Source organism: Lycium barbarum, chromosome 6 (genome assembly GCF_019175385.1).
Source record: "Lycium barbarum isolate Lr01 chromosome 6, ASM1917538v2, whole genome shotgun sequence".
NCBI classification, from domain to species: domain Eukaryota; kingdom Viridiplantae; phylum Streptophyta; class Magnoliopsida; order Solanales; family Solanaceae; genus Lycium; species Lycium barbarum.
This window is the reverse complement of record NC_083342.1, coordinates 100458932-100603110: the sequence shown is the minus strand read 5'-3', so window position 1 is coordinate 100603110 and position 144179 is coordinate 100458932. Positions and strand designations below refer to the sequence as shown.

General features: G+C 34.0%; 7 protein-coding genes across 9 annotated transcripts in view; 2 read left to right on the top strand and 5 right to left on the bottom strand.

Annotated features, from left to right (window-relative positions):
* Positions 1-1117, top strand: part of LOC132645044 (nucleoside hydrolase 3-like) — a 7122-nt gene extending 6005 nt beyond the window's left edge. Inside the window, exons 11-12 of the mRNA XM_060361788.1 lie at positions 87-392; positions 541-1117. Coding sequence (XP_060217771.1) covers positions 87-392; positions 541-849 — 615 coding nt within the window. The 3' untranslated portion in view covers positions 850-1117. The remainder of the gene's footprint in view (positions 1-86; positions 393-540) is intronic.
* A 37773-nt stretch (positions 1118-38890) lies between these two features.
* On the top strand, positions 38891-46764 carry LOC132645043 (nucleoside hydrolase 3-like). 2 transcript variants are annotated; one of them, XM_060361786.1, is made up of 12 exons: positions 38891-39440; positions 41832-42011; positions 42099-42209; positions 42306-42641; positions 42754-42930; positions 43022-43306; positions 43631-43753; positions 43911-44108; positions 44788-45041; positions 45198-45402; positions 45571-45876; positions 46215-46764. In XM_060361786.1, the coding sequence occupies exons 1-12, from the start codon at positions 39237-39239 to the stop codon at positions 46503-46505; spliced, it is 2670 nt and encodes an 889-aa protein (XP_060217769.1). In that variant the 5' UTR covers positions 38891-39236; the 3' UTR covers positions 46506-46764. The 2 variants fall into 2 exon arrangements, with proteins under 2 accessions (XP_060217769.1, XP_060217770.1); XM_060361787.1 differs by lacking the exon at positions 38891-39440 and adding an exon at positions 39649-39976.
* A 7229-nt stretch (positions 46765-53993) lies between these two features.
* LOC132645041 (histidine-containing phosphotransfer protein 1) lies at positions 53994-59485 on the bottom strand. Of its 2 annotated transcripts, none has more exons than XM_060361785.1 (7): positions 59424-59485; positions 59116-59200; positions 58634-58764; positions 58477-58545; positions 58287-58358; positions 54398-54470; positions 53994-54282 (listed from the first exon to the last, which is right to left on the bottom strand). In XM_060361785.1, exons 2-7 carry the CDS (start codon positions 59173-59175, stop codon positions 54232-54234), a joined length of 456 nt encoding a protein of 151 aa, XP_060217768.1. In that variant the 5' UTR covers positions 59176-59200; positions 59424-59485; the 3' UTR covers positions 53994-54231. The 2 variants fall into 2 exon arrangements, with proteins under 2 accessions (XP_060217768.1, XP_060217767.1); XM_060361784.1 differs by having other exon boundaries at positions 59318-59471.
* Positions 59486-69483: 9998 nt separating this feature from the next.
* Positions 69484-69984, bottom strand: LOC132644258 (uncharacterized). The gene has a single exon (XM_060360838.1). The coding sequence runs from the start codon at positions 69982-69984 to the stop codon at positions 69484-69486; it is 501 nt and encodes a 166-aa protein (XP_060216821.1).
* Positions 69985-77189: 7205 nt separating this feature from the next.
* On the bottom strand, positions 77190-83742 carry LOC132645040 (probable prolyl 4-hydroxylase 4). The gene is made up of 7 exons (XM_060361783.1): positions 83551-83742; positions 82999-83056; positions 82819-82923; positions 80649-80706; positions 79638-79813; positions 77811-77880; positions 77190-77697 (listed from the first exon to the last, which is right to left on the bottom strand). The coding sequence occupies exons 1-7, from the start codon at positions 83679-83681 to the stop codon at positions 77402-77404; spliced, it is 894 nt and encodes a 297-aa protein (XP_060217766.1). The 5' UTR covers positions 83682-83742; the 3' UTR covers positions 77190-77401.
* Positions 83743-94579: 10837 nt separating this feature from the next.
* On the bottom strand, positions 94580-99223 carry LOC132599864 (receptor-like cytosolic serine/threonine-protein kinase RBK2). The gene is made up of 9 exons (XM_060313041.1): positions 99013-99223; positions 98121-98224; positions 97584-98006; positions 97184-97435; positions 96935-97089; positions 96510-96589; positions 96287-96422; positions 96038-96187; positions 94580-95290 (listed from the first exon to the last, which is right to left on the bottom strand). The coding sequence occupies exons 1-9, from the start codon at positions 99045-99047 to the stop codon at positions 95171-95173; spliced, it is 1455 nt and encodes a 484-aa protein (XP_060169024.1). The 5' UTR covers positions 99048-99223; the 3' UTR covers positions 94580-95170.
* A 4767-nt stretch (positions 99224-103990) lies between these two features.
* Positions 103991-111799, bottom strand: LOC132645039 (uncharacterized protein At4g15545). Its single transcript, XM_060361782.1, has 9 exons — positions 111357-111799; positions 111204-111272; positions 107806-107862; positions 107475-107517; positions 106864-106956; positions 106474-106728; positions 105986-106028; positions 104358-104436; positions 103991-104270 (listed from the first exon to the last, which is right to left on the bottom strand). The coding sequence occupies exons 1-9, from the start codon at positions 111615-111617 to the stop codon at positions 104178-104180; spliced, it is 993 nt and encodes a 330-aa protein (XP_060217765.1). The 5' UTR covers positions 111618-111799; the 3' UTR covers positions 103991-104177.
* Between the last annotated feature and the right edge of the window lie 32380 nt (positions 111800-144179).

Here is a 144179-nt window from a genome sequence, read left to right as displayed (position 1 = left end):
CTACATAAAGGTTCCTTTGCTGAAAATAGAGCTTGAAATATCTGGAGTAGACATTCCATAATGAGAAAGCACATCTTATGATGCAGGATATACTAATTGTTGGGGGGCACATCAATCATGATAACACTGAGAAGGGAAATGTGATCAATGTTCCTTCTAATAGATTTGCAGAACTGAATATGTTTCTTGACCCTCTAGCTGCAGAGACAGTTTTGAGTTCAGATCTTGATATCACTCTCATTCCACTTGGCATTCAGCAGAAAGTCAGTGTATTTCCTGAAATTCTTCAAAGGCTTAATCTGACTAAAAGGACACCTGAAGCAATCTTTGCTAGGCGTTTGCTCTCAAGGTTACACCACCTGCAAAAGACACATCCTAAATACCAGCATATGGTAAATAATCCTCATCTCAGTTTGTCCTAAACTTCTTCTTCGTGTTTTTCTAATTTTTACTGCAATGTTATATGAGTAGCATTAGCCGCAATGTGTTGAATCAGGTTTGTTAAACCGTTCTAGCTACTTATGGTTTGTATCACAACAGGATACATTTCTTGGAGAAATCCTTGGAGCAGTAGTTTTGGCTAGTGATTATTCTGTAGTAAAACCAACGTTTGGTGTCAAGAACATAAAAGTCACTGCCTCGGGGTATGAATCTGAAGATGGACAGACAATTATCGACGAAAAGCAAGGCAAATCAGTGAAAGTATTGGAGAATCTGGATCCAATAGCGTATTATAATGCTTTTGCAAATCAACTAGGTGATGTGAAGCAGTCTGCAGTAGTTGGAAGCTTTGACGAACAGAGAAGAATGTGGAATGCACCATCTAATAGAAAGAAAACTACCCCTTAATTGCTCTTCCACCGCTTTTTCTTCCAATTTTTTTTTCTTTTTCCTTCTTTTCTCTTTTCCCTTTTTTGGTTTTTAGGTTTCTTTAGGTGATTTTTTTACACCTCTGGTTCTTGAAAACAGTTGCCACTTACTCATTCTTGGTGCTCAAGCAATAGTTACAAAATTGTACATATAGTTACACGGTGAAAGTGGTTATAATGGGAAGGAAATAAAGGAAGATTATTTTACTCATTGGTCATTCATCCATATTGAAAAGTGTGCCTTTCCTGTAGTTCAGTAGTAAGCTATCCTAGATATACTAACAGTTACCAGTCAACTTTTAACATATTGAAAATTATTATCAATAAGCAGTTGAAGTTCAAATATTAGCTTCCTTGACGCTTGAACTGCAGTTTATTTGCATTTGATGATTAGCAATACTCTATTTATAGGCCGCATACTTTGGTGATTATCAATAAAAGGAACATGTATATTAATCATTTGGAAGTAGTTAGGTTATGGACATTATGCTAAAGAGTAGTGAAGATTGTAGTAATTATGAAATAGGAAAGAAGTTGTAGGTATTATAATGGAAATGTATGAAATAATGTAATAGAGATGTTAGAGTAATTAAACTTTACAAAATGCAAACATATTTATATTTATATTACTACTACATAGAAGTCAGTCATCATTATTGGAAAAAAAAAAACAGGTGGGCCCCATATTAAAAATACTATGCAATATTTTAAAAAAAATGAATCCCACCATCTCCAAACTCATGTTAAAAAAAAAAAAAAAAAAAAAAAGTGAACCCCATATTAAAAAAATCAAGCAATAATAAAAAAAAATGTGGACCCCATATTAAAAAAACAAGCAATGTCAAAAAAAAAGGTGCACCCCATATTAAAAAATCAAATAATATTCATGTAATTCCCAAAGTATCCCCATTAAGTCAATAATGAGCCATTAGTGGGAGCAAATGAAATTTTTGTACAGCAAAAAACATGGATCCTATATTATTGCTTTTCTTCAAAAGGTTAAGTAGTCAAACCATACAATTTACTTTCTTTTCATATATTAGCCTGAGATCTAATCTAGATATTTAACTGTTGTATTTACTATTCCGCCATGTCATTTATTTGTTATGTTTACTAAAATAAATATACTTAAAATATTTATATTTTATAATAAGATAGAATTTAATTACTTTATATAGAAGCATGCTTCGTCGTCAGTCATTATTATTAAACAAAAAAAAAATCAGGTGGGCCCCATACTAAAAACACCATGCAATATTAAAAAAAAAACTACTATATTTAACCCATGCTTCGTCGTCAGTCATCATTATTAAAAAAAAAAAAGCAGGTGGGCCTCATACTAAAAACACCATGCAATATTAAAAAAAAAAAGCAGGTGGGCCTCATACTAAAAACACCATGCAATATTAAAAAAAAAAGGAAAAAAAGTGGACCCCACAATCTCCAAACTCATGTTAAAAAAAAGTGGACCTCATATTAAAAAAATCAAGCAATATTAAAAAAACAAAAAAAAAAGTGGATCACATAGTAAAAAAACAAGCAATCTAAAAAAAAAACTTGCACCACATATTAAAAATTCAAACAATATTCATGTAATTCCAAAAGTATCCCCATTAAGTCAATGATGGTGGATTCATTGCCATATCAACCCATTAGTGGGAGCAAATAAAATTATTGTACAGCAAAAAATATGGACCCCATATTATTCCTTTTCTTCAAAAGGTTAAGTAGTCAAAATCATACAATTTCTTTTCTTTTCATATATTAGCCTGAGATCTAATCTAGATATTTAACTGTTGTGTTTTCTATTCCGCCAAGTCATTTATTTGTTATGTTTACTAAAACAAATATACTTAAAATATTTATATTTTAAAATAAGATAGAATTTAATTACTTTTTCATTTTTATTCTTACTCTAATAAATGTGAAAAAAGATTAATGTCATAAAAGAAAAAATAATATTAAATGGAGATCAAATAATTAATAAGGTAAATTAGTCAAATTATAATTCTAATTGACGTTTCCTTAAAAAAACATGCAAAAGATAACATAACAAGTAAAATGAGATAAACCAAGAATATTTACCAAAAATTAAAAAATAGTAGTTCTTCATTTAAATAGAAAATCAAATTTCTACTTTGTTTCGTTTTAAACATGTAAAATTAATTTAATAATTTGAATTAGAATTATCCAAATCAAAATTTGATCAAAAATAATAAGTATTGTTTAGGTCCAATCTACATACATTAACAATAGAATATTTTACACCTTTAAATTAATCGAATTAAAATTTAAAGTATCAACTGATACTTAAATATTGCTATTGTTTTATCTCAAAGAGAGGAAATAGTTTCCTTTTAAACAAGTCTTCTCTTTTATAAAGTATTAATAAATTTTTGCCAACTTTGCATTCATAAAAACACTAATATAATAAAGTTTTGAATACGGAGCACAAACTACAATGTTATATTAATCGTGTTTTAAACATAGTGTGTGTGTATATATATATATATATATATATATATATATATATATATATATATATATATATATATATATTATCACTACCCAACACAACTGCATACACATAGATACACTATAATCCAAAGTGTGCGCAAGGGCACACGCCGTCTAGTACTATTATAGAAACATGGGTTGACACCCTGGATCGTCGACACACACATGAGTCTGTCCACATGTGTGCTTGCCAACATAGGGGCATTTATGGGATTTCAAATTTATGCCCTTCCTAACTATCGTACTTAAGTGCTTTGGTATTTGTATTGTTTCTCCTTTGGACAAGAAAACCAAGCTATCTTTTCCTTATTTCTTTTGTATCCTTGAACTGACTTATTTTGATGGGGAAAGGTGGACCCTACTTGGAAAAAATTTACGCGCTCAATTAGGAACCGTGTTAGACACGGTTCCTAGATGGCGTATGCCCGTGCGCTCAACACTTTGGATTATAGTGTATCTATACAATTGTAAAGATTTATAAATTGGGGAGTGTTAGTATATATATTTTATATTGGGTAGTGTTAGTATATATATTTGATATTGCTAATAAAGATACAAGCATACATAAGTTTGCACTGTTTATGCATATATATATATTTGTCTATTATATTGATGATTGCACTGTTTATGCATATATATATATATATATATATTTGTCTATTACATTGATGATTGCACTGTTTATGCATATATATATATTTGTGTCACGTATGCTGTAGCTGTGCAACGCCATGGTTGACAAAATACCTGTAGAAATTTGTTGTTAAAATTAGCGGAAGTGTTGAAATGATAGATGTAGAGGGTGTAGTAATTGTGTGATGTACCTTTTCAAAGCATGGGGCGTCACATATTCTTGTAATGTAGCTTTTCAAAAAGATAGTGTTGCGGCAAAAAGATACCATCTTGACAGTGCTGTGGCAAAAACATAGTTGTATTTGCTTTACTGTGCTTCAAAAACTTGCTGACAAAATCAAAGACCAAAGGTGACCTGATAACAAAATGATGCTAGCATTGTTTAGCAATGTAGATGTTCATCATGTTCATCAAATGATTAAACATAGTAGCTAAACATATATTCCTACAAGTTAAATTAACATTGATATTTTTAAGAATAAAATAAAAGAGGTGAGATTAAAAGCTGTAAGGGCAGAAAGAAAGATCAAGCATCACAACTATAAAATTAGACAAAAACATTTCTTTATCTTGAGATAATATATAATCTTATAGTAATAAATCATTGAAAGCAAATGAAAAAACCAAAGGACTCCAACAGAAACCCCAAACAACCTATAGAATATCTAGCCATTGTGTCCTCCATTAGCCAAGAGCTCAAAACTTTGTCAATATAGGTCACTGTTGAATTATATTTCACAGGCATACACATAATTGAAGAATTGTAAAAGAGAAGTTTATGAAAATAAGTAGAGACTATCTGCAGCATACATAATTGTCTTGCTTTATTATATGATATGAAAATTTAGATCAGTAGAGATGGCAGCAACACTCAGTTTTAATTCCTCAATAAATAAAGTTAATAGTTGTTGTGCAGGCATTAGGAGTTGCACAATTTGATGTCCAATTAAAACCTTTATTGAATTTATAACAGGGTTGTATGAGACAACGAATGCACATAATCACTATGAAATTCCTAAATTCTAGTCAGAGAAACACAACACGATAGCCCTGTTTTACATACTATAAAAAATTAAGAACAGAATGACTTCAATTACTATCGATGACAAAATACAAATACATATTATCACACCCCTTTCAACCGTATAAATGGAATGTTAGTGCTCAAAAGAACATATGAAATTACTTCTTTCATGATATGGCTCTTTACGATTATCAAGCAACAAAGGATCCTATGTAAAAGGGCAGGAGAGTAATAGTATCCAGTAAAAATGAAATTGTTAACAATAAGAATGATCAAAGGAAGGAAAAGGGATTAAAAGTGAAAGCTTCGGAAATAGAAGGCTATTTCTCAAGATATTATTCCTAATTCCTTTGGAATATAATCAAAGAAGCCACAAAACTCTAACTGCAATTTCCTTATGCATATTATTTTAGTGTTATTACTATTCTTAATTTAACCGTTATAAAATTGAGCTACTCATTAATTTTGGGGAAAAACAAAAAGAACAGAGACCAGAACAAACAGTAGCAGACATTATACTCAATTTTTGGACCCATAAGTGTGGGTCGTTCACAATTGGCATTTTTAATGGTATCTAAACCTCTTTTAAGATGGAGATTTTGATATAAGAACACATAGCCATTTTGAACCATCAGCGCAGCAAAATGCCAAAGAAGCAACATCAACGTGCCTAGTAGTATAAGGGTTAGTATAGTAGTATATATGATCCTGATCAAATGAAACCACTCCATGAAAAATGTGTTTGCCTTTGGACATTATCCTTGTGTCTCTAGTTATTTTTCTCAGATATGTGCAAAAGAAGACACTTGGGAGTCGGGTGGCTCAGTGGCCCCAAAAACAACAAAAAATTTAAAGGTTTGAAAAGTGTAAAGTCCCTACCCACAGAAAGATGTGATGTATTAGCTGGAAATAGTAATTGTTGGATAAAATAATCAATATATGTGTAAGCTTGTTCGAAACAGCAGAAATCAATATTTTAAGTCATTATACCTTAAAATTTCAGTTTGGGTGCTTGAGTCAGCTAACACAGCACCAGAATAAACAAAAATTTTAAGTTCGAAATTTAATAATCAACAAAATCTTCACACACAGTGAGTACAAAATGAAATGTTTAAAACAAATAAATGATAGCTGTCCATCCTATTGAAGAAAACAAAGCACCAAGTTTCCTTTACATGGGTACAAAATGAAATGTTTGAGGGATATGTACAGCATATAGTTTGCTCTAGATTACTACAGCATCTAGAGGTGTGAAATTCATATGTATTAAAATTGGTAAAGATAACGTAGCAGGTAATAGATTTAAAAGTAATAGAAGATTCAGTTATGTGTGAAATTGTGAGACTTACATTTCGAGTTGCTTTCAGTTCCTTTTGATAGGAGCCTTGGTTTTTATTTTTTGTTTAGTGCTGGAAGGTCTGCCAATCTCCATAGCTTTGCGCTTGCTTGCTTCAGCAGCTGGTAATGGTTGGTTGGTAGGTTCTTTTTCCTCATAATTCAGAATAGCCACCTTATCATGATTTTTGGAAAATAATCTTTTCATTTGGATTCTGAAATTCTTTGCTATTAATTGTCTATGTGCATTGTCAAGAAGTAGCGTTTTTCTCTACAGTGAGAAAGTTAGTTAGTCACGATGATTGTCGTAAGTTTATAAATTCGATCATATGAAATAACTTTGCATGGCAAATGTCATAAATCTCTTGTACGGTGAGGTTCAACATCTTTGCTGCTGATTGACCCGAGATGGAAGCTATTGTAGGGGTGGGCATAAATACCGAAAACCGAAAAACCGAACTGAACCGAATGAATTCGGTTTTTCGATTTTCGGTGTTTCGGTTCGGTTCCGGTTTTTTTAAATAGCAAATTCGGTGTTCGATTCGGTGTTCGGTTTTGGATTTTCGGTTTAACCGAAGTTTTTTTTTTTTTTTTTTTGTGGAAAATTTACTACATGAATACAATTTTTTTTGGGGAAAAAAACATAAGTAGACAATAATATTATAATATTTACATACTCTTAGCAACTAAATGTTATTAAACATTACATGGCAGGTTAAGTGTTTTATAGTAAATTAAATTGCTATATTTAAGGAAACCCTTCAGACGTGAATAACTCCAATACCTATTTGTTGTTCATAGTATAACTGTTTTTATACAATTTCATACTTCCTCCTTATTCTGCAAGATTTTTTTCCAGCGTTTTTTTCTTACCTTTTCTACTTCCTCCTTATTCTCAACTTCTTTCGTTGTTCCATAAAAAATAAAATCTCAGCTTTCATTTAACACTACAGGATATTGAACACAAGTATAATAATAATTTGAGTGTTGATTTTTATTATATATTGTATAATAAAAATGTTATACATAGAATAATATTCATATAATTTATTTCACCTATTATAATAAATTAGATATAACTCACATAATTTGATTATACACTATATAAAATTTTATATACCTCGTATGATTTTATTATACGTTGTATAATACATTATATTTTGTATATAGAAGATATTATCTTGTATGTGTGGATGATCACTATGGTTGGATTCTAAACTCATCAAACCTTCAAACATTTAGTCTAGCGTAAACCTCTGTAACTCGAAGCAATCAAGTAGGAAAAATGGAAATAAATGGAGAGATGTGTAATTGCTAAAAAAAACCGAATTAGAAAAACCGAAACCGAACCGAAACGAACCGAACCGAACTAATTCGGTGCGGTGTTCGGTGTCCACTTTCAAAAAATTGAAACCGAAAAACCGAACCGAACTTTGAAAAAACCGAACCGAGAAATCGAACGCCCACCCCTAAGCTATTGTGCTACCAGTGTGATCGGTGATCATAACTTCAAATTGGATTATGTTATAAAGTAGTAAAAAAAACATTTTGAAGTTTAATAGGCGAGGAACATAAATGAGCTACTTGGTAAATTGTTGATACATCGAGAAATCTATAAAAAATTTGCACACTGCAAGAACGATGCCTACCAACAAATTGATGACCAGTTTTTATTTGATAATTCCACATCATTCATGAATAGTTGTCCTATTCCTACTTGTATCACATTATTCACACTGAAGCTAACAACTACCACTGGAAAAATTCATCAACATAATACTTTATTCCTATCAGAGAGCATCATCCAAAACAACAGAGTGGCATCATCCAAATCAATGGAGGCAAACACAATAGAGATTACTAAAAAGTAAGCATGGAAGGATGAATATGAAGATAGCATTTGTAAATAGCTTTAGTGATGCCAAATCTATTTTAGAAGGATAATTTTATGTAATTTGTATACTTCCCAAATAACAAATAAAAATTTAATGTGATTTGTTTATTGTGTTGTTTTCACCAACAATAGTGTCCTGATAGTTTTTGCAAGATCCAATTAGTTGTTGCCTATCAGAATATTGAACAGCTTCCATAAATGATTTTCCCAAAGAACAAATAAAATCCAGTTAGTTATTGTTACACCCCGTATCTTGGAACTAAGGTTAGACTCATATCATTAGAGTTTTAATGGAAAAACTGAAGGTTTGAACGTTTTGCGAAAATGGTTGATAGGCCTACTTCAGGCAGCGATAACTCCTTGATTAGTTGGGAATTTGGGAAAGTACCCTAATGAAAGTTGTAGTACATAGAAATACCTTTCTAACGATATAAGGACCAGGCCAATCAGAGATCGGAGCAAGGAGATATGATCGTCTCAATATGGCTAATAGTAAGACACTTAAAATTCTATAGAATCGGCTAAATTTTCGATACGTCTGCCTTACGGTCAAATTTCGTGAAAATTCGTTGGGGGATTTGAGAAAACTTAAAACATGAAAGTTGTAGCTCTTTGAAATATATTTCCAACGGTATATTGTGGATCCCAAACAGGGCTCTGTACAAGAAGTTATGACCATTTTACCGAACACTGCGTAGAACCGACACACGTCGCTTTGCAGGCGCGTGAGGGTGCGTGCGATGGCCCCGCATGGCGGGCCGATCGCACAACTCTGAGTATCGACCTGCAGAATGTCGCGCGATGGCCCCGCATCGCGGACCCATCGCGTAACAGGTCGGGTTCGGGTCAAAAGTCAGGATTTCGCGTTTTAAGTTATATTTAAGCTTGGGGTTTATTTCCCTAACACCCCTAGTCACGAAAAATCACCCTAAATTCATAGAGAACAAGTCCCAAACCTCAAGAACCTTCCAAGGTAAGTTTTATCATGATTCTAGGTTGAATTCAAGTCCCTAATCCCTTTCTAACTTGAGTAAACCTTTCCAACACAATTCTAACATATACTCTAATGATCTAAGCAAGAAATCATTGTTCCTAATCTAGGGTTATCAAGAAAACCCATCTCAAAGTTCAAGAATCAAGATTTAGGAAATATTCTCCAAAATTCAAGTATTTAATTCAAGATTTTGGAGCAATTAAGGTATGTAGAACTTCCATCCACATGTGGGAATTTCTACGTTCTTCCCCATGCTCCGTTTCTTGAAATCCATGAAGTTCAAATCCTAGGGCATTAAACCCAACATATTGGTAGCCCGTATTTATGTATTTATGTACATGAATTTTGTATCTATATTCGTTATTGTATTCCTAATCTTCCATTAAGGTTATTAGGAACCCTAGCTTAATCCATGAATCATGAATTCTTCCTCATGTGTTCTCATTATGTTTATATGAAACTTTATGATTTTATCTAGCAAGTTACAAGCATGTTTTCAAGTCAATTATATATATAATTATGAACTATTATTATTACTCATGAATCAAGAACATGTTTGCAAGACTTTGACAACTTACCTCAAGAAACCATATTACAAGATATTTCATGAAACCATGTTACAAGTTATTTCGTGAAATCATGATTACAAGTTATTTCACGAAAATTATGGGCTTCTTAGCCAACTATATCATGTTCATGTTTTTTTGGGAATTGCTTAGTTAATCGAGAAGGCTCAGATAGCCTGAAACTACGTTGCCACCATAGGATAAGGATTGTCAGCAAGGAGGCAACACCTTCATTATGCAGTTTGGATCCTTACATGCTTATTATTACTTAAATCTCATATCTCTGGCAAGGTGTGAGTGTTCTGCTGATAGGACGCAAGTACCAGATCATGTTGTCGGCTATACTATAGCGTTCCCCACGTTACAAGCAGTTGTACATACATGTATTTCCATTGATTTACTGTTTTCAGACTTTACTCACGTTTCATGCTCATGTTCAAGTTACATTCAGTTTCAGTTCATGTCCTATACCTATGTTGTGCCATATTCTTCAATTCAGCAGGTTTTACATACTAGTACTATTCACCATGTACTAACGTCCCTTTTTCCCGGGGCCTGCACTTCACGGTGCATATACCGGTTTTCAGGAGCATACACCTGCGCAGTAGGATCACTTCATTTATTAGCTTATTGGTGAGCCCCACTCCTCTCGGGGTTCAACATGGAGTCTGCATTAGTATTTAGTTTATGGTAGTTCAGGGCCATGTCCTGGTAGTTAGTATTCAGACATGTTTTAGAGGTTTCATAGACATATATTAGTTCACAGAGTCAGTTATGCTTTCATGTTTGCAGACTATTATATTTTCACGATATTTCATGCTATGAGATAATTCCAAGACTTTATTCCGCAAATTACATTTTCATGATTCATTTAAATTGCATCATATAGATTGTATTGTTTTGATGCCCATGTTGACAAGCAAGCCATGAGGTTCGCTCAGACACATGCAAGCAAGGCCCGAGTGTCGTGTTACGCCCAGGCCATGGTTCGGAGCGTGACAGTTATTGCCTGCCGTACCAGTTTCCCGTCTCAACCAGGTGTTCCTGGTCAAGGAATGTCAGGTGCAGGTACCAGGGCAGGTTTTAGTTCTCCCATTTTCTCTGATTGGCTTGCTGGTAATGGTGGTTCCCAAGCAGCTGTTACTTCCCAAGCTCCTAATGTAGGTATCAGTTCTATAAGTCAGGATGGATTTGATTATGCTTCTCCACAGCAGAACCAACAAAAGAGCACTTATTCGGCACCACCAGGTTCATCTAAAATAAACAATTAGACTTTGCGTGGTAGCCAGTCATATGCTAAGGATTCTAAAACAGTATCAGTATCTGGAAATGGATTTGCATCTGACTCCCTTTTGGCAGATGCTTTTTCAGTTGCATCAGTTCAAGTAAAATAAAACTCCGCACCTAGTTTATCTTCTGTTAGCAGCTTACCAGTCTCACCAGTCATGGTCCCTGCATCTGCAAGGTTCCAACATCCAATAAAGGCCAGCTCAGTTGACCAGGAGACCAAAGCAACAGGTCTTAGTGCCAAGTGCTGCTGCAAATCCTAATGCAGCTAGAAATTATCGCTCTAGTCAGTCTCAGCTTCCTTGGCCAAGAATGACTCGGTCTGATTATCAGAATTACAGTAAAGTATTATGGCTGTGGACACGGATCGGGATGGAAAAATTCCTGACCAGGAGGCAAGGAATCTGTTTCTAAGTTGGAGGCTGCCTAGAGGTGCGATTTGCTTACTGCGTTGATCTATTTATGAAATTCCATGTTCCTTCTGGTTGTTTAATTTTGAGACAAATATTTATTTGGTAATTACAAATATTTATTATTGGTTGTGCTACGTGAAACATGATAGTGAATGTCGTGGACAGAGTTAATGCCAAGGGAGGCAAATTTATACAACAATTAGGTAAGTGTATGATAAAACTACCCTAGTTTCTTTCCCATGTACTGCATTCTAACACATTATGATAATGGTTTCTACTGAATCTTATATCAAATGAGCTGAACTATATACACTATAGTGGACAGTAGTTATGGATTGAAACCAAGAATAATATTTCAATAAGATACCTTCTCTTTCACCTCTATTATTTATGTAATAATGCAAGATGTTGATGATGATTAATTACCTTGAAGTTCGTCATAGCAGGGAACTTGTCTAATACTTTTGAAACGAATCTCATCTCAATGATCAATTTTAGGTGTACTTCTTTAAAGGTTGAATATTTCTTGATGGTATGTTTATTAGTAATACCTGGGAATAAGTTGGGTGGATAGTTCATAGTGCATGCAGTAGATTGGCCTTGGTGAAGTAGTTCTCAGAAATGACATTTTACAATCTGAGCATGCCATGGAGCAGAAATGTTGGTCTTCATTTATCAGTGAAAGTTGACCATCGATGTAGAATATTTGTCCCTGTAAATTTAGAAATTGATTTAGTTTTTGTTGAGTGGAAAAATAGTTGCAAAGAACTGGAAGGTTAAATGTCACTCGTTGTTGTTGTACCTGTGGCTGCATTTGAATATCGGATATGAATATTGATTCTTCTTCAAAGGGAACAAAAAGAAGAGTGCCTTCTGGGGATATGCTTTTAGCTGTGTACTCAATGAGTTGTCGTTGAATTGTTTTGGCCTTGTAAAATAGGTGGTTTCAGAAATGTTGTTGTACGTGTGTTGGATCCTTGAAAATTACACTACTTTTGGAGGATACTCTAAATAAGTTATTGCAAGCAAATGTTATAAAAGTTGTATTGTCATTACCATGCAGCTAATGTGGTAGCTTCTGGATATGTGGGATCTAGCAATATTGTCGTGTTGTATCCGCTCCATATCCCTGTATGGATATGGATATTTAGTTTTGGTTAGTCGTTAGGTGTTTAGGGGGAAAAAACATAATTTTTTATGTATTTTACCTGATGATGATTTTACCACTCTTCTAGCCAGGAAGATGAGATAGTCTTTCTCCTTCTCTGAAAGTTTATTTCCACAATGTTCAACAGAGTCCTCCCAAAGTGTTAGCTTTTTAGGTTTTTTTCTGTTGATGATACAAAGCAGATGTTTAACCATTTGAATTGAAGTAAACTTTATCAAAACAAATTGACAACAGACAAAGATAACTCTTCATAACAACAATCGTTAAGTTTGTTAATAAAAAGTCATGCAGTGATGATATGCCAAAGAGAACGTTGCATTCATGTTGTTCATTATTATACAGACAAAATAACAAATCATCACCAATTTCGTCCAGAATTTTCAAGGATCAAATTTCAATTTATCTTCAAGAAAAACACATAAACAACATTCTTCAAGTGGAAATCAGCGTATTGAATTATTAGATTAAATAATTTTTGTCAAAAAATTTCATGGCTTATGAATGGAGATTAACTTCTGAACCCAAAGCATTTTTTTTCTTTTTGTGTAATAAACTGTGTATAGAAAAAAGTGACAAATTGAGTTGCTTAAGGTCACATGGTTAAGCATAAAACAATTATGTGAACCAGAACTCGGTCAGTCCTAATTATCTATTTCAAAATTCTGAAATCTGATTTCAATTTTACTATGCAGAATAGACCTTTTTTTAAATAACTTGATACCATCAGAAACTAAAACCACGTAAAAAATACAAAGCTAGCTTACGTGAAAGTTGAAGTGAATATTGAAATTAGTTAGTTGGGCAATACTCGAGAGTATAGACTTACTGAGTATCCATAATGATGAATTCTTGAATTTTCTTTTCATTTGATGCATTACTTGGAAGTCCACCATTAATAAGTAGTCCAAGCACATCTTTAGATAAAGAAACAATAAATTAATAAGTAAAAAATAGAGTTTGAGTTTGTAAATGAGATGTTGAAGGTTTTTTACTTACCAAATTCAAAATCTTTCACTTGATACTCAATAGCTTCAAAAGGAGTGACAGCCAATCGTGTTGGCGGCGATAATGGATTCCCTGGAAGAACGACTTTCTCAATTGGTTCAACAATAGTATTTCTGTCAATTGTCCGAGTGTATTTATGGAATGGATTAGCATATGCGGGATTCGGTTCTTTCACTTGTGCAACTGTCACCAGGTATGTTTGGAATGGTTTGAAATACTTGTCAAATTGCACTATATCAACATTCCAAATGATGGCTTGAATTTGATTTTCCTGCAATCAAATAAGATAAAAGATTGTTATTAAATTGTGGAAACATATGTAGTTCGTAGAGTATAAAAGCGGTAAAGGCACCTCTTCATCCTGCGAAACCATCTGTTGACACCTAATTTTGGCTCGACTTGCTTAAAATTAACGTTTTGGGGGGCCCTGATTCGTTAAAGAGCACGAAATACATTTTTTACATATTTTTACATTTTTTCAACAATTTATTGACGATTATCCTTATTTTAGGAATTTTCTCAATTTATTGTCATTTTTTTCAAGAATCATTATTTTGCACATGTACAGCGTAATATTATCATTTTCGTGAAATTTAAATTGTTTCTTAATTTTATAGCAATACATTTTCATATCTTGCACATTAATATTTATATTTTATACTTACGTTATTATTTATACATGTATTAATTAATTATATTTTAGTGCAGTTCGACAGTGTAGAAAAAATTGGAGCAATTAATTTTTAAACGCGGAGCAAGAATTCGATCAAAGTAAAGGTCTTATCACTTTTTTAAAAAAAAAAGTTGATTGAGGTGATGTGTTGGGGACAAAGGGGTATGATTTCATTATTTTTTTGCATAATAAGGGGTGTTTGTTTATATTATAAGAAAAAGGGGGAGTTAATTTAATGATGGGATCCAACACATATTGACACAAACACACACCTACACAACACACACAAGCACATATCAGATTTTTTTCTCTCTCTCTCTAAAAAACCTAAACATTTTCCCTCCTCTCATTTTTTTTGGCACAGCCGCCGCCTCTCCGCCAGCCTCCTCCACGCCGGAGCTCGGAGCTCCGGCGAATCCCCACCATAACTAAACAGCACCAAACAGCCCTGCATCTTCTCTCTTCTCACCCCACAAAATCGAACCCCAACAACACCAATCCACCCAACCATCACCGCCACTAGATCCCACCGCGTCATCCCTCTCTCTCTCCCAAAACGCTGTTTTCTTTCCTCTTAGCCATTCCCCTCTGTTTTCTGACCACTTTAACGCCACCAAAACAGCCTTCTTTTTTTTGTCTTCTTCGCTGCTCCGGTGAACCGGAGCAGCCAGCAACCAAATTTGCATTTTTTATTGTTGCTCTGTATCGTTGGGTTCTTTGTTATTTTAAATTAATTTGTCTTGCTATTTATGAGTTTCTTTGCCTATTTTATTTACTGTTGCTACAAAGATTTGGCAAAATTTTCTGGTGACATGGACCCTCCAAAAACTTTATCTCACTCTCTTAATAGTCTCTGCTACTGGCTAGCTACTTTTAATCTTTTTTTGACTTTGGATTTATACCCCTATACTATTTGTTTTATTTCACTTCCCAGCTATGTAAACTTGTCGTGGCAATTTTGATGCATTTTTCTCAGCTATTACTTCACTTTTGATGTAGTTTCAGTTTCTGTCTTGAATGGTCCTAATTTTTTGTTTTTGGTAGCTTTTCTTCAAGCTTGTAGTGACGTTATTTTAAAGGATTGAAAGTCATGGTTATGGCTGATGAAGAAATTTCCGTCGATTTCCAAGGCCTTTCATGTACAAAGACGGGTTTTTTTATTTTAAGTTTATTCATTATTTCTTTAATTCATCCGATAGTTATTTATTTTCTTACTAACATTTTTATTAAGTCTCATGTAGGTATCTGGAGTTACTTTTTGAAGATGACACTCAAAAGAAGTTCAAATAGCTTCTTAAATTCTCTGTTTATATATATATTTTTTACATTATTAAGTTATACAAGTATAAAATATAGTGAAACTTTACTTTTTAGGGTGCAGGTTGATGGTATTTATTTATGATCTGCTTAGGTGATTTAAATTTTATGTGTTTTAGACAAATCAATATTAGGCAGTTATTATTTTCGTAGCTAATATTCTTATAGTTATCATGTTTCGCTAGAGTTTTAATTCAATAGCTTAGCACATTGAAGTAAATAAATAGGGTGATTTGCCTCAATATTTAGGCTTGAATATACTCTTATAATTAATTGATTAGGCGTACATACTTAGCTAGTTAAATTAGTTAACTCACCTTAAGTGCAAAATAATTTCATGTCCATTTCTTATACCCTTTTCACATACTCAAGCCTCTAAGTTGCACATAACTTTTTTTTTTTTTAAATAATTATTATATCACATATGTATAAAATATGTATTGCACGATTATTTATGTGAATAGTCATATTAGTTATTCTTTAGTTTAAATTCTACTAATTTTTGTAAATAATAATCAAGTCTTTTTACACATCCCTCGTATAGTTAAATTGGTCCAGCCGGGAACCACATTTGTGGATTCTGAAGGATGCCTAACACCTTCCCTTCGGAATAATTTGAACTCTTACCTAGAATCTCATTTATTTTCGTAGACCATGTTAAACTGCATATATTAATAATTTATAGGTACCCTAGTATACCTTAAATGCTAGGTGACGACTCTGTACATAATTAATTATTTCAGAGCTCCATAAGTTGTGCTTTGTTTAGCCTTTGGTAAAAATAGGGTGCAACACCATCCGTTGATATTTTCCACTTTTGTCTTTCTTGTCTCTGTGAGGATATTTTTCTACTACTTGAATTTTGCATATCCAATCCTCGATTTTTGGAGTGATTGACTTGATAGTCGATTTAACTGCCATATCGATCTAATCTGCAATTACGTAACAAACAGACATCAATACAATATATATTAACAATGATAGTAGTGACAATGTTGTATATTATACATTACGAAAAGGTAGACAACAACGCAGTCGTTTATGTGCTGTACCAAATGATAGCCTCAATCCATGGAAAAGCCTTTTCAATGACTTCATCATACACTATATTATAGGTAGAGTGATCGTCGTTGTCCTCAGCTGTAGATGGTCTAATTAATACCTTCACGCAGTTAGAACTTTTGGCTCGTGATAAAGCGACATATAATTGACCATGGAAAACGTTGGCCCACGTAGGAACTTACAATTGTATTTCTTTGACAGTGAAAACAAATTGCAAAATCGAATGGCATGCTCAAACAAGCTTAATGAAAAAATTGTGAAATCTTTGATGGACATCTTAAAATCTTACAATCCCTACTCTAAATTTTTGAAGTCTTTAATAAACATTTCCCAATTGTCTAATTTCTATATTGCCCTTGGATGTGATGCTGGTCTAGATCAACAAATCTACAACTTACCAACAGTTTCAGAAGTTGTTGCTATATGGGTAGAAGATGATAATATTAATTGGGTGTCCACGCCACATATTCGCATATATACAGAAAGTAATAGAAGTCAAATAGTAAATTACTATTGCGGTTGTTATGATTCATTACAATATTCATTACTGTTGCCTTATGGTCAAAATGGATGGCATTGTGGTATTAAAAAAATAAAACCTTCTACTATCAGACCCAATAACCTAATGTATTGTGAACACGAAGAATTGCCCAGTGTAAGAAATATGTGTTCAATAGATGGTTTTCTTGATATGGAAGCTGAAAACATGCAAAAAGGAAAACGCAAAAGAAATACTCTTTCTTGCCGTGAGTATTATTGTTACAAACTACAAATAAGAGATGATGAAATTAATTTGGTTACTCATTTTAGTTAGCCTTTATGGTTTTTATTTTTTGCAAAGGATACCGCGATTCTCCCTAGTGAAACTATATATGCCCGTGCGATGCACGGAACCAACATGATTAATTTGGTTACTCATTTTAGTTAGTCTTTATGGTTTGTATATTTTACAAAGGAAACTGCGATTCTCCTTGGTGAGTCTCCATATTTTGTTTCTTTTCCTTTTATTTTTCCTCTTAATTTCTCAATTGTTATTAAAATTTGTCTTATTTTAGTTATGTCCGCCTTTTTTTATATTTAGTAAGTTGACAATTCAAATATCCTACGTGTCAGGTTTATAATCACAATTTTCAAAGAATATTTTATTATATTATACACATTTTTAATTTAGAACCACAAGATTCAAAAGTCTATCTTTATTTCTTAAGCTCCGTGTCCAGTCAAACTTAGACACTTAAATTGAGACAGATGGAGTATATGCCAAATGAAGGAAATGAAATGACAATTGAGACACTGCATTAGATCTAATTAACAAAGAAATTTGTAGAATAAACTCACCAAAATTAATAGCAAAACTCTAATTTAAACAGGAAAAATTAAAAGCAAATCTCAAATTCAGAGTACCAACTATGTGAACCACCAAGCACTCAATTCATAATTTCATCAAGTCTATGGTAACTATTTCGTTTGTTTTACTTCATTTTATAATAGTGTTAATGTTGTTACTTATCGAGCGAGTGAAGACCGAAAAAGTAGAAGAAAGGCTGAGAGATCACCGGAATAGTAGTGAAGAAAGGGATTACTCACTTTAGTTAGTCTTTATAGTTTGTATATTTTGCAAAGGATACCGCAAATCTCCTTAGTGAATCTCCATATTTTGTTTCTTTTCCTCTTATTTTTCCCCTTAATTTCTCAATTATTGTTAAAATTTGTCTTATTTTGGAATGTCCACCTCTTTTTATTTTTAGTAAGTTCACAATTCAAATATCCTACATGTTAAGTTTATAATCACAAGATTTAAAGGATATTTTATTATATTATACATATTTTTAATTTAGAACCACGAGATTCAAAAGTCTATCTTTATTTCTTAAACTTCGTGTCTAGTCAAACTTAGACACTTAAGTTGAGACAGAGGGAGTATATCCAAATGAAGGAAATAAAAGGACAATTGAGACACTGCGTTAGATCTAATTAACAAAGAAATTTGTAGAATAAACTCACCAATATTAATAGCAAAACTCTAATTTAAACAGGAAAAATTAAAAGAAAATTTCAAATTCAAAGTACCAACTATATGAACCACCAAGCAGCCAAGAGAAAAATCAGATCGAGTGAGTGAAGACCGGGGAAGTAGAATAAAGGCTGAGAGACCACTGGAATAGTTATGAAGAAAGGCATTACTCACTTTAGTTAGTCTTTATGGTTTGTATATTTTGCAACAAGCTTCACTCCTTCTTAGTAGATGCTAAAAATACCGTTTAATCATCTTCTTCACAATCTATCAGCAAATCAAGAAGCTTTTAGTGAAAAAATATAGTATAATTTTCGCTCATATCATCTAACTCAGACCGTTGCTACAATTTTCAGGTATTTGTTTTTGAAGTTTTCTTGGTGAAAAAGAATGATGAAAAATATTGAGTGTTGATTTTGACTTCGATACCATTTTGATAATGGATATTCGAGATTCTTTGTCTTTTAACTGTTACTTTGAAGATCATCTCAATTTGGTTCACAAAAAAGTTTAGTTATAAAATGGGTACGATGCTACCAGTTGGATTTTCGTTTTGATTTTGACTTCCATATAAAAAATATTGAGTGTTGATTTTGACTTCCATACCATTTTGATAATGAATATTCGAGTGTGTTGTGCTCAATCTGCTTATCTTAAAACCTCAATATATGTTGTGGTAAAATGCTTCGAAAGGTTAATTGTTTCTTGATTTAATAAGTGAACACTCTTTTTACCTAAGGAGAAAGGCTAAGTGGACACTTTTTATGATCCGGAGAGAGTAAGAGATAATCAGGACCAGGCTAGTAATAATTAAGTCATCACAATCTTCACAAACATGACTACTCCTAGCTCTTAGATTGTCTCATTTTTTTTTCCCTGGACATCTTTTGTTGTAGTTGTCTGCTAATACTTAGTTGTTTTATTGTGTTTTTATCTTCTTTTGTTATTTCCCTTTCTGTGTTCCATTGTGGTTGTTGTTTATTTGTCCAATTTTATAGCATTTTGATTAAAAGGTAAGTTTGCTGCATAATTTAGCTGTTTCGACTGAACCGTCTATGCTAAGAGTGTCAGCACAGTTTCTATTCATCTTTATTTTTTAACCTAAAGAAAGTATTTCAGTTACGAGAAATTTATGCATTGGACTATATGGTTTTGGAAACTGAATGGACAGATTTATTACGATCTTTAGAAAGATGTAGGTATGTAATGGGTTTTGATAAGACTCTTTATACTTTGTATTTCTCAATCTATTTGGGCATTTGATGGATTTCGTTCTGTGGTTTCATAAAGTTTTGAATATTACCAAGATATGAGACAAAAAGGGATTGTGAGAAATTGATTTTTTATATCATTCTTTGGGTGTGGTATATCACTGGCAGCTACTACCTCTGGTCCCGGAAGGAATCACTTGGGTAATTAATTTCACATTAGATTTAAGATGTGGGGTTGTATTTTGTTTTTATGTTATTTCATAATAGAAGTTTGTCCTTCAGCTTTTGATTTCCCTTATTATTTCTCTATGTTATTGCAAATATGTGGGCAACTTATGCTGCAATTTCTTGCCCTTGAATGAAGCACCTGGTTTCAACATGTTTTTTTTTTTTGTCCATAAAATTTATTATTAATGGTATATTAGTCATTTTGTCTATTAGGCGATAGCTAATCATGTTTTTTACGTGCCTTTCGGTCCTGCATTAGTAAAATGAAAGCTTGCAGATGTTGTTTATGCTACAAGAAAATGAAATTACCGTAAGTTCCTGAAATGTGAAGGCTTATTGAAAGTTCCACTTGCTTTGTTTGATCAGTAAAATCTTATGTTCTACTGGTTTCAAGATTTATCTAATGCACTTAGTTTTCTTTTATAATTAACTTCCGCATATTAAAATACCCCATGGTTTTAACCATTGAGTGGCTCCGTAAACAACAATTGCAGTTCTAGCTGTTATTAGTAGTAGTGTTAATGTTGTTTGAAGTACATATTAGACCGGATTTAGTTAGCCAAATATTTCATGCAAAATTAGAAGAGAAAAAAAAAGACATTTTAAGGAGAAATATATTTGGTAAAGTTGCGGCATTTTACTACTATATACTCAACCCATGCTTCGTCGTCCATTAAGTATTAAAAAAAAAAGTGTGGTCCCCATATTAAACACCAATCAATATTAAAAAAAAAAAAAAAACCACCAACCAATATTAAAAAAAAAAAAAGTAAAAAAAAGTGAAACCCACCATCTCCAAACTCACGGGAAAAAAAGGTGGACCCTATATTAACAAAATCAAGCAATATAAAAAAAAAGTGAATCCATATTTAAAAAAAAACAATGTCCATGCTTCGTCGTCCGTTAAGCATTAAAAAAAAGTGTGGTCCTCATATTAAACACCAACCAATATTACAAAAAAAAAAAAAAAAAAAAAAAGAAGTAAAAAAAGTGGAACCCACCATCTCCAAACTCCCGAGGAAAAAACAAAGTGGACCCCATATTAACAAAATCAAGCAATATAAAAAAAGAAAAGTGAATCCCATATTAAAAAAACAAACAATGCCTAAAAAAAAAGTGTAAACTTTGTATTCGTAGCAAACACTAATATAATAAAGTTTTAAATACGGAGCACAAACTACAATGTTATATTAATCGTGTTTTGAACATAGTATCCCATATTAACAAAATCAAGCAATATAAAAAAAAACTGAATCCCATATTAAAAAAACAAACAATGTCAAACAAAAAAGTGGAGACTTTGTATTCGTAGCAAACACCAATATAATAAAGTTTTAGATACGGAGCACAAACTACAATGTTATATTAATCGTGTTTTGAACATAGTATATATATATATGCATAAAAATAGTGCAAACTAATAATGTCCAAAAGGGTGGGCCCCATACTAAACAACACCAAGCAATATAAAAAATAAAAAAAAAATAAAAAAAAACTATATAAAGCATGGGTCTAGCTAGACCCATGCTTCGTCGTCCGTTGTCCCTAAAAAAAAGGGTGGGCCCCATACTAAATAACACCGAGCAATAAAAAAAAAAAGTGGAACTCACCATCTCCAAACTCATGGAAAAAAAAAGTGGACCCCATATTATCAAAATCAAGCAATATCAAAAAAATAAAAGAGTGAACCCCATATTAAAAAAAATATAATGTTAAAAAAAAAAGTACAGACTTTGTATTCGTAGAAAACACTAATATAATAAATTTTTAGATACGGAGCACAAACTACAATGTTATATTAATCGTGTTCTGAACATAGTATATGTATATATATTATATGCATAAAAATAGTACAAACTAATAATGTCCAAAAAACAAAGTGCACCCCATAAAGGGTGGACCCCATACTAAACAACATCAAGCAATATAAAAAAATAAATAAAAAAAAGAAAGTGGAACCCACCATCTCTAAACTCACGGTAAAAAAAAGTGGACCCCATATTAACAAAATATAGCAATATCAAAAAAAAAAGTGAACCCCATATTAAAAAAAATGACAAAAAAAAAAGTGCAGACTTTGTATTTGTAGTAAACACTAATATAATAAAGTTTTAGATACGGAGTACAAACTACAATGTTATATTAATCGTGTTTTGGACATTATATATATATATATATATATATATATATATATAGTGCAAATTAATAATGTCAAAAAAAAAGTGCACTCCACATTAAAAAATAAACAATATTCATATAATTTTCAAAGTATCTCATTAAGTCAATAATGATGGATTCATTGACACGTGCGTATTCGTAGCAAACACTAATATAATAAAGTTTTAAATACGGAGCACAAACTACAATGTTATATTAATCGTGTTTTGAACATAGTATCCCATATTGACAAAATCAAGTAATATAAAAAAAAAAAAAAAAAAGTGAATCCCATATTAAAAAAACAAACAATGTCAAAAAAAAAAGTGCAGACTTTATATTCGTAGCAAACACCAATATAATAAAGTTTTAGATACGGAGCACAAACTACAATGTTATATTAATCGTGTTTTGAACATAGTATATATATATTATATGCATAAAAATAGTGCAAATTAATAATGTCTAAAATGGTGGGCCCCATACTAAACAACACCAAGCAATATAAAAAATAAAATAAAAAAAAAAAACTATATAAAGCATGGGTTTAGACCAATGCTTCATCGTCCGTTGTTCCTTAAAAAAAAAGGTGGGCCCCATACTAAATAACACCGAGTAATAAAAAAAAGGAAGAAAAAAAAGTGAAACTCACCATGTCCAAACTCATGGGGAAAAAAAAAGTGGACCCCATATTATCAAAATCAAGCAATATAAAAAAAAAAAAAAAGTGAACCCCATATTAAAAAAATATAATGTTAAAAAAAAAGTGCTGACTTTGTATTCGTAGCAAACACTAATATAATAAAGTTTTAGATACGGAGCACAAACTGAAATGTTATATTAATCGTATTTTGAACATAGTATATGTATATATATTATATGCATAAAAATAGTACAAACTAATAATGGCCAAAAAAAGAAAAAATTGCACCCCATAAAGGGTGGACCTCATACTAAACAACATCAAGCAATATATATAAAAAAAAAAAAAAACAAACAAACAAAAGTGGAACCCACCATCTCCAAACTCACGGTAAAAAAAAGTGGATCCCATATTAACAAAATCAAGCAATATCAAAAAAAAAAAAAAAAGTGAACCTCATATTAAAAAAAAAGTGCAAACTTTGTATTCGTAGTAAACACTAATATAATAAAGTTTTAGATACGCAGTACAAACTACGATGTTATATTAATCGTGTTTTGAACATAGTATATATATATATATGTGCATAAAAATAGTGCAAATTAATAATGTCCAAGAAAAAAAAAAGTACACTCCATATTAAAAAATCAAACAATATTTATGTAATTTTCAAAGTATCTCATTAAGTCAATAATGATGGATTCATTGCCACGTGCGTATCAATCCATTAGTGGGAGCAAATGAAATGCTTTTCTTCAAAAGGTTAAGTAGTCAAACCATACAATTTTTTTTATATTAGCGTGAGATCTAATTTAGATATTAAACTGTTGTATTTGCTATTCCGCCATGTCATTTATTTGTTATGTTTACTAAAATAAATATACTTAAAATATTTATATTTTAAAATAAGATAGAATTTAATTACTTTTTTATTTTTATTCTTACTCTAATAAATGTGAAAAGAGATTAATGTCGTAAAAAAAATATCAAATGGAGATCAAATAATGAATAAGGTAAATTAGTCAAATTATAATTCTAATCGACGTTCTCTTAAAAAAATCATGCAAAAGACAACATGACAAGTAAAATGAGCTAAACCGAGAATATTTACCAAAAATTAAAAAAATAGTATTTCTTCGTTTAAATAGAAAATCAATTTCTACTTTGTTTCGTTTTAAACATGTAAAATTAATTTAATAATTTGAATTAGAATTATCCAAATCAAAATTTGATAAAAAATAATAAGTATTTTACACCTTTAAATTAATCGAGTTAAAATTGAAAGTATCAACTGATGCTTAAATATTGCTATTGTTTTATCTCAAAGAGAGGAAAATAGTTTCCTTTTAAACAAGTCTTCTCTTTTAAAAAATATTAATAAATTTGCCGATTTTGTATTCGTAGCAAACATTAATATAATAAAATTTTAGATACGGAGCACAAACTACAATGTTATATTAATCGTGTTTTGAACATAATATATACTCTATATATATATATATATATATATATATATATATATATATATATATATATATAATCACTATTCAAAGACAACTACATACACATAGATGCACTATAATATAAAGCGTTCGCACGGGCATAGGCCGTCTAGTTTATTATTTATTAGAAGAGCCGGTTGGGCTCCCTTTCGTCGTCCGTTTGTGGGCCCAACCGGACTCATATATATTAAATAAATGGTGGGCCCATATATTATTTATTATTAAAAAAATGGTGGGCTCATATATTATTTATTATTAAAAAAAAACAACAACTCATATTAAAAAAAAAATTGTGACCATATATATTAAATAATAACTCATATTAAAAAAAAATCTGGACCCCATATTAAACACCAACCAGTAATAAAAAAAAAAAAAGTAGAACCCACCACATTCAAACTCATGGGGAAAAAAAGTGGACCTCATATTAATAAAATCAAGCAATATTAAAAAAAAAGTGAATCCCATATTAAAAAAATAAACAATGTTAAAAAAAAAAAGTGCTTAAAAAAACAAACAATTAAATCAATAATCAATAACTCATATTAAAAAAAAATTATGGGCCCCATATTAAACACCAACCATTAAGGAGAACCCACCACATTCAAAGTCATGGGGGAAAAAAAGTGGATCTCATATTAACAAAATCAAGCAATATTAAAAAAAAAAGTGAATTCCATATTAAAAAAATAAACAATGTTAAAAAAAGTGCTTAGAAAATCAAACAATTAAATCAATAATGATGAATTTATTGTCATATGCGTATCAACCTATTAGCGGGAGTAAATGAAATTATTGTACAACAACATACAAAAAAAAAAAGTAGAACCCGGCACATGCAAACTCATGGGAAAAAAAAGTAGAACCCACCACATTCAAACTCATGGGGGTACACAAAGTGGATCCCATATTAACAAAATCAAGCAATATTAAAAACAAAAAGTGAATTCCATATTAAAAAAACAAATAATGTTAAAAAAAAGTGCTTAGAAAATCAAAAAATTAAATTCATAATGATGGATTCATTACCACATGCGTATCAACCCATTTAGAGGGAGCAAATGAAATTATTGTACAGCAACATACTTAAAATATAAAAGTGCTTAGAAAATCAAACAATTAAATCAATAATGATGGATTTATTGTCACATGCGTATCAACCCATTAGTGAGAGCAAATGAACTTATTGTATAACAATATACTTAAAATACTTATATATTAAAATAAGATAAAATTTAATTACTTTTTCATTTTTTTCCTTACTCTAATAAATGTGAAAAGAGATTAATGTCATAAAAGGAAAAATAATATTAAATGGAGATCAAATAATTAATAAGGTAAATTAGTGAAATTCTAATTCTAATTGACGTTTCCTTAAAAAATTGTGTAAAAAATAACGTGACAAGTAAAATGGTCCCATGCTTCGTCGTCCGTTAAGCATTTAAAAAAAAAAGTGTGGTCCCCATATTAAACACCTACCAATATTAAAAAATAAAAAAAATTGCCAACCAATTAAGCATTAAAAAAAAGTGTGGTCCCCATATTAAAGACCAACCAATATTAAAAAATAAAAGAAAAAAAACGCCAACCAATATTAAAAAAAAAAAAGGAAGTAAATTAAGTGGAACCCACCATCTCCAAACTCACGAGAAAAAAAAAAGGTGGACTCCATATTAACAAAATCAAGCAATATAAAAAAAAGTGAACCTCTTATTAAAAAAAATATAATGCTAAAAAAAAAGTGGAGGCTTTGTATTCGGAGCAAACACTAATATAATAAAATTTTAGATACGGAGCACAAGCTACAATATTATATTAATTGTGTTTTGAACATAGTATATGTATATATATTATATGCATAAAAATAGTACAAACTAATAATGTTAAAAAAAAGTGCACCCCTTAAAGGGTGGACCCCATATTAAACGACATCAAGCAATATAAAAAAAAAAAGTAAACCCCATATTAATAAAATCAAGCAATATTAAAAAAAAAAAATGAACCCCATATTAAAAAAAAAAATAATGTCAAAAAAAAAAGTGCAGACTTTGTATTCGTAGTAAACACTAATATAATAAAATTTTAGATACGGAGTACAAAATACAATGTTATATTAATCCTGTTTTGAACATAGTGTGTGTATATATATATATATATGTGTGTGTGTGTGCAAAAAATAGTGCAAATTAATAATGTCCAAAAAAAGATGCACTCCATATTAAAAAATCAAACAATATTCATGTAATTTCCAAAGTATCTCATTAAGTCAAATGAGCTAAAGCGAGAATATTTACATTCTTTTAAATAGAAAATTAATTTCTACTTTGTTTCGTTTCAAACATGTAAAATTAATTTAATAATGTGAATTAGAATTATCAAAATCAAAATTTGATAAAAAATAATAAGTATTTTACACTTTTAAATTAATCGAATTAAAATTGAAAGTATCAACTGATGCTTAAATATTGCTATTATTTTATCTCAAAGAGAGGAAAATAGTTTTCTTTTAAACAAGTCTTCTCTTTTTAAATGTATTAATAAATTTTCGTAGCAACACGAATAAAATAAAGTTTTAGATACGGAGCACAAACTACAATGTTATATTAATCGTATTTTGAACATAGTATATATATATTATTATTATTATTTAAACACAACTACATATACATAGATACATTATAATCCGAAATTATGGACCCGTGCACAGCACGGGCATAGGCCATCTAAGTAACTATAAAGAAGAGTGAGTTGATCTCTTATCGTCGTCGACATGGCTTAAAGTTAGTTTTTAGGACATATTGTCCTTTCACTCATATTGCTGAATGACAACTTGCACTGTAGGCTCAGCTTATGTCATTTCACAGACACCACTTTCCCCAAACCCCCAAATACACATAATCATAATTCAAACATGGATTGTTACTTTAATTAAAGAAAAAATCAGGTCTGCCGTTTTTATTTGTCTGCTTTATTTCTAACTTTGCAGTGAACAGGTAATTGTTCTATTTTTAAATAAATTATTTATCAATTGAATTTAAAATCTTTACTACTATTACAGAAGGGTTACATTAATTTTTTTAACTTTAATTATAAATTTGGATATGAAACCTTTAAGTTTTTTGAATTAAGTTTACATATTTAAAAACTAAATAAAAAGTACTATAAATTATAATAATGGACAATTTAAAGTATTTAAAAGTGATATGAGAAACATTGCAACTTATAATACCTTTCTTATAGTTTTCAAATATCTAAACTTTAATTTTAAAATATTAAATTAATTAATCTGATTTAGTTCCAATCTCTTGAGAACTGAAACATGACGAGAGAGAGAGTAGTAAATCACCACCATATTTAAATTATGTGACTATTTTTTGAAAATTGTGCAAATTAATTAAAAGAAATTCTGTTGGACTTAACCATAATAATCCATAATAATTTATCATTACAGATAGTTTCAAACATTAATTTATGATAGTAAGTTCATAATTTTTTTCATTTCAACTATATATGAAAGATAGGGTTGTACTTGGAATTTAGGACTATAAGAATGCTATTTGAATTAATTGAATTATAATTGTTTTCATTACTCATTCCATTTCAATTTATATGGCATCATTTGACTGAGCACAATTTAAGAAAGAACCGAAGACATTTGAAATATAAAGTCCAAAAAAAATCTTAAATATTTGTATGGACTGTAAATCATGTAATAAAGTTAAGTTGCTTCTGCAAATAGAATTAAAAATGACATTCTTTTGTCGCAATAGACTAAAAAAATAAAGTGTACCGCGTAAATTATGACACATGAAGTACTAAATTGTCTTATTTTCCATGTTGGACCCGTGCTTGCACGGACTCGCCGTCATCTAGTAGATATGAGAGGAAGGAATTTTTTTTAGAAAGTGGTGTGATGGAAAACAGAGGGAAAAGAAAAGGGCCTATATAAAGCGTTTGCAAGGCGTGTATGTTGTGCAAAAATTAAGAAAATAGTGAACGTCTCTAGAGACTTCTATGAGGGGTTAATTAATTTAAAAGTTTGAATTTTTTGGGCTTTCGTTAGGAGTTTTTTTTTTTTTTTCGGTGGCTTGAGGAATAAGAATACAATTAACATTTGGCATTAGGAAGAGTTGACCAATGACTTATCTGGTTTTTAGCAGTTGTCCATGAGGCTGAGGTGGCTTTTTGGTTTTCTAGAAGGCTAAGGGGCAATTTTTATTTTCAATTACAACTAATATTTTGCTTCTAAAATGATCAGCGGCCAAACTAAAATTTTGAATTTATTAATTTTGAATTCTAAAAAAGTCAATTTACTAGGTTCTGGTTAAACTATTTCTACATATTAAGTAATATTGAACCAAAATTACTATGCCAGACCCCGTGAGCCGAAGAATAGGTCCGCCCCCGTAAATGATATTTTTCTTTATCGTGAGTTAGGCACATATTATAGATTTGAATCTTAATGTCGGAAAGTTTATGATAGTTAAACAGAGAAGTCGAAAGTGACAAATCTATTATAGCGTCGAATTCTGGACCATAAGACGCTAGGTCTCAGAGAATTCTTGGTTATATAGAAAAAGAATTGGACGATATTATCTGTTTATTAACTAAACACAAGAAAATAACTAAGAAAACACTTATTTTTCGTAGGAAACACTTTTCCTTCATACCAAAACACACCCTTCATTTGAACTTGGGTTTACGTAGTTACTTAGTACAAAAGAGAAATTAAAACATTATATTGGCGCGCATGTTTGAAAAAATAGATTATGTCACGACCTACGTAGACAATTTATAATTGTTAAATCTTCAACATTCTTCAAAGGTAGATTTAAAAGAAGAGTTTTAAAATGCAACTTTACAGTGGTAACTGCACATTAAATACAAGAAATTTCTGGAAAACTCTTAACTAATATACCTTTTTATAAGTTGGTGATCAGAAAGTAAAAAATGTGACCACGAGTGATGTTAATAAGATTTTATTTATCTAAAATAGAAAAATCCAAGTAGTAGAGGGACTCTTTGGTGTTTCTTCTACTTAGTGAAAAATACTTCTAAATATTTTTATATTATTAATGTTGTCTGATCAGTTTCATCGTATATATGTATTACCTACCAATTCAAGATGCGTACTCACGTTCACTCTAACATTTTAGCTGAGTAACTAATTGTTTAAACTCTTTAACATTATTGAGCAGAGAAAGAAGAATATTGCAAAGATAGAAATAAATGTAATCAATAATATACCTAGGACATTTATGAATTTGATGCGAGCTTATCATTTTCATTTTAAGATTTTTGATGAGATCAAAGAAAAGGGAACTAAACATAATAAAAATCCATGGGCAATCGGGTGTAGCGGTTAATGAAGTAGATGAAAATAATGAGAGATGAACGTTCAAATTTTAACATTGACAAAAAATACTAGATAGTTTTTTTTATCTATCTAAATCTTGGTGACCAGAGTAAACGTCACAGGTATTGGTGGTTAGAGGCGAATTTAAGATTTGAAGTTTATAGATTCCTACGGGTACGGTGGTTAAGTTAATATCAGAGGCGGAGCCAAGATTTGAAACTTATGGGTTCGGGAGTGTGCCCCTTTTAAGTTACTAGGTTCTGAATTAATAATTTATACATATTGAATGAATTTCTTAAAACACATACAGTGTTTGAATCAAAGTTACTGGATTCGATCGAACCCTTATCTTGGAGGCTAGCTCTGCCCTTGATTAATATTCAATAATAACTGAGTTTATAGTAAAATATTTATAGGTTATGTTCCAAATCCATCACTATTGACAGTAAAAGATATCAATTAAGTAAAATAATTGAGGTGCCCTCGATTATCGCTATTATTATTTATTTTTAATAAAAAGGATTCCAGGGGCAACATAGAGTGGTTTCAAAAGGGATGAAAAATCACCAAAATATTGGCATTCGAAATTTGAAAACCATTATCCTAGAAAGTTCGACAGTTTGACTAGTAATAACACTTGACCCCAACATAAGAAAAAATTGACATTTTTACATTGATGTTTCTATGCTATGTATAATTTTAGCTAAAATAATACTTTAAATTGGCTTTCTCCTTTTTTCTTTTTTTTTTTTACTTTAGAAAATTATTGAAAAATTATTTGACTCCAAAATTGTGAGGGGTAAACTGGTCAAAAGGTTCATATCAGCTCACGTTGGACAACCCGTTTTTGTCGACGCCGGCGACGGCGCTATGAGTTTGAACATTATCTCTAATCTAAGCTATTCTAAAATGACCAATTAATAAATTAATTTTGCTCAACATCTTTTTTTTTCTAAATGTAAGCATTATTGATAAAGCTTTTTTTGTCACGGTGTAGCTATTTTTTCTTGTTTATCAAAAAAAAAAAACATTTCAAAATATTACTACAAGTCGTATTTTCTTTGATTTAAAATACTTAAATAATCTCTCAAAAAAAAAGGTTATCAAAACGTAAGACAACTGTAGAAGAGAGTAAGATGGACAAAGATCACGAAGATCATAAGATGGTCATGCTAAATAAGTTGTACACTAATACCAAGTCAATTTCGACGTTCTTTCGCTTCAATCTACATTTTTTCGATAATTAAGACCCAACATTGATTATTGTGTACATGTTAACAACAACGGAAATTTCACAAAACTTTATTGGAATTAATTCTACCTTGTCCTTTTGTGTAATGCAAAGGATACAAGCATGCAAAGAATACATATACGTTACAAAGATATGAACGTATTAGTTCCATATGAATTTGTACCATGTGGTGTAATGAGTCTTTTAATTTCAGTAGTGTTCATTAATCTCCATTCTCGGCGTAAACTCTCCTCCTTCCAATATCTCTTGCAATCTCCAATCTCCTATATAAGTAGTGTCATTGGTGAACATAAACACACAAAAAATTCTTTTTCCTCTCTCATTCTCAAGTTATTTTCTGGGCAACCTCCAAACTTCCAGCCACGAGTGCACGTGTTTGGAAGAACTGTGGAACCTTGGGAGTGATCGACCTTAACTATTTGTGTCACACCCCGACTTTATTAGGGTGTGATGGGCACCCGACCCCATACTCGGAGCCAAGCGAACCCGCTGACTCTTATTACATACTTAATCTCTCTAGACTCTAACCAAAATAATCATGAAATATATGATAAGACTTTAAAAAACTTTCTTTCTGTTACTCTCAAAGTCTGTAATCATATGAAACTTTATAGTATACACATAAAGACACGTCGGCTGATGGAGCCGCTGACAGACTGACTCCCAATACCCACGACTCTGTCTGCAAAGCCTCTAACATCAATCCAAAAATCCTAGCATACAAGCTCTGACTCGGCTGCACTTCCAGGAACAAGTGGAGTCTACCAACTTCGTTGGAACCTCTTCTATAATAGCTTTTGCTCACCTGGGTGTACCTGCGCCGCATGAAACGCAGCCCCCGAAGAAGAGGGGTCAGTACGAGCAATGTACTGAGTATGTAAGGCAAGAGTAATAACATAAGATCATGGTAAGGGACGTAAAGCATAACATAGAGTAAGAAAATAACCTGTACCTCTATTTGCCTCTTAAGGTAGATATCATGTAAGCTAACTTTACCTTTGAAACAACATATAAGTAATTACAAGTAAACTGCCCGACCATATAGGTACGGTGTAATGCTGCCTGAACATATCATGAGATAAAAGTAATATGTACATCTGAGTGCCCCTTAGGGCTGATACCATGCATGCTAGCTTTCTCTTTTTTTAAAATAAATAAATAAATATAAATATCTGTAAGTAAACTGCCCGACCATATAGGTACGGTGTAATGTTGCCCGTCCATGTAGGATCGGTGTGTGAGCCCGCGTCCAGGCCTCCCGCGTCCGGGGTAATCATAATCTGCCCACTGCAGTGGTGTGTCTGCCCGGCCGCCCATTGGACGGCGCGGTGTTATACTGCCCGGCCATGTAGGCACGGTGTTATTTTAAAAAAAATACATAATTATAAAGCATGCATGAGAGCCCAAGTGAAAGCTACGACTCTATCGGTGTGACGTAAGGTCGGTAACCTCCGATTACATTATGGAATAATCATCATCGATATATCTCACCTCGAAGGAACAATTTATGAGATGAGGCCAACAATAATGAGCAATTCAAGGAAATCATGAAATAAACACGATAACCTTATAATAGCATTAAAATCATAAGCTTTGGAACTTCTAGAATCAAAATCATTGTCATCATGCGCATCATAGAAAACATCTCATCTTTCTTATTCTTATAAAACATACTTATCTTCAACGTCATAGGAAACTCTTGGAATTATGAAACTTTAACTTTTGAGGATAAAACATTATGGAAAACATCTCATCTTCTTTGTCCTTATAAAGCTCACTCGTCCTTAGTGTCGTAAGAAATTCTTGAACTCGTGAAACTTTAACTTTTGAAAGTAAAACACTATGGGAAAATATCTCATCTTTAACATCATAGAAAGCTCTCAAGAATCGTAAGTTTCTAACTCTTGGAAGACATTTACGGGTTACTAGTAAGAGATTCATGCCATAGACTCATAAATATCTATCCTTTGAGAACAAGGAAAAATATGGAAATACTTATGAAATCATAACCTAGAGATCATGCCTTTGAAAGAAAGGGACGAGCCTTAACATACCTGTGCCGCGCCTTACTAGCTACGCTTATTCGTCCAACTTGTTAGTCTACATTCAAGAAGATCGACGCAATCATTAGATTCATTACCACACACACCTTTCTCAGTATCTCAATTAAATTCACTTATGACCTGCCGAAATTTCGGCAGCATCTCCCCTGTAAATAGGCCATCCCCGAGAATCTAACTCGGCTCAAATCATTAATCAACAATACCAACAATCTTGCCAATACGTCAACAACCCATTCAAGACACATTCTAACAATGACAACCTTTGTCATACAATTCAACAACATTCTTTTTATATTCAATTCAATTCAATTCACATAACTTTCAAAACAATTTAATCAACATACTACTCCATCCAACACCTTCCAAATTTAACAAAACCAATGACAACCCATTTCCTTCTTCCAAATTTAATCACAACAACCCAACTTACAATCTTCCAATTTCATGAATTACATTTGCAACCTACACATTAACAACATTATTCCTACAAATACAAGAATCATACTAATGTCACACTAACTCCTTCCATAATCCACAAACAATCACAACTTCATTTCTAACCATTAAATCCCCTTTTAACATCATGGAATTCATAACACAACAATTAAAATACTTAGTAAAATTAATTCATCATTTCTCCACAAATGCAACTAAATTCGGCCAACAGAACTACATGCATAGTTTCATGAATTCTTCATCCATGTCTATACATTACAACCACAACCAAAGTGCTAAATAAAATTTGTTCATCATCACTACACAATACCACACACACACGGCCAACACCATACTTACACGGCCACACTTCAACATTCATGTTTTCATGTTTTTCATTCATTTACACATCCTACAATATACACAAGCATCCATAACATATAAAGAAGATTTGTTCTTACCTTTTTCCTTTCAAGTTTCCTCTTGGTTAAGATTATGAATTTGTACAAATGGATGATTTTCTTGTTCCAACAACTCTTCCATGTTGTAGAGGGCCTTCCAATTGCTTGGAAAACTAGGAGAAAATATTTTTTTGCTAAGTCTTCCATAGAGCCATCTTTGGCTAGCCATGGCCGAATGCCATGGCTTGTTTTTTTTTTTTTTTTTTTTCTCTCCAATTTTCTTCAATTAAAATGATGACTTCCCTCCTATATATATAGATATATAATTCCCATAGTCATGTGAGGGGCACATGCCCTCTCTAGAAATTTCCTTAAAATAAATCATTTTTCATTCTTTTTCTTTTTCTCTTTTTTTTTTTTCTGCCACATGGCCAATATGGCCCTTTTAGAACTTTCATGAATTTTTGTGAAATTTTCGTTTTGCCCCTCGATTTTTCTCAATATTACCATTTTGCCCCTAGCCTTCCGCATTATTTCCACGGCCCATTTTGCGAATTTCTCTTTTTGCCCTTAGCCTCTCACAATATTTCCATACTAATAATAGTCATAAATAATATTTATAACAACTCGTATATTAAGATAATTTTTGAAAATGGTCTCGCTCTTAACTTTCCACGACGACTTTGGAATTTCCAAACATACAAGATACGGGCTATAACAATTTGCATCAGAGTCGGGCCGAAATCGCTTTCAAGACAGTGACTTGCCACGACACAGTGTTTGTGACAATTCAGTCACTCCCCTGGATCGTCGTCACACACATGAGTCTGTCCACATGTGTGCTTGCCAACATAGAGGCATTTATGAGATTTCAAATTTATGCCCTTCCTAACAGTCGCACTTAAGTGCTTTGGTATCTGTATTGTTTCTCCTTTGGACAAGAAAACCAAGCTATCTTTTCCTTATTTCTTTTGTATCCTTGAACTGACTTATTTTGATGGGGAAAGGTGGACCCTACTTGGAAAAAATTTACGCGCTCAATTAGGAACCGTGTTAGACACGTTATTGTTTCTCTTCACTAAATGTGGCCCCCACCTGAATTTTGTATACCACGCGCTACTTTGCAATGACTTGGGGTGTTTTGAACAGGGGCCCCACATCAGCTATTCATTTCATCTTTATTCATTTTCAAGTTTCCACTTATAAACTCATCAGCATAGTACCAAGTACAATACGTTTTCTTAGTGGGCGTTTGGCCATAACAATTATTCACCTTATTCCGATTTTTTTTTTTTTACTTTTTTCATTTTTCAGCGTTTGGCCATAAGAATTTCGAATACAACTTGAAGTTTTAATTCAGAATTCCAAAAAAAAAAAAAAAATTATTTTTCAAAAAATTTCACTTTTTTCACTTTTTTACAACTACATTTCAACAAAAACTACAATTTCAAAAACTATAGCCAAACACAACTCCAACTCCAACTCCAAAATTCCAGAAAAAGTGTTTTTTTTTTTTGATATCTATGGACAAACAGGCTATTAGGGGTCGTTTGGTTTAAGGACTCATTAGTCCCGGGATTATAATTCCGGGACTACTTTATCCCATCTATTGGGATTATTTTATACCATCTTTTAGATGGTATAAAATAATCCCAGTATAAGTGGGTTAAGAAGGTATAAGCTGGGTTATTTCAGCACTAATTTTTATACCATGTTTGGTACAAGGTATAAATTTATCCCAGCACTAATTTATACCTTATACCAAACATGGTATAAAAATTAGTGCTGGGATAATCCAGCTTATACCTTAAACCAAACGACCCCTTAGAGTAATCAACTTAAGACATTGATTTGTATATATGTACAGTATAAATTTGGATTGATTATAGATATTGTTGTTGTTCTTAATAATACTTTACCACGTTAATAATTACTATATATCAGCTATCAATATTTGATTATAAATATCACTCCAGTCATCCTTATTTATTTGATGATATTTAATTGAGCACAAAGTTTGAATATGAAAGGAAAAAAGCAATTTGTTATGTAAAATAAGTTATAAATATTTATGTTATTACAAATCATTGTAAAGTTGAATTGAATTGAGTACTAAATATAAAAAAATATCGTTCTTTTTTAAACTGATTAATAAAGATTATCACATATATAAATTGACACCGAGGAAGTAATCAGGAATAATAAAATTTATTTCTGCGTATTTTGGGGTAAATTGAAGTATCACATATATAAATGGACACCAAGGAATAAATAAATTCTAAATTTGCATAAAATTAAAATTATAAATATATATTGGGCCCGTGCTGACATGGGCTTGGATATCTAGTATATATAAGTTCACCTACCAAATTTTTAGATCAACATAAAAGAAAGTTTCATCACTGCTTTTCATCCTATATATAGCCAACTTCATTGATGATCAGAATTTTATCCTTTTGTTATCCTTTTTTATTTATACTGTTGATTTGTTACACAAGCTGTGAGCAAAGATATATGGTGACGTTATTCTGCTCAAATTACAAAGTAAATACGACTTCTAATAGTCTTTTTCAAGTTAGAAGATAGTAAATCAAACATGAGGCATCTCATAGAAAATCTCTCATTCTATTTTACTTAATGCCTTACTTTTAAACATCGTGAGACTTTTCTCGAATCTTCGACAGTCTTCAAAATCGTGGCTTTGGCCATTACTAAGAGTAGGACTTACAATGTGCTATGTTTTCCTTCTTGTTTTGTTAATCGGGAAGGAAGTTTCAATTGATTGATTTTCTTTGTTTTTTGTATGAAATTAATGCTCAGAATAAGGTTCGACTACTCTGATCGCCCTTTTGCTTATCAATTACCATGTCGGTTATACTTTTTGTGCATTTATTTGTAAAAAATCCTTTCTTTGATATAAACAGACATTTTATACTAAATGTGGGGATTAATGTTTATACTTTTATATCATTTATCTATGATAAATTTTTTCTGAATTTTCCTTTTTTCTTTCATTAAATCTAAGATTTTTATATTGTAAAAGAAAATCTATTTCACATTCGCACTAAGCCCAGACATATCCATTAGTTACTTTAACACTTGAAAATTATTTTAGCTTTTTATTGGAATTCCTTTTTTTTTTTTTTAAGGAAAAACCAACATCCATTTTTCAAGTTAAAACAAATCAAACACCAAACGCTATACTTGTTTTACTTTAAGAAGAATGAGAGATTCTTTAGAAAAATATGCTTATTCTTCTTTATTTGCAGCGAAGTCTTTGACTATTGCCAATGAAACATTTTCAGTCATGCCAACTACGAAAACATTGAAAAATATTAATTCTAAAAGAGAGTGGGGGTCATAGATTTCTATTCCTATCTGTAGAATTCTTTTTTTAGCTAATTTCCTAAGATTTTGTTGGGCTAAAACTGACTTGTTCATACTTGTTCCAGCTCTATGAGAATATATACAATACTAATTTCCATTTTCATCAAATATTTCATCTTATAATAATGCGGACATGTTCTGATCATGAACTTTTGGAATTACGGATTATACTTCTAGAAGATTCTGAATATATGATATGACACTCTCCGGCCCTGTCTCAATTTATGATATAATTTGATTAGGCACGAAGTTTAAGAAAAAAATGAAAGTTCTGAAAATTTGTGGTCTAAAACAAGTCAATAGATTTGTGGTTGTAAATCATTCCATTAAGGGTAAAATGAGAAATTTTAAGTTAACTTAATTCTAAATATAAAAATATATTATTCTTTTTAAGACAGACTAAAAAGAAAGATGTATCATATAAATATTGGTACAGATGGAGTATAATTTTATGATAATATGACTTGGTTGCTAATTGTTAGTTTGTTGCTACATCACACTCTTTATTGGCCGGCCTTCCTATTTGTGAGCTACGGTCAAACTTAATGACCCATTTGCTACCCCTAATTGGAGCTAACTGGAGCTACGTGAACTAAATCTTACCCAACTTGAAATTCACATGTTGTAGATTGAGTGCATTCACTTTCTTCTGACTTAATTATATATGCGATATGTTTGCCGGTTTTTTATTGGAACTCTAATAAAAAGAATTTTAAAAGTCAAGTTTGCTTCTCTCATTTAACTTAATTAAATCCATTATGGATTTCAATTATGGATTTGAATAATCCATTATGTATTTCAACAAATCTAGATTATAATTTTGTTTTCCACCTTTTTTTTTTTTTTAAAGTTCCACTTATTCTTTATTTATTCTGTCATCTATATTTTTTTTATCTATTTTATTTGGATTAGATTTGTATGTCATCCCAACACAAATCCTTTTTTTTTTTTAATTGTTTTCAATTGAATTTGTTTTTCAATATATATTTATATTGATAACAATGTATTGAACAAATATAATTCATTAAAAGTATATAGTAGACTACGTTATTATGATCTAAAGCTCTTGGATTCGAATCATGGAATGAAAATCTCTTAGTAGGAAGCTTTTTTACTTTTAGTGAATCTCTATGGGACTCAAGTCCAAATTAGTCGATGAATATCGAATGCCAGAGGGAAAAAAAAAATGGCGGTAGGTGCAATAGTATTCTGCACCTGTTGATTAAACTTTTGAGTATGATGAAGACATGCAGTACAGGCCATACAGCTGTTAATATCATCCCATAAAATAGCGAATAAAGAAATTTGTTTAATTGTGTTGCTCGTTCCATACCATAACGTGTTGGAAATTTTTTAAGTCTATAAGATCTCTTCATAGGTTCTATCTTTTCGGGCCTGGACGGGTACATTTTGGAGGTTACGTATTCCATGTTAAGAAGTTTTTGAGTCTTACTTAAACCCGAGATTTTGATTAGCGATGGAGGAATTTCAAACATCCCAATTTTAATGTCTGTCTTGTCATTTCTGAAGTCCACAATTGCTACCATCATACTATATATATTTATGAATACGTGAAAATTTCATCTCAACCACCTCCAGCGCACCACCCTTGACTATAATGTATTGTACAAGTTAATGTAACAGCTAATTCTTCAATGTTTATTCCCCCTATCTTTTCCGTGCACATATCTTGACTTTTATCAATTATCTCCCTTTCAACAAATTAAATGCTAGGAGTATAATTATATCTAACATGACTTTATAAGAACTCATCCAAGAAATAATATAAGTCTCAGCTCTGTCACTTGTTTAGAGAAAAAGGTTTTGTTGATGAAGGACAAAGAGAAGATGTTGTTTCTAGGATTTTTACATAGAATTGTTTTCATGATTTTGCTATTCATGGCAACTTTCTACCATGGGGTAGAGGGTGTTGATCGCCCTCATCGAATTCTTTTGGATACAGATGTGGATACTGATGATTTCTTTGCTCTTTTATACCTTTTGAAGCTTAACCGATCCGAAATGGACTTGAAGGTATCTTTTTTTCTCACTGTCCTGTTATTTTTTTAAGCAAGCGTTGAATTGTGTGACCACCTGACGTATTACTTACATTATATTTTCAACACACCACGTCACGTGGGTGGGGGACTGATTCTTTTATATGCCAAATATGTGAATTCTTTTTTGCAAATGGTGGTGGTAAGAGTTGAACCTAAGACTTCTACAGTGACGGAGGCACCTTATGCTAACGGGTGTCAATTGACGCTTCTTCGCTAGAAAATTACATTGTTTAGCTAGATCAAAATTTTAGTTTTATGTATATATACTATATATTGATTCCCCTTATTTTTTAAGTGCGTCTACTTTTTATATTTTGACACCCCTTAATAAAATTCTTGACTCTGCTACTGCACTGTCTATAGCTCAACTATTCTGAAACCATATTGAATGTAATCAACCAAAAATTATCTATCGTACTTTTTATTCACTTAATTATATCTTCAACGGGAACAGAGACATTGCCGGTTTTCGTCCTGAAGCTCACGTAGTATATGTCATTGAAAGATTTGGTAATAGTAGAATTGTACTTTGTATATCAGTTGTTCTCTTTCTTTTTCCTTCTTCATCTATGACTTTGAGGTATCAGCTATGTGTTTGTTTTACATAAATTCATGTCATGTTTAAGAATGGTATCGAGAAATGTCTGGACCTTATTTTGAGACTCAATTATTCAGCTCCATATTTTTGTTTCCTTTGTATAGGTCGTTCTTCAAATAAGCTTGGCCCTTCGTCTATTTTGTTAGGCTAAGCTAGTTAGAGGCAGTCATATAAGTGTGATACTGTCCTCTTTGGCCTTGCTTGCATTAATTTTTCCCCGAACGAACTCACATTAATATTGTGTTTGGTACGAACGAAATTTTTTTTCAAGAAAATAAGTGAAATTCTTACTTATTTTCTTGTGTTCGTTATGTAAGCAAAAATTTTTATCCTAAAAATTTTTATATATAATTTAGACAAATGCTATGGGAGATGGGGTAATTAAGAGTGTGGGATGGTTGGGGATGGGGGTCTACAGGACTAGGGGTAGGGGTGTGGGGTGGTCGGGGATGGGGGCTTCAGGGGTGGAGGTAAAGATGAGGTGTTTTTGAGGGTAGGGAGAACACAATCAATATGGAATGTCACTTGTGGGACTTGTTTTCTCTACTTCCATTACGGAAGTCATTTTCTTCATTTATTAGGAACTTCTTTTCCTAGAGAAAATGTTTTTCAAAATTTTTGACCAACCGAACATGAAACACACCCTAAGAATAACCCTAAACCTCTAATATATATAGCATCGCTTTCTTATCAACTTCCAACATGACACTTTTAATTTGTTCGCACACTCAAAACTATAAGTATCGCATGCAGAGACGGAGTCATGATTTGAGGTTTGGGGGTTCAAGCTAATGTATAGCAACCCCCAAACTAACAACAAGTATCAGTATTAAATATATTTTAAAAAGCGACGAACTGAAAGAGTTCATGTACGTACCAGTCACCAGCCGGAGGTTTGGACGACTCCGCCGGAGGATGGGTGGATGGTGGGCAAAGGCATTTGTAGTTTTGAAGAAGAAGACCAAATAGGTTTTGGGTCTTTGTGGAAATCTGATTTTGGTTTGATGTTTATGAAAGAAACGGAGAGCCTCTTTTGTTTTAGAGTGGAACGTTCTTTTTGCATTTTTAATTGTCAATCTTATGTCTTTAAAAATAAAGTTTTTTTTTTTTTTTGTCTAAAAAAAATGCTTATATAGCAGCAAGGGAAAAAGTGTATATACATATTATGTGCTTAGCAAAAAAGGAAAAGGATGCTGGAAGTTGGGGTTCGAACCCACAGGTTGGCCGCGGAAGGCTTTTCTTCCTTCTTGCTTGCCACTGAACCATCAGCTTAAGTTTGTAAGCGGGTTCGCACTTAAATAACTATAAACATTTACTAGATTTTCTAATACAAATACAGGGTCTATGCAAAAGCTACTAGATTCGGTCGAAACCCCGTATTACACTGTAGCTCTGCCCCTGACCGCATGACCTATCACCAAGATTTATTGGTTTACCTGGTGTGTCAGCCACCCACATCATCTGAGTATTTATGGTTACCAAAACCTCACATGCTACATATTCTTCATACCAAACCATCTGCCTTTGATACCAGTTGGGTTGAGCTAGCACAAAGCACAAATATCCTTTTAACATGGTGTCATGTTGTCCACTTTTGACCAAGGTTGCATGATTTTCCTCAAAAGGCCTCACACACACACCATTAAGAGTATATAAATTCTTTTTCTTATCAACTTCAAATATGGGACTTTGTTTGGGCATCTTTTCTAACAGTTGATAATAAAGGCTTTCCTACACAAATCAACTTGATAAAACCTTTTGCTGCAGGCAATAACTATTAGCACAAATGGATGGACTAGTGCAGCGCACGCTGTAAATCAAGTGTATGACATTCTTTACATGATGGGGCGTGACGATATTTCTGTTGGTGTGGGAGGTGAAGGTGGAATACTTCCTAATGGTACCATTCTGCCAGATGTTGGTGGATATCTCCCTATAATTGACCAGGTGAGAAACTTCTACCTTTGGCACAATTGTTTCCATTATGTTTTCCCTTTTCCTGAATGTGCTACTAAACTTTCACTGATTTGTTAGGGAAATGGTACAGATGGATATTGTAGATATAGACAAGCTATACCTATGGGTCTTGGAGGACGCTTGGACATCGACTCAAATTATGGATTCCGAAAGAGCTTCCTTCCACAGGTACCATTCCTACGGGTATTGTAGATTAGTTCTCATTGCTTACTCTCCTTTATTTAAAATGTGTGCATAACTTGCTAATCTGGAATTTGTAACCAGGGCAAGAGACAGTATTCACCTCTTCGACAGCCAACAGCTCAGCAAGTAATGATTAAAACAATTTCTTCTGGGCCAACTGTAGTTTTTCTCATTGGATCACATACAAATTTTGCACTATTTATACTAAGAAATCCACATTTAAAGAAAAATGTTGAGCATATTTACATAATGGGAGGTGGTGTAAGGTCACAAAATCCTACAGGTTGTTGCCCAAAGAACTCGACCTCTTCTTGCCAACCTCGACAGTGTGGTGACCATGGCAATTTATTCACAGATTACACAAGCAACCCTTATGCAGAATTCAATTTGTTTATGGATCCTTTTGCTGCTTACCAGGTATTACCAAAATCAATAGGCATTCTTTTTTCGACGTGACTTCTGGTCATGTGTTGTAGGCTTTTAGCTAATCTTAATGATCCGCAACTGTCATCATTTCCTTATACTGTAGGTAATTCATTCTGGTATTCCAGTTACTCTTGTCCCATTGGACGCCACAAATACCATTCCCATAACTGAAAAGTTTTTTGAGACCTTTGAGAAGAATCAACATACATATGAGGCACAGTACTGTTTTAAGTCCCTGAAAATTACTCGTGATACTTGGTTCGATGACCAATTCTATACGGTAACATTTACGATGTACATATACACATTACCTTTTGATATGAAAACATCAGTGTGAATATAATTAAGTGACAATAACTTGTTGGATGCAGAGTTACTTCATGTGGGACTCATTTATGTGTGGAATAGCTGCTTCAATCATGAGGAAACAGCACAACCACCAAGGAGAAAATGAATTTGCAGAAATGGAGTATATCAATATTACTGTGGTTACTTCAAATATGCCATACGGGATATCTGATGGATCAAATCCATTTTTTGATGGACGTAAAACTCCCAAGTTCAACTTGGAAAGAAATGGAGTTCACAGTGGTCATGTTCAGACTAGACTTCGTGATCCATTTTGTGTAGCCAAGAATGGGAGGGGCAGATGCCAGGTGAAGAACTGATTCATGTCATTATCTGTAATATGGTTTCTAGTTTTTGTCTCTAGTAAAACATGTCATTTTGTTCGTAATTTTCCAAAATATGATTTAATATTGTTGTTCATGTTTTAAGTATTTCACTGTAAAGAAAGTAAAAGAATTTCGTACCACAACTTTGTTAATGTTTTAAGTATGTCACTGTGAAGAAAGTAAAAGGTTATATTTCCTTACCAAATAGGTCTGTTAATGGTTTTAGTATGTCGTTCATTGTTATGATCTATTCTTTGTTTCATCAATTTATTTCTATATGTGTTCTGAGTTGGTGCTGTCTATCAGGATGGTTATACAAAAGAAGTTACTGGGCCAGGAGGAGTGCCTGTTCTTGTTGCTGTAAGAGCAAAGCCTAATCGAAATGCTAGCAGCTTATTAGACAGAGAGTTCTTTGTCAGCTTTCTGGATGTAAGTTAACTTATCAATTCATTGCCTTAGTGCATTATGAGCTTGCATATGGCTTCTTATTTACTTTGAAATTTGATCTCATGCTTGCTAGTGATCTTTTTCTCTTACAGATTTTAAATTAGGACTGAACGTATTGCTAGATTTTTCATGGTTGCAGGTCTTAAACCAAAGAGAAAATGCTGGTATATTCAATTTTTCTACACAATTTCCTTATTACAGAGAAGAACTCCACAAACCAGATCTCAGGGGGAAGCATCTTGGGAAGAATGTTGTGTTTGATATGGATATGAGTGCTGGAGATTTTCTAGCTCTCATTTATCTCCTTAAGTTGCCAGTTGAAGAAATCAATCTCAAGGTATGATGGCCTTCCTTATCTTTAGTTTAATAGCTTAAGCAACATTTACCACCTTCTATTTTCAAAAATACCCTCAACAGACTGGAGGAAGATATTATCTCATCTTATTTAATATTAACAAAACTTAGGAATTTATTTCTCGACTAAATATCAGTTATACTTCTGCTAAGTTTCTTAAAATGGGTATATTGCGTCAATTCATGTTTAACTGTTGTTCAAGAATGCGTTATATCAGGTCTGTTTAGTTTTGGAATGAAACTGATTAATTGTTGGTCATTCACGACAAAAGTACTTTAAATGTGAACAACATTTGATAAGTATCCCACATTGGTTGAGGGAATTAGTATCGTTGTCTCTTTACGTGGTCTTAGGCAATCCTCACTTCATGAGCTAGCTTTCGAGTTGAGTTAGACCCAAGATTCATATTCTTAACATGTTATCAAAGCCATTACTCTTTCCTACTCTTGGTTTACTCAATGTTAGGCCTCATATTATATTGTCCACGCACCAGATGTTTTAAGCGTGTGGGGGATATTAAGTGTTCCATATTGGTTGAGTGAAGAATGGGGATGTTGTCTCTTAACTCTTTATAGGTCTTGGGCAATTTAGGAGTAAATTCTGTAAGTAACTAAGTTGAGGAAGCAATACTTATCTATGTGCAATCTCTTCACCTGTTCAGGCTATAATTGTGAGTCCAACTGGCTGGGCAAATGCTGCAACAATTGATTCAGTGTATGATTTGCTTCATATGATGGGTCGTGATGACATACCCGTGGGCCGTGGAGACGTGTTCGCAGTGAACCAGTCTGATTCTATTTTATCTGCAGTTGGTGACTGCAAGTACAACAAGGTTATCCCACAAGGAAGTGGTGGATTTCTGGATTCAGATACTCTTTATGGTTTATCTCGTTCTTTGCCTCGAAGTCCTCGCAGGTACATTGTCTACTCTAAATATGTCTATACAGAAAAATTCAAACTTTTTCAAGCACTGGCATTTCATGTTTGCTTATTTTAGCAATTTACTTCCACATGTTCATTTGAGCGCTGTACAATTTTGCTGATAAACCAGCTCAATCTGAATAATCTCAGATACACCGCTGAAAATTCTGTGAAATTTGGAGCTCCCAGAGACACTGATCATCCTGAACTCAGACAACCTCTGGCACTAGAAGTGTGGGAGTCAGTGGTGAAATCACTTGATCCAGGATCCAAGGTTACCATTTTAACCAATGGCCCATTAACCAACATAGCGAAGATTGTTCTCGCAGGCAAGAATATGACCAACCCCATCCAGGCAAGTGATTCCTCAATCCTTATGATCTTATGAGAGATAGTCAAGGCATGTAGCTTAAGCCTGTTAATGTCACTCAACTGCATTGAGTATTGTTTGAGTTTACAGCTTGAGATATCTAGAATAGACATTACTTAGTGAGAAAGCACTATCTTTTGAATTATGATGCAGGATATACTAGTTGTTGGAGGGAACATCAAGCGTAACAACACTGATAAGGGAAATGTGATCAATGTTCCATCAAATAAATTTGCGGAATTGAATATGTTTCTTGACCCTCTAGCAGCAAAGACAGTTTTGAGTTCAGAACTCAATATCACTCTCATTCCACTTGGCATACAGCGGAAAGTTAGTGCATTTCCTACGATTCTTGGAAAACTTCACCTAACTAACAAGACATCTGAAGCAATCTTTGTGAAGCATTTACTATCAAGGTTACTCCACCTGCAAAAGAGATATCCTAGATACCAGCATATGGTAAATCGTCCTAAAGTCTTTCTTCATTTAGCATCTAACGTGCAGTGGCGGAGCCACACCCATTGAAGGGTGTTCATATGAACACCCTTCGTCGGAAAAAATTATCGAATGCCTATGTTAAATATAGAATTTTGTGGACATATACTAGTAATGAACAACCTTGACATAGAAACGAAGGATAGCCTAGCGGCTAAGGGTGTGCAAACTATCGTTCACACATCCCCTGTCCTAAAATATGAACACCCTTCGTCGGAATCCTGGCTCCGCCCCTGCAGTAACGTGCGATGTACAAATTCAGTTTTTCTAGATCCTATAACTTATCAATTGTATCATAACAGGATATATTTCTTGGAGAAATCCTTGGAGCAGTAGTTTTGGCTGGTGGTAATTCTGTAGTAAAATCAACATTTCGTGTCGAGAAAATAAAAGTCACTGCCCTAGGGTATGAATCTGAAGATGGACAGATAATTATCGACGAAAAGAAAGGCAAATCAGTGAAAGTATTGGAGAATCTGGATCCATTAGCTTATTATAACGCTTTTGCAAATCGACTAGGCGATGTAAAGCAGTCTGCAGTAGTTGGAAGCTTTGATGAGCAGAGAAGAATTTGGAGCAGACCATCTAAATAAAACTGCCCATTGCTCTTTTGCTGTTTCATTTCCCTTTTCCTGAATGATTTTTCTTCTTTTCTCTTTCTTTCTGGTTTTTAAGATTCATATAGGTGAGTCTTTTTACATCTTCTAATTCTTGAAAACAATTGTCACTTACTAAAAGTTGGAGAACTGAAGCACTAGGTACATAATGTACTGTATAGTTTCAATGTGACAATTGTAATGAGGAGGAAATAAAGTTTGCTTTTCTAAGGAATTGTGAAAATGGGTCAAAAATTCATTTTCTAGTTGTCAATGAGCAGAGGGCCAAACTTTGCTTTGTTTAACCTGTACTTCTCATGCTGCAATCAGCGGCGAATCTAGAATTTAAAATTTGAATGATTCAATTTTAAATTCTTACAATTGAATTTATCAATTTTAAGTTCTTACAATTGAATTTATTGCATTTACAAAATTATGAGTTCAAATTCAATATTTAATCAAATTCTAATAATTTTCACATATTTGTACTCAGTGTTCAATATATCGGCTTCTGTTGAACCCGTTGACAAGGCTTACTCGGCCTCTGGCTGCTATTACCAACCATTGTATCATTTGAACTAACTCTATTTAATGCATGCACCAAATCAACAAATACATGACATATTATTGTTATTTTATTCTATAACGTTTATATTTAACAATGGTTAAATTAAATAAAAAATTTAAAGAAAACTTCAACCTGAACATGTTGCATTTTTAACATTTTTTTGTCTTTAAGATCACATGATGAGATCTCTTCGCCGCAATTTCTAGATCTATTTTGTGGTCCTTCCAAGTTTTTGAGTTTTGACAGAAAATAATGAGCTGGTTATGAATATGCGAAGACAGTCCGTTTGACTTGGTTAAATCGTATTTGTAAAACAGATCCACATTGTTGTATTATAATTGTACTTTAAATACAATATCGTATTGAAATGTCATCATTGCTTGAATGCTACTATCATATATAGTAAGCGTTTAAGTAGTGATGTTTTTGATTAAGTAATTGAATCATAAGATGCTTTGTTATGTCTTTCTCACAATTATGTTCTGTTATCTGAAGCACCCTTCCCTATGGTTAACTTCTCATCTCTTGCGTGTGCTTTGATATTTGTTAGTATTTTTTTATTTTATTACTATCATTTCATTGGTTTTGAGGTTTGTTACCAGATGCAACAAAATTTCATACCCTAGCAGTTTGTTGATAACCTTTTGATGCTTTATCTTGGGGTTCACTATCAGTCCTAGTTAGTTGGGATTGGATTATCTTCTACTTCGAGTTTGATCCAGGATTTAAATTTTATGGGTTCAACCTTTCAGGGGTTTTAGTTGAACTCATTGTATTTTAAAAGTTGTGGGTTCATATCTATCATTTATTGCAATTTTAATAAATTTTTACACATAAATTTATGCTCCGCATCGAAAATTATGGGTTCAATTGAACCCCCACCTTCAGTGCTACATATTCTTTTTTGTGCATTTCATTTAGTATTCAAGTTTTCCCCGTATTTAGTGTTATTTTACTATGGAGTATTTTAAAATAAGTTGAGTCGTACGAGAAAAAGGGTATCTGAAGCCTGAATTTATAGAAGAAAAGGTAGCAGAAATGATTTCTCAAATAAGGAAGAATGGGTGTTGTTGAAAGATGCTGCAAAGTTTTGATTACTTCAAATTTACTGTCCAAACACATTACATGGAAATATCTCCTCTGGAATTCTAATACTCAAATATCTATAAGTCTTGAAAACGAACAGTAAATAGCCCATTTAAAGTTGAAAAACATAAAACTCCATATTTCAATGACAATATATATAAACTATACAGAAAATCCAGTAAAGAAATCTTGAAACATAGGAGCCCAAGTTTTCCCAACACTGAATTGTAATTTTTTTATTGCTTTAAACTGCAGTGAAACCGAATATCGCAAAGTGTTCTTTCAAATTTCTCCTCCTTCAGTAAACATTTCTTCCCAAGCAGAAAGTGAAATATGAAAAAAAAAGAAAAATATATATATATATATACTAGGAAATATTTGTTGTGATTTTAAGGTGTGAATGTAAAATGAGAAAAGATACCTTTTGGAGTGCACCCAAAACACTTTTTTTATTGCACCTCTCCATCTCACCTTTCAGTGCCTATAAATTCAGAGGCCTTGCTCAGATTTTATATACAAAAATCTAAATTCTCTGTCCTTCTAAAATGTTCTCTGCATTTGTTTTCAAAATAAAATTATAATAGAGTCGTGTGATTTGTTGCCGAATTTGCGTTCGACGAAGTTGGTGGGGTTTGAGGTACTGTTACGCCATCAACAGGTATATCCATTTTATTCTGGGAGAAAGTAATTCATAACCTCAGGTACAGTGAGGGGATTAAATTCCTTAAGGACACACAGTGAATTCTGTGGACTCGAATATTTCAGTTTTATGCATTTACGTTTTTCAAGATTAATTAAAGTTTCTGTTTGGATTTTAAGGTGTGAATTAGAAATGAGAAAAGGTACCTCTTGGAGTACACCAAAAAGGCACATTTTGGATTGCACCTCTCCATCTCACCCTTTCAGCGCTTACTCTTGCCTCAGATTTTATATACAGAGATCTGAATCCTTTCTCCTTCTAAACTGCTCTCTACATTTGTTTTCAAAACAAAATTATAGTAGAGTCGTGTGATTTTTGCCGAATTTGCGTTCAACAAAGTTGGTGGGATTTGAGGTACCGCTACGCCATCAACATGTATATACGTTTTATCCTGAGAGGAAGTAATCCATAACCTGGGGTACAGTGAGGGGATTAAATTCCTTAAGGACACACAGTGAATTCTGTGGACTCAGATATTTTCAGTTTTATGCGTTTTACGTTTTTCAAGATTAATTCAAGTTTCTAGTTTACTGATTTTGAACACAGATTTACTAACAATAGTTAGCTCATCCACAAAATTTCAAGGATCAAATTGGGGTAGTACAAAAAGAAAAGGCCAAAGCCATAAGCGGCCCCTAAACTTGTCCACAGATTCCTCATTGTAGAGAAATATAGCAGAAGAAAAGTAAATCGGAAAAACCTTCTGCTAGCCCAAGATCGTTACTAAGATTGGAAGATTCAACTAAAGAAGAGGAAGCTTTAGAAAGGAGAAAGAAAATTTTAGATATGAGAACTTGGTTATGGAAGAAAGGCTTTCTTGAATTACTTGGTTACAAATGATCAAGTCCACTCCTATTTATACTTGTCTAAGGATGGTTCTAGACATTCTTCTAGATACATCTATAAGAAAAATCTAGCAAACCTTATCTTCTTGCAATACTCTAGACTATCTAGAAACTCTTTAAAGTATTTATCCAAGATACTATACTAAGCTATTCTAGAATCATTACTAAATATCTACGATTTTTGTAGTTCCAAAAAATCTACTTTATGATTTCACACTCATAGCCACCTAAACTGACACTTGTTCCAATTTGACACCTAAACCATCCGAATTTGAACCACTTTAACACCTTTTGCTGAGGTGGCAAAAAACGTGTTCTTTACCCTCTTTAAGCACGTGAAATGAATCCAAATAAAAAAAAATTCAGCTTATACACCTAATAATATAATCTAAATAATTAAAAAAAACAATTAACTAAAAAAAAAGGAGGAAGACGGCTGGACTGGTCTTCCTCCTCAATTCTTCCATCCATCCAACTAATTTTTCCCACCCCTCCATTCCCGTCATCTCTCTCTGCAATTCAACTTCTTCTATCTTTTTTTTTTTTAGTTTCTTTGTATTTGTTCATTAGAAATCGTATCAGATTTAGGTCTCAAAAATTTCCGGCGAAGCTCCATTTTTTCCGGCAAGATTGATACGAATTAATTATTTTTTTCGGGTCAAAGTCCGTTCTTGCTCCTCATAATCGTGGGAAATGGGATGGGGAAAATGATTACTAGTTGGGAAGAAGGTGAAATGGGGGGTGGCAGCCGGTGGGAGTTGCGCCGGCGCCGGTGGAGGGGGAGTGGGGTTCGGTGGGGAAGAAGAGTGGGCGGGGGTTGTGGTGTTTGGGTTAATTAAAAAATGAAAAATTAAATGTATTTTTAATTTATTTAAATAAAGTTACTTTTAAAAAAAAATGGATTCAAATGCCAAGTGTCATTTTTTAATAATTTTTTGGACTACTCTGCCACATGTTGTCATTTAATTGGTCATTTGTCAGGTCACTGCGAGTGAAATACACACATTTTATATTTTTTGCTGATTGTAAAAAAGGTGTTCAAATGGTACAAATCCGAAGTGGTTTGGGTGTCAAATTGAAATAAGCGTCAGTTTAGGTGGCTATGAGGAATCTGTGGACAAGTTTTGGGGGCCACTTATGACTTTGGCAAAAGAAAAACTTATTAAAACGAAAGATCATACCACAAATGACGCCTATTACCATTCTTCATTTCAATCTAAAGACGCTTGGAACTGTAACTTGTCGAATCATACAACACTAAACTGTGAGCATCTTCCAGTAAAATTGTATGGAAGGGGAATATTGGCCAAGGACTAAGACTAAAGAAAGGGACCATGACTCCACAAGTCCATGCTCCTTCATTACCCGCACATGCATTCAGTCATAATAAGGAGGTCGGTTATATACACACAGATTACCTCCCGAACTCCCTAGTTGAAGTATTAAAACTTAGCGTTAAAGTTGGGTAATGCTATATTTCGATATGTCTCATCTACGAGGTCTAATGGGAAAATAAACATTGAGCCATCTATACCACTCTCGGCAATCCAATGTAGTCTTCCCTTTACAAATTTACCAAAATGGCCGCATAATCCAGCACCTGGGAATAACATCTTTTGGCAAGAATTACTTCTTAGGCTATAAAAGCGAACCTCATTCAGAAAACCATCTTTTTTCCCGCAACTACTACAATCTCGTAATCATTTTGAGCGTCTATAACCAAAACCATAATCAGGAGGAGATGGACCGACGAGAGGAACAGTCGCTTCAATTCTCTTGTAGATGGATTGAATATCAATGCTTGTTTAGATTATTTATTAACACATGTCGTCCTTTATTCTTAAGGTTAAAATTTGGTTTCACTATTCAATTTTGCTTATATTACTCCTAATAGTGGTAATTTGAAGGGGGGAAAAACACATTTAGCCTTATTAGTACAACGGAGATTTCACATCTCTTATTTAACGAATTTACTGTAAGATACATGCATGTCTCACGTAATTAAGTTGGATTTTTAATAAATAAAAGAGCTAATTAAAGTGTATTGGCTAGAACTTATTGGGTAATTTTAAAAGGTAGTAATTAAGCAACTTCCCACTTTGATTGAAAGTGAAGAATTAATGTTCTGATACCAAAGTTTACTTAGTGGTAGAATACCACTTGAACAAGAAGAAGAAAACTAGAAAATTTTCAAGTTAAGGCTAAAATTAAGATAACAATTCTCATTTATTGAAAGGAGAGAATTACAAAGAATAATAAATAAACATAACAATCACGTAGCCTCTCTGCCTTATTGTACCATATTCTTATCCAACTGTCCCCATTCTAACAGAATTGGCAGAGACCATATATGCTGAATTGCATAAAATAAAGGAGTCGAAGTTTAATAAACAGAAGGATAAATAAAAAGTACGTAGGTGTAAACTGTCACAAATAGGACTTATATTTAACTCCCATTCAACTTAACAAAATAACGGCTAGGTACCACTCCTCCAGCTAGGCGTACACATTCCACAGCTTCACTTTTCTAGACCGTATTAACTTTTCCATGCATTGTATTTATGCTAGAAACTAACTACACAGTGTCCTTTGGTAAGCTTTCCCTTTTAATTCTAATGCATTAGATTCATGAAATTCCAGGTACATCTTCTACTTCTTATTTTCTCCTGATTTCTTCATGCACAGGAAATTTGGCAAAGAACTATTATTGTGCTGAACATGGCAAGAATTATTGTGTTGAAGATGACATATTATTTGGTATTCTATCGAGTGGGTTTTGGTGTTGGCTAAAAAAAAATTAACTCAGTGGAGGCCGTCCAAGTTATCTTTCGACTAGAAAAAGTTCCTTGCCAAATAAAATAAAATAAAAAACTTTTCTAGTCAATTTCACTAAGTTTAGTGCCAATTTGAGAAATTTACTCCGAAAAAACTATAGTGACTATTGTTCTAAGTAAACTATTTAAGCATAAAATTTGTTGATATTCAGCGTTTGTTATTTTCACTTTGGCACGTAGAGGGGGAAAAAAAAAGGTCAGCGACAAATAAAGAGAATCACTAAAGTACTAAAATTGGAAAGAAATGTTGTACTCAGAAAATATGGGCCAGAAAGCAAGTCATTCATTCATTAAAATCAAAATCAACCATCTGCACTTGGCTAAAACATATGAGAAGGAATTCATATTTACAAACCTATTTTATTACATGCAAAATAAAACACATATACGGATCACTTGTCTTGGTACACATGGATAGAAAGGTCCCGACTTTTAACTCAGAATTTGTAAATTAAATAAATAATTAGTCATGCCAAGACAATACTTTCTGGTGTCAACCTTTATTCAATTTATTCATCTCGCTGAATCCTACCTGCTGCACCTGGGTTGGGGGAGGGGTGGTGGGGGAACATAAAAGGAAAAATCTCCCATATGTTCTTGTCCTTATAATTCCAAACATTGTGAGCTGAAGGGTGTGTTTGGTATGGAGAAAAACACATTATGGAAAATGTTCTCCAATTTTCTCAAGTCTGGTTGGTCAAAATGTCTAGGAATGACATCATAAGTGGGAGTAGGGAAAATAAGTTCCATAAGTCCCACCCCACCCCCCACCCCCAAAACACACACACACAACCACCCTACAGACAAACCACCTCCACCCGCCCCACCACCACTACCCCCTTCAACCCTTACCCCGCCCCAAGTGTTTTGTCTAGATTATATCTATAAATGTTTGCATAATATTTTTCGCTTATCAAACACCAAAAAAGTAAATAATAAATCACTTACTTTTCAACAAAACATTTTCTGCGAAAACACTTTACTCCGTACCAAACACGCCCTAAACAGAGATAAACATGTCATCTACTGAAGAAGAGTACACTGAGATTGATGTTAATGCATGTAGCCCATCAAGCTTGGTTGTCATTAGATTGAAATTCTCTATAATAATAAATTTTCATAAGCACCTAATGTTCTAAAACTGCCATGCACATAACAGGGTAAATACCAGTGTACTGTCCAAAATTGAGAGGTCGGATAGAATAGCTAATGACTACAGAATCAGATTATATTTCATTTCTTATGCGAAAATCACAACTGCTATAGTAATTTGTTTTTGATTAACGTAGACACCCTTGTAAATAATGTTTTAGCTGTAGAAAATGCCACCAAATTCATCATAATCCACAAGCAAACAAGAAAAGAATGAGTCCTCCACATTTATGCTCTAAACAGAATTCCATCTTCTGATGAATGCTAAAGAAGCCAAAATATCGAGACAACTCAAGGTCATAGAGTAGATAGCAAGTTTTTTCCATTTAAAAACAGCGATAAGTATCAGTTGATAAAAAAAAGCACATCTCGACACTGTTTCATCAATAATATACAGCAAGCATAGACCATTTAGAGAACCTGATAGATAAAGTTGATACTGTGATCCACAAGGAAATCAGTAAAAGAAAACTCTTCTCCACAAATGGAATTCAGTAAGCTTTTTCCTGCACTAGGGGCTAATCCCTTAACCATTGGATTATTGCACCATTGGAATTGCTCCTCCAGCTGCTACAATCTGCTGCTCCAACTGTTGCCAAGAAGAAGACTAGTTACTCAGGTATCAAATGAAATTTAGCAGCTTAAATGTTTGAAGCTAATGGAAGGAACCAACCAGGAAAGAGATAAGAATCATCCTTAATTACCTCAAATAAAGTTTGAAGCTTGTTCTTCACAAGCAAGTGCTCCTGTTTTATTTGTTGCAAGCATTGCAAGCACCTAAAAGACCCCATCAACCAGAGAAGATAAGAAGCGAATCATGTAGATAACTTGCCTTCCCTATGACACAAGATAGTTCATGATTTTAGGTACACTATGAACCTATAGTATCTCCTATCGATTACTGTGTTTCAATTTATGTGAATCTATTTGACTGGGCACAAAGTTTAAGAAGAAAAGGAAAGCTTTTGCAACTTGTAGTCTTAAACATGTCATAACTTGTGGCTGTAAGACTTTGACACTTGTGGTCTTAATCATGTCAAAATATTTGTGTAGCTATAAAAGCTTCTTCTCACTAAAGGGTAAAATGAGACGTCTAAATTTAATTTGTTTCCAAATTTATAGAAGGTTAATTCTTTTTAAACGGATCAAAAAGGAAATGGATTCACATAAGTTGAAATAGAGGGAGTACTATTTAGCACAGTGTATAATCAATTTCTAGTACCTTACCGATTGACACACTGGTATACCACGCAAAGGAAGTATTTGTAAAATAATATTAAACTGGGTGCACAGGTACGCTCAATATCTAGTACCTAATTGATTGACACACTGTACACCAGGCAAAGCAAGAGAATTAACATAGCTTTAAACTGGATAGCTTGGTCAAAATTAATCGGTAAGACACCATTGTACAAATCTTCTAAATATATAAAAGCAGGACAATAGGCCCACCTACATGGCGCTCTAAATACCAGGAATTGCATTTATCTCTTTCCACAATTTTTTTCAACTTTTCCTGTTTTTCAGCCTAAAAAAAAAAAAAAACACGGCGCTTTATCTAGAAAGCCGAACAATCACGTCTGAAATCCCTAAATTTCCTTTATTCGGTTCAGTCGTCGCTTCCGATTTCTTCTCTTCCCGAAACAGTGCTTCCGTTTCATCCTCTTAATTAGGATTTAGGCCTGTTCTCTTCCCCATTTTTCACTCCACGTCAATCTGCGACGCTGCTTCTCACTCGGTCAAGATTAAATCCTTCAGCTCTTCTTAGATGTTTTTCTGTTACCTGACCATGGCCATCGTTTTTACCTATTGTGTACTATACCACTGTGGCATACTATTATTTATTCAAACAATATGGTTTTTTTCCTGCTTTTAAGGTTCTGGAATGGAAGTTGCATACTACCCTCCCAAGGAAGATGTGATTCTACAGAATGCGGCTCAAACAGATTTGTATGTAATGGTCTCAGGAACATTGGTAAGTTAAAATATTGGGAACAATTACTTGAAATTTTGGATTTGTTGTTCATGTTATTATCATTTATGTATTATTACAGGAACTGCTAGCAGATATCGATGGACATAAACAAGTAAGTACAACACTCAACAATCCTTATATCCATTTCAAATATAGAATTCAAATACATTAGCCTTTACTTATTTTTCCTGAAACCTGTCCACAAACAGATCCCCGGCCATAGGTACTCGCCAAGGTAAATATCCTCTTTCTCTGCTTTTTAGATTTGTTTGATTAGTGTTTCATGTTTCTATGTATCCATTCTTCTCAATTTCTGCCGGAATTAAGATTCGTTGTAGCACTTATAATAGTTTGGTCTGTTTAACTGTAGTAATCTCTGAAGGAAAATTTAGTTAAAGAAATCCAATGCTCTAGACTTCACTCGATGCCCTCATTTTTAATCCAGTGCCTTTGATACATATCCTACTATAGCCCTTGCTTCTCACTCAACACATACCTTCTTATTTATCTATATTTATCTTTTTTTCTGATTTTTTGTGGATTAATACTTTTTTCTCCTAATTTTTATGTTCAACTTATTTTTTTAAATCTAAAAAGTGGTTAAATACGTTACTTAATTGAACGAAGAAGATGTTTAGGAATATGAAATATGAAAAGGCTTTAGTCCTCTCCAGTCTCTTACTTAAAATTGTAAGGTAGAAAATTGATTATTAGTTATATCATTGGATTTAATTAATGTTTAAAACTGAACTCATCAAATCAAAGGAGCAGAGGAAAGCCATGAGGGAAGGAGAATTCTTCAAGATTTCTGAATACTAGCCATAAAAAGGTCTCTTCGTTTTCTTTTTTCTTTTTTCTTTAAATCTTTTTCCTTTCATCAGCTTTCCTCCATTTTGAGTTGCAGTTTTAGTTCTTGAACTTTGAGAAAATACAGAGGGGACATAAAAATAGGATCTTTAGGTGGGTGAAGTATCAGTAAAGAAGAAGAAAGCAGTATGGTTATATCCAAGAATAATGGATGTTCATACTTCATCCTTCTGAGAGACGGGGTCATTCTTCTTCTCACTCTAATGGCTTTGTGTATGTTTTTGGGGTAAGTTGAAAAAAAAAATTCATTGATATTTTTAAATATTTTTTTAGCTCATTTATACGTCTTTTTTGTTTCTATACTTGCTTATTGAAAAATATTGTTTTAAACTATTGGTCATTTACACGTTTTTTTTTTTTGTATTTACCTATTGCAGAAGTGGATTTTGTGGATTGAAAAACTTTGGGCTTTCATTCCTTCGTGTTACTGTATTGTTATTTTTGGTTATTAGCAACTACGCTTTCTAAAGTTGTTGAAAGCTAACAAATGTCCAAAAAGAGTAAAAACTGCGTGAGAAGCTGCTGATATTTGGAGGCTTTTGGGATTAAGTTAAGCAAAAGAGATAAATTAAGAGAAAGATCATAAATTTAAGGGGTTGCCTCGGCATGAGCTCTAAGTTCCTCAACCCATCTAGCTGCGTGACTGAAGCTCTGTCTTTTTGTTACTATGGCTCCCACTCTGTAGTATGCAATAGTCACTGCTCGATACATGTATGCAATTTTTTTTATAGCTATTTCACAATTATATATATTATTCTTGGTTAAACGGTTTGTTCATTTTCATGTGTTTGCCGTTCATATCCAATCACTCTACTATTAGATTACTGATTTTGTTGGTTAAGCTATCACTACTTAATTCAAATCATGTTGTAGCCCCGTTGAAATTTTTAAATGGTGAATTTGATGAATATTCTGACTGGATACAAGAATTGTTATTATCATAAAATGGCTATCACGAGGGTGATGCAATAAGAGCTTTTGAGTACATTAACAAACATTTTCAACATCCAGTTAATAATTTAAAATAGTTGAGAAATTTGTGTGTTACAGATGATTGAAAAGTCATATCGCAGACTATTTTAGAGGATTCAAATCTTTATATGAGGAAACAAGGCTATAAAATCGTAGATTAGATGGTAAGTTTTTTTTTTAGTTTAGGATTGAAAGGATAGTGCGTTAATGATTTCACACAACACCAATGTTTTAAAATTTGTCTTGCAAGAGCAAGAGAAGGAGGTCGGTCTAATGATTTTGGTTGCTAATTGAAATGTTTGTATTTCATTTATACATATTGTTACCTTCCTAATTTACAACTGATAATTAAAAAAAAATTGTGTAATTATTAATTTTAGTTTTACTATTTATAATATTCCTTGAGCCTCCTTAATTAGATAAAACTTAAATAAGCTTTAATAATATATACCTTCCATAAGTGTTTTCTTTCTGATAAAAAGAGAGATAGTATATGAATCCATTTTAGATTTACTCAATGATTATTCTATAAATTTACTTATCCTTTATAAGACTGCGCAAAGCGCGGGTACATTTACTAGTAACCTATATGACTGTACTTGTTGGATTGGCTCACCTTACCAGAATTACCTAATCAACACCCTCAAGAGATATTCAATATTATTCTAAGCAAGATACTAACCAATTTTAGTACACGATCTAAAACTTTAAACTTCTCGAGAGAGTTTTAAAAGTATAAGCTGTGCATCCGGAAAGAACCAGAAAGCAGTGAAACTTACGCTTCAGTGTTCTGTTCTTCGCAGCAGTTGCGGAAAAGGACGCAGCAATTCTTCACTCTCTGAGCACCAACACTGTTCATCCGGTCATAAACACAAATTTTTTCACATCAGAAGAGTAAATATATAAAAGACCATGTCAGCAGAACCAAACCTTTTTCTTATTCAAATTTAAAGAAAGCTTTTAATGTACCTGGAGCTGCTACCTTTGAGCTGATGAACATGAGCATCAACCTGCTTAAAGTCCACATTGGGCTGATCTCTGGGAAAACATACAACAAATTCAAACTAAAGAAAATGAAAAGAGAGAATATGCTACCTTGGATGATCAAGAAGGCAAAAATACTCACAAAGCCATGGTGAGATCATTGAGAAGTCTTTCTGAATCTTCAAAGAAGAGAGACACAACTTCAACTACAAAATCAGGGTTACTATCATCTTGCAGTTGCTGAAGCTGACTAAACTGAGCATCCAACAATCCCTTTTGCAACATTTCCACCAAAGAAACAAAATTCAGCAAAATACATCAACTCTAAAGCACAAAACTTCAAGAAATAAAAAACAGGACCTGACTCCAAGAACCCCCTTATTACAGTCAAAGGGAAAAGACCAAAAAACTTCAGCAAAATACAAGTCAAAAGCAGAAGGGGCCTCCAAGAATTCATTTATAGTCTAAACAACATATCAATAGAAGAAAAAAATCAGCAAAACAGAACCACCCAAGAATCATAACGTAATGAACAACAACAAAAAAAAAAAAAAAAAAAAAAAAAAAAAAAAAAAAAGCAAAACTGCAAAAAATTCACATAAAGAATTCTCCTTTTAAGCTTACCTCACGAAACAAAGAGGCCATGCATTCAACAAAGCTCCTCTGCAATTGAACCACTTCCATTTTCTTGATTCTTGATGTGTTAAAACTGCAAGAAATAACTCAACCCGAAGAATTTAGAGTTACTAGTGGACAGATCTTGTACAATAAATATGAAATCTGAAGGATACAAATGCAAAATTAACGGAAGGATCTGAAGAATAACCTGCTTTTGGGGTTGTGGGGTAAAAAGAAAATAAAGTACTTAGCACTAGCAGTCAAAGGTTGTAATAGTACAGAAATGGATGTTAGTACTGTGATAAATTTGTAACCTTTTTAGCTGAGGATTTGTGATTATTCCTGTCCTAAAAGAATTGCAGTCCGGGTCCCCATCATTTTAGTCTTGTCCCCACTATGGTTTTATTAATGTCTCCACCAATTATTACTCTTCCCCTTTTCCACGCCTTAAGCGTCATTTTTTACTTTACTATTTTTCGTCACTTTTGGCACAAATGTGAACATTGGGATTTCATTTGGAGATGTGCTAAAACCAATCAAGTAACATAACGTTAAATGGAAAAAGATTCAAATTTGTTCTTGAATTGTGCAAATTTTTGTTTTTAACATTCATTAATAGTCAGGGTCAAAACTATCATCTTTCATTGCCAAATTGGCTTACATTTATCCTTTTTACTAACGGAAATGATCAGCACCACAAATGTATTTTAATGAGAGCATGGCATAAATGATCATTTCTCATAATCAGTCACGGAGCCACAATCCAGCAACGGTATTCAACTGAACACCTGCCAAATTTTTTCATATCGACATATTAAGTATTACGTATTACAAATATATATTACATATTGAACACCCTTAATTATTTCTTTAAAACTCGAACATCCTTTCAAAATTTCGAGCTCCGCAACTGCTCATAATTCAAGGTATACTTATATATTTTTCCAAAAAGAAAAAAACATTAATTAGGAACTTATCTTTCTCCTTCAACGGTACTTTTACTAATTAACGACCTGAAAATATGATTTTATTTGTTTCCTCCCTCCAACAATTTTTGCTCTTCCCCTTTTGCCCGCCTTATGAGTTCCCTTTTTTTTTTCTTTTTTTTTTTGGTAAAATAAACCTTAATATAGATTAAAAAGCTATTACGGTATCCATATTGATTGTCGGTGATCTTCTCCTATTGAGTTCAAAACGATCATCATTGTTGTTAATATTACAAGCATTAATTGTTCTGTGGAAAGTAATTCCTTCCATGTCTGCCCAATAGCTTCCATTTGTATACAACGGAGGAACTATCATTTGCATTGTAGAACCAAAAATTCTTCTTTTCGCTCCTTCCTTAGCTAGCACATCCGCCACTTGATTCTGCTCCCTGTAAACATGCTTAGCTTGATCTGTGGGTTCCCCCGTTCCGTCATCATAGATCTGCATTTATGAGTTAAAGCACTGTAAGTTTCATGTCCATAATTAATCACGGATTAAGAGTCATTTTTACCATTTTAGGCACTTTTGACACAAATGTTGAAGGGTGACTATTGGGATTCCATTTGGGGTGCTACAACCAATTAAGTAACCGTGAAAGTTATATTAGTGATACTATTATTAGCGGATTAATATCATGGATGTAGGGGCGGATCTATGTAGTCGCGTGGGAGTGCCACGCCATCCGGACGCCTCGGTTGAAACTATGTATATATGTGTAAGATATAGTATAAAATATCATCGTGCCACCTGGAATAACAAAGGAGGCCGTGTTGCCAATAGTTAGGCGCCGGGTTTTCCTCCCTAAAGGTGCAAGTTCGAACCCTGCTGCTACACTTCTTAAATATTTTAGTTTAGGCAGATTATATATCTGTGTACGATTGTATTGTGCCAAAGTAATAGCTAATTTTCACCGGCTTTCTGTTTCTTCCTCTTTTTTTTCCTCACAGGAATTTGGTAATATAGTTAACAAATGAACAAGTCTTTATTTATCTTCTCTGGACTCGTACCATTTCTCTTCATTCTTAATTTAAGCATAAAATATTAGCAAGACAGTAAATAGTTTTCTTCTTCCAAAAAAACTCTTCCTCTTCTCCCGAATCTTCTCCTCTCTCTTCGTCAAAAGTTTAATAATTTTTCCCTGCTGCTCTCTTCCGTCATTGTTTCTTATCTTTAATTTTACATATTATTTTATTTTATTTAAATGGTTTAACAAAATGCAAAAGAAAAGGGTATGTTGAGCTTGGTTCACGCTGATTTAAGAAAAAAATTATGTTATAGTAGAAATTATGCTTGTAAGCTTGAGTTGATGTACCTATCTGAGCGTAATTGTTTCTATATAATATTTGGAATAATATTTGTGTACGTAAACCGAGAAAACAAATAACCCGAACCGCAATATAAGTTAATAAAATCGATCAAACGTTTAATTACTCTATTAATTGGACCGTGTAAATTGCAATAAGTCTACATTTACAGCACAGTGACACCTGAAACCTTCAAATTCTGGATCCGCCTCTGCATGAATGGTCATCAAAGTAAGAGTTCATTGTCACAAAGTTACAAACGAAATGCATCAATCATCATACCTATATTTTGCACAAAATGACACGAAAAATTACATGTTGCCACATAAGATAAAATTGTTATGTATCGTCAAGATATCAGCTGATCTAAAAATATCGGAGTTAAATTCAATTATATGTTGATGATGTGACAAAGCTTATTTTGCAATATAATTCTATCTTCTGTGGTTGTTTAGTTGTTATTTTCGGCATTAATTTGATGAATTTCCAGTGAATTTCATTTTATGCAAAATATAGAGAGTGAATTTGACACTTTCTAGTAATATATTATTGTTTTATTTTATCCATCAAAGTAATGTTTCACAGTAATAATGAGGGTAGCCCAGGAGACCAGGAATATAAAGAAGAGAACCTTGCCATCCCATCTGTCTCTACCTGTTTTCATTATGAAAATGAAATGCAATGAATCTATGCATAACTTTTCCCAAAGCACATATTTGTATTTGCAAAGGCTGAATGGAATTAGCCTATTTCTTCTTTTGGTAAAATGCACATAATTTTTCTGATTATCTCTTTAAAAGAAGATACAGAAAAGAGTTATCCTTTTGTTTATTTCATATTCTCTCGTGGGTGAAGAAGCCAATTCAATGAGTCTCTCCGTCCACTATCTTGAATCTTATCAAAATGGAATATTTTGACAAGGAGGAATAATTAATCCATCTTCTTTCTATGAACCAAAATTGGACTTTGAGACTCGTCTCCTTGCTGCTTAGAGCATAAGAAAACTTACAAATGAATAAGAAGAAAAAATAACATAAACAATAAATTAAGAAAGACATTTATACGTAGAAATTATTATTATGCAAAAAAACAGAAAGATAGAGGAGAATGAAAATCGTGAGAGATCTCAGTGGTGAATTATTCCTAACTTTGCTCGCTATTATTTAGATGGATAGGAAACAAATATTTAATAGTGATCTCTCATGATTTTCCTACATATAATAGAATACTATGAAACGATATTGATGCTCCATTTCTTATTCTTAATTCATTTGCGTCTAATCAATATTATAGTACCAAATGTCAGCCAAGAGTCGTTTTGGTGGAGTCTGTTTAAAGATCTGCTTGATCTTCTCTATTAATATTGAGTTCGGAGTCCAAAGGACACTAAAATACACAAAATAAATCAAAAGGGGTGTTCCATTCCACTATATACCAAAAGGGGTATAACGTGGAGGGGCCAACGTGATACTCCAAAAAAAATTTCAATGTCAGACTAAAAAAAATAAAATAAAAGTATAACGTGGACTGATCCACGTTATACAAAATTTATAATGTTGTATAACGTGGACTGATCCACGTTATACAATCCTTATTCATCCTATTCATCTTACAGAATATGTTATACAGTCCGTTTGATGGACAATGTGTAAGAGAATATTTGTCGTGTCTATTCTCATTCATTCCATAGGTTAATATACAGCATTTACAACATAATTGTAGGCTACAAATTAGGAACTAATTTGACTAATTTAATTCTAACATATGCTATCCTAAAATAGAAGATTACAAAATATATTTGACTAAATATTTACATAATCTAACACACCCCCGCAGTCGAAGCGGTAGGTTTACGAACGGTTAGACTGTCCCGAAATTCATCAAATAGTACGCGCGAAAGACCTTTGGTGAAAATGTCGGCAATTTGATAACGGGACGGAACATGTAAGACACGAACCTCTCCCCATCTAACCTTTTCATGAACAAAGTGAATGTCCATTTCAATATGCTTGGTACGTTGATGTTGTACCGGATTTCCAGACAAATAAATGGCACTCACATTGTCACAATAGACCAAAGTTGCTTGACGAATAGGACAATTGAGTTCAAGCAACAGATTACGAATCCAACAAGATTCAGAGACAACATTAGCAACCCCTTTGTACTCAGCTTCAGCACTAGAGTTAGATAGAGTAGGTTGGCGTTTTGAAGACCACGAAATCAAGTTATCCCCAAAATATACACAATAACCCGATGTGGAGCGTCGAGTGTCTGGACATCCTCCCCAATTAGCATATGTATATGATAGTAGTGATTGTAGAGAGGTTTTGTATAAATGTGTACCAAATTCAATCGTATCTCGAATGTAACGCAAAATGCGTTTTAATGCTTCCATATGCTCGACTTTGGGATCATGCATAAACAAGAAAGCCTGTTGGACTGCGTACGATATGTCTGGCCAAGTAAGTGTCAAGTATTGCAAAGCACCTGCCAGACGACGATACTTCGTAGGATCTTCATACGGGGCGCTCGAAGTGGCGTTGAGTTTGCCTTTTGTATCAACTGGTGTGGGGCAAGGCTTACATTGTGACATGCCTGCCCTATCAAGAATATCCTCTGCATAAGAACTCTGAGACATGAATAGGCTATTTTTGTCCCGGGAGACGGCAATCCCCAAAAAATAGCTCAACGGACCCAAGTCTTTCATTGCAAATTCCGTAGCTAACTTGGACATAATACCTAGTCTGAGAGAGTCTGAAGATGCAGTTAGAATAATATCATCCACATATAACAAAATGTAAGCAGTATTCTTTCCACGACAATAAGTGAAGAGAGAGTTGTCAGATGTACTATGCGAGAAACCAATGGTTGCCACAAAATCAGCAAAATGCTGATACCATGCCCGTGGTGCCTATTTCAAGCCATAAAAAGACTTACGCAAGAGACAAACATGATCGGGACGAGCCGGATCCCAGAATCCCAGGGGCTGATACATATAGACGGTCTCATTCAAGTTGCCATGTAAGAAAGCATTCTTTACATCAAGTTGGTGAATGGGCCAAGAGTGAGATAAAGCAATAGTAAGAACCACACGGATAGTTGCCGGCTTGACAACCGAACTGAAAGTCTCGTCACAATCAACACCTTCCCGTTGAGACCTGCCATTACCTACAAGACGGGCTTTATGCCTCTTAAAAGAACCATCAGATTTCTTTTTATGCCGAAAAATCCGTAAAGACCGAATAATATTAGCATTAGAAGGACGAGGGACCAACTTCCAAGTCTTACTATCAATAAGAGCATTATATTCATCTTTCATAGCATTTTTCCAATTCGGGTCATTAAGTGCACCAACTGGATTCCGGGGAATAGGGGAGATGGAATTGTTGGTGACACTTAAGGCTTGATTATGGTATTTCAAGTTTGGCTTAAATATCCCATGATGACTACGTGTAGTCATGCGAGGAACGGGTAGGGGGCTGGCAGGGATGGGGCTGCTGCCGTGGTGACGCAGCGAGGGAGAAGGAGGGGCTGGCAGTGGCGGGATTGCTGGCTGGGCGGCGGCAGGAGTGGGAAGGAGCTGGCGGGCAGCTGGGGTGGTGGGAGGGACCTGCTGGACAGACGACGAGGAAGGAGAGGAGATGGGTGAGCTCGGGTGTTGGGTTGCAGGAGGCGGAGGGGGCCGCATTTGCGGAGCAGCGGCCTGGTCATGCAACAAATGTATTCTCAATGGGGAATTATCATCACCCAAAAACTCATATGAGGTAGGAGATGGATTATTTATTTGTGAAAATGGAAAGGAGTTTTCATCAAACCACACATGCCGGGCTATGATTATTTTTCGGCTCGATAAATCATAGCATTTGTACCCCCGATGATTGGAAGGATACCCCAGGAAAGCACACGGAGTGGACCTAGATTGTAGCTTATGAATTTGTGTGGAACGAAAGAGAGGAAAGCATAGACAACCAAAAACTCGGAGATGAGAGTAGGATGGATTCTTTTGTTAAAGAATCTGAGTAGGTGTCTTATATGCTAAGATTTTAGAAGGGAGAATATTGTGTAGGTACGTTGTCATGGCCAAGGCGTGATGCCAATAGGAGGGGGGCATAGATGCATGGGCAAGGAGTGTCCGAACAATATTATTTATGGATTTAATTTTCCGTTCCGCCTTATCATTTTGGGGTGAGGTGTGCGGACAAGAAAATCGAAAAAGCATCCCGTTTTGTTCACAAAATTTATGAAAAGGACCATTATCAAATTCACGCTTTGTCACATTGAGAAGTTTTGATTTCTTTTTCAAACTAAGTGCGAATGAAAATCCGGAAAGACAAGAAACATTCATAAACTTGGGACTTTGTTTTGATAGGAAAAGTCCAAAGAAAATTAGTATAATTGTCAAGAAATAAAACATAATATTTGTGACCAGAAGAGCTAGGAATAGGTAAAGTCCATAAATCACTGTGAACAATGTCAAAGGGCACAGTAGTAGTTGAAAGAGAGTCATAAAAAGGCATTTTAATTAATTTCCCCAAAGGGCAAGAATGACAAACATTGTTTCGAGCCTTATTACATTCAATCAAATTACTACTACGTAAAGAACTAAGAATTACATCCCCTGAATGACCTAAACAGGAGTACCAAATTGTTACACCTCGGAAATTTTTCGTGAGCCAGCAATGAATAGACCAACGAAGGGCATGAGTGTGCGATGTTTATTAAGTAGGGAATGACTATTTATGAACTTTGGAATTAAGAAAGTTGTAGAATTTCATTTCAGCCAGTGGTCGTAAAAATGGAATACGGCCCGTAAAGTGATTTACGGACCGTAAAGTGCCATCGTCCTTCAACATTTCAAAAATTTCAACTTTCTGTCAAATGCTTCAAATGGTTAAAAACGACTTGGAATACGGACCGTAAATTGAAATACGGCCCGTAAACTGAGTCGTAAACTGCCATGATCTTCAACCAACCTTTCTGTTTCTAATATGCTTAAATACGGTCGCGAAGGACAGACCGTAAACCAGTATACGGCCCGTAAAGTGGGGTTTACGACCACTGTGCATTTCGACCACTGTTCATAAAAATCAGATTTTAGCTATTAAAAAGGAGGGACCCAATTTCATTTTCTCATTTCATCTTCACGAAATTCCTCCCTAGAAATCTCTAGAACACTCCAAACACTTCAACCACAAGAATACCAAGGAAATCAATGATCATTAACACCAAATCTATGAGAAGGGTGGAGAAGGGTTTTGGTGCTAAAGAAGTGATTCCACTCTAGGCTTGTTCCACCATCATCTAAGGTATGTTTCATGACTTTATCATGTTATTTAAGGTATTGGAAAGCTAAGATGCTTGAAATGTAGAAGAACATAGAAAATGGCCCATTACTGAGTGAATAGTGTCACAATTGAATGATAGTTGAATGGAATCATGAACGTTGATATGTTGTGATGATGAATACGTTATAAATGGCGTATAGACCATGGAATAGGTATGAAGTAAGAAAAATTATGATGATGAGCTAAAACCATTAAATGTGGATAAATTGGAGAAAAATGGTGGATTTTGCTAAATATAGATAAGTGATGAATGTTGATACGATATTGTGAGTGTTGTTGTAAATGTTTGGGAGTTGAAATAGAACATGAGAAAAGTAGTAGAAACAAAGGAAACGCTGCCCAATTTTCTCTAGAAATAACGATGCGTTCTTATGGTCGATTGACTAACTATAATGCGTATTCTCTCGTGAAGGTAACAACGTGATATTGAAGGAGAACAAGTGAACGATAGCTTAACTAAGCGACAAAGGTATGTGAGGCTAGTCCTTTTCTTTCTATGGCATGAATCCCATGATATGATTCTTTTCCCTTTCCATGATTCTCCTATACTCCGGAATGCCAAGAGCCTAAGATCATGAATAGCTATATGAGTCAAGAGATATGATATGGCGTTCTTATAAAGTAAATGATGTTGTTCCTTGTATACACTCACCTTACATACTAATCCCTTCAAGGTGAGGTAGAATGCTCATATATGTTCGTAATGGAATCGAGGGTTCACGACCTTACGTCACCTCGATACAACACAATTGTTCTAGAGTCCTTATGCATGCACGATGATAAGCACATTATGATAAGCATATTATTATAAGTATTTTATAATAAGCATGTTATCATCACATTACACCGGGCCTAGTTGGCCGGGCAGTCACCGCGAAAGCGGGCAGCTATACGATACACCATGGCCAGTTGGCATGGGCAGACACCACTAATGGGCGGCATGAGATGGTACCCCGGACGCGGGAGGCCTGGACGCGGGCTAATGTTACTGATTATCACACCGCACCTATATGGTCAGGCAGTTTAGATATATATACATATGATATGCATACATGAGATGATGATAAGCATAAAAGTAAGTCAGCATGCATTACTTTTTATATGATTCCCAGTCAGGTACAGTTGCTCCATACTTGATGCCTTCTTTACTTTCTTGATGTGTTGTTTTGTTCATGCCTCTCATACTCAGTACAACATACGTACTGACGTTCGTTTTCTTTGGACGCTATGTTCATGCCCACAGGTAGACAGGGAGGCGAGCTCGATCCGGATTCTTAGGAGCTGTCAGCTGATTGAAAGCACTCCATTGTCCGGAGGTGCTTATGATTATCCTTTTGGTACATATGTATATTTTGGGCATGACGGAGTGTTGTTCCGTCTACATGTATAGTATGTCAGTAGAGGCTCGTAGATGCGTAGTGTGGGTTAGATGGTCTCACAAGTTTATTACAGCATGCATGTATATATTATATATATTATTTTGATGGCCTAATGAGGCATTTGTATATATATATATATATATATAGACTAATTGTGTTTTCCACCCAAAAATGATTTCCGTACAATCATGAATGATAAAGAAGCGTAAATGACTATGACAAGTGAGGAAATAAGGGGTGCTCGGTGGTCAGCCTCGAGTACCCGTCGCGGCCCCTAGCTGGGTCGTGACACAAATATGAGGAGAGATGACGGTAAAAGCAGATGGTGCGGAAGACGAGATGACTCGATAATTTTTGAAGAATGGATAAAGATCACCCGAACTCTCACATCTCATGAGTTTGCTCCCCGTCTGTAAATCCTTCACAGAAAAGCCAAAAGGATCAAATTCAACAGAAACCATATTATCGATAGTAAATTTATGAACGGAAATAAGGTTTTTGATGAGTTTAGGGGCATGTAAAACATTTTTCAGGTTTAGGGAGGGATTTACTTGAAGGGATGTATGACCATAACCACGAATCGGAATCATGTTACCATTACCCACAACAATGCCATTGTTTTGCTCAATTGATAGTAAGACGAGAGAGTACTTTGGGAGTTGGTCATGTGAGATGTGGCTCCGGTGTCCATGTACCAATTGTTGTCATCGGGCGGATTCAAGGACATTGTATGCATAGCCTGATCAATATCCGTGGGCGCATACCCACCATGTGATGACGGGGCTACCGAATAGAACAATTGTGGAGGATGAGCACCGAGAACGCCCTACTGTGACGGGGTTGGCGTGGCTGCTGCCAGCCGCGAGGCTGCTGCCACCCTGTGGTGGGGTAAGGGCACGGTGGGGTGGCCCACAGCTGTGGCCCCCAAGCAGCCCAAGGGGGGGAAATCCAAGACTGGGCAGTGGCCCCTTGGTGCTGCGACGCGGCGGGCTGGTTGGCCTGGGTGTTGGTTCGGCTGCCCCCGTCGTTGCTCTGCCCGTTCCCCGCGCCACTGCGGTTGCCGCCGCTGCGACCGCGGTTGTTCTTCTTTCCACGATTGTGAGAATTTCCCCGATTATTGAAGGTATTTTCAGAATTGTTGGGCTGCCCATTACCAGAGAAATTATGAGGATTAATATTGTGGGAAACAAGAGCAACATTTGACCCGGAGTCGTGAATGGCGTCCTCGCTATGGCTGTCTTCCTCAAGTTCGAGCATCGACCGGACAACGTCAAAAGAAGGGAGAGGAGTACGGTGCTGCACCGTTGTTCGAAAAGTTTTATATTCTTCCGATAACCCACGCAGAAGACGGAGCACAAGTCATTCGTCGGAAACTTTGTGGCCGACGTTGGCGAGATTGTCTGCAAGAACTTTGAGCCTGGTGCAGTATGCTTTCACATTCGGAAAATCCACCAATTTGGTGTTTGTGAATTTTGCATCAAGAGCAAGAGCCCTAGCCGATTTGTTGTCCTGAAAGAGATGAACAAGGCGATTCCAAGCCTCGGCTGCGGTGTCCTCTTGATGAATGATCGTGTTGAGAAGATCATTCAATATCGTACCATATATCCATTGCCGAACGATGTCATCTAGCCGTTCCCATAGAGCCTTTGTAGCAATTTTCTCGGCTGCAGTTGCTGGAGATGGCACGGTGGGGGAGGCAGGAGGCAATATGTGGTCGATCACCAAGTTTGCTCGGCAATGGAGCTTGAAGAGGGTAGCCCAGTTATTGTATTGGTTTCCTTCATAGTCAAGAACAATAGGAATGCATGATTTGATATTGGTGACTGTAGTCGCAGGATGCAACTTGGACGCGTCAGCCATGGAGAAGAGAAGGAGGAAGGGCCGAAGAGGAGAAAAACGAAAGGGGGTGGGCGGCAGCTGCTAGGGTTTTAGGAGAGACCTAGTCTGATACCATGTAAGAGAATATTTGTCGTGTCTATTCTCATTCATTCCATAGGTTAATATACAACATTTACAACATAATTGTAGGCTACAAATTAGAAACTAATTTGACTAATTTAATCTAACATATGCTATCCTAAAATAGAAGATTACAAAATATATTTGACTAAATATTTACATAATCTAACACAATGATTTAAGTAATTATCCAACCTACTAAGTATTGCCAATTGTTAACAAAGGACAAAACTTAAGCTATATGCCTTTGTGGATTTCTTTGTGCCATGTTATCAATTTAAACCACTAATTAAGACCATTTTGAGAACAATGGAGGATGAATACATATAGTTACACGTGTCACTCATTATTTCTCTTAAGAAAAGCACCTGTTTTTTTGTTAAGTCCATCAATCCTTCTCATTGATTTCCCAAGTGCGAGGAAGGAAGAAGCATCCTATATGTAATTGTCACTTTTATAAAAATTGCAACAATTGATTCTTGTAAATTGTTTTTATCCATGTTATAGCTGAGAATCTATACAGTCGTCAAATCTGTCAGGCAATCGTCAAATCAAGCATGCAATCGTAAAAGCAAACAGTAAATTAATTTGTAATTTTTTTTTGTTAAAGCTGAGAATCCATGCAGTCGTCAAACCTGCAAGACAGTCGTCAAATCAAGCATGCAATCGTCAAAGCAAACAGTAAATTAATTTGTAATTTTTTTTTATATTAAAGCTGAGAATGCATGCAGTCGTCAAACCTGCCATGCAATCATCAAATCAAGCATGCAGTCGTAAAATCAAACAGTAAATAACTTTTTTCAACATCTGCATTATTACATTCAGAGGTCCATGATTCATTTTTTTTTTTTATATATCAGTTGAGATTTTTTCAAGAATTCTCCAATTCTCTCTTGTATTCTGCATATCTCTCTTGTAGACTTCAATTTTTCAAAAATTCTCCACATCTTTCTTACATTCTCCATTCATGTTTACATTTTTATTCTCTTGAAAATAATATGGCGAAAAATTATGTAAGAGTTAATTTATATTGAGGTGGTGAAGTTGTGCACGAACAAGGTGGAATTACATATAGGATGCTTCTTCCTTCCTCGCACTCGGGAAATCAACGAGAACGATTGATGGACTTAACAAAAAACAGGTGCTTTTCTTAAGAGAAATAATGAGTGACACGTGTAAGTATATGTATTCATCCTCCATTGTTCTCAAAATGGTCTTAATTAGTGGTTTAAATTGATAACATGGCACAAAGAAATCCACAAAGGCATATAGCTTAAGTTTTGTCCTTTGTTAACGATTGGCAATACTTAATAGGTTGTATAATTACTTAAATCATTGTCCATCAAACGGACTGTATAACATACTCTGTAAGATTAATAAGATGAATAAGGATTGTATAGCGTGGATCAGTCCACGTTATACTTTTAATTATTATTTTTTTTTTTTTTTGGTCTGACATTGCTATTTTTTGGGGGTATAACGTTGGCCCCTCCACGTTATATCTCTTTTGGTATATAGTGGAATGGAACACCTTTTTTGGTTTATTTTGTGCATTTTAGTGCCCTTTAGGCTCCGGACTCATTAATATTCAATATTTATTAAATGTATTCTTTGTTATTACTCTACCATAACGCGACAACACATCTGCTTCCAGAGTGTTTTTAAAAACTTTTTTCACTTTAAACAGATAATAATTATTAATGTTATTGAAATTTTCTAATGGATGATGCATGATTAATGATATGAGGTAGAGATTGGAATAGGAATACGCTTTCTTTTTCTACTTTTCAGCTTTTTAAAGTTTTTGGCTCCATATATATGTGATGTGATGGGAATCTCATTCTTCTCCACCAACATTTTGTAATACGTACTTAATTAGTGTACACTAAAACATATAAAATTGTGTTATAGATGGAGACGAGAGAGAAGAAAAAAAAAAAAACACTATGTTTAATACGTGCATTCATCCGTTTGCTCTTTAGCTGAGAGCGTCAACATCTAATTCCCCGGGTGAATCTATTTTCTTTTTAATTCGTGTTAAAATGAATGATCTTTTTTCTAATTTAGAAATAAATTTACTTTATGAAATGATTTACAGGCACATAAATATTCAAAACTTATTCTGAACCACAAATTTCAAAAGTCTTCACTCTTTCTTAAATATCGTGCTCAGTTAAATGAGTTCACATAAATTGAAACGGAGGGAGTATTATTTATTCATGGTGTAAAAATATTTACACGACCAGATTATTTAATAAATAATTCTAAAAAATGTTCATTTTTATATATATACCGTGCATGATAATAGATGAAAGATGTTACTCCTTCGTCGTGAAGGTTGACCAATTTGGAGAGTCAAATAGTTTTTGCTTTGACTCAATTTTAAACATATATTCTTCGAGTACTTTATAATAAAATTTACATATTTGAAAACTATATAAAAATTACTATAAGTCTTCATAATTAATAATTCACAATATGTGAAAAGAGTTGAAGAAAAATATACTTAAAGAAAGAATTATTTGATTCCCAAACTGATCAATCTTCGTATAAATTAATAGATCGTCTCTTTTGTGCTTTGCAAAAAAAGAATTCTACAAACATCAATACGGACACATCATCTTGTGCCAGACAATACGTGATGAGTTACAAAATCGAATAAAGTAGTAGGTGGATATCGTAATGTTTCACGTACATGCAGTTTACATATTTTTGTGTGTAAACGAACTTTGCGATCTGGAGAGCAGATGTCTATGGATCGGATTGGTTTGGATTTTTCAAATACCAAACCAAATCAATTGCATCGGATTTTTAAATTTATAAACCAAATCAAACTAACAAAAGTCGAGTTTTTCAAGCTCGGGGTTTTTCGATTTTTTCGGGTTTTTCGGGGTTTTTCGATAAAGTCTTTATACTAAACATATAACTTGTTCTTCAAATATTTCTTTAGTCATAGTAAGATGCGGCTATCTAATTAAGATACTTTTTAATAAAATAACACAAAATGTGAGATGAGAGATGACACTGTCCTAAAATATTCTAAAAAAATAAAATGAAATCGCATAAAATAAAATGATCATAATCTAAAAGTACTAAGTCATGTTATAATAAATCCTGCTAATTTATAAGGCATATATAAAATGATCATAATCTAAAAGTACTAAGTCATGTTAAAATAAGTAAGGCTAATACGTATTAATTACGTGACTAAATATTAAAGAAAAAAAATAAAATTAAGCTGTATATTTTCACTGTCTAAACCATAAAACTAAATAATAGCTATCCAAAATTATTGTCATTCCTAGTGTTAGAATTGAATTTCTTTTGTTAGCATTAGTATTGATTTGATTTTTTGTTGAGTTTTATTTGAATTACTAACATGTATGGGCTATAAAACTTATTGGACCATTCAAAATTCTAAGTCCAAGCTTGAAATAATATGTTAAAAGATAAAAAACTATGAAAAAGTTTAAGAAATATTTATAAATAACATTATAAATAGATTCTTTTTATGTATAAAATATTTATTAAACTTTATATATGTAATGTCGAGTTGGTTCGGTTTGATTTTTTTTTAGTTAAAAACAAACCAAACCAATGGTGCTCGGATTTTTCTTTTTAAAACTAAATCACTAATTTAATTTTTTTTCTCGATTTGATTCAAATTGTCGATTTAGTGCGATTTGTATATAAACCGACTTTGCGCTCCGGAGAGAGAGGAAAATAGGAGGTTACTTACAAATTGAGTAACACATATAGAACACGAGCTGACAGGTGATAGTAGAGAAAACAGAAGACAAAGTCAAACAATTAGGAAAAAGAAATGTTACTGTTTCATAACTGATTTAAGTGGAAGAAACAAGGATAACAAGTTAACAAGCTTCGTTAAACCAAGAAGTGAAGACCTTGAGCCTAATATCAAAAAATTTGCTCAGAGGTGAGAATTACTCAAGATCATACCGTCAAATTTTTATATAATTGTCATTTGTTATAATAATGTTTCACTATAACAGCTTGATATTCTCCAAAACTGATTTTTCATGTTATATTTTACTTCTCTATAAAAACATTCTACTTATAACATTAATGACATTCATCATAGCAGTACATTTTTTGTAAAATTAGTTCTCTATATAACAGTCATATAAACTCAAATATTAATATTTTGTAAGAACTATTATATACATAAAAATAAAATATTAAAATATTTATGGTAATCATCATTAATGTTAGGCACATAGTAAATTTCAAGTACGAATATCTAAAAGGGAAAAAAAATATTTCTCATAATAATCTGATTTAGTTTTGCAAAATTGTGAAATCATTTATTTCCTATCTACCGATTATGTATAAATTTGATGCGTATTTCCCCTAATTTTGGTAACTATAATTAGTCAATTTTAAGTTTGAAATTTTGCAAGACTGAATTCTTTTTAGGAATTTTTACTCATTGTAGCTTCTTTTAAGACCTAATTATTAATATTAACTATCCTTTTATTTAATTATATTTAGTAGCTAATTAACTTTTCTAAATTACAAATGGTAGCTATATCAAACAATACATACCCAAACACATATATCTTTATTTTTTCTCAATCACTACCCATTTCAGATTTTTCATTTCTCAAAACCCTAAAAAAACTCTCCCCATCTCTCAACCACCACCACCATGGCCGCACCGCCCCCCTCTCTCTTCTCCCTCTCTGTGCTCACCCCTCTCTCTCTTCTCCGTCTCCCTCTGTGCTCACCCCTCTCTCTCTCTCTTTTCACTCTACAGAACTGGTCGTGTGCATTGTTGGTGGCGGCGGTGATGGACTGATTTTGAGATGGCGGCGGAGAAAATGACGTAGAGGTGGAGAGATTGGGGTTTTGTTGGTGATGGAAAGATTAGGGTTTTTTGGTGGTGGTGGTGTCTCAGATTTGGGTTTTTGGTGGTGGTGGTGTCTCAGATTAGGATTTTGATGGTGTTGGAGAGATTAGGATTTTTTTGTGGTGGTAGTGTCTTAGATCTGGCCATGTGTATTTGTTAAAAGCCAAATACAAATACATTCAAAAATCTACATCTCACAAATACATTGTTTTTGAATGTATTTGTCTTTGTATTTTTGAGTGAATTTTTTAGTGTATTGTGTTAATAGCCAAACACATTATTTTTTTGAATGTATTTGTCATGTATTTAAATTTTTTAGTCTTGTATCTGAATGTATATGTTGAAATCCATTCAAATACACAAAAATTTGAATATATTCGGCTTCATAGTAGTTGGAATGTACACAATGCATTTGAAATACATCAAAAAGCCACTGAAATACATAAAAAAAAAAAAGACACGGAAATACATTATGGCGAAAAAAAAATCACTGAAATACATAAAAAAAATTCACTAAAATACATCAAAAAAATATATATTAATATCTAATTTAATAGCTCCACCATTAAAGGCTAAAATCAAGGATCATATTTTTTTTTAAACCTTGTTCTCATGTATTTGTTGGCAACAAATACACGCGAAAACATACACTATTTTGCCAAAATGTAGCTACAAATGGTAATATTTAAAAGGATAGCTACAAATGGTATGAAGCTACAATAAGATAGTCATTTGAGTAAGTTTGCTTCTTTTTAAGTATGGTAAAACTAGCTATATGAATTTATTAGTAATTTATTAGTCTATTCAAATTTTAATTAATGAAATACGAAAATCAATTGAGATTTTAAAATTAACAAGTATTTTTGTTTTCATTTATAACATAAAAAGTATAGAACAATAATTTTTTTGCATTTTTTTTTATTTATAACAGCTAAATGAGATTTAAATATTAAATGCAAATATACATGCATAACATCTCACTATAACAGCCATGAAATTTTCGAACAAATGATATCATTACATAGAGGTTTGACTGTATATCAAGTTCCCGATCTCTTATTGATGTGAATCCCCATATTATAAACGTAATAAATCTTCGATAAAAGGGGCTGGACAGATCACCCTTCGGCAAATGTGGCTACCCGGTGGCTTCCATCCCTGTATTCTGGGTTCCTGGTGTATTCCCCAAACGCAGCCCATCTCTCACAATTCTCGTTTTCATCAGCTTACTTTTGTCAAATGAATCCACATGAATATACACATTTTTTTGCTGACCACTTCTCACCTCAATAACAGGGAGAAATGATTTTTTAGCCCTTTACAAACTTTGTTTAGTTTTATGACTCTTTTATAAGAGGTCTTCATTTTTTACACATAAGAAATTTGAAAAAATACATAAGAGATCTAAAAGTCCATTTTTTCTATTCAAATTATAAGAAGGCAAGAGGTCTTATTTCCTTTCAATAATGGGACACCCATCATGGAGCCCCATAATTATTTGAGGAAATAGGATCTCGGTCTCTTACAATTTGAACAGAAGAAAATATCTTTTTCAGATCTCTTATGTGTAATAAATGAAGATTTCTCGTAAAAGATCATAAAACTAAAAAAAATTATAAGGGCCAAATATCCATTTCTCCCATTATTTTATTCATGTCTTGAAGAATGCTAGAATAAATTGTGGAATAGTTTCTGAATATTTATTTATCTATCGGGCACAGTCCTCGGACCCTCTGCTTGTCTCTAAATCTCGAATCTGCTTTACCGCGTGTGACATTTCTTACGCCGGGCACATATTGACCAATGCACTGGGTATATTGTTTAAAAGATTAATTGTAGAAAAATTATTCACACCAAGCATGGGACAACACGTGAAAAAGATGATAAATAAATTGTTGCAGTTGATCAAATACAAAGCGTGTAAAAGAAAAGTTATACTATCAAGCAGTGAATGTAAAACTTAAAACTCTACTTGCATAATCGTGTACCAAGCTTATCCAAAAGAAAACAAACCTGGATAATTAAACTTGGCTAGAAATGACCCCTTTCCTTATCTATATTATGCTTTGCCAACCAAAAATCTGCTAACGACCTAATTCGGATTCATCCGTGTGTCAAAGTCCTTTTAACTTTGTGAGCTAATGGATGCACCATATTGACCATTCATTACATATATACAGTATACAGGTGTCACATAGTAAATGCTGCGTGACAAAACTCAATTAGAGTCGGTGCATTTTCGTAATGTTCTACATATATATATATGCAGTATACATATGTTTGTCTGACAGCCACAAAGACGAACTTTGCTCTGGAAGAAAGAAACCAAATGGTGGGGTACTTGCAAAGTGAGTAAATAACAAGAACACGACCCGTCAGATGAGAGCCGAGAGAATAGAAGACAAAATGTTTTGAACTAATTTAAGTGGAAGACACAAGTATAACAAGTTAACAAGCTTTGCAACTCTTTCTACAGCTTCCTGGGAGGTCTGTACTTCCAACCATATATTCTGGATTCTTGGTGCATTCCCCAAGTGCAGCCCATCTCTCACAATTCTCGTTTTGATCAGCACAATTTCCTTCAGATCCCACAATTTTGTCAAATGAATCCACATGAATCCACTTTGTTGCTGACCACTTCTCACCCTCAATAACGGGGCATCCACCGTGGAGGCTCATAGGATCAGGAACGGCATTTGGATGGAGACTGAAAAAAAGAAGTGCGTCTCCTTTCCGTGGTTTTACTAAAACGTTCCCAGAAAAAAAAAAAAAAACAGAAGCAAATGCAGATTAGGTGTTGTAGCAACTGGAACAATGCAACAATATTGACCAGTTATGTACAGTATTGTAGTCTCACCAGCTATACCCTTTCTCGCACACTCGGACAAACTGTTGTCAGCTGCCATTGACCTACGTCGAGTTGATTCCTGTAAAGATATTCAGTTTTTATAGAGAAATATAAAACTAAAAAACAATGGTCTTTTTATTTTATTTTATTTTGCGAATGAACTGAGAACAATGATTTAGGAAACCAAATCTGGAAAGGAGACCAAGAAGAAGCGGATAGCATGTCACGAGAAAAATCTAATCCATAGACGTATAAATAAAGAACATAGAGAAAAGAAATGAATAAAATGTAAGATAAAGAAGTGACATTACCCCACAATTCATGAAGTTGCCTGCTTTTATAGCATGCCTTGCTGAGCGTAACATGTACAGAAGCAAAATACAATTCTATTATTCTAAAGATCTCCTCTAGTTAAGACAACTATAGGCCACATCCACATATGACCCACACTTCAGGCCTCTTTCTACTACTATTCCGGCTAAGACTTAGTTGAACACAAGGTACGTTTTACCCTCATGGTATGCTTAAGTGTGTGACCATCTAATCTAAAAGCTTACATTGTTAGAAAGAGTACACTTTTATTTTCTTAATTGTGTGTCAACAAATCTCCTCATGTGGGGGCCTGATTTTTTTTTTTTCATAGTCCAAGCATGTGAAAATAATTTTTGATAGTGGGTAGCAGTGGCGGATCCAGAATTTTCATTAGGGGTTTCGAAAAATAAAAATGTAATGTCTGGGATTTGAACTTGGAACCGCAAGGTAAATTTTGAACCCTTAACCACTGAGCCAACCTCTAGTTTGCGTTTAGGAAATTCAAAATCTATATATATACATAAAAACTAAGAAAATTAGCTTATATATACAGTGTAATTTATTGCCTAGGGGGTTCGGGTGTGAGACTTGATTTTCTGATCTTTGCCTGATTTGATATCACGTTGCAGTATGTGACCATCTTATCTAAAAAGTTACGCAGTTAAAAAGAGCACACCTTATTTACTTAAATTATGTCTTTAACCAGTCCCCTCATGTACCAGTCTGATTCTTTTTTTATGAGCCGAACACGTAAAAAATTAATGAGCAGGGAGACTCGAACCTAGGACCTTTGTCTGCTTTGATACCATGTTAAGATAAATCTTGGGCGTGGTGTTAGTATCCCACATCGATGTGGGATGGGATAATCTGCTTCCTCATATGGTCTTCACCTCGTGAGTTAGCTTTTGATGGGCCTACGGTCCATTTCTTATCAATGATGAAGTAAGGGATAGCTTCTATCCTTAATTATGATGTGTTTAGGTGAAAAAAGGGTGGAGAAAGCAAAAGAAGTAGTTAAGGGTTATTTATCTTTATTGATAAGGAAGTGAAAGCGGATGCAAAGCAGAAGTAGTAACATATTTTAGCTTTTTCAGTCACTATGGAACTGGTTCACAAGAAGGAACAACATATCTTTCATTTCCCCACAAATTCTACCAAACAACTAGAAGCAAGTGATGAACACCTCACTAGAGGGAAACAAACCAAGGAGCTTTTCATCCTTTGACCTTCCACTTCCCTGGTGGAACAAGATATGCTGCAAAACAACTTTCATTCCCCTTTCTTTCTAGAAACATCATCATCATGAATCCTTCTCTCATCTTTGCTTTGAAAAACTATCTCACAATGGTGATCTAAATGAAAAGGTGATTTAGGAAACAATATAGTCAAAGGGACAAAGTAGCATAAGACGAACTCATACGCGGAACCTAATAAGCAAAGAGAGAGTAGCGCTGATGGCACATAGGTTAGAAGTCATGCTTGTATCAGTGGAAAGGAATAAAAAAGGGACAAACACGAACTAACCTCTGCTTTAGGGAAAACAGTTTCACCACCTTTCTCGACATCACTGAGATACATGAGTACAGTGGCTAGGCGGTGTCCACCACGAACAATATTAACCTTGTCGGAGAAGTAATCATAGTGTGGTTCATATTGCTGTCCTTCCTCGTATCTTAGAACTTGTATGTCTTCTCCATTCTCTGGGGCAGGCAAAAAAGAAATAACCTTCAAATTGGAACCCACTGACACAGTATGGACCATAAAGCAAGCGAAGAAGGCATCCAAAGTCTACAACAACAGATTTTGGAATAAATTTGATTTCATAAAACCACAGCCAAAGATACCAAGTCCTTCAAACAGCACTTTCCTTCTAACATGTTACTTCTTACTGATACCATGCATTGCTCAATCATTCGTTTATCTCCTCTTTCAACCAGAGAATCACCTCATAATATATACTTAGTTGCACTCACTCTAATATGGTAAGACAAAAAGTTCAGAACTTAACAAAGATTGATAATTTAACAGTATTGTACCAGTGTTAGACGGTACATAAGTTAATAAAATTACTACTCTACCTCTCAATAGAACAGATGGCAGATAAGAAACGTAAAAAGTCTTGCAATAACCAATATATGTGTGTGAGACAGATAAAGCAGAATAATAAATTATATAACCAAATGAACAGATAAACAGAAGGGATAACTTGGATTATTATGATGTCATACTTTCTTTGTTTTTTCTACCTCCTGGTCTTCTTTTAACATCACATCGTGCAAGTTTTTTCTTATAAAGCTTTTTCCAAAACGTTTGCAAAGCTTCACAAAATTTTAATACCCGATCTATTGAAAGATTGATGACACTGTATATCAATTACCACCATTTATTTTCTTGAAGCAGTAAATAATAGCAATCAAGTCAATTGGTTTGTGCCAGACATACTTTAAGTGGGATTAAGGAGAGTCTTCAAATTTGCAACTAATTATGGATGGCTTGGCTATCCTAGACTATGATATTCTTCCGAGTAAGTCTGACCTTTAGGTAGAAAAGTCCAAGTCGCTATCTTCTCCTCTATCCCCGTGACAATAGGATCCTGCAGCCAAAAAAAAAAAAAAAAAAAAAAGAGGAAAAAAGCAAAAATTGAAGAGCTGACACAATCAAAGATACAGGATAATAAATATTGTATTATCGAGTAGGCAGCAAATGGTTTTTCTTAATACGATCAATGGCATATGCTGCCCATCATGATTCATGCTAATTGCTAAAAGAAGCAGCAACCCATAAAAAAGGATTTTAAAAATAAACGTGCTAAATACTCTGGATCTCTTTGATAAGTCATCTAAAAACACTGGATATTTCGTTTTTTTTTTTTTTTAATGAAGTAAGGTGTTTCGTAGATAGGCATCAAGTAGATGCAGAATTACAAGAGAAACAAAAGGGCTCACAGAGAGCACAAGCAAAAGTTGTTAGCTTCTTTACAGTATATCAAACTAGCACTAGGGAGCTAACGAAGTCCAACAATTGTTCAGTGCTAAATACATGGGGTTAAATTAACCCAACTGAGCAGAAGAAACAGACAACTAGCTTTAAGGGAGTGGTTTGGAGTTGATCATCAAATAATCTCTGTTACATTAATCATTTTTATAAGAGTAATATGTGGGTTTTTGTCACTTATTCTCATTCACAAAACTAATTTAATTGAAAAAGAAGTCACTGAATCAGGTAGAAATTCCCAACCAAACAGGCCCTAAATCTGGTTTCTCAATGAATTTGTTTCTTTGTGCTAGTCAGTGTCTCTGTGGCTTTCTTCTCCCCTAAGCATGCTAAATTCTTTAAAGCAGATCAGGTTAGCATCAAACGTATTCTCCCACTCAAACCAGCAAAGAGTATAGGTAAAAGCAGACAATTTTGCTTTAGTTATTCTTGACTGGAACGGCCCCTAAATTTGACACGTATCTTTTACTTTCCAGGAAGAATCACCAATAGATCTCAGATCCCCATTTGATTCTTACAAATTGTTGATAAGTTTGACTTAGACTACTGCTTTTATTTGAACGAACATACTGGCAACATTTCAACGTTTACAATCTATTATATATGATTGTCGAGATAGGTTCAATTTAATCTTACTATATCAAACTTTCCTACTAGGTTAGGAAAGGACTCTAAACAGATTGCGACAGATACATGTAATAAAACTATAGATCTTCCTGACTAAGTGCACTAATTAACATTGCACCTATCAGTTAATAGTGGCCTAGCTGTTGATAGTTACAGGTTCATCCAGCTTAGAAACACACTCATACGCCAAAAAAGCATGGTGGAAGTAGAAAAAATTAAAAAAAAAATCATTTACCGCATAACCAGAATTTCTAACCTTTTCCATGCTTATCTGCTCATTGTGCACAAGATCACATCAATGACATCCTCTTAACCAGTAATCTCATAAACAATATCACCTCTTTATAAATAAAGAAAATGCATGAAAACTCAGCTAAGAAAATGTGGAAGCACAGGAAGAACGTTTGAAATACAGCAAATTGCCGAAAGGACTAACGTTTAAATTCTTACATTGCTATACAAGTGGATGAATAGAACATTTAGGTTCTGATATTGCAAGAATTTGACAAAAGTAACAAGCCATTAACTGAACTTTTTAATCATATAACCAGTAGGAAATACAGAGAACTTCTAGTACTTTTCATTTCCATTCATATATTGTTGCCCTTAGATGAATTTAATTGGGGGACATAGCCTCATATAGTTGACTTCAACTTGTTTGGGACTGAGGCGGAGTTGCTACTATTAACCATTGATCCTTTGCATCTCAATAGTTAAACAGAAGGAGAATGCAGCAGATGCCCTCTAAACGAGCAGCTTGCTTTCTTTTGTTCCAATGCACCTAGAAGAGCTCACTGCTCTTCACTATAAAGCATACCTTTTTTTTTGGTATAAACTTCTTAAAAGAACCACCATTCATGTGGACCCGATAGAGTTACAGATCCATCCACAAAAGGATCTTCTAAGCAGTCATAATCCTCTATCACACTAAAGTGATAGCAATCCATAAAACTAGAAATCCATGTCACAGTTTCAGATTACAAATACTTATGCTAACTCAGTTAGATAAACAATTAAACTGTAGTATTTATACAGTAACACGATTTAGCAATAGACGACAATGAGGAAAGTTGAAAAAACAAACCTTTGCTTTGCTAATGAACATTCCGGAGCTAGTCCTGACCTCACTAAGCTTACTTTCCCCAGACTCATTATCTGCGACAGCCGATCTTTTCAATTCCTTTTTTGCCTATACCAAAATTGACACATCAGCTTCCAACATAAAAAGATGTCAACAAATTTATAAACCGAAATTACCACTCACAAGAGATATCAAATGATTACATTCTTCATCCGTAAGGAAACCTTCATACACAAAAGCTCTGCAAACAGTCACAGATAGCAAACTCCGTAAAACACAACAGCATTAAACACTTCAAAAATATTGCAACTTTGTAAGCTTAGAAACCGGAAAATTTCCATGAAATACGGGGAAAATGCAACAATATTGGAAAACAAATTCAAAATTGAATATCATTTCCAAAAATTTGGTAGTTTTTAGCCTTGAAACCAAAAAAATACTGAAAGATCCATGAGAAACATATAGCTAAATGAGCGAAACAATACAACATTACAGAGAAAAGGATATAATTAACTTTTTGGCGACAATATTGCATTTTCTTAGCTTCGAAAGCGAAGATCGTGAATCGGTGGAACACTACAACATTACAGGGTAAAAAAATTAAATAAAACTATTCTTCCAACAATAATAAACTAGTATTTCTTAGCTCCAAAACCGAAAAATAAACACAATATTACAGAAAAAAAAGGTTAAATTTTTTTTGATAAAATTGCAATGTTAGCAGGCAGGTGTTACCGAGGTTTCCATGAAATTTGCTTGACTTTAGATGGATTGATAATTGCGGAGCATGATGATTTAGTGACTAACAAGGCGATCAAGAGGAAGAAGAAAGTGAAGATCTGTGAGAAGGTATTCATGGAGGGCATTTCTGGAATTTTCTCGAGAAAATGTAGCCAACTTGTCGCTTGAATATTAAATGTACACTCGATGCTTGCATATATATAATATACGTCTTCTTATAGTAGTTGGTACGATGTGGTACTTCTTTTATTTCTATTTTCATCCCCTTTTTTAAAATAGTAGTAATAATTTTAGAAACGCTTAATACACGTACGCCCCCTTAAACTTGTCAATAAATTCTATTTAAGCACTTGACTTAATACTTATTTTAATTGAGTACCCGATCACATAATAAAGTGTTCTTATTAGATATTTTTAGTTCAAAATTTTGAAAAAAAAAGATTGCGTATGTTCTCAAGCGTCTATTAGATAGTTAAGCTCAGTATACACATTAGCCTCAATTGGAATAGACCTGAGGTTTTATGGCAAATACATATAATTAAAGGAGGTGATACATTTTAAGTGTTTAAGTTATGTACGTAATGGACGTTTGAGAACACGCGTAAAAGTTTATTCAGAATTTGAACAAAAAATGTTTAAAAGAAACACTTTATTAAGTGTTCGGGTGCTCAATTGAGACAAGGCTTAATTTATGTTTCTAAATGAAATTTGTAGGAAAATTTAAGGGGTTGTTAATGTATTAAGACTAGAAACTTCCTTTGAAATTTGGCCTAGTTATAAATTATTAGATAGATTAATCTCTAAACATTATTAATTGTGCGTTTGGTACTATAAATTACTTAGAATGCTAGCTATGTTATAAAATAATAACTATAAAGTAAATATACGGAAGAAATATGTAGAGAGAATATGTAGAGAGATATCAGTTTATATTACTTCTGCTCATTCAACATTGCATCTGTGCATCCTATTTATAGAGAAACAGGACATGAGATATTTTGAGATATTTTGGGATATTTTGGATATCCACTATTTGGGATATTTTTGACACTCCCCCTTGGATATCCATTAATAGATGATGTGTCTCGTTAAAACCTTATTAGGAAAAACCCTGTGGGAAAAAGTCCTAATGAAGGAAAAAGAGTGCGCATATCTAATAATATGCTTTGAGAGTTGCCTCATTAAAAACCTTACCAAGAAAACCCAATGGGACAAAACTTGGTTAAGGGAAAAAGAGTACAACACGTATTTCACTCCCCTTGACGAAGACCAAGATTCAGATGTCGGAGTCTTCGCATTCCAATCTTGAATATCATCTTCTCAAGAGTTGAAGTTGGCAAAGATTTAGTGAACAAATCTGCAGGATTGTCACTTGAACGGATTTGTTGCACATCAATATCACCATTCTTCTGGAGATCATGTGTGAAAAATAACTTTGGTGAAATGTGCTTTGTTCTATCTCCTTTTATGAAACCTCCTTTTAATTGAGTTATGCATGCAGCATTATCTTCATATAATACTGTTGGTATTTTTGTATCACACTTCAAGCCACATCTTTCTCTGATGAAATGTATCACTGATCTCAACCACACACATTCTCTACTTGCTTCATGAATAGCGATTATCTCAGCATGATTTGAAGAAGTAGCAACAATGGACTGGTTGGTCGATCGCCATGATATAGCAGTACCTCCGCATGTAAACAGATAGCCCGTTTGAGATCGAGCTTTATGTGGATCAGATAAATAACCTGCATCTGCATAACCAACAAGATCTGTACTACCTTTGTTAGTATAAAACAGACCCATATCGCTAGTTCCCATCAGATATCGCAATATATGCTTAATCCCGTTCCAATGCCTCCGTGTAGGAGAAGAGCTATATCTTGCTAGCAAATTAACAGAAAATGCTATGTCAGGTCTTGTAGCATTAGCAAGATACATAAGTGCACCTATTGCGCTAAGATATGGTACTTCAGGACCAAGTAGCTCTTCGTTTTCTTCCTGAGGGCGGAACGGATCTTTGCTCACTTCAAGTGAGCAAACAATCATAGGAGTACTTAAAGGATGCGAATTGTCCATGTAAAACCGATTTAAAACTTTCTCAGTATAGGCAGATTGATGGATAAAGATCCCTTTTGCGAAATGTTCAATTTGCAGACCAAGACAGAGTTTTGTCTTTTCGAGATCTTTCATCTCAAATTCTTTCTTCAAATATTCAATCGCCTTTTGGAGCTCTTCTGGAGTTCCAATGAGGTTTATGTCATCAACATAAACAACAAGTATTATGAACCCTGATTTTGTTTTCTTAATAAAAACACATGGACAAATGGCATCATTTATATATCCTTCATTTATCAAGTACTCACTTAGGCGATTATACCACATACGCCCTGATTGTTTTAAACCATATAATGATCTTTGTAATCTGATTGAATACATTTCCCGAGACTTTAAACCAAATGCTTCAGGCATTTTATATCCTTCAGGAATTTTCATATAAATTTCATCAAGTAAGCCACATAGGCCGTGACAGCATCCATCAGTATAAATAATGTGACATCTTCTGTTGTTTGGACTGCTGGCCCAATAAACATTACGTCTACCAAGATGCATCATTTTACTTGGTAATTATTCTACGTCAACATGCTTTAAGAGACGTAGAAATCAAATCCTCACAACCTTATACAATATTGCGCGCTATATTGTATATTGTCGAGAAGATATCATGTTGTATCGGTTCGCAATTCGACATAACTTACTGAGATCTCATCACTTCATTATTTTCAGGTACCTGAACCTCCCATAAGGTTTATGAAGTGTTATGTCGTAGCTCTTCAAGAGCACATTGCCTCCTTATTATGATCATTTGTTCCTCCCTTTTTCAAGGATTATTATATTTGGAACCGATTGGTCTACCATGCTCCATGCACGTTGTAGACTTTGTCCTTCAAGGACATTAAGAGCATATTTTGCAGATGAAATATGAAATAGTTGGGTCAGGAGGCATCCAATGCCAAACCAACTTAGATATAAACCAACATTATCAAGGTGATTGTCTTGATTACATATTCTGAAAATTGTGCTTCCAACTCAATTATTTTGAGCAAGCAACTTTGTAAATGTCAAACTGCCAGTTGACAATAAATATACATGTGACCGTCTCATAGATGCATCTATTTAAGACATCACATTGCAGGTGAAGGGGCCCACACTCACCTTTTATATTTTTCAGAATTTTGGGGATTCAGTCCCAACATTAGCTGGTGTAATCAACTTATCATGAGAACAAGCAACACAAACAAATTCTTGAAGAATCTTCTAGTTCTTCAATATGTTTTTAATACTCAATTAGCACATCAGATTTAAATCAGGACGATCAAAATGGTCTTGTCAACTGATAAAATTATCTGTACCTGTAAACTTCAAGTTTACTATGACGAGTGCTATTTCTTTTAATAAACTTCTGGTTTGCTGTTGCATGAAATTTTATGTCAAAACTTCTGGTTTATTGTGACATGCGATCTCATCATGCTCGGGTAACGCTTTTACACACGCGACCCTAGCCGTAATAAGTTGGAGATATTCAATCTTCCAATCATCTGTAGTCTCAATATGATGACCATTTTTCTCGCTAGTAAACTTCAGGTTTACTATAATTTATTTTCCGATCGAAATAATTATGATCTGAGATGAATGGTACTATCATATATAAGCTCTTCGAGAGACATTAATTTGTTCACCATAATCATATATTATTTGGACACTGCTAGTGTCATGATACTTGTAAATAAATAATTAGCTCTTCTGGAGCCTTTGATCATTAATTTCTATTACCAAAAATTGTATTAATATTTCCCCTTTTTCTACGCAAGTAAGAAAAGTATTTCTCATCTTTGAATATAGCATGCGTTGTTCCACTATCAATTACACAAATATCTTCATGATTGGTCATTGATCCAAATAATATTTGAGGATTTTCCATATATTCTTCAAAACGAAAGAATAGGCAAAGTAAACACCGAAGTAGATATTTTGATTAGACAAAGTATTGCACACACTTTATTACATATATATGGAAACATAACCACAATAGCTAATACAAACGACATGTATGAAATATCTAAGTTAATACAGATCCATCACCGATCAGATGATCTATTTTTCCTTCAGGGAATTCAAAGAAATCTGCCACATCTAGATGCATAGGCTCAACATTATCTTCAGAAATAAAATTTGCTTCGGCATCCTTTTCTGCCCTTTTGAGGGAGGCTTGATATAGCTCAACAAGGTGCTTTGGCGTACGACAGGTACGTGACCAGTGCCCTTTTCCTCCACATCGGAAGCAATTATTTTCTGAATTTTTCTTTTGCACAACTTCATGCTTTTCATCCTTCCTTTTACACTGCTGGTGGTCAAGGGTATTATATGGTGCAAAACGAGAATCATGATTAAAATCCCTTCCTCGACCACGACCATGACCACGACTGGGGCCACGACCTCTTCCACGCCTAGAATGGCGAAAATTTGCCTCATTCACTTCAGGGAATGGGGCAATACCAGTGGGTCGGCTTTCATGATTTTTCATCAATAATTCATTATGTTGTTCAGCCACTAGAAGATGTGAGATTAAATCAGAATATTTTTTGAACTTCATCTCTCGGTATTGCTGCTGCAGGAGCATACTCGAGGCAGGAAAAGTGGAGAATGTTTTCTCCAGCATATCAAGATCAGTAATATTTTCACCACATAATTTCAATTGAGAAATAATTTTAAACATAGTAGAATTGTATGCCTTAACAGATTTTAAATCTTGGAACCTTAAATGGAGCCAATCAAAACGTGCTTGTGGAAGTATGACCAACTTCAGGTGATCATATCTATCTTTCAGATCATTCCACAGCGTAAGAGGATTTTTAACCGTGAGATATTCCATTTTTAAATTCTCATCAAGATGATGGCGGAGGAATATCATTGCCTTAGCACGGTTTTGGTTTGATGCCTCATTTTTATCTTTGATGGTGTCTTCCAGACCCATCGCATTAAGGTGAATCTCGGCATCAAGAATCCAAGACATATAGCTATTGCCGGATATATCTAAGGCTACAAATTCACGTCTAGAAAGATTTGCCATTAGTAATGGAAAACAAAGAAATCAATCCCTTCGAGGCTTGTAAAGTATTTGCTCGAGATGACAGAGTCTCGTGCTGATAACGTGTTATAAAATAATAACTATAAAGTAAATATACGGAAGAAATATGTAGAGAGAATATGTAGAGAGATATCAGTTTATATTACTTCTGCTCATTCAACATTGCATCTGTGCATCCTATTTATAGAGAAACAGGACATGAGATATTTTGAGATATTTTGGGATATTTTGGGATATTTTGGATATCCACTATTTGGGATATTTTTGACAAGCTATTCTTTTTCCAACTTAAAATGCTATTTATAATGAGAAATGTTTTATTTGAACAATCAAACTATTTTATGGATCATATTTTGGCGTTTGGTTGAATAATGAGGTAAGCAACATTAGAGTTTGGGAAAAATAATAGAGTTTTTTGAGTTTGGTGATCACAATTAACAGGAAAAATAATAAATAGAGTTTGGTATAATTTTGAGTAAGTATTAAAGATTGATAACAAAGAAAACGAAGAATAAGACGGTAGTTTTCGTCATGGATCATTCAGCGATACCGAATAAATTTAAGTAAGATGGACCTTTAGTGTTTCTCATATTTGAATCCACGCACACTTCTTAGAAAAATAGTTATGTTTTGTGTCAAAGACGGATGGAAACTTTTTCCTAAAAAGCTATTTTAGATGTGTTTTTCAATTTTTGCCAAAAAAAAAAAAAAAAAAGAAGGAAAAAGGAAAAATCCATGTGACTATTCTTTTTAGTTGGAGTCCTTGAAGGTATAGCCTAAGGTCCTGTTTGAACAATAATTATTTGCGTTCTCAATTTTTTTTAAATGGTCGTTTTGTTACATTGTGTCAAATTTTCATTCCAAACATGAAAAATAGTTTTTCAAGTTTGAAATTTTAAAAAATTCCTCACAAGATTTTCAATATTTTTTTTTTTCAAGTGAAAAGCATATCCAAGTACAATTGTACTTCCAAATACCATTTTTCGAACTCAACTTCAAACACTTTACTACTTTGTTCAGATTTATCAATCATTGATATTTTGTTATCAACATTGAGTTTTTGTCATTTATTCAATTAGTTCTTAATGCATTTTGTTTGGTAACTATCAATTTTATTACCAAATATGTAATTGTACAGCTCAATAAAAAAAAGTAGCTGATGGACAGAAACAGTCAACTATAAGCCAACAAACTAAATCTATCTTCCTACCAACAAACTACTGACTAAGTATAAAAATTTAAAGATTCTAAGGTTTTTGTCAGCTTCACATTGCCACTAGCCTTCTAGAATGCATACTGAATGATCAATCGAACTATTGCTTCAGATTGCCTCTGTTTTCTCATGAACACCCTTTGATTTCTTTCAAGCCAAATGTTGTAGACTCCACCAAGAAGAATCATTCGATAAATTTCTGCTCCAGATCTTTTGCCCTTCATCACAGTGCTAGCCCAGTTTACTTCATCCTTCCACCCCATAGGAGCTCTTAACAATCCCTGCCATACTTCACACTAAAAAAAGATATGCTCCAAAGCTTCATCTGCATCTCCACAAATTGGACAGACCATATGATCAGTAATCTCCCGTCCGAACAGTCTGTCTCTGATAAATAATCTACCCAGGATTGCCAGATACAATACAAAGGTCCATTTAGGTGGGCCACTGTTATTGCCAGTGAGTCTCCTCCAATTGACTTTCTGATAGTCTCCTCTGAGTTTGACATATAATTTTCTTATAGAGAACTCATCTATATTCTCCAAATCATCCATAATTCCATATTCAATCCAACTTATGTGATGTGCTTCTGACCCATCAACACTTTTTGAAGAATCCATGATGCTTGCTTTGGAATGTTCTTAATGCATTTATAACCTTACAAGAATACAAGTCAGTGTTTTATTTAATGCGGAATCGAAAATGTTACGATATATTTTTCTATAAGAGCACGCAATCAGAGTTAATTTTACATGACGACGTTCACATGATACATACTTAATTTGTTGCCGCGTAACGTAAAGGACAATTATTCACTAACATCTCGAAATCAAACAAATTTATTCGTTTCATCACTTAATTCTATGATAGGATAGTAGAATTTTGAGTTTGCTTGCATGATTAATTGGTGTTTCCCATTCAATGTTCGAACGCCTACTAAGTTTGTAGCTGCTAGCCTGCTACTTAGTTGATGAGGTTTAGATTTACCCTTATAATCCTACGTTCCACATTTTCTTAGTTTGAAAATAATGCCCATCTCAAACAATAAGAAATCATAAAACTTTCCAAATTGCTTTTTTCCTTTTACTCTTAATATCTGGCCTTGATTTTGCTTTTTATTTGGAGATTTGACTCTTCTTTCAATAACCTTCCATTTTAATAGGTTTTGTTTACCTGTAAAATGATTCAATTGAGTTTATAGACGTGGTTAAAGACACGCGGATCAAAGTGATCAATCAAATTGCGATATTCGTATTAAGCTTATGTAAGTATATCCAAATAATGTGAATAGTAAGAAATAGCCTGGACTGTAGATAACAATTCCCGGACTTAACTTCGTCGTTCTGATCAGACCGGTGCACCGGAGCTAGTAGAAAGATGACAATGGAATTAAAGTTTAAGCAAAGAATAAGTGGGAGAACTGAGTATATTATCTTGTATATCGTGTCCTTTATAATGAGAATGACAATCGCTATTTATACTAGAGGCTAGGGGTACACGTCCCATGAATCGTGCCCTTACCTATAATGAGCTTTAAATACATGACAATAATGAGCAATGAAGAGGACCATTAAGCATTATTATACCGTATTAATAATGCTTGACTCAGCCCGTAACGGTAGATCGTTACACTCGCATTCGGAGCTGTTCTAACAACCTACCGGGCCTGGCGCTTTTTCGGGTATCGTGGTACTACCACCGGTGGCATCCATGCTGACTCAGCTTATGACTTGTCTCCTATGCCACTTGTCTTTCTTGCATTGATACAGCTGTATTATCCATATTTTACCCAATACAGGTTTCTTAGTTCTGAATAATTCATAGAATGTGAAATCTTGGATCATTCATTTCATTTGGACCAAAATCTTAGTGACAATGACATCAAGAAGAAAGCAAAATCGGAATAATCATCATATATTATACTAAAAGTGGAAAGCTCCTATCTTCAAAGTTAATTTACCGTTTGCCCCTACATTAAATCAAAATCTCATTAAATAATGTATCTAATTAAATAACCATATTTTATTTACGTAAATATATTACCTAAAACATTTTACAATAAATTGTACTAGGTAAAGCTGAAGAATTTACTTGTCTTTGATGACTATAATCCCACGGTTTGACTCTTCAAGAGTTGTATATGTTTTTTTTATCATATCATTTATTTTCTATAGGTTCAGATTTTGAAAAAACTATTTACGTCTATCTCAAGCGTTTATTAGGTAGTTAAGCTCCTTTGAATATACACATCAGCCTCAAATGGAATAGGCCTGAGGTTTTAGGGCGTATTGAAACAAATATATATAATTAAAGGAGGTGACACGTTTTAAGTGTTTAGCTTATTTACGTAATGACGCTTGAGAACACGCGCAATTTTTTTTTCAAAATTTGAATAGAAAATGTCTAATAGGAACACTTTATTATGTGTTCAGGTGCTCAATTGAAACAAGGCCTAATTTAAGTGTCTAAATGAATTTGCTGACAAGTTTAAGGGGATGTCAATGTATTACGCCTATAAACCTCCTTTGGAAATTCGCCTAGTTACAGAATTGTTCCCGTGAACATATAAATTACTTAGAATGTTATCTATTCTTTTTCCAACTTAAAATGTTATTTATAATGACATATTTTTCTGGGAAAAATGTTTTCTTTGAACAATCAAACTATTTTATGGATCATATTTTAGTGTTTGGTTGAATAATAAGGTAAGCAACATTAGAGGACTAACGGGAAAAATAATAGAAATAGATGTTGGTGATAATATTGAGTACTAAAGATTGATACCAAAGAAAATGAAGAATAAGGCGGTAGTCTTCGTCATGGATCATTTAAAGATACCGAGTAAACGTAAGCAAGATGGACCTTTTTAGTGTTCCTCATACTTAAATGATGTAAAATTCTTAGAAAATTAGTTATGTTTGTGTCAAAGACGGGGGAATTTTTTTCCTAAAAAGCTATTTCAGATGTGTTTTTCAATTTTTGCAAATAAATAAATAAAAGAACAATCCATGTGACTATTCCTTTTACTTGGAATCCTTGAAGTTAAAGTCTAAGGTCCTGTTTGGACATAAATGATTTCTGCTTTTTTCAAGATTTCTTTTTAAATGCTCGTTTTGTTAAACATTTGTGTCAATTTTTCATTCCAAACTAGAAAAATATTTGTTCAAGTTTGAAATTAAAAAAAAAATCCCTCACAAAAATTTCAATATTTTTTGAAATGTATATCCAAGTACAATTGAACTTTTAAATATCATTTTTCAACTTAAATTCAAATACTATACTACTTTTCCAGATTTATCAACAACAACATATACAGTCTAATCCCACAAGTGGGGTCTGGAGGAAGAGTATACGCAGACTTTACCCTTACCTTGGTATGTAGGGAGGTTGTTTCCGATAAACCCTCAGCTCAAGTAATATAAAAACAACATAAGAATAGCAAGAAAACTAAAGCAGAAAAGACAACAAATAGTAATAGACAACTAAGAATAAGGAATATGCCAAATACTAAAATAAAAATAAAAGAAAATGAGGAAAATAGTACTGATCCAACAAGAAAGTAAAGTACTATTAAACCTAATACTAGCCTTCTACCCTAATCCTCGATCTCCATACCTTTTTATCTAAGACCATGTCCTCAACAAGCTGAAGACTAGCCATATCCTGCCTGATCACCTCTCCCCAATACTTCTTCAGCCTACCTCTACCTCTCTTCCAACCCTTCATCGTCCCTCTCACACCTCCACACCGGACATGTCCGAATCATCTCAATCTCGTCTCTCGCATCTTGTCAGCCACGACGTCCCACACATCATCGTCTAACCACTACTCTGTAGAACTTACATTTAAGTCTCCGTGGCACCTTCTTATCACACAAGACACCAGATGCGAGCCTCCATCTCAACCACCCTGCTCCAATACGATGTGTGACATCCTCGTCAATCTCCCCATTCCAGATTTATCGATCGTTCGATATTTTTGTTATCAAAATTGACTTTTTGTCCGTTTATTCAATTATCTCTTAATGCATTTATAACCCTACAATAGTACGAGTCATGTTTTATTTAATGCAGATACGAAAACATTACGATATAATTTTTTATAAAAGCACGCAATCAAAGTTAATTTTACATGACGACATTCACATGATACGTACGTAATTTGTTGTCGCGTAACATAAAGGGACCATATTATTCATTAACATCTCGAGCTCAAACAAATTTATTAGTTTCGTCGCTTAATTCTACGATAGGATCGTAGAATTTTGAGTTTTCTTGCATGATTGGTGTTCCCGTTCAATGTTCAAACGCCTATTAAGATTGTAGCTGCTAGCCTACTACCTAGTTGATGTAGTTTGGATTTACCCTTATGATACTATATATGTTCCACCATTTTCTTAGTTTGAAAATAATGCCCATCTCAAACAACAAGAAAGTATAAAATTTTCCAAAATTGCTTTTTTCCTTTTATCCTTAATTTCTGGCCTTGTTTTTGCTTTTTTATTAGGAGACTTCACTCTTCTTTCAAGAACCTACCATTTTAATGGGTTTCTTAGTTCTGAATAAATCATGGAATGTGAAATCTTGGTGACATGCAATGACAGCAAGAAGAAAGCAAAGCCAGAATAATATAGTAAAATGTGTATCTGAAATTCTTTCAATAGTGCTAAACAAACAGCTCATTAGACAGTTTACTGCAGTTTTTCTGATAAAAGAAATGTACTATGCATATTTATTTGCTGGGCATGTCAAATCATGCCGAGCTTACATACATTGATACATACAATCTAGTTTATAACAATTCACCTACATATATATATATATCTACAGTTCACAGTTCTATGCATCAATTGGTTTCAGTTCCAATATCTAGCTAGCTAGTTCAGAAGTTTGTAGATGTACTAAACAAAAATGGCGTAAACTGGAGACGAATCTACATATGCGCCCCAAAATTGTTGGCATCTCTTTCCTTCCTTAACATAGTAGCTGAATAAATCGGCTGCACATTCACTGAAGAAAACTGCTACTCCTGTCAAAACTTGCCACTCTTGAAGCATTACACTTCTTATAATGAATTCTTGTCCCAGTTGGATTAATATTCTGTCGCTCAGATTACGTCTTAACTGGTATAGAACAAGCTCCATGGTGCATACATTAACTACAATCGTATCAAAGATCCTCACTGCTAACAAGGAAAATTTCTCTCTAGTTCTACCTGATTTTACTGGTTTGATTTATCTGTAAACTTTGGTTAAGGCGACTCAAGTAGCGCATCCAGTTCTATGGCGCATCTTCGCTTGAGGGGAGGCCATCTTTTAAACTTTTTCTTGCTCTGTAGAAGGCCGTCAACACCAATTAACATTTGTTCAACCTGCATGACAACATCAAAAAAGAAAAATACAATGTATAATTAAGCTTCTCTCCTACTTTTGCCGTGTCATGGTATATTATGTTACAAAATACAAACACAAAGTCTTCTTCAAATAAGCTTAAACCAACCACACTCAAAAGAAGCTTTATGTACTGCCAATAAAAAAGATGGACCAATAAACTAAAAAGAAAGTTCCTTTTGAGTAGTAGCGTTTATATGATATAAACGCTAACCATTTATAGTATAATTCACATGATAGACTTGCCATTGGCCTAGGTGAGAACAAGAGGAAAAAATAATCAAGCTTATTCTCCATCTGTTCGCAGAAAAAAGCACAATATTACATGGCTTTGAGCAAAACGCAAGGAGAATGCCCAGTCTCTGCCAGTAAAGGTTTCTTAATCATTTGAAAATTGTCTTCAGCAGAAGAAACTGTCTTTGCTTTGAGAATGCAGAATGCAATAATTAAGAGGAGCTTAAACTATATGATTCTTACGTCCGTCATTAGATTTTCTTTTGAATTTTTGTAAACAATAATCCCTAACCGGTAAAGTTTTGAACGTGCTGATTGTTCCATCGCGCATTAGCTCCTAGAATTAAGATAAGCATGAATATGGAAGATACAAGAAGATGGCAAAATTTGCAGCAAAATCACATACTCTTCTTTTAAATGGTTATTATCAGTATTTCCGTTACTATGATATGATTAATATTGGATATTTCCCAGCTAAAATTCAAGTTACTTGCCTGGCTCATTGAAGGTCGGTCTGTTGAAGATTGCTGTATGCACAATGAGGCAACCATAAGAATCTGATCAAGCTGTTCTAAGTCATATGCATCTCCGAGTGATGGATCGACTATCTCACTATTTTTCTTGTTGAGGAGCAAAGGTTTTGCCTGTAAAGTTGATTGGTTTCATGTTTACTTGGAGCAATATGCAATTATATTACTACATTTGCAATTGACTAATTGAAGGGAGTTCAGATGATTACATACCCACATCACAACACTATTACGAGCTTCATCCAAAGCTGGACGTCCAGAAACGAGCTCCAAAAGTAACACACCAAAAGCATACACATCAGTTTTTTCATCCACAATGCCATGCATAAAGAACTCAGGAGGGAGGTATCTGCCATGAACACGCAATATGAAAGTTACTACAAGGGATCCTTATTGCATATTTACTATAATATGTAAAGCTTAGGTTCCCACAAACCCAAAGGTGCCTTCAAACTGCGATACAGTGAGGTGAGTCCACTTATCAGGGAGCCATTTTGCAAGTCCAAAATCAGTTATCTACAGAAAACCAAAAGATGAGCAACAAATCCTGCAATTCAATTTGGACAAAATAGAAGCCAACAATTTCCTTATAGAACTTGTGACTCCAAATTTCTAGACACAATCACATAATCAGTAATCTGTAAATAAGTCGCATTGAGTTTTATCCCTAAAGTAATAAGAGTGATCGAGGTTGAACACTTGAAGAAAGCTTTAATTCGGTAGCATATAATAGAACACACAAATCGAGACTATTATGGAAGGTGATATTCCGAAATCATAGAAATGAAGTCAGTTTCATGACAACAAAGCCACTGTGAAACACCAAATTTTCATCTCATGATGACTGGTTCAAAGAAATACCTGAGCCTCAAAATCTTCTGTCAACAGTACATTAGCAGCCTTGATATCTCTGTGGATAATCCTCCTCTGGCACCCCTCGTGAAGATATGCAAGGCCTGCTGCACTGCCTATAGCAATATTATACCTTATTTGCCAAGTTAGTTTACCCCTGTCACCTGAAAATGTTGCAAACATAATAAAATAAAGTAATTAGTAGTTAAGAGTCTAGAGAAGGCATAATTTCATTTTAAAAAATATTAATGAACATACCACTAAGCATATTAGCTAAGCTCCCATAAGGAGACAAAGGAAGAACAAGGTGCATCCCCCCTTCGACTCCATAGCCAATTACATTGGCAATGTTTGGATGTTTGACATGTACTAAAATTCCTAACTCAGATAAGTAGTCAGATGTCATTTCCTCTTGAGATCCTCTGGTCAACCTTTTCACCGCCACAGGTTGGCCATCTTTGAGAAGTCCCTTGTATACTTCAGAATAACCTCCCTCACCAATCAAGTTCTCTTCGAAAATGACAACAAAAGCTTAGGCATCATAAGGTAGTTCTACAACAATACTAAATATATACACTTCAAACTTGAGAGAGACAAACTAGCTCAGTCAGCTAAAATTAAAAATTATTTTGAAAGAAGAAAGCAAAGAAACTGGTACCAGGTCTAAAGCTGTTGGTAGCTTGCTTAAGTTCAGAGAGGGAGAAATTCTTCCAGTTAGCTTCAAAGCAGTGTTGCAAATCAGCATCTAGATTAGGAGCAGGCAGCATTGGCATGCTACGTCGTGCACTCCTGCTTTTTCTTTTGGATAGCATCTTTATGGAAGGTAGTGAAGGTAGCGAAGGCATATTAGGATGGAATGTATGCAACTGTATGGAAGGCCCTTTCTTTAGTCTTTTAATGAAACCTTGCCAACCATCTGAATCTGAAGTGCTAGTGCTAGGCTTGGAAGTCGTTGTTTCAGACTCTGTCTGATCCTCGGAAGCTTCTCTTATCGTCTCCCCATATACTTTATCCTCCTCGATAACTTCTCTAGTAGAATCCTCATCCATATGATCTTTCCCCATACTTAGACTTCGAAACTCTAGCATAAAATGATATAGGATTAAAATACGGTAGAGATAAAGAGACATGTGAACACATGTAATTTTGGATGATATATATGATGAAGAAACTAGGGTGTCCAAAGGATTATCACCATCGGCCGTAAGAGAAATGGAGGAAGCACAAAATAGTAGCTTGTGTCCTATCTTGAAAAGCTCCTCTTCTGAGTCTTCTTCACCAGCATTGCTGGTATTCTCACTGTTAACATAATTTGGGAAGCCAGAAATACAAGTAAGATCATTTCTTAATTAAGTGTTAGAAAGCCAAGCAAATATTCCATGAGGATTTTACAGGCATACAAAAAAGGAAAAGGTTTCTTCCACCATTTATTTGTCCCCGTTTCATTCAAATCACACGCCCCTAAATCGTTTGCAAACTGTATTATCTGATCTACCCCCAGCCTAGTTTAGGGAAATGACACGAAAGAGAACCTGAATTAAAATCCATGCCTAGAAACTCAATTGTCATCAAAGAAATGTTAATGACTTTCTACCTTTGTTACCCCCCGTCCTTGCATGAGTTTTAGCACATGACAATGATCAACATAAAGGAGGAGAGTTGTGATTGGTTGACAATCAACGTTTCAACGACCAAATTATAATGAATCCTATACGTAAATACTCATATATCAAGGGCCCGGCTGATTTGGGATTAAGAGGTGGTTGATCTGATAAGATATACTCCATATAATGATCCAGATATGAATTCACATAATATATATCTATACACACGTGCACGCGCGCGCACACACACAGAGCCTTATGGATGTGGTGTTGCAAACACATATATTAGCAACTATCTGGTTAAAAGTACAAATTAGCAACAAAATCTCCCAGAAACAAACAAAAATAAAACACGAAATAATAGGCAGAAACAACTAAATGGGGCTGCCTATATCCTATTTAGGCAGCAGAGGGAACATTACGAAGTAAAAAACAGAGAATCATCATAATCATAAGAAATGAAAAATGAGAATGTATGTATACCATGGAGAAGCTGAATGCTCAAGAATAGTTTCCATTGGATCCTTCACACAAAGAATCCAAAAGCCAAATATACCAAACAGGGTTGGAATAGGGCTTCCTCCACAGAGACCAAAAAATGGGAGAATAGCAGAATGAATGAGAAAGAGAAGTTTAGAGGATAGGAGAGGAGAGGAGAAGGAGAAAATGAGGAAAAGGAAAGAGGAAAATAGCGGTTATCAACCTGCATTGGCATGCATGATGCACCTATACCCCAAAATTGTGAAACGTGTAAAATTAATATTGCAGGGACCTATAGCCCAAGGTTACATAATTTAAGGGCATTAAAAACAGAATTTATGACCCTTGTGGTCCGGCCCTTCCCCGGACCCCGCGCATAGCGGGAGCTTAGTGCACCGGGCTACCCTTTTTTACCGTATAATTTTTTCTTTTTAATTTATGTGACAAAATTTGAACTGTTACGAAGTTTAAGAAAGAAAGAAAGAAAAGTTGTTATATTTGTGATCTTATACATGCAATAATGTGTGGCTATAATTCCCTATAAGATTTTTGCAACTCATGATCTTAAACATGCCATAACATTTGTGAATTTGTATAAAGAATAAATGGGAGGCAGCGTAAATTAAGTTGTCCTCGGAAATAAAAATTATCATTCTTTTTTGGAGCGGATTAACAAAGAAATGTTGCCGCATAAACGGACGGAGGGAGCAATAGATGTACATCTTAGTATTATACACACACATTAATTTATATATCCATTTGGAATTTTTTATATCTACATACAGTTCAACTCAGAACCACTAATTGTATATTCACTTGCTACTAGAAATGGATTTAGGGTAGATCTAATAGGTTCAATTGAACTTATTATTTTCTAACTCAAATTATATATACATGCATAAATATATATTTAACATGTGTACATATATAGAAATATACTCATTATGAACCCGCCAACTATAAGTCCTATAATCACGTGTGTTCACCACTTATGTTCTAGACCTATATGTGTATAGTACTTCCTCCGTCTCAAATTATTTATCGTGATATTAAAAATAGTTGTCACAAATTATTTGTCGTTTTAGAAGTTCAAGGCACGATTAATTATTATTTTTTCCTATTTTACCCTTAGTAGAATTTTGTCATTAATGAAGATGAAACATAAATAAAGTAAACATTTAATGGAGAAAAATTATAACATAGACATAAATAAGGGTAAAATTAGTTAAACACTCCTCTTTATTAATTCTTAAGAGACGTGTAAAGCAAAAAACGACAAATAATTTGATCGAAGGGAGTATATACTAATGCGTGACTATCATGACAAAACAAACATGCATGCAGAAATCTTTCCATAAATTGAGAAATTAAAGACCAAACTTGACCGACATGAAAAAAGGTGCAGTTTAGAGTTGTTGCACCCGGTGCATACTGCATTACACCCTAGAAAAGCTAATTTACAAAAACATTAATTATTTGTAAGCTAATTCGCCCATTTTCATGTTAAGAGTACAATTAATAGTTTCTTGAATGTAACCACTAACATCCCATTTTCCTTTTTCCGTGTCCTCGTCCTTCTCATCTTCAGTATTTAATTCACATCCATAGATTCTTCAAATAGAGATCCTTAATCAATTCGCTTTTGGATTCTATGTGGTCAAACTCAGAAGTGTTCCTTTCTTTTTCATTTTTTATTTTTTTATTGTGCTTCACTTTCTCTTTCGAGGGTGGATGAAGCTCGTGTAGGATCCAAAACTAGACAACGTGATGTTCCAAGTTGAAAGTGAATTTTAAAATGTATATCTATTTTTGTTTTTTTACACACACGCACACATACATACACACACATATATATATATATTAGATGGCTTATGCCCGTGCTGCGCACGGGCCTAACACTTCAGATTATAGTGTATAAATATATGTAGTTGTGTTTAGATAGTGATAATATATATATATAGACTATGTTCAAAATACGATTAATATAACATTGCAGTTTGTGCTCCGTATCTAAAACTTTATTATATTAGTGTTTGCTACGAATACGCACGTGGCAATGAATCCATCATTGTTGACTTAATGAGATACTTTGGAAATTACATGAATATTGTTTGATTTTTTAATACGGGGTGCACTTTTTTTTTTTGACATTATTAATTTGCACTATTTTTATGCATATATATATATATATATATATTTAATATGGGGTGTACTTTTTTTTGACATTATTAATTTGCACTATTTATATATATATATATATATATATATTAGAATTATGGGGCCCACAATTTTTTTTTTGCACCTTTTTTTTTTACATTGTTTGTTTTTTTAATATGGGATTCACTTTTTTTTATATATATTGCTTGATTTTGTCAATATGGGATACTATGTTCAAAACATATATATATGGGGTGTACTTTTTTTTTGACATTATTAATTTGCACTATTTTATGTATATATATATATATATATATATATATTAGATTATGGGGCCCACAATTTTTTTTTGCACTTTTTTTTGACAAAATCAAGCAATATATATATAAAAAAAAGTGAATCCCATATTAAAAAAAACAAACAATGTAAAAAAAAAGATGCAAAAAAAAAAATGTGGGCCCCATAATTCTAATATATATATATATATAAATAGTGCAAATTAATAATGTAAAAAAAAAAGTACACCCCATATTAAATATATATATATATATATATATATATATATATATATATATATATATATATATAAATAGTGCAAATTAATAATGTCAAAAAAAAAGTGCACCCCGTATTAAAAAATCAAACAATATTCATGTAATTTCCAAAGTATCTCATTAAGTACAATATTAGTGTTTGCTACGAATACGAACGTGACAATGAATCTATCATTATTGACTTAATGAGCTATTTTTATGCATATATATATTTATATATATATATATTAGAGATATGGGGCCCACAATTTTGTTTTTACACCTTTTTTTTTTACATTGTTTGTTTTTTTAATATGGGATTCATTTTTTTTTATATATATTGCTTGATTTTGTCAATATGAGATACTATGTTCAAAACATATATATATATATATATATATATATATATATATATATATATATATATATAAATTATGGGGCCCACAATTTTTTTTTGCACTTTGTTTTTTACATTGTTTGTTTTTTAATATTGGATTCACTTTTTTTTATATATATATATATATATATATTGCTTGATTTTGTCAATATGGGATACTATGTTCAAAACGCGATTAATATAACATTGTAGTTTGTGCTCCGTATTTAAAACTTTATTATATTAGTGTTTGCTATGAATACGCACGTGGCAATGAATCCATCATTATTGACTTAATGAGATACTTTGGAAATTACATGAATATTGTTTGATTTTTTAATAGGGGGTGCACTTTTTTTTTTTTACATTATTAATTTGCACTATTTTTTTAATATTAGTTGTTGTTTAATATATATGGAGCTCACAATTTTTTTTTTAATATTAGCTGTTGTTTCTAATATTAAGAAGAGGGGCCCACAATTTATGGGGTGCACTTTTTTTTTTGACATTATTAATTTGCACTATCTTTATGCATATATATATATATATATATATTAGAATTATGGGGCCCACAATTTTTTTTTTGCACTTTTGTTTTTGACATTGTTTGTTTTTTAATATGGGATGGTGCACTTTTTTTCCGGACATTATTAATTTACACTATCTTTATGCATATATATATATATATTAGAATTATGGGGCCCACAATTTTTTTTTTGCACTTTGTTTTTTACATTGTTTGTTTTTTAATAGTGGATTCATTTTTTTTTTTATATATTGCTTGATTTTGTCAATATGGGATACTATATTCAAAACACGATTAATATAACATTGTAGTTTGTGCTCCGTATTTAAAACTTTATTATATTAGTGTTTGCTATGAATACGCACGCGGCAATGAATCCATCATTATTGACTTAATGAGATACTTTGGAAATTACATGAATATTGTTTGATTTTTTAATAGGGGGTGCACTTTTTTGTTTTTAGACATTATTAATTTGCACTATTTTTTTAATATTAGTTGTTGTTTAATATATATGGAGCCCACAATTTTTTTTTTAATATTAGCTGTTGTTTCTAATATTAAGAAGAGGGGCCCACAATTTATGGGGTGCACTTTTTTTTTTGACATTATTAATTTGCACTATCTTTATATATATATATTAGAATTATGGGGCCCACAATTTTTTTTTTGCACTTTTTTTTTTTTGACATTGTTTGTTTTTTAATATGGGATGGTGCACTTTTTTTTTTTGGACATTATTAATTTACACTATCTTTATGCATATATATATATATATATATATATATATTTTAATATTGGATTCACTTTTTTTTTTTTTTATATATATATATATTGCTTGATTTTGTCAATATGGGATACTATGTTCAAAACGCGATTAATATAACATTGTAGTTTGTGCTCCGTATTTAAAACTTTATTATATTAGTGTTTGCTATGAATACGCACGTGGCAATGAATTCATCATTATTGACTTAATGAGATACTTTGAAAATTACATGAATATTGTTTGATTTTTTAATAGGGGGTGCACTTTTTTTTTTGACATTATTAATTTGCACTATTTTTTTAATATTAGTTGTTGTTTAATATATATGGGGCTCACAATTTTTTTTTTAATATTAGCTGTTGTTTCTAATATTAAGAAGAGGGGCCCACAATTTATTTTAGTTGTTGTTTCTACTATTAAGAAGAGGGGCCCACCGGACGACGATAAAGTGAGCCTCAACCGGCTCTTCTTAATAGTAGAAAATATTGAGTTCTGCCAGAGCTAACTCATTCTTGCATCTGCCCCTCTGAATGAAGAAATAAAGCCTTGCAGCTCACAAAGGTCACAATTGACCACTACTCATATTTTCAAAACTCAAAATATTTGAATTGAATAAAATGTACATGGAATTCTTTTTTGCTGGTGAAGCTATAAAACAATAAGTCGGGGTTACAAAAGAAGAAGCCCCAATGTAGAGAAACAATAATTACAAACTTTTGGTACATTTAGTTTATTCAGTCACTTTACAGTAAAAATACATGTAACATGTTCCAATTGTAGGATGATTACGTTCAAGCTTTGGACATTTTATTGGGCATTACGACTTATCAACCCTTCAAAGATGGTATAAAGGTCCTTGTTTTCTTCACCAAAAATTTCAGCTGCTTTCCGCAAAGTTTCCTGAAATGTCCAAAATAAGCTTCTTATAGTTGTGCAGAGCAACGTATGGTAGTTAATGTCATAAAGATCACGTGTGGCAAAGCATACCTCTTTTGTCTGCTTGTGCGCGTTTAATTCCTTGACATTTGCTAGAAAACCACCAAACTGCTCATACGATAGCCGGCTCCTGATAATGCACAAACCATCCATGGTATGAAATAGAAGCTCAATAACTCATAGAATATACAAAGATGAAACACAGAGCATATCACAAAGAACACAGCAAGTTCGGTTTTCTCACTTAGTTACCTTGAGAAGACTGCTAATGATGAGAGTTATGCGACTTTAAATTTTGTGCCATATTTGCATTGGTAGAGGGTCTAATTAAGACATTTTACAGTTATCCCATTGAAGAGTATAATTTAGTCCTTCCCACATAAAAGAAACAAGGATTTCCGACATGCTAGATGAAACAAAGGGTAAAACCTATTTAGCAACAGACATTTTTTTAATAAGGATGTCGCAACAGACGTTAAAGCATATAAAGAAGAAATTTAATGATGTAAGTCCCTTTGGTTCATTTCGGGACAACAATTTAATCAGTTAAATGTGCCGCGAGGTGCTCACAAGAGCCATACTTAAAAGAGGAAATAGATGCCGAATCATATTTTTGGTACAAGAGATCTCCAACTTATGCATTAGTTTTCTCCAAGTAAATATATATAGATGTTATAATTCTCTGAGTTAATGATATCAAATATAATAGTTGTTTCATACCAAAAAAAAAAAAAAAAAAAAAAGGAAGATTGGGGTAAGCGTTATGACCCTAAGTGGTGGGTAGGGTTGTTCACAGTTTGGGTTAAAACCAAAACCAAACCGAAAATTTAACCAAACCGAATAAAATAACCGACATTTGGTTTGATTTGGTTTGGTTTGGTTTTAAATTTGAAAAACTGATAATATTTGTTTTGGGTATGGTTATAATAAAAAATAACCGAACCAAACCGATAATTATATACATAAAATTTATAATTATTTATATGTATAATATTAGCTTTTCATAAATAATTAAAGATATTTTATACCTTTTAATTATTAATTTAATTTTGGTCTACTTATTTTTAAGGCCCATGTCTTAAAAGAATATGTCCAACAATCCAAGCCCAACTCTAATAAGTTGTAAGCATAAGGGTTGTTTGTATTTTGAAACCTCTGTTTGACTTGTTCTTTTGAATCTAAACTGCGTTGCAAGTTTGGTCCACCTGATTTGCCAACAGCGTGTCTTTCCCTCAATATGCAGCAAAATTCACCCTTGTGGGCCGTGAGGAAAAAAGAGTTTCATAAGAAATTTGAAGAACGTAGAGAGAGAATATTTGAATTGTCACGGCTAGTCATAAACCGAAAAACCGAACCAAACCGACAATAACCAAACCGGTGGTTATTATTTTACTTGGTTTGGTTATGGTTTTAGACATTTAAAAATCGACTAAATTGGTTTGGTTATGGTTTTAACCAATAACCGACCCAAACCGAACCATGAACACCCCTAGTGGTGGGGACTGTATAATCAATTTTAAATCTGGACTTTCTTTTAGATCCTCAGGGTACGTTGTGATGATCAAAATAAGTATCTTTTGTCAATCCTACATATGCGATTAAACTTTCTCTAACAAAATGCAATTGATCAGTCAATACAAAATAGTTAATAACTTTGCTTTCAGCGGCAATAGCTTTACCTGACTTGTCGGAAGAACTCTTTCCCATCCACTCGAGTTCGTGCTGGGATAGTACATGCGAAAGTGGTGACACTCATGTCAGACCTCAAAACAAATAAGGCTTTAATTTAGTAAAATTAAGGAGGAACTAGTGACACAGGTAGGCATGCATGCACTATTTTTTCTCGAAACTAGTATGCATGCACTATATAGAGGTGCAAAAGAGTAGTTGCCCGGTGGTACTTAGACCGCATGGTATCCAATGGAAGGTGGCGATTGCGGACACAAAACCGTCCATTATCCCCTGCAATACCTTACTCAACATAGGCCCTCAACTAGGATGAACGCGTTTCATTATGTAAAATTTATTCATCCCAGCAACATTTGAGCTGAAGATAAGAAGTGTCGTATATTTTAGACTGAAAAAACACCACAGATATTTAATCATGCATGCCAAATTTGAGCAAAGAAAAGGAACCCGATATGAGTTCTTTAGAATAAGAACAAACCAGTTTGTGATCCAGTTTCAAGGCCTGACATCGAGCCATGCTGACCAGAGGATGTAGAAAATACTGAAGATCTGTCATCATACATGCCTCTTGCTGTTGAGAATGAAACAGAATGTCTCCTTGGAGATAGTGGTCTTGGCGACCTTGAAGGAGACACAGATGCTGAAAGACTTGGAGGGGAACCAGGAGGAGTAAGACGGGGGGTGCTGCTATGTGATGCTAACAACAGGCCTGCTGATATGCGAGGCCTAGAAGCTGCAACCATTGAATAAATATAAAAGCTTCTGAGTAAGTTACACAATGTAAAGTGGTGTTTCGTAGATTATAAGTTGCTTAGCCAGAGGTCATTGACAATGTCAAAATACAGACAATTTGGATTTTGGAGCATACTTTCTGACTCGGCATCCTCTGAATGTGAATATCCACTCTCTGTTGACTGGCTTCGATGAGGAGGTTTTGCAGGCGGCAAGGAAGAATCTTCATCTGAATAATTTAAACTGGCTTGGTTAAGTAATACTTGTAAGTTGAAAATGCTGCTTTAAAGTGCTCAGAGATAAAATATCTTTCATTTAAAGAATTGGCAAGAGCTGCTTGTTTCCTTGTACCCCCATTTACCAAATGGAAAAAGAAGTGCCCAAAACATATGCTACGAGAAAATGAAAAGGGAAGAGGAAACGACTCAAGTACATTAGACTATACCAACTGTGTATGAAAAAAGATGCACAAAAGATTTTCAAATCATAAAACCGTTAAATCCTTAGAACAAATAATAAATAACCTCATTATATCCTCATGAGAAGAGAAAAGTTCCTATATCTAATGCTGTGGAGAAATGCTCTAATAAATATATTTCACATAGTAAAATCTGGAACATAATTCACATAGTAAGCTTTAGAACATATTACACATGGCAAGGTTTGGAACAACAGTATGCATTCACACAAAGATATTTATTGAATATGAGCAAATTGCAGATAAAGAATATGACCAAAAAGATGAACCTGATTGGGTTTGTCCATTTTTAGTATAATCTGGAGCTCCAGCCTATCAACCACCAAAAGCGACAGATTATTAACGAGGACGATACATCCTTTACATACAAGATTAGCAGTTAATAGTGTTGCCAGTTCCCAAAAAGTTTCAGCAACCCAGTTACCAGTTTCAAAAAAAAAAAAAAAAAAAAAAAAAAAGCTTCAGCAACCAGAAATTTAGCCATCTCACGTAATATTATAGTACCCTCAAAAGCATTATTTTAGTTCCAGGAGTACTATTATCCGTAGTTGATAAACAACAGGAAGATGGAAAAACCTTCGATTTCATACAAGGACTTACCAGGTTGTCTTCTTCCTCATTCAGCGATCGCATTAGTGTCTTTCTGAAGGCTTCCAACTGTAATTTTCAAGAAATCAGTCTTTTAGAACAAATAAGTCCAGTAGCGAAACCCTAATACTACTGTAGATTCATGGTTTCAGAATTTCGGGTCACGAGGAATAGCAGGTTTGAAAGGTTGAGTTCATAGAAGCTAACACATGTTACTTACCCAAAAAAAAATATTATATAAATATATACAGACACGCATGTGCATGTATGACACAGCTTAAATAGAGAATAGCTACTACTGCTGAATTCGGGTGATGTGTATGAATAAAGCTCCATTTGTATGTTCAAGTGAATAACGTAATTGAATAGACCGCATTGTAAGGGTCATCCTTTCTGCAAGCACTGAACTATTAATTTTTTTTGATGAAGTAAGTGGTTGAATTGAAAAGCATCAAGTAGATGCAAGAAAGTTACAGAGAAAAAAGTAGGTGATAACTCCAGAACACAAAAAATATAAGTGAGATCTGGGAGTTAAAACCTATAGCAAAAATCAAGGCTGTTGAGCCATTGAGAGGGAACTAATGAAATCTAAAAGGGAAATTGCATCATTTACAGGGGAAAGATTGCTCCAGCTAAAAAGATACAGTAAGCTTTTAGATCTCAGGGAGCAGTTAGGAGTTGAAATCCCTTCATGACACCTGCTGTTTCTTTCCATCCAAATACACCAAAATATACAGGCTGGTACCATTTGCCAGATTTTCTCGATGGATCTATCCACTTTCCATAGGCTCCAACTAGCAACTGCTTCTTTTAGGGTGAGTGGTGTTGACCAGCTAATACCAAAAACTGCACAATACATGGACCAAATGTTTGTTGCCACAGGGCAATGTAAGAACAAGTGATTCATTGTCTCATCTGTAAGGTGGCACATGAAGCATCTACTAGCTATCTGAATACCCTTCTTCTTGAGATTGTCTTGAGTGAGAGTACCATTTAGAAGAGCTGTCCAAATGAAACATTTGACTTTTGGAGGGAGATTAGTCTTCCAGACCAGTTTCCAAGGCCAATGGTCAGTTAAAGCATTTGTCATGTTAAGTCTGCTGTAGCCTTCCTTGACTGTGTAGGATCCTTTGCTTGAACCATTCCATTTGAGACTGTCTGGGATGTGAGGATGTACTGAGCAACCTTCTAGCAGACCGTACAAATTAGTAAGCTCACCTAACTCCCAATCTTGCAAATTCCTTCTGAAGTTTAAGTCCCAAATGTTGCCTTCTGTATTGTTTGCGACTGTTGCATCCGGATCAGTAGCTACTAAGCAAAGCCTAGGATGAGACTCTTTCAATGGAAGATTGAGAAACCACCTCTCTTTCCAGAATTTAACCTTGTTACCATTCCCAATCCTGAAAGACACATCTTGGAAGAATTCATCCTTCAAATTGTTAATGTGTTTCCAAGGTCCCACTCCATGTGGAGCTCTGGTTTTCTTGGTGCACCAATTATCTTGTCTCCCATATTTGGCACTGACCACCTCTTTCCATAAAGTTGATGTTCCTCGGTTGAATCTCCCCCACCATTTCAAAAGTAGACTCTTGCTGTGTTTGCTTAAATCTCTTATGCCCAAGCACTGAACTATTAATGCGGTCTAACTTTTTTTCTTTTTCAACCGCATTAATAGTTCAGTGCTTGCAGAAAGGATGGCCGATACAATAGAAATATGTAATGTACATGTAATTACTCTAACCAAAGGACATTGTTGGAAACTATAAAAGTACTTGATCGGGTAATTGCTAACTGACAATGACATACTCTATAACAGGTAGGAGCTTTCTTCACTCCACAAGGTCCATAAGAAGCCACAAATTCCCTCTGGATAAAGTCAAGCTAAAGTGCCTTAGACAAAATACCCCCAATAATCTTGTCTTCCCACCCTTTTCCCCCTTCCTCTTTTATATTACTCTCTTAAATATATCTTTTATTTCCAAAAATACTACAGCTTTTGTAATGGCAATTGGAATAATATTAACTCCTATTAATTCTTATTTATGTATGTCACGCCAAATGTTCTATGGATACACGCTATTCAATGCCCCGAAGGATTCTTTAATTCTACAGAATCTAAGAAACGATCAAAACTAGAATGATTTTCGAATTTGATTCTATAAAGATTCAAGTTCTATTTTTGAATGAAATCTCTTATCAATCCATAAAGCAGATTGCTTTTTATTCAACTAGCTTCTATATTAGAGGTCTCGATTTCGAACCCTGGGAATGGAGTCCCCTTCGGCAAAGATTATCTTGCCCCATAGTGGACTATCCAGGCGAATGGCATGAATCCGGAGTTGTCAAGCCAATAGACTTCTGATAACAGATGCTTAAGCAAAAAAGATCTTTTCTTTTTTTTGAGGTAAAAGCCAAAAAAAAAAAAACACTTTATTTGAAAATTGGCAGTTGTATGTGGAATTTGGAAAACACCTTAAACCCTGTTTTCACTTTTTTTCACTTTGAGTATATTCAAACAACCAAATATTTTTTGCAAAAACTATAACCAAACACAACTCCAACTTCAAAATTCCAAATAAAGTAAAAAAAATTGGTTTTCACGGTCAAACGCCTACTACATTATGGGCTATTAAAAAGACACCGAATCCACATGGCGACCTACTTAAAGCTTCAAACTTTACTCATCTTGAGCTATAAAACCATTGAATCTCAAAAGCTATAATCTTCAGACAAATGCAAGTATAGACTAAGTAGGCGTTTGGCCAACCCATGGTTTCAAACCCCAAATCATCCAAAAAGGCATGATTTGGGGTTTGAAACCATAGTTTCAACTTTTTAAAATATAAAATTTAACCCATAAGTTTATATTTTGTAAAAAAAGACCCATAAGTTGGTAGATATTTTTAATAATTACCCTCATCAATCATTTACCAATCTCATTAACTTCCACCAACCTTTATTTATGTCTACCAACCTTTAATTTATGTGGGAAGATTATATTAAAGAGTAGTTACATTACTATTCATGTTAAATTTTCGTTTTTATTGAACTAAAGTTTGATTAATTGATGTTGCATTTTTTAGAAAGGCCTTCTAGTAGTGTACTAATTTTGTTATAAACTATAATTTGCTCATTTGGTAAGATTATATACGAATTGAGAATGTTTGGATAGTTTTCACAATTTGTGGGGTTTTTATGTCTATAAGAGAAAATACAACTTAAAATATCCAAATTGTATGTTCAAACTATGTCCAAACGGGGCCTAAGTAAAGCAACAGCAGCATCATTTAGTCGACAAATTAAGACAATTTGCTTAACTCTAAAAACCCATAATCCAGTTAACCCCACCCCCCCCCCCGCCACCAAACCCACATTTTTCCAAATGAGCATAACAAAGTGAATAATAATACCTTAGTAAGGTCACGATTAAGCTTCTTGACAGTATTAGACAGCGCTGCATTCTCTTTCACCAAACTCTCCTGCAAAAATTCAACGGCTATCAAAAAAGTCAACCCCCCTAGTCAAAGAAGAAAGAATGCAAAACGGGTCGGGTCGGGTCGGACCTTGTCTTGCTCGGCGCGTGTAAGTCTATCGGAGGCGTCGGAGAGTGAGGAGTCGAGGGAGTCGAGTTGTGAGCTAAGGTCGTTGATGATGTCATCCCTCTCCGACAGCTGGCGGCGGAGCGCGTCGGCTTCAGATTCCAAGGCGGAGATGCGCGTGGAGAGAGCAATGGAAGTGATCTTACGCGCCACATCGAGTTGCTCGAATGGATCTGACGGCAGTACTTCCAACACTTCCTCGGGCAGATCGAATTCAATAGGCATTTTTTAAAACTTTAGTTTTTCTATAGTACAAGTACTATTATATTATTGATGTTTTTAATTTTCTTTTACAAAACCCCATCTGTTTTGTGTTTGTGGAATTATTATTGTTTATAGTTTTGTTAAGAAAATAGTGTGTCCACAAGGGGAAGGTGAGGCGGATAAGGTTGTTTTTTGGAGTTATTTCTATGAGCCTGTTTGGATTGGCTTATAAGTTGGCTTATAAGCTGTTTTCAGCTTTTTTGAGTGTTTGGCTGGCCAGCTTAAAGTCATTTTATGCTTAAAATAAGCTCAAAAAAATAATTGGACCCATTTGACTTAGTTTATCTAAAGCAGCTTATAAGCTGAAAACAGCTTATAAGCAAAAAAAAATAAGTTGGACTACCCCAACTTATTTTTTTCAGCTTATAAGCTGCAAACAGCTTTTAAGCTGTAAGCCAATCCAAACGGGCTCTATGTGTGGTTGTTTTTCACCTTTCTCGCAAGTTTTCTTGTTTTGTCATTTCCTTTGTTTGTGTGTGGTTACTTCTCTCCTTTCTAGGAAGATTTTGTTTTGCTTGCTTTATGGCTCTTGATGCCTTCTTTAAACAGAATCACATGTAACCCATGTTTGGATCAATTTCGTTTGACGTTTGAGAAAGGATATTTCAAAGTTAGAAATACAATTCATTAGAATGATGTTTAGTTACTGTCGTTACAATACATAGAGTCTAATGGTTTTGTTGAGTCTGTTTGGTCTAGTTCCAAATTTGTATCATATTGCTGAAATAAGTGTGATATTTAGAAAATATAGTTTTAAAGAGATCTCGATTCACCGAAAAGATATACTCCCTTTAGATTAAAAAAAGAGTTCACTTAGTCATTTGCACACCCCTTAAGAAAATATGAACTACTAGACAAATATAAGTAATTTGACTAAACTATCCCTAATTAAATAGACATTGAGATTTGATCATATAACACTTAATAGGGGCACATCTGAAAAAACAGGATTAATTCTATCTTGATTTGATAATTGGACACTTTTATTTATCCAAGAAAAAAAAAAGGTTAAATTGACACTTTTTTTTTTTTTAATCTGGAGGGAGTATTATTTAGTATTTGATTGGAACGGACCAGAGAAGAGAGGAATTGATACATATAAATAAACTAGACGGCCTATGCCCGTGCTACGTACGGGCCCGACACTTTAGATTATAGTGCATTTATGTGTATGTAGTTGTTTTTTAATAGTGATAATATATATATATATATATATATATATATATATATATATATATATATATATATATATTATGTTCAAAACACGATTAATATAACATTGTAGTTTGTGTTCCGTATCTAAAATTTTATTATATTAATGTTTGCTATGAACACAAAATCAGCAAATTTATTAATATTTTTTAAAAGAGAAGACTTGTTTAAAAGGAAACTATTTCCTTCTCTTTGAGATAAAACAATAGCAATATTTAAGCATCAGTTGATACTTTCAATTTTAATTCGATTAATTTAAAGGTGTAAAATACTTATTATTTTTTATCAAATTTTGATTTGGACAATTCTAATTCAAATTATTAAATTAATTTTACATGTTTAAAACGAAACAAAGTAGAAATTGATTTTTTATTTAAATGAAGAAATACTATTTTTTAATTTTTAGTAAATATTCTCGGTTTAGCTCATTTTACTTGTCATGTTGTCTTTTGCATGATTTTTTAAGAAAACGTCGATTAGAATAATTTGACTAATTTACCTTATTCATTATTTGATCTACATTTGATATTTTTTTTTACGACATTAATTTCTTTTCACATTTATTAGAGTAAGAATAAAAAAGTAATTAAATTCTATCTTATTTTTAAAATATAAATATTTTAAGTATATTTATTTTAGTAAACATAACAAATAAATGACATGGCGGAATAGCAAATACAACAGTTTAATATCTAGATTAGAGCTCAGACTAATATAAAAAAAGAAAGAAAATTGTATGGTTTGACTACTTAACCTTTTGAAGAAAAGCAATTTCATGGATTGACACGCACGTGGTAATGAATTCATCATTATTGACTTAATGAGATACATTGGAAATTACATGAATATTGTTTGATTTTTTAATAAGGGGTGCATTTTTTTTTGACATTATTAGTTTGTACTATTTTTATGCATATAATATATATACATATACTATGTTCAAAACACGATTACTATAACATTGTAGTTTGTGCTCCGTATCTAAAACTTTATTATATTAGTGTTTGCTACGAATACAAAGTCTGCACTTTTTTTTTTACATTATTTTTTTTTAATATGGGGTTCACTTTTTTTTTTTTTTTATATTACTTGATTTTATTAATATGGGATCCACTTTTTTTTACTGTGAGTTTGGAGATGGTGGGATCCACTTTTTTTTTTTATATTGCTTGATATCATTTAGTATGGGGTCCACCCTTTATGGGGTGCACTTTTTTTTTTTTTTTGACATTATTAGTTTGTACTATTTTTATGCATATACTATGTTCAAAATACGATTACTATAACATTGTAGTTTGTGCTCCGTATCTAAAACTTTATTATATTAGTGTTTGCTACGAATATAAAGTCTGCACTTTTTTTTTAACATTTTTTTTTTTAATATGGGGTTCACTTTTTTTTTTTTGGATATTGCTTGATTTTGATAATATGGGGTCCACTTTTTTTTTCTCATGAGTTTGGAGATGGTGAGTTCCATTTTTTTATTGCTCGGTGTTATTTAGTATGCCCCCCCCCCCCTTTTTTTTTAAGGGACAACGGACGACGAAGCATAGGTCTAAACCCATGTTTTATATAGTTTTTTTTTGTTATATTGCTTGGTGTTGTTTAGTATGGGGCCCACCCTTTTGGACATTATTAGTTTGCACTATATATATATATATATATACTATGTTCAAAACACGATTAATAAACATTATAGTTCGTGCTCCGTATTTAAAACTTTATTATATTAGTGTTTGCTATGAATACAAAGTCTGCACTTTTTTTTGACATTGTTTGTTTTTTTAATATGGGATTCACTTATATATATTGTTTGATTTTGTCAATATGGGATACTATGTTCAAAACACGATTAATATAACATTGTAGTTTGTACTCCGTATCTAAAACTTTATTATATTAGTGTTTGCTACGAATACAAAGTCTGCACTCTTTTTTTTGACATTGTTTGTTTTTTTAATATGGGATTCACTTTTTTTTTTTTATATTGCTTGATTTTGTTAATATGGAGTCCACCTTTTTTTTTAAGTATATATATATATATATATATATATATATATATATATATATATAAGTATATATACTTAATATTACTATATAATATAAGAGCAAATGTGAGGACTTTTGTAGTCCTCACAATAATTTTCCAATTTTTTAAAACTTTTTAATTAATTACTTTTAGGTCCTAATCTTATTTATTTAAGTTAATTTTTTGATTTTTTGTTTTTAAGGTCTACTTTTCAAAAGTTATCGAACCTGGGGGCTTTTGTAGTCCTCACAATAATTTCCAAATTAAAAAAAAAATTAATTACTTTTAGCTCCTAATCTTATTTATTTAAGTCAATTTTTTTGTTTTTTGTTTTTAAGGTCTACTTTTCAAAAGCTATCGAACCTCCTACCTCATTTTTCATATTCTTTGGTTTTCTGGTTGGTGCTCGATATCCGCATTTGAGCCCAATTAATCCAGATAATTCGCACTGTATCGCGCCTATTCGGGGGGAGCGCTTCCTCCAAAGATTTTTTTCCATATCCATGTTCGAACCCCCAATCCCTAATTAAGAGAGGAGCAGCTCCATCCGCTGCACAAGTTAAATTATGTATTTGTCTTAAAAGTTCATTAACTATGTATAGATTATTTATTTAGAACTAAATAACTTCAAAAAATTAGGATACATAAGTTATAAATGTCAAATTCTGGCTCCACGTTTGATTTGAAGTAAATAATTTCATCAAAATGGAAGTTAAAATATTAAAGGAGTGGAATGAAAATTTTGCTTTCATATAACTACCCACTTGTGGGACTACAATGGGTATATGGTTGTTGTTGTTGTTGTTGTACACTTGTACTAACACAAATTATATTTCCTTAGTTAAAATATCTACTTTTATATCTTGAGTTTGGGCTAGGGCTTAGCACGGGTCTCACATAACTAGTATATATATAAGTATATATACTTAATAAAACAGAAATATATAAGTATTTTAAGTATGTTGCTGTACAATAATTTCATTTGCTCCCACTAATGGGTTGATACGCATGTGGCAATAAATCTATCATTATTGATTTAATTGTTTGATTTTCTAACCATTTTTGTATTTTAAGTATGTTGTTGTACAATAATTTCTTTTGCTCCCTCTAATGGGTTGATACCCATGTGACAATGAATCCATCATTATTGATTTAATTGTTTGATTTTCTAAGCACTTTTTTTTTAACATTATTTGTTTTTTTAATATGGGATTCACTTTTTTTTTTTTTTAATATTGCTTGATTTTGTTAATATGGGATCTACTTTTTTTTTCCCGTGAGTTTGATGTGGTGGGTTCCACTTTTTTTTCTTTTTTTTTTTATTATTGGTTGGTGTTTAATATGAGGCCCACAATTATTTTTTTAAATATTAGTAGTTGTTTAAAATATGTGGGCCGCAATTTTTTTTTTAAAATATTAGTAGTTGTTTTTAAATATTAGTAGTTGCTTAAAATATGTGGGCCCACAATTTAAAAAAAATATTAGTAGTTGTTTAAAATATGTGGGCCGACAATTTTTTTTCTTGGGCCCACAAACGGTCGACGAAAAGGTGCCCAAACCCACCTTTCTATATAGTAGTAATTTTTAAGTGTATATATATATATATATATATATATATATATACTTAATAAAACGGATATATATATAAGTATTTTAAGTATGTTGCTGTACAATAATTTCATTTGCTCCCACTAATGGGTTGATACGCATGTGACAATAAATCCATCATTATTGATTTAATTGTTTGATTTTCTAAGCATTTTTGTATTTTAAGTATGTTGTTGTACAATAATTTCATTTGCTCCCTGTCACGACCCAATTCGCGAGTCGTGGTGGCACCTACACTATCCCTCCGAGTAGGCGAACCACATTACTAATAACGAGTTAAATAAGCGGAAAATTAAATGAGAATAAGTTATCAATTCTTAAATACTTATTATAACTAGAAATGTCGCGACAACCCCAAAATCTGGTCAAGAGGTACAAGAGCGCTAACATAGTACGAAATATAAGTTTGAAAATACTCGAAGGCTACATATTGTCTGTCGAATACAAAAACAAAAATAAATAGAGGAGGTCCTTCAGGGGCCACAGATGACCAAGTAGCTCACCCTGAATGACTGAAAGATGTCACCCTCGCGTATCAGCCACGGGGTGTAGAACTGGAGCCTGGATCGTACTCTGCACTCAACAAAAGTGCAGCAAGAGTAGTATCAGTACAACACTAGTACCGATAAGCATCATAGGCCGACAATGATTAGATAACACATGAAGAAATGGAAACTAACAAGTAGCACATAAAGCAAACAGGTATGGTCACATATAATATACAAATAAAGTGTAAAGGAATCATGAAATCAACCAAGACAGATTTAGTTCACCAGATGATCAGTCAAATGTATGAGTGAATGAATGCAATGCAATGCAATGCAACAGTCACCTCTCTCACTCCACTCTCGTACACACATGCTAAGGGCAGTGCCTCAAAGCCATGACCCATGGGGGACCCGCGAAGTCCATGTACCACTCGTGCTCTCCGGCAGAAACCTCGGAGGCTTTCAATCACTCTCAATCTCCGGCAAGGACCTCGGAGTCTCTCTGTCACTCTCAATCTCCGGCAAAAACCTCGAAGTCTCTCAATCACTTAGCTTACCATAATCACAAGAATAATATGGACGGTATGTCATGCATAATATCAGTCTCAAAAACATCACCAATGTACAATTAACAAATACAAGACATATTAATGTTATCATTCCTTTTCATATGATGAGGGAGCTAGTATATGACAGAGATAAAAACAGGTGATAATCACAGAAAATAACGCATATGGCGACAAGCCCACGTAACAGCTGACAGAGCCAACCTAATTGGAATCCACCTCCACTTCGTGCCCGAAGGCCTATATGCCATCTCCGTCACTTTCTACAACTACATACGATTCTCTAATCAGAGTCTATCTAAAGTAGACCGTAGCCTACCTCAATGTCGAACAGGTGCCACGAACTCTCACGCCAAAGCTTTTCCCTTCCGAAGTGCTTCTGTCGTATAACCGGATCGCAACCTCTCTTGAAGTGTCAAATTTCCTTCAAACAATCTTCAATAACCTCAATCTATTCAATACCATAAATAAATTATCTAAATTAGTCTAGGGAAACTAATCCTATAATTTTAGGTTTAGAATTAAATCTCAACATTCTATACCTTGATTCCATAATTCTTTTAAAAAGTGAAATTTGTATCTCAATATCATTAACAAATAATTATATAATATACTTATATATGTATGTGTTCCACTCCCAACATCCCAAAATAAATAATGTTTATCCAGTACACCGAAGGAAAACACAAAAGAAAGAAAGAAACAAAATGAGCAAAGAAACAAAAATGAGCAACTACATGGTTGCACGTGAATTGCAAAAAAAGAAAAAGAAGCAATTTCACAATTTGAACCCCACTCTCTCTGCCAATCCCACAATTCTTCATAATAGACAAAATCCCTTGCAACATGATTTCTTAAATATCAAAGTCAACGACATGCTATGTACCTGAATCTTCTAACTTTGGAAAAAAAAATTCACCGTGTTAGCAGTTGCACAACAATTTTCATGCTCTCTGTCCGTCTGTTTTTCTCCTTTTAGGTTAGAAGTAAGTTAATAATTTTTTTCTTGTATTTTCCCTCTACCCTTTGAAAATATAACGTGCATAGTAACCAGAGCAGTGGGCTTGGCCCACTCACTCACTAACTTAACTAATTCATGCACCTTTCATATACTATAATAAATAAATATAATATTTCTAATAATAATCTACATATATATTATAGGAATATATAATTATCCGCTTCGATATGAAACGTGTTAAAATTAAATAAGCTACAAATAAAGAAGTCATTCTAAACACTTGACAAATTAATTATAGTAGCTTGTTATTTCCATCACTGTCCCGATAGTACCCAACAATAGAAAGTAGACATTACACAATTTTGCTCCTCACGTTATGCCACTGATTCCTCTAAAATTAATAGTCATGCAAATTTTTCTTGGTTTAAATTCATCCCACTGTTAATCATTTTATCATTATTACTCACCAACTTATACCTTATATAAGTGCGAATAAAATTTTCTATGAATAAGCTATTCACACATTAAATAAATATATTTCAAAAATTACCCATCAATTATATAACCGTGCCCCTATCCCCACAAGTTAAGAATACCATTTAAGGCTACGGAAAGGGTATTTTAACGAAAAAGAGTCCAAAAGTGCTAAACGACCAAACGGGTCGTTACACTCCCTCTAATGGGTTGATACGTATGTGGCAATGAATCCATCATTATTGATTTAATTGTTTGATTTTCTAAGCAATTTTTTTTTTTTAACATTGTTTGTTTTTTTAATATGGGATTCACTTTTTTTTTAAATATTGCTTGATTTTGTTAATATGGGATCCACTTTTTTTTTTCCCGTGAGTTTGATGTGGTGGGTTCCACTTTTTTTCTTCTCTTTTTTTTTATTACTGGTTGGTGTTTAATATGGGACCCACAATTTTTTAAAAAAAATATTAGTAGTTGTTTAAAATATGTGGGCTGCAATTTTTTTTTAAAAAAATATTAGTAGTTGTTTAAAATATGTGGGCCCACAATTTGTTTTTTGGGCCCACAAACGGACGACGAAAAGGTGCCCAAACCCACCTTTCTATAAAGTAGTAATTTTTAAGTATATATATATATATATATATATATATATATATATATATATATATATATATATATAAGTATTTTAAGTATGTTGTTGTACAGTAATTTCATTTGCTTCCACTAATGGGTTGATACGCATGTGGCAATAAATCCATCATTATTGATTTAATTGTTTGATTTTCTAACCATTTTTGTATTTTAAGTTTGTTGCTGTACAATAATTTCATTTGCTCCCTCTAATGGGTTGATACGCATATGGCAATGAATCCATCATTATTGATTTAATTGTTTGATTTTCTAAGCACTTTTTTTTTAACATTGTTTGTTTTTTTAATATGGGATTCACTTTTTTTTTTTAATATTGCTTGATTTTGTTAATATGGGATCCACTTTTTTTTTCCCGTGAGTTTGATGTGGTGGGTTCCACTTTTTGTTTTTTATTACTGGTTGGTGTTTAATATGAGACCCACAATTTTAAAAAAAAATATTAGTAGTTGTTTAAAATATGTGGGCCACAATTTATTTATTTTAAATATTAGTAGTTGTTTAAAATATGTGGGCCCACAATTTTTTTTTAAATATTAGTAGTTGTTTAAAATATATGGGCCCACAATTATTTTTTTTGGCCCACAAACGGACAACGAAAAACGGACGACCAAAAGGTGGCCAAACCCACCTTTCTATATAGTAGTAATATAGTTAACTTCAACTAATCTAAAATTGAGACGTAGTTAATTTATTTTAGTTAACTCTAGAAAGAAAAATGCAATTGGAAAATAACAACCAATAGCCTAATTAATTTGAATCTGTAACATACCCCATTTAAATTAGAGATAAGGCATCAATACCCCTGAACTTTATCCAACGTTCCAGCGACACACCTTTTCTTTTCGGGGGTCCAATTACCCCCCTAAACTTTTTTAAAACATACTCCCTCTATTTCAATTTATGTGAACCTATTTCCTTATTAGTCTGTACCAAAAAGAATGACCTCTTTCTATAATTGGAAACAATTTACCTTTATGAAATGATTTATAGCCACACAAACCATATGTGCCTCATTTAACACCACAACTTTAAAAGTCTTCTCCTCTTTCTTAAACTCCATGCCCAGTCAAATGAGTTCACATAAATTGAAACGGAGGGGGTAATAGTTATCACCTGAAACTGGATATCTAAACTTTATGGAGATTGACATTCACGCACCACATGTATATTTTTTTTATTTTTTTTATTCTTTTCTATGTTTCTGTTTTTTCCCTTTCTTCTTCCCTTTCATGTGCAAGCCAATCATGGCTGTTGTTACACTCCGTACTTTTATACGTTAAGTTTCGTCTTGAGTTGGTTGCTATAGATTTGAAAAGCGGAATTATCTTCGAGGTTACGAAGGGTTAAGTTCACGTTTGGCAAGTGTTGACGGACTAGAGGATAAACGAATCGAAGAGAATACGTTCCGTCGGAGTTGATTTTGGGAAGTGCAAAATACGGACCATATTTTGGATATACGACCAATATTTTCTGGTTGTATTTTTATGTCGGTTCCAGCTTTTTTCTGTTATATATTACGTATACCCCCTATTTTATCTCATTTTCTCCACTTCCCCTGATCTCTAACATTCTAGAAACCCCTCTACATAATATCTAATTAATTCCTAAGAAAAATCAAGGATAGGATCCAAAGAGAAAATCAAGTATTAAAGGTTTCCAAAGTATGATTTAAGCTTGTTTCTCCATGGTTGAAGCTTGTTTCTCCTTTTTGTAGAAGCTTTGGAGGATACTTCAACGTGAAGCAATCTTGGAATTGAAGTGTTCTTCGGTTCTTGAGATAAGATTCCATCTTATTTCCATGTTTATGAGTGTATATGATAATTATGCTAGGTTTGGAGGAAAAAGAGTTGGAGGGAAGGTTCAAACATGAATTTAAGTTTATGTTGAGATGTAATCTAACTTGAGTCATGTTGTAAATGTGTTTTTAAGCTAGAACCTTGTTGTAAGGATAGTAGTTGGCGTTGAGATTGTTTTGAGGATGTGATACTTGGTGTTGAGATTGTTTTGAGGATGTGATACAAAGCGTATATTGGGCTGTTTTGATGTAAATCTTGGGGTGAGTAGTGATGTGAAATTAAAGAGACTTATATAAGATTGTTGTTTTATTGTTGGCTGCTAAGGGGCTATAGTGACTGAGGAAATTGGGATACGCATATACATATATATATATATATATATATATATATATATATATATATATATATATATATATATATATATGACCAGGCGTTATATATGCATATATGTACACTTGCACAGTATGTATGCATATCATTGGCCCTCAAAGCTAGTTCAGACATACAGGTTGCATTCATTTTATCCTATGTACTTTTATGTCTCCTTCATGTTACTTTCATGCCTTACATACTTAGTACTTTGTCCGTACTGATGTCCCTTTTTCGGGGCGCTGCGTTTCATGCCCGCAGGTTCATGTAGGCAGGTTGACGACCCGCCCCTGTAAGTTGTTGTTTAGCTGATATTGAAGCACTCTCCTTGTTCCAGAGTTACTGTTGTGTTTTTGGTACGTTATATTTTTGTGCACATACGGGTATGGAGGGGCCCTGTCCTGACCTTATTATGTCATATACTCTAGTAGAGGCTTGTGGAGAGATGTGGTATAGTTGGACGTTGTATGGCTCCCTTGGCCATATTTTTGTTGTATAGTTGTCTATGATGTCCTTGTCGGCTTATACAGTTTGTCCAGCATAGTTATATAGTATGTTCTTCTCGAGCTCATCCTTTTCCAGCATAGTTCTCTTATGATCTAGCAGATTGACACCGGATGACCCTCGTGGTCCACTCTTGTTTATGATTATGATATAGAAGCATGATTAGCGGTGCTCGGCAGGTATGGCCCGGGTGCCCTTCATGGCCCTTTGATTTGGGTCGTGACAACTACCCCTTTCGTTCATTTCTTTTTTCTCTTTTCTTTCTTTTCCTTTATTTTTTCTTCTTCATCATGATCATCCATGGAAACATTGATGTAAGCCAATGTAATTTGAAGCCCCATAATCCAAAAAATATTGTTCTCAATTTTTCCGGCGAGACTCAAAACATATGACTGAAATTTGAAATTCCAGCGACAAAATCTTTTCAGGCAAGCTTCAAATTTCGGCGACAAAATTTATTCCTAATCCCTTATTTTCCATGGTGGGAAATAATGGATGGAGATTCTCCGACGTTAACAAGAACTTGCTAAAAAGGAAATTCAAACAACAAAACTAAAACTTTAAGTTTTAATGATAATTAATTAGGTGTAATTAAATGTGAAGTACCCAATTAAAAAATGACACTTGTATAAGTTAATCAGATTGTATGCTTCTCACTCTCTTCTCTCCTAATGAGAGTGAAATAGACTCTTCTTGCCACGTTAGCGCTTAGGGTGGTATTTATTCCGTTTTAAAAAAGTTTAGAGGGGTAATAGGACCCTCGAAAAGGAAAGATGTGTCCCTGGAATTTCGAATATAGTTCAGGGGACATTGATGCCTTATCCCTTTAAATTGCAACCTTTTAACCACCTAACTATTCCTGCAAGGATGTTCTTATAGACTAGTTGATTCAGCAAGAATCAAAACTCACATGCCAAATCTTTTGTTTTTCCCTTTTATTTTTTTAAATATGAAAAGTTAACTATCAAGCTTGGACATTTTGACTAGTTAAGATTACTAGAACTCACTTTTAATTATGGTAATATATCGAATGTTATTTTATTTTCTATGCTGCGAAAACACAAATAAGGAAAAAGAGAAACATAAGGAAGAAAAAAGATTAAAGATTAAAAACTTAAAGAAAAAGCAAATCAATCAGAGAAGATCAAGGAACAATTAAAGGAAAATCTGTTTGAATCAAGAGATTAAGGAAGGAAAATAAGATTTTGCAGACATCAAGAAATCCCAAGACTATGCAAGCACTGTCCATGTTGAGATTTAAGTATGTATTTGTATATAATTATGTTAGCCTAGCAGTCTAGTCTATTAGTTAGTTAAGCATTAGACTGGTTAGTTAGTTTGGTTAGTTTCAGTTAGGCAGCTTTGCTAGCTCATACGCCAGCTAATGTATAGCTCACACTTGTGAGTCGGTTAGTCAGTTTACATTATTTTCTATATTAGTCCACTTGTACAGATATTGACCTTTACACAGAAAAGAAAAAGAATTCAGTTTCCCCCAATTTAAGTCTCTTTTTTGTTCACATGCGAAGCTCAAAGTAACTTTCATAGAGGTCTCAAATTGAACCTCAATTGTTGAGTAATTGAATCTGCTCGATTTTTCAATCCACATAAAGGTGGATTTCAACATGGTATCAGAGATTATTTGGCTCGAATCAACGATAACAATTTGGGGAAAACTCCCAATCTGCTTCAATCTGTTCATCGCCACTTTGTCTTTTCTCTCTTGCTGCATTTGCAGATATATTCAAAATCGCATACATTTTTCTATTCAATTTGTATACATAACATTTTTTTCGTATCTGAAATCTGTGAGAATCAATGGCGATCGAAGAAACAAGTAAATCGAATCAAAGAAATGAAGAATTGAATCGAAACGACGAACAATACAACTAGAGAAATAAACAATCTACTATGGATACCAAGTTTCCTTTATAAATGCATCCATCAGATAACCAAGGTGCGATGCTAGTTCCAGTTGTCTTCAATGAAGTAGGGTACAGATCTTGGAGAAGAGGAGTAATGAGATCACTCTCTATAAAAAACAAACTAGGGATCATCAATGGAGAGGTCCGAAAGCCGGACTTAGGATCTCCACAATATCGCCAATGGTAGAGATGTGACGACATAGTCACTTCGTGGATTCTGAACTCACTTCGAAGGAAATTGCTGACAGTGTAGAGTAGGGATGGCAAATGGGCAGATCGAGTCGGATATGGGTCAGGTCGAAAATGAGGTGTCGATAAAAAGGGCAGCCCGGTGCACTAAGCTCCCACTATGCGCGGGGTCCGGGGAAGGGCCGGACCACAAGGGTTTATTGTACGCAGCCTTACCTTGCATTTCTACAAGAGGCTGTTTTCACGGCTCGAACCCGTGGCCTCCTGGTCACATGGCAACAACTTTACCAGTTACGCCAAGGCTCCTCTTCCGATGAACATAAACAAGAAAAAATATCCTACGAACATGTTAATATAGAAATAACGTGGAGGGAGCATAGAGATTTAATTACGTGTAAAATGAGATGGAGGAGACACATTTCTCTAGAAATCATTGGCAGCATATGCAATCATACGTTGGTTGCCTTTTTAGCCATTTTATATCATCACTTTATAAAGACGTGTGGATAATTTATGGCTTAATGCATATGCGGCCCCCTAAATTTGTCCCTTTTTTTCATTTTGGTACCTCAACTTAGTGTTCTTCCTATTAAACCCCTAAACTCATCCTCAAGTGTGTCTATCAAACACAATCTGACTTACATAGTATTCCATCTTCAATGTAGCAACATGCTAAACAAGAAAAAATATCCTACGAACATGTTAATATAGAAATAACGTGGAGGGAGCATAGAGATTTAATTACGTGTAAAATGAGATGGAGGAGACACATTTCTCTAGAAATCATTGGCAGCATATAGCAGCATATACAATCATAAGTTGGTTGCCTTTTTAGCCATTTTATATCATCACTTTATAAAGACGTGTGGATAATTTATGGCTTAATGCATATGCGACCCCCTAAACTTGTCTCTTTTTTTCATTTTGGTATCTCAACTTAGTGTTCTTCCTATTGAACCCCTGAACTCATCCTCAAGTGTGTCTATCAAACCCCCTAAACTTAGTTAGCATTTACATTATTTTGTGTTACCTTAACTTAGTTAGCATTTACATTATTATTACACATTTGGATTAGCTAGATTCCAATGAGATTTTCACCCATATGAACTCAAGTTAGATCTTGGTTTGAAAGAGGTAATTTTTCTACCCCATACTTGGATACAACTACAAAATAGGTATTTGGGATATTGTGAGAAGTAGAAATCACCATTTGATTGAGCTTTCTCACTAGTTCTTGAAATGGGTATTGATTACTAGGGTTCTTGAAAGATAAGAAGATGAATAGTGAAATTTTGCATTTTGTTAAGAGGTTTGGCGATCCTAATGACTTCAATATTTAATTTGTGATTGATTATTAAGTTTTATAACACGAGGTAGGGCTTAAAAAGTCGGGATTGATCGTTTTGAAACATTTAGCTAAAGTCTAAGCCTTAGACGGATAATGTTTGAGTTGATTGAATGTTATATTATGCTAGATTGACGTTGTTTGGGGTTGTTACCGACTCGTTCTTTGACATTTGGAGCTAATAGTTGGTAATGTAAAGACTACTTTGAGGTATGCCGAGCCCTTCTAGTTGCTTGTGTGCTTTCAAATTTATTTTTGAACTCGAATGATAATGTAAATGAGATTTCATGCACTTGTGATACAAGATTGCATGGTTTACTCCTTGATTGGGATTAAGATCATGATTGGCATAAAATACGAAGCTTGAAAGTTATAAAATTATTTAAAGCTGTTTACATGATCTTGGGGTTATTGTACGACGTACTATATTATGTACTTGATTTCGGTGTGATTTATTGATTACAAATTCATAGCATACTGTTTGATTGAATTGTTGAAATCACTCCCTTGATCTGCAACATACAAGTGAAACTGTAAACTTGATTTAGTGAAAGGGATTCGGCCAAAGGCCATGACTTGAGAAAATAAAAGTAAACAAGATTTTTATAAAAATTTGATATTGATTTGCTCATCCGGTCGAGGAGATGACCGGACCCGTGGGTTCTATACCCCGGTGTATCATTGCTCATCCGGTCGAGGGGATGACCGGGCCCGTGGGTTCTAACACTCCGGTGTACCATTGCTTATCCGATCGAGGGGATGACCAGGCCCGTGGGTTTTGTACCCCGGTGTACCATAGCCTATTTGGCGGGGAGAGTACGTCAGGCCTCGCGGTGGCATCCCGAGTGTATACATCACGTATGAATATGAGACTTGAGATATGGACATTGAAATCGTGAAATAATTTGATAGTCGAGAAGCTTTAGAAAGATCCTAAATATGTTTTAAGTACCTGGTGCTTCTTGCTTGCTTTGATAAATTAAATTTTGTACTTAGCTTACCACTCATGCATGTATTTATAAACTGTATCCACGTGATAAGTTTTGATGAATTAAACTGTGTTTATGATCCATCTCTCATGTACTTCATATATTTTCTATATTCTTGTAGAACTCTTGCTGTATCATGGTTGGTGGCTATGACGCATATCTGAGTATTTCAATACTCAGGCATCATTTGTTTAAATGTTGTTAGGTTTAGCAGACGGTTCGGTGCAGGGTGGTCAGCATACAGGCTAGGATTCCTGCAGCTTCATACTTTTGGTGAGCCCACATTTGAGATCGTGGGAGTCACATAGTTATATTTTCATTTTTGGTACAGTTCGAGCTAGTCTCGCAATCATTCGTGGTTTTATAGAGGCTCCATAGATATACTTGTGTTATTTTAGGTTATGGGTATCCGTTTGGACACATCTTATTATTTTGGGTTATGGGTATCCGTTTGGATTTGCACACATCTTTATTTTATGACTTAGTTAACGAGCATGTTTATTTGATATTACCCATTTAATATTGATGTTAATTAATTGAATTGTGGTATATGGGAAAGAAGAGGGTAGTACACTAATTCGGTCCGCTCAGTGTAAGTTGGCAGGCATCGGGTGTCGTGCCACGTCTCTTTCCATTTTGGGGCGGGACGAAAACATATTTCGGAAAATACCCACGAAGCCCCACCATTCCCCCCACCCCACCCCCCCCCCCCAAAAAAAACTTTCTAAAAACAAAAATAAAAAAACTTCAAACAACATTTTTTTAAAATTATTTTTTAGGGTAGTGGGGAGTGGATCAGGGGGTTGGGGGGGGGGGGGGGGGGGGAGGGGGGAGAGTTGGGTGCTGGTCGGGTTGTGGTTGGGGAAGGAGGTGTAGAAAACAAAAACAAAATCTTTTAAAAAAAATAATTTTTTTGGAGAGGATGGTGGGGTCGTGGCGCGTGGGGGGAGGGGGATCGCAGGGGGTGGGACGTGTAAATTAAAAATAAAAAAAATAAAAACTTCAAAAACTTTTTTTCTTAATTGTTTTTTTAGGGTGGTGGGGTGGGGATGGGGGAGGGTATATGTTGGGGGGGGGGGTTGGGAGTGTAGAAAATAAAAATAAAAATATTACTACCTTCGTCTCAATTTATGAAATATAGTTTGATTGGGCACGGAGTTTAAGGAATAAAGGATGACTTTTGAATCTTGTGGTCTAAAACAAGTCAAAGATATTTGTGTGGTTATAAATCATCTCGTTAAGTGTAAAAGTTAAGTTTAAAGTTAAATTGTTGCCAAATAAGAAAATGTATCATTCTTTTTTAGACTGACTAAAAGGAAAAGTGTATCATATAAACTAGGACATAGCAGTTGAAACTTTTTTAAAAAAAATTGAAGGGGTTGGGGGTAAGTTAGGTGGTGGTGGGGTGGTGGGGTTGGGGGTGGTTGGCGAATTGTCAAATGTGAGACTTTTTTTTCCTAATTTCATTAGGGAAGTCATTTTCCTCATTTTTAAGGAACTTGTTTTTCTAAAAAAAATATTTTTCAAAATTTTTAAACAAACCAACATGAGAAAATTAGTATACCGGACACACCTTATATGTTGTGGGTTTTATCCATTAAGTTATCCATATTTTAAGTGGATAATATGAGTTGACTCATATTGGACCCATTTTAAATGGCTTAGGTATCCAACCCATTTTAAATGGGTTGAATCAGGCGAATAACCATATTTTTAATCCATTTTGCCCCCCCTAGTGTAGAGTATGTGAATGACTCAGCTGAGTTATGGAAGGAACTTGATGATCGATACGACCAAACAAATGGTGCGAAATTTTACCAAATTCAAAGGGAAATAAATGAACTCTCACAAGGAACCATGGACATCACTAGTTACTATACAAAAATAAAGAAATCGTGGGAGGAGTTGAACACTTTACATGCGAAAACACAATGCAGTTGTAATACATGTAGTGGTAGGGAAAATCCATGCAAAGCTGAGCAAGATAGAAGATTAATCCAATTCCTTATGGGATTAAACGAGGTATACACTGTTATACGAGGAAGCATCCTTATGATGAATCCTCTTCCCTCTTTGGCTCAACCCTTTTCTCTATTAGTACAAGATGAATAAAAAAGAGAAATTAAACCAAACAATCACATACCCATGGAATCTGCTTCATTGCATGTTAATACTGCTAGGGGAAACAATATTAGAACAAATTACTCAGCTAGTAACAACTATACTGCAAGTACTAATCGCTATAACAACTACAATGGGAATAACAATTACAATGGAAGCAGTAGTCACTGTGGTAACTATAATGGAAATAACAGGAGTCGCATGGTGTGTGAACGTTGCAAAAGGCCTGGTCAAACTAAAGATAGGTTTTACAAGCTGAATAGGTATCCACGGAACCTAAACTATAATCAGTTGAGTCAATACAATTCAGGTCAAAATCTTAGAATTGATAAAGGGAAGAGAATCATGGCTAATGTGCAAGGACTAGGACCAGGGTCAAGCAATGACACAATGTCAATTAAGGGAAAAGAGCATATGGATCACTATGATAATTCAAAGTTAAGCTTGACAAAGGATCAATATGACCAACTGACAAGCCTGCTGCAGTTTTTCAAAAATGAGACTGGAAGGGATAATCATGCTCAGACTTCCACCAATGAAACAATGAACTTTGCTGGTATAATAGTTTGCACTCCCTCTGTTGATTTTAGCAAACTGTCATATAGCTGTTTTATAAACAAGCCTGACTCTTTTATTCTAGACTGTGGGGCATCCAACCACATGACCTTTAATAAAGCCTTATTGACTAATGCAATAATTTTATCCCAACCATTACTTATCATCCTTCCAAATAGATACAAAGTGAAAGTAACTCAGATTGGTAATGTAATACTTACACCTAATATTGTCTTGCACAGGGTATTTTTTGTGCCTTCTTTTAAATACAACTTGATTTCTATTCATTCTTTCACCTCTCATTATTTTAATAGTATTGTTGCATTTACCAACTCCTCTTATCTTCTGCAGGTCCCTTCAATAAAGAGGCCTCAGGTGATTGGTAAGGCAAGAGATGGCATATATTTCATGTGTCCACAATATTTGAAAAACAACAATGCCATCTCCACCAATGTTCATGCTCGCTCTGCTCACTCTACTTGCTGCATTCATAAGTCACAGTATCACAATATTTGTGGTTCTCAAATTAGGAACAAATCTTTCCCATCATCTGTAAATAAGAATAAATGTTTCTCATTTCCTGTCAGCAAAAGTACTTCCTTTCCTGTTGACAAATGTACTCCCCACCATGTAAATAAGTTTGTTGATCATAGTGAAATGCATCTTTCTATTTTGTTAATCATAATGCAATGTAATTTTGTAGTTCTGTTGAGTCTTGTGGAAATGATGTGATTGTTTTGTGGCACAATAGACTTAGGCATGTGCCCTTTGGGACAATAAGAGATATTCATTCTATACCAGATGTGTTTCCATCTAGACAACATTTTCTTTGCTAGATATGCCCCATGGCAAGACAAGAGAGATTCCCTTTCCCACTAAGAACCCACAATTCTACTAAAAAAATTCAATTGCTACATGTTGACCTTTAAGGCCCCTATCACACAATAACTCATGATAATCACAAGCATTTTATTACTATGGTGAATGATTATAGTAGAGCCACCTGGACACAACTTTTAGCCTGTAAGAGCAATGCGTTAGACACCACCAGAAATTTTGTTATCATGATTGAAAACCAGTTTGACACAACTATCAAATCAATTGGATCAGATAATGGTCTAAAATTCACCAACTCAGAAGCTACTAAGTTTTTTCAGTTCAAATGCATTATACACCAAATAACCTGGGCCCTACACACCACAACAAAATGGTGTAGTAGAGAGAAAACACAACTATCTCTTGGAAACTGCTAGAGCATTGTTGTTTCAATCTAAACGACCCATAAAATACCGGGGAAAGTGTATTCCATGCACCATATACATTATAAACATACTGGCTTCATCTCATATGTGTCCATATGAGCTACTTTATCACAAACAACCCTCTTATTCAAACATGAGAAGTTTTGGTTGCCTTTGTTATCCCACAGTCCCTAAAGCACACAGAGACAAATTTGAACCTAGAACAACACCCCATGTTTTCATTGGATATCTTCATGGAACCAAAGGGTACAAGGTTCTCAGTCTAGCTGCTAAAAAGATACATATTTCTAGAAATGTTATATTTCGAGAAAATGTTTTTCCCTTTGCTGTCAATCCTAATTCTGCATCTTTTCCTTTTGTTCTTAATTCCATTCCCTTTATTGATCCTGTATTTGATTATGATGTTCAAAATGTACCTATTGTTCTTGATACATATAATGGTACAGGTAGTACACCTAATGGAAATGACTCTTACTCACCTATTAATAATGATGACACACATGCAACCTCACCTGACTATACTCAATAGTCTCCTTCATATATGCCACACTTAGAACCTATTCCACAAAATGATCAATCCAATGACATTACCTTAGCACCTGCGGCACCAAGAGTGTCACAAAGAGGACATAAAAGTCCCACCTACCTACATGATTATATTCATTCCATCCCCAACCTTAAACCTAACAACAACTCAAACCTTTCCCTTAATGCACTGTTTTCACATTCACACCACATATCTCCAGTGTCCTGAGTCCTGAAAGTCTCAGTCTTGTGAATAGCAATACAATGATAGTGAAACTTCATCATATAAGGAGGCTTCTATGATTCCTACTTGGCAAACTTCCATGACACAGGAGTTTGAAGCACTATACACCAATCACACTTGGGATTTAGTTCCCTTTTCAAAGCAATAAGGTGCAAATGGGTATATAAAGTGAAACACAAAGCTGATGGGAGCATTGAAAGATTTAAGGCTAGGTTGGTAGTTAAAGGTTACACCCAACAAGCTGGGATTGACTACACAGAAACATTTTCCCCAGTTGTGAAAATGATAATTGTTAGAGCACTGTTAGCCACTGCTGTTAAGAAAGGATGGGGAATTTTTCAATTAGATGTAAACAATGCATTTCTACATGGAGATTTGCATAAAGAAGTTTACATGGCACTTCCTCCAGGTCTTGCAGTTGACAATCCTGGCCTGGTGTGCAAGTTAAACAAATCATTGTATGGGTTGAAGCAAGCAAGTAGACAGTGGTATGCAAAATTGACTTAGGCTTTACGTTCAAAAGGATATACAAACTCCATCTATGATTACTCCCCTTTCCATAAGAAAACTAATAAATCATCAGTCTTTGTAGTTGTTTATGTGGATGATGTCATACTTACTGGTACTGATTTAAAAGAAATAGAAGAATTGAAGCAGATTCTACATATGACATTCAGGATCAAGGATCTTGGGAGGTTGCACTGTTTTCTAGGACTGGAGGTTGTCTATAAAGAGAATGGTATCATTATCTCACAGAGAAAATTTCTACTTGATCTACTAAAAGAGTATGATTGTATAAACAAAAATAGTTTCTCATCTCCACTTGATCCCACTATCGAGCTAAGGGCCAAGGAAGGTATTGCACTTCAGGATTCTATTGCATACAGGAAGTTGGTTGGCAAGTTGAACGTTTTGACCAACACAAGGATGGATATCTTCTACAGTGTCCAACATTTGAGTCAATTTATGCAAGACCCTAGAGAACCTCACATGAAAGCTGTTATTCACATCTTGCAATATCTCAAGGGTGATCCTACTGTAGGTGTTTTTCTGTCCAAAGATCCAAATTTTGAGGCCAAAGCCTATTGTGATTCAGACTGGGCCTCATGCCCAGACTCCAGGAAATCGGTAAGTGGATACCTTGTGCTACTAGGCAACAGTCTTGTGAGTTGGAAATCAAAGAAGCAGAAGACCATTTCTTTATCATCTGCAGAAGCGGAATACAGAGCTCTTAGAAAGGTAGTGGAAGAACTTGTGTGGTTGAACAGATTATTTGAAGAACTTACAGTTCCTTCTCCAGTTCTATTCAAGCACTATACCAAAAGAGTCTTTTAGTAGCAATATATTTTCCTTTTAGCGGCAATAGTTATTGCCACAAAAACATTTACCAGCAATTGGTTAATGTCATTAGATCCAAGGTCGCTAAAGCCTTTAGCGACATTTATTGTTAGGGATAAAGTTTGGTATTGCCGGTAATAATTGATTCTAGAATATAATTTGCGGCAATTAAGTTATTGTCGTAAATTAATTGCCGCTAAAAGCAAATTTTGTTGTAGTGAAAGTGGTTTGTGACAGCCAATCCGCTTTGTATATAGCCATAAATCCAGTATTCCATGAAAGGACCAAGCATATTAAAGTTAACTGTCACTTTATGAGAAATCAGCTGCAAGAATAACTCATTTCTCTAGATCGCATTGCTACAGATCACTAGCTTGCAGATGTCTTGACCAAGGCCCTGACAGGGATAAAGCATTCTTCCATTCTCAGCAAGTTGGGAGTGTTTTAAAACACCTCCAACTTGAGAGGGGTGTTAAGATTTAAGTATGTGTTAAGATTTAAGTATGTATTTGTATGTAATTATGTTAGCCTAGCGGTCTAGTCTATTAGCTAGTTAAGCATTAGATTAGTTAGCTAGTTTGATTAATTTCAGTTAGGCAGCTTTGCTGGCTCATACGCCAGCTAATGTACACTTCACACTTGTGAGTCGGTTAGTTGGTTTACATTAGATATTTTCTATATTAGTCCACTTGTACAAATATTGCTCTTTACATAGAATAGAAAAGGAATTCATTTTCCCTCAATTCAAGTCTCTTTCTTTTTTCATATGCAAAGCTCAAAGTAACTTTCATGGAGATCTCAAATTGAATTTCCATTGTTGAGTAAGTGAATCTGCTTGAGGTTTCAATCCACATAATTGGGGATTTCACCATTCCGTAACAGAAAAAAGGAAATAAATCGACTGACATATTCAGCGAATAATTAAGGAAGCTACATTGAAGGCCCAAGTACGTAAATATCATGAAGAAGAGCATAGCTAAAGAGCAAAGCAGCCACAAAGCTCCACTCTTATTTTTGGAAAGTCCTTACAAGGATGAATTCTTTTTGAATCTGAATCAGTTTAAATCATCAATGAGCTAACAGAGTATTCATCTTGCAATTGCAATTCAAGGGGACTGGACTAGAATTCATATTGAATCTCAATCAGTATAAATCATCAGTGTCACTTTTAATTTCTGCAATTTATATTCTGTTACTTATTGCTTTCTTCTTACTGCTTAACTTAAGTCGACTATCCATTTAGTACAGTCGACTGAAGGAAAAAAAGATACAATTCACCCCTTCTTGTATTTTGAAAGATAAGCTAAATAATATGACACTTGAGAAGAACATACATAATAGTGTAGCTGAGTTTTTTATTTAACTGGTTAAAGGAACACTAACGTGTATGGAGGGTTGACCTTTCTTTCATGGATTGATATATGCAAAATATTTATCTTTTTCTTTTGAACTAAGTTATTTATAGATTACTCGGTTATTGCTGAACCGTTTAAAGATGATCATCTTGAGTGAGCTTACTATTTAGATACATTTAGCTATGGGAAATTTACTTGTCGTAGCTACCTCTAAGACTTATTTATGAATAATAACTATCTTATTTTTTATATAATTTTCATAGCTTTATTTTTTCAAACTTACATCCCATAACTGGTGCAGTTACTTTCAAAATACATATACCTCTCTCTATTCTCCCTTACTACACATTCAAGATTTTTTATCTTCTACAAACCCTATAAAAAATAAAAAATAAATCTCTCTCCTTCCCCTCACTGCCGCCTCTCTCCCTCCTTTTCTCTATCTCCGGCCTCTCCTCTCCTTCCCCTTACTTACCCCTCCCTCCCTCCTCCATTTCCACCACCACCACTTTATTCAACCCCCCCTCCCTCCACTTTCTCAAATATGCACAATTCTGTTTTGTTTGTGAAATTAATGTTTATCGGAGAAGGGGTCAAATACGATCAAGATTTGGGCAACTAATGGAGAAATAGAAATGCTTCTTCATGAAAGAGTCTTGATGGATTTTGGCTTAGGTGTAGATCGTTATGAATATTTGAGCAACTAAATGTCGTTTTTAAGTAGGTACATGACTCATATTGAGAGAGTTGATGAAGTTAGTGAAGGGAAAGAGAAAAAACAAAGTCATGGAGAAACAATGTTGTTAATGGATTTCTGTTTTGGATGACAAAGGAAATAGAGATGTCGAATAAGAGAGAATGGAGAGCTAAAACATGTTTTATTACAGTGTTAATAGTTCCTTTGAATTGTATTTCGCTGTATTTCAATTTATTCATCTTTTTTTTTGTGTGTGTGTAAATATAGTGAATGTTCCAAATATAGAGCCTATTTTTACTCTCTTTTTTTAATTCAATTTCGCCTAATTGGGCCTTTTATATATTTGAAATCAAAAACAGAATCCAACAAGAGTTAGGCCCAAAACAAGAACAAAACAACAAAAATAAAAGACTACAAAATATAATTCTTGTCCTATCAAAACTAGATTAAGAAAGTTATTCCTATCAGAAATGTTTGCCCTAGATTCACGCTTCATCTATCTCTTCATCTTTGTTCCTCTCCCTACATCGACTGTGTAATTCAACTCCATAATACTCTTGAGTTGATGGACACCCAGAATTGTTGATCAATTTCACTTTCCACTGCTCAACCGTATTGGGTAAGCTTCTCTCTTCTTTGATGCGATTTTGTTGCTTTGTTTCAAACCTTGTATGATCTCTACCACATTTGTGTTATGTATGTGTTGAGTCTTCCTTAGATTTGTTTGTTTCATGTTGACCCGAGATCCTGATGTGTTGATATGATGATACCATGCCTCTACTGTTAGGATTTGTTCCCTATTGGCAAGGTAAGCTTGTTCTTTCACCTCCACCAACCTTAAACTTCTGAGATAAGCTATACTTTTGTGCCTATTTTTGCGACCAAGTATGAAAGAAATGTATTGCTTGTTCCATGATTTCCTTTGTGATATGTAGACTAGACTATTCTCTGTATTAACTCCCATCCCCCTATAACTTTGTACTTCTAATCCTGAGATAGGGAATTTGAGATTTGTCACTGTTTAGAATTCGTCTCTTGTCTACCTCGAACTCTTGAAAATCCTGACATTGAAATGAACCTATATCCAATGCTTGGTTTGCCAAAGCATTTGCTAGTTGATTTCCTTCTCTCAGTATGTGTGTGAATTTAACCTCCTTATTTTTACTGAGTTCATGTACCTCTTCAACCCAAGTAGCAATGTGCCATGGTGGTTTCCACCCTTTTGAAAAAATTCTCTGAATCATCTGTAAATCAGTCTGAATAATGATCTGATCCAAATATTTATTTTTGGAAAATTTTATTGCTTCTACTATTGCCCTTATTTCTGCCTCTGTTCTCTACTTGAGCATAAATCAAATTGCCATCTGAATTTCTTAAGCAAAATCCATAAGAACTCCTGTTTGGATTCCCTCTAGAAGCCCCATCAGTGTCACGACCCGTCTAAGGGGGCCGCGACGAGCGCCCGGTGCTAGCCCACCCTGGCACCCCTTGGCTTACACTTACAATTACATCTAGGTGAGCCACATAATTAAACATACATTTCTATTCATTCATCATGCTAGTCCCATTGGACAACAATGCCTTTATATCATCATTGGCATCTATGCCACATCAATGTACATGAGCCGACAAGGCTAACAAAATGATATTCGAAATATAGGCCGGCAAGGCCAGACATACCTAATCGCATACACATGTCTACGAGCCTCTAAAGAGAGTACAACATACCACATAAGCAGGACAGGACCCCGCTATGCCCATAATTATGTACACAACAGAATAAGCCCAAAAGCTATAGCTCCGAATGAAATGGAGCTCCGCTATGTAGTCCCTGGGAATGTAGCTATGGATCAGGTCTGTCTCCCTGTGCACCTGCGGGCATGACGTAGCGTCCACAAACAAAAGGACGTCAGTACGAAGAATATACTGAGTATGTAAAGCATGATCAATATCAATATGGAAGCATAATAAACAACATATGAGATAGCATAGGATGGGAGACAATAATATAATATCATCGTCATAGCACTTACTTGCTTTCCATAGGGACATTCCGTTTCTATTGCGTATCCGTGTACATACATTCATATCCGTATTCGCTTACTTTTCGCATCCATTTTCGTATCCGTATTCATATTTCCATTCATACTCAAATTCATATCATTTACATTTCGTATACTTAGCATATACATAGCCTTTACACAACATTTACATATACTTGGCATATTCGTACTCATATTGATGTCATATACATAGCATTTATTTAGCGTGCCCGACCACGAAGGTTCGGTGTTTCATACATACTTGGCCAACAAAGGCTCAAGGTTACACATACCTGGCCCTACCAAGGCGTCAGGGTTATCCGTACCATCTGCAGAGGTGTGCGCGCGTTACATGATCGTATACATAATCTACCCGGCCTCATAAGCTCGGGGTTCCATAATAGTCATACATAGTTACGTATACATAATAGCTCATAAGCATCTTTACTATTATAATTACTATCATCGTCGTCATCGTTATCTTTGTCACTATTATCGTCATTCATCACATCTATATTTATAGGCTTACTCGTCATACGAGGAACGTAGTACAATCGTAGCGTATCAAGAATCGTGAGCTTACAAGCTTGGAAGATCAAATCATTTGAAGGATATCATAGTCTTATAGAAGATTTAGACGTTTGGCCAAAGAACCATGCCTTATGAAAGAAGGGTTAGCCTTACATACCTTTCCGTTCGACTATTTACCACTTGCACGTTCTCCTTCGACGCTCGCGTTTCTACCTTCATTAAAGTCATACTATCATTAGAAATCGATAGCTAGCATACATGACTAAAACTAGAGAGAATTGGACAGCATCTCCTTTATTCATACAACATTCCTCCATAGCGTATATCAACTCCCAAACGTCAATAATACATTCACAATACCATAACAATAGTCATTAATCATCCACATTTCTCAATTTACTTCCAATCACCCATATCTATAGTCATAACACACAACTACGTTCATTCACATACATTGCCTATCCCATGTTCTCAACGTCATTTATAACGTATGTATATCACAACACACCAACAATCATGACTCAATTCAAGCTATTACTCAAAATTGCACTATTCAACATTCATGACCCATTTTTCTATACCCTTCTACAATCCAAGTATTTCAACTCTCAAATACCTTAAACAACATAGAAATATCATAAATCCTACCTTGGATGTTGTAGGAACAAGCCTTTGTTGGTAATACTCCACTTGAGCAAAAACCTTAGTTCATCTCCAATGAGATTTCTTGCCTTGAATGATCTTTAATGGGTTTTCTTACACTTGATTCACTTGGTTTATGTTGTCGATCACTAAAAATCCTTGAATTCTTGTGGAATAAGTGTAGAGAGATGTTTTAGAGAGAAGGGGTGAAATGTGGAAATGAAATAATAAACTTGGTCCCCTTTTTAATAGCCCAAAATCTGATCTGAAATGAACCGTCGTCGAAAGTGAAACAGTGGTCGTAAACTCAGTCTACGGTCCGTATACTGAAATACAGACCGTATTTCATAGGCGTATTAAGGCATAACAGAACCAGAAAGTTCGACTGAGACATGGTGATTTACGAACACAGTTTACGAGCCGTATTTCAGTTTACGGTCCGTATTTCAAGTCGTCTTTAACCATTCAAGCATTTGACAGAAAGTTGAAGTTTTGGAAGTTGAACTACGACATGGCAGTTTACGGCCCGTAAACTACTTTACGGTCCGTATTTCATTTTACGATCAACTGGCCAAAGTGCAAATCTGCAACTTTCCACATTTTCAGAACCTATAGTTAGTCATTATGGAGCATAACCTATCTCTTATTGCAATTGCCTTTGGAATCTTACTTAGGGTCGTCGAACGTTATTTCTTCTATTCACTTGTGCTTCAACGGAAGATTTTCCGAGGTGGAACAATCAGTGTTACACATTATCCATCCTGAAGGTGGAAAGTTCCAAACCACTTTAGTAATCTTCAACTGAGCTCTTCCTCCTTCCAGCATTAATATCAAATCATCCCATATGTTAGGCACCTTTTTGATGGATGGATTTCTAACCATAACCAATCTCTGAATTGTTGCAAAGAATTGATAAATTACTCTTCCAATAGATCTTTTTTCTCCATATTTGATGCATTCCTCCTCTTCCATAATTCCCATATGATAATAGCAGGGACTGCTTGAAAAATATGCTTCAACTCCCCGTTACAGGTGCTTGCCACCACTTAACTATCCTTTGCTGTAATTGTAATCCATCCATATTAAGACCTGCAAAATAAGAAAAATAGGACCAAGTCCTGTTAGCTGAATAAAGGGTGGCAAACAAATGATGGGTTGTCTCCTCCATAGGATTTGAGCAACACTACCATCTGGATGCCATATTATACTTCATTCTTTTCAAAACATCATCCAAGGGGACTTTGTATTTCCAACACCTTCACAAAAAGAAAGATATTTTAAATGGCAATCATTTCATCCACATGTATTTATATGCTTCCATCTGTTCCCCTCTCAATCTGATATAATCCCAAGCAAATTTGACTGAAAATTCTCCCTTTGTGTCCAGAATCCACCATGGCCTGTCAAACCCTCTCTCTTCTTTAGGTGGACTGATAGTATTAATCACATGATTAACAATATATGTAGGTAGCATATTGTTCAACTTGTCAATATTCCACTGTCCTTCTTCAACCACATCAGTTACATTCTGAATTTCCTCATCATATTTAGCTTCACTAACTGCATAATACAAGGCACCCATTCCTGTCCAATTATCAAACCAGAACTGTGAGTTACCCATTCCTGTTTGCCACTATATGTGATGTTCAACCAAGTCCCTGGCCTGTAATAGTTTTTTCCATGTTTGATTTCCATATCTCCACAGAACTACCACATCATTTTCTTTCTTGCAGTATTTGTTACATATATAAGCACTCCATAATGAGGGTTTTGTCCTAAAGTTCCACCATAATTTACAAAATAGTGCCATAGAGACATCATGTAATGACCTGAAACTTAAGCCCCCTTCTTTTATGGGAACACAAAGATGATACCATGAAGCCCAATGTCTACATTTTCCACCACTTGTGTTATTCCAGAAAAATTGAGCAAACAACTTGTGCATTTGTCTGATAACACACCCAATGGTGGATTTACTACAAATAACAAATGTATAGGTAAACTTTGTAACACATATTTAATAAGAACGGCCTTTCCCCCAAATGAAAGCAGCTTACTCTTCCAGCTCTGTAACCTGGTCATTATTTTCAGCAGAATGTTATTAAAAAAATCCATCCTTCTTCTGCTATGATAAATTGGACAGCTCAGATAAATAAAAGGAAATTCCTTTTTGATGATTCCTGTAGCAACTTCCACTGTAATACTCACATCTCCTGGAACATTCTTATGCATATATATTGAACTTTTTTCCTTGTTGATCTTCTAGCCAGATGTTACCTCATATTTCCTCAAAATTTCCATAACCACCTGTAGAGATAAAACATCTGCTGATGAAAAAATAATCATGTCATCAGCATAAGCTAGATGATTCACTTTAGGACTCCACTTAGGCATTCCAAACCCTTTAAATTGAGGAACTTGATGTAATGCATTAAGGTTCCTGCTCAGCACTTCAGCAGTTAAGATGAATAAAGTAAGAGATAAATGATCCCCCTATTTGACACCTCTTGAAGATTGAAAAAAACCTTGTTGTTGTCCATTTATTAGCACAGAATACCAATTGTTACTGACAATTCTATATACCATATCTATCAGCCTCTCTGCAAAACCCAATTTCCTCAGTACTTTGGTAAAAAATAACCAAGACACCCTATCATAAGCCTTAGCCATGTTAAGCTTCATCAACACATTAGTTGATTTGGTTCTCAACCTGATATCTGATATGATCCCCTGAGTAAGTAAAATATTTTCAACTATGCTCCTTCCTTTCACAAAACCAGCTCGATTTAAAGAAATAATATCATCTAAACTTTCCATCAGTCTTTCATGAATTAATCTTGAAAATATTTTATTAACAAATTTACTCAAACTAATTGGTCTCAAATCTGAGAAGGTGCTGCTCACATCCTTCTTAGGTAATAAGACTAGATTAGGGTGAGTAATGAACCTTTGCAATTCAGCCCCACAAAAGAAAGCTTTAACCATATTATGAATATCCTCAGCAATGATTTCCCAACAGGTTTGATAAAAAACACTAGTAAATCCATCAGGGCCCCCTGCACTTTCCCCATTAAGGCTGAAAACTACTCTCTTAACTTCCTCTTCAGTTGGCATGTCCCCTATCATAAAATTCTGATCATCTGTGACCATTGATGGCATATAATCTAGCATCTCAAAATCAATTGGATCCTCTTCTTTTGTGAATTGTGACCTGTAGAACCTAATGGCCTACAATCTCCTCTTGTGACTCTATCCAGTTGCCATTATTATCTTGAATTCTCTTTAATTGTAATCTCTTCCTTCTGCCTTGAACAGTTGCATAAAAAAATATGGTATTTCTGTCTCCATCCTCAAACCATTGCATACCTGCTTTTTGTTTCCAAAATTCCTCTTCCAAATGCAAGTATTTGTTCAAATTAGCCTGCAGTCTATGTAATCTTGCTTTATTACTAGGTGTAGGTTGAAGTTCAAATTGAATTTCATGAACCTTAACCATATCCTCCAAAGTATCAATCTCCTGAAATATGTTCCCAAATGTGGTCTTACTCCACTGAGTTAAAGCCACTTTTGCCCTTTTCAATTTATGATGAAAAATAGTGAAAGGATTTGCCATAGAATCTGTTGACCAGTATGCGTTCACTGAATAAAAAATAAGTAATAGAGCATGATCAGAACCAGTTCTGATTAAATGTGAGATATCTAATCCAGGGTACTTAGATAGTTACACCCTCTCAATTATACCCAATTCCCACCTAACTGTGTAACTACCTAGTCAAACAAACAGGCCAAACTGTGTAATTACACCCAATTCCAATTACTTGGGTAGCTTTCCAAATAGGCCCTAAATATACAATCTTCTCCACTCTATCCATTCCACCAAGTATATTTGCTTCCTTTGAAGCCCAAACCCATTATTTCACAATTCTGAATAAATCCACTAAAATCTTGAATCTCATTTATAGTGAGGGGTAACCCTCCACATTTTTCTTCCTCTGAACATATCACATTAAAGTCTCCTCCAATCATCCAAGGCTGACTGATTGATGTTGCTAGGTCCTCCAGTGATTCCCATAAGGCCATCCTCTCTCCTTGTGTACATTTAGCATAGACAACTGTTATCACCATCTCCTCCTGAGATCCTTGCACTTTCAACTTAACTGTTAAATGTTGTGGGTGATCCATCATAATTTGAACTTCAAACAATTCATCCAGCAGAATCCAAATCTTTCTAGTACTATTAACAAATGCCTGCTGCAAACCAATTCTCCTTTTATAAACCTCTATTTTCTCTGCATCCTGAAATGGTTCCAATAAACCTATGAAACCAAAGTTATATTTTTGATGCATTTTGATCAGTCTTGGAAAAACTTCTCCTGTAGTAACAGATCTAATATTCTATATGAGTGCATTCATCACAAATTATTAGATTTACTCATAGCTCTTCTTGTTTGAACTCCACTATCTGTTGGAACACTTCTATCTTTGTGGTTTTTCTTCTTGCCCCTTCATATGCCCTTCTTTAACTATTTTGGTAATAAATCACCTGCCCTCGCTGCTGCCTGCATATTTTGACTAATGTTACGACCATCAAGATCTTTTACCCCAGATTTTTCAACTTGTTTTACACTTTTTTACCTTGTATCAATCACTGCTAAGGTATTCTCAACCCTTACGTTAGAATCTCCAGGATTGGCATGATCTTCCATCTGCTTTTCTACTATCTTGTCTGCCTCTCTATCATGTACCCCTTCTCTCATTACATCTGTCTTTGTGGAAATATTGTGTTTCTCCTGTTCATTTTCTTCCTGTTGCTTTATGAGTGATGTAGCAATGAACTGATCATCTCCCTCTTGTTGTTTCTCCTGATTCTGCAGGCTGACTTCTTGGCTCTCCTTATGGCTTGGTGTTTTGGTTGCAGAATTTTCTGTCTGCATTAAATCATCCATTTTCTCATGTTAGCAATGTACAGTGGTCAAATTGGATCATTTTCATCTTGGGACCTTTTACTTTTTTTCATCATGTGGGAGTTAGAATTAATTCTTGTTTATCTACTTCTAGCCATGTGGGGAGGAAAGAAACGTTTGTACTCAGCTACAAAATTTATTTTGTACACGGCGGGGGTATTTTAGAACTTCTTCTAACGACTTATGCATTTTGTTATCATTTCCAATCGGATAATCCATTAATTCAACTAGTGGAGGATTATAAATGGATCGATTTTTTTGATTTCCATTGGAGATTAGGAATAGATGGACTTTCTATAGGACCCATGTGACACAGGTGATTTCTCAGGACTCATTCCATTATTTGAATTGACTTCTTCCCCATCCTCCTTGACTTGTTGTTTGTTGATACTGTAATTTCCTTCCACTTCAATTTCATTACTGGTATTGTTTCTGTCTTGTGACTTTCTGCTGGTTGAACTGGTGCCACTGTTCCTGATGTTCCTTTGTGATGATCCTTCTTTGTGATTGTTACTAGTTATTGCTTTGCCTTTCTCTGCACCTATTTCTATGATGTTCATTTCTGGATCCTCATTCATAATATCCTTCCCTCCAGCAATTGATTCCTCTTGTTCATTATGATTTACCTCCTCAAGATTGTCCTTTTCTACATCAACGCCTAGGACATCAAAGGTATTATGTATCTCTACTTTGAAATCTTCGTCCTGTTGGTTACTTTCTTCAGCTTTACCCAGAATAATTCTACTAGCATCCCTTACATATTTGTTCTTCCTCCTTTGTATCCATTCTGGCTTAGATTGGACATTTCCTCTTCTTCTCCCAATGTTTACCATTCTTCTTTGATTGTCATCAGTACTAGTGTCCTTGATATTCACCCTGCTTTCTTTCTTCATCTCTTCTCTAAACTGCCTTTCTAGTTCTGGATGTAGAGCCCTACATTCTTTTTCATCATGTCGTTGTAGTTTGCAATGTTTGCAGTATTTAAGGAGATAATCATAATTAATTTTTACCCACTTTGACTGCACTTGGCCTGTAACTTCATCTTCCTCTGATATATGTATTCTCTGTGGATGTTCTGCTAACAAGTCTATTTTCACCTTTACTTTTGCACAGCTAGGCCTGGTTCCGTTTGCAGTTGCCA

Bases quoted from the DNA above. Each gene is read 5' to 3' on its own strand.
- LOC132645039 (XM_060361782.1), bottom strand. From the start codon at position 111,617: ATGCCTATTGAATTCGATCTGCCCGAGGAAGTGTTGGAAGTACTGCCG. The intron at 107,863-111,203 runs GTATTATTATTC...TGAAAATTACAG, and splicing joins TTAATCGTGACCTTACTAAG to TTGGAAGCCTTCAGAAAGAC. The intron at 104,271-104,357 runs GTATGCTTTGCC...TGGACATTTCAG, and splicing joins CGCACAAGCAGACAAAAGAG to GAAACTTTGCGGAAAGCAGC.
- LOC132645041 (XM_060361785.1), bottom strand. From the start codon at position 59,175: ATGGAAGTGGTTCAATTGCAGAGGAGCTTTGTTGAATGCATGGCCTCT. The intron at 54,471-58,286 runs GTAAGTTTCACT...GGGGTCTTTTAG, and splicing joins GAAGAACAGAACACTGAAGC to GTGCTTGCAATGCTTGCAAC. The intron at 54,283-54,397 runs GTAATTAAGGAT...TCTTGGCAACAG, and splicing joins AGCTTCAAACTTTATTTGAG to TTGGAGCAGCAGATTGTAGC.
- LOC132645043 (XM_060361786.1), top strand. From the start codon at position 39,237: ATGAAGGACAAAGAGAAGATGTTGTTTCTAGGATTTTTACATAGAATT. The intron at 45,042-45,197 runs GTACATTGTCTA...GAATAATCTCAG, and splicing joins TTGCCTCGAAGTCCTCGCAG to ATACACCGCTGAAAATTCTG. The intron at 45,877-46,214 runs GTAAATCGTCCT...GTATCATAACAG, and splicing joins ATCCTAGATACCAGCATATG to GATATATTTCTTGGAGAAAT.
- LOC132599864 (XM_060313041.1), bottom strand. From the start codon at position 99,047: ATGGAAACTATTCTTGAGCATTCAGCTTCTCCATG. The intron at 96,590-96,934 runs GTATTTCTTTGA...GGTTTTCTGTAG, and splicing joins CAGAAGATTTTGAGGCTCAG to ATAACTGATTTTGGACTTGC. The intron at 96,423-96,509 runs GTTTGTGGGAAC...TGTTCATGGCAG, and splicing joins CAGTTTGAAGGCACCTTTGG to ATACCTCCCTCCTGAGTTCT.
- LOC132644258 (XM_060360838.1), bottom strand. From the start codon at position 69,984: ATGGCTGACGCGTCCAAGTTGCATCCTGCGACTACAGTCACCAATATC.
- LOC132645040 (XM_060361783.1), bottom strand. From the start codon at position 83,681: ATGCCCTCCATGAATACCTTCTCACAGATCTTCACTTTCTTCTTCCTC. The intron at 83,057-83,550 runs GTAACACCTGCC...GACTGTTTGCAG, and splicing joins CAAATTTCATGGAAACCTCG to AGCTTTTGTGTATGAAGGTT. The intron at 77,881-79,637 runs GTTAGTTCGTGT...ATATCTTTACAG, and splicing joins CTGTTTTCCCTAAAGCAGAG to GAATCAACTCGACGTAGGTC.